The 133,610-nt window shown below is 37.1% G+C and overlaps 3 protein-coding genes across 5 annotated transcripts in view; 1 reads left to right on the forward strand and 2 right to left on the reverse strand.

The window, feature by feature from the left end:
• The window catches only part of KCNK13 (potassium two pore domain channel subfamily K member 13), a 26,330-nt gene extending 25,189 nt beyond the window's left edge, over positions 1 to 1,141 (reverse strand). The window contains exon 1 of the mRNA XM_034418308.2: positions 72 to 1,141. Coding sequence (XP_034274199.2) covers positions 72 to 414 — 343 coding nt within the window. The 5' untranslated portion in view covers positions 415 to 1,141. The remainder of the gene's footprint in view (positions 1 to 71) is intronic.
• A 1,665-nt stretch (positions 1,142 to 2,806) lies between these two features.
• On the reverse strand, positions 2,807 to 27,561 carry TDP1 (tyrosyl-DNA phosphodiesterase 1). Its single transcript, XM_034418307.3, has 15 exons — positions 26,279 to 27,561; positions 25,194 to 25,237; positions 24,251 to 24,306; positions 22,778 to 22,874; positions 20,980 to 21,014; positions 17,389 to 17,481; positions 14,169 to 14,339; positions 13,691 to 13,769; positions 10,944 to 11,126; positions 10,147 to 10,195; positions 9,993 to 10,059; positions 8,544 to 8,651; positions 7,758 to 7,860; positions 6,106 to 6,214; positions 2,807 to 4,200 (listed from the first exon to the last, which is right to left on the reverse strand). Exons 1-15 carry the CDS (start codon positions 26,784 to 26,786, stop codon positions 4,127 to 4,129), a joined length of 1,776 nt encoding a protein of 591 aa, XP_034274198.2. The 5' UTR covers positions 26,787 to 27,561; the 3' UTR covers positions 2,807 to 4,126.
• On the forward strand, positions 27,515 to 70,488 carry EFCAB11 (EF-hand calcium binding domain 11). Of its 3 annotated transcripts, XR_004591516.3 has the most exons (7): positions 27,583 to 27,872; positions 33,474 to 33,569; positions 35,275 to 35,320; positions 37,601 to 37,702; positions 38,750 to 38,840; positions 46,671 to 46,849; positions 70,108 to 70,488. XR_004591516.3 is itself a non-coding variant. In XM_034418306.3 (6 exons), the coding sequence occupies exons 1-6, from the start codon at positions 27,795 to 27,797 to the stop codon at positions 70,199 to 70,201; spliced, it is 507 nt and encodes a 168-aa protein (XP_034274197.2). In that variant the 5' UTR covers positions 27,515 to 27,794; the 3' UTR covers positions 70,202 to 70,488. The 3 variants fall into 3 exon arrangements, 2 of the variants coding, with proteins under 2 accessions (XP_034274197.2, XP_087729172.1); XM_034418306.3 differs by lacking the exon at positions 46,671 to 46,849 and having other exon boundaries at positions 27,515 to 27,872; XM_087873046.1 differs by lacking the exons at positions 46,671 to 46,849; positions 70,108 to 70,488 and adding an exon at positions 60,575 to 60,725.
• The last annotated feature ends 63,122 nt before the right edge of the window (positions 70,489 to 133,610 follow it).

Here is a 133,610-nt window from a genome sequence, read left to right on the forward strand (position 1 = left end):
GAAAAGTAAAAGAGCCAAACAGTGTAAGGCAGAGAAAATGCAGAAGCGTTTGGACGGTTTTCCTCACTTACCTACAGTAGAAAAAACGGTGCCTACAAAATAAAAGGACCCCACTAAGTCCCAGTGGGGCCGAGTCACGTTGATCCGGATACCAAGCCGATAGGCGGCCTCGTACTCAAACAGAAAACCCCTCAGCTCCGCCAAAGGCAGGTTGTACTTCTGGGAGAAGTTTTCAATTTTTATCTGCCACTTCTGAAAGGCTTCCACCTCGGAGGGGTGCTCTATAACGGTGAAGATGGCAGCTCCGCAAATCATGTACAGAACTGTCAGAACGGCCAGGAGCAGTAACCGGGTGGTGTCTTCGGTGAGGCGAAAACTGGGCGAAGAACAGGAGCAGAGACCGCGACAAGCCATCCCTCTCTCTGCCCGCCCGGAGGTCCGCCCTATTCCCAGCTCCCTTCAACGGCTCATTCTCCTCGCGCCCCCTCGAGGCAGACGGCAGCGGAGTCCGTGGCGGCGGGTAGGGTTCCGCAGCTCCCGAAGCGGGCAGATCCAAGCCCAGGCGCCCTTCCAAGTATTTCCCAGGCTCAAGAAGGGGCAAGAGGGCAAAGCGCGGACCACAATGCCGCTCCCCCCTACGGCCAAGTCCCACAGAGGATAGAGGCAGCCTCGTCTCCACAGAGCGCGGAGCAGCTTCCTTCGCTGGATGTCCGAACCGTCCACCTGTCGATGAGACTCGGGCTCCTAGATGTTCTCCTAGGAAGCAGCGGGCAGGCTGGGTTTGAATCAAGTCCGATCTCAAGTCAGTCAGATCTCACAATTGGCGGGCGCCGGGTCAGGGCCTCAGCTTCCCCAAACGCCAGGTCGTTAAAAACACCCAAAGCGCGCCCTTTCCCACGTGCGGTACGACTCCTCTTCGCCAGGAAATCAATGCGGTCCGCAAAGGGGCCGTTTCCCCCCCCTCCGGATCCTTCGGACAACCGCACGGGAAAAACCAAGACTGGGCAGGGCGTTAAAATGCTCCCGATTTGCTCCCAAACCTGTCGAAGAGAGTCAAGAGCGCGGGTCTTTTGCTTCCTGCGTAGTGGGTGCCCGCGCCTCCGCCTCCGCCTCTACACAAGCTGCTTCTTCAAGGAAACACGTTGAGATCCTTGAGGCGAGCCTGGCTGTGGCGTTTGGCGGGAGGAGAGCTTCGGAAGTGCGGATTCGAATTTACTGGAAGGTTGTGGTTGATCGGGCTGTGTCGTTCCGGGGAAACTGGGCGAGATAATCTGGAAGTGGGGCTGCCCTAAGGTATTTAGGGCTACAAGCACGTGAAATGAATTCCCAAGGTCCCGTTTACGCCCGCGCTGTCGGTAATAGGTAAATCCTTATTGTTCAGAAACGAACAGTCGTGTTTGTGAAGAGTACAGATAGTCCTCGAGTTACTACCACAATGGAGCCCAAAATTTATGTTGCTAAGTGAAACATTTGTTAAGTGAGTTTGCCCCTCTTTCCAGAGTCGCTCAATGAATTTATTTATTTATTGGTTTGATTTATATGCCGCCCTTTTCCGGAGACTCAGGGCGGCTTACAATACGTAAAGCAATAGCCTTCATACTTCTGTATATACCTGCTTAGTAGGGCTTTGGGCCCCGCCCCCCAAGTGGTGTTCTTTTTTATACAAAGTCAGCTTATTGCCCCCGCAAACCGAGTCCTCATTTTACCTACCTCGAAAGGATGGAAGGCTGAATCAACCTTGAGCCTGGTGAGATTTGAACTTGCAGTAATTGCAGGCAGCTGGTGCTACTTAACAGTGCTTTAGTCTGTTGCGCCACCAAGGCTCTTCGTTAGTAACTGTGGTTGTTAAGTGAATCTGGATTTCCCATTGATTTTGAAATACTCCAAAATGTTTTATTTCAAGCTCTTGTTTTGTGCTTGGAACAGTAGTTCCTACTCAAATAGAATAACAGAATTGGATGGGACCTTGGAGGTCTTCTAGTCCAGCCCCCTGCTTAGTCCAACCCTACACCATTTCAGACAAATGGTTATCTAATCTCTTGTTAAAAACTTCCAGTTTTGGAGCATTTACAACTCCTGGAGGCAAGTTGTTCCACTGATTGTTCTGTCAGGAAATTTCTCCTTAGTTCTAAGTTGCTTCTGTCCTTGATTAGTTTCCACCCATTGCTTCTTGTCCTACCCTCAGATGCTTTGGAGAATAGTTTGACTCCCTCTTCTTTTGGCACCCCCTGAGATATTGGAACACTGCTATGTCACCCCTAGTCCTTCTTTTCATGTCCTCATATTTTGCTTGTCAGATCGCAAAAGCGAATCACACATGATCTTAGGACACTGCAGCTGTCATAAATATGAACTAGTTGCCAAGAATCTGAATTTTGATCATGGGGATGTTGCAACAGTCGTAAATGTGAAGAACGGTCATAAGTATCTTCTTTCAGTGCCGTTGTAACTTTGAATGGTCCCTAAATGAACTGTTGTAAATCGAGGACTACCTGTATCTGCAGAGGTGCTAGGCATGCTTTATCTTTGCAAGGAACCTAAGTTAAAAAAGGGAACATGCCAGGTGTCTAAAGTCTCCTTGCTTTAGTCTTGAATTTTCTGGTTTTACCAAATTTGACTTGAATGGTTCTTGCTCTATTATTGGCTTGTCTCCCCAAATAATTCACAAACACATTAATATTAAAATATACCAATGTTCCAATGAAGATTGAAAAAGCAGGATAGGAAGCATATAGATGCATTTGAAATTGATTTAGAAGACTCCTGAAAATATTGTGGGTGGCCAAGAAAACAAATAAATAGATCATTGAGTAAATCAATCCAAAGTTCTTTATTGAGGCACAATAGGTTCAAATTATCCTATTCTGGATAGATTGTGTGAAGACCTAGTGTGAAGAATGTAAAGGAAAACTGGAAGGAAAAAGAAGACAACCAGCGCTATGGTGATAGACTCAGTTACAGCCTTTGAATGGAAACCAACAATTCAGTTTTATAAGCAATAAAAAAATAAAATGAAAGGATTAGTTTTATATCTATATGACCCATGACATTCTTATGAATTGTAGAATGAACTGGAATCCCCATCAAATCCTGGTTGCTATAGCATATCATTATCTCTGCTCATGATACTTTATAGTTTTAATTATGACTATATATTTACTGCTTTTTCTTTTTAATTCTCTGTTGTACTCTGCCCAGATGCATGTTTTTGGCTCACAATAAATATATAAATAAATATTGAAATTTTGAGAATTTATAGAGCTAGTAAAAGAATACAAAATATATGATTTCAAAAATCAGTGAAACAAGTTTTTGTTTTCTAATTAGAATGTCTGATATTTTTATATCATTGCAATAGCACCAAATTATGTTTTATACTATATGCTTATAACAATATACAGTTTTTGAGAAAGATAAAGGCAAAATAAAGACATTGCAGAAATTATACAAAAGTATCACATGAATATTTGCAAAAAAAGAAAAATATAATTTCATTTTTAATTGCTAACAGCTGGGTAGTTTATTTCAATTGTTTGTAAACATTCTCTTTTATCATGTTCAGAATTTTACAAAACTCTCCCTAAAAAAATTAAAGTTATTCTGGCTAAAAAAAGACAACTATCTGACATGGCCATTTCAAAATTTTCTAATTTACAGGTAGACCTTGTTTAGCAATTGCCTCATTTAATGACCATACAGTTATGACAGTGATGAAAAATATTCTGTTAGAAATGAAAGAACTTTATGATCATCGTATTTATGACTTGGCAGGTCTGTAAAAGCAAAGGAAAGATGAAGTAAAATCATAAGATTATTAGCTATTTCATTTAGTGACCACTTCGCTTAATGACTAAATTGCTAATCCCAATTAAGGTCACTAAACAAGGACCATCTACATATATGTAATTTCAAAAGTATGATTTATCATGAGATTTAGTACGGCTAATCTTCAAAGCAGTTATTTTTTTAAAAAATGTTGTTAGTAATAATAACCCAAAATCTTTTATTTTATTCAAAGAATTTTTTCAAGTGTACAGATATATAATAAAATGTACAGATATAAAGCATAAAATCTGACAAATATTCAAATGATTCTGAATAAAGATTCAGAATTACTTTAAACTATTCATTTTGGAACCCACATATTGCCATGTGTATCAGGAGCTTTGATATAAGGAATATTCCAAATCCATGGGCGGTCTGCAAAGCAAATGAAAAGGACAGACTTATATCACAGTCGAAGATGAACTGAGAAAAAATAAATTAGATTTCCTCTTCCTAAAGTTCTTTCTATTAAAGCTAGCCATTTAAAATTTAACCATTTTCCAACCAACCAGTTAATCTTAAATAATCCAGTACTGCTACTTTGAAACTATGGAAATGTTTAATAATAAGTTTTACTTGAAATATAATTAGCTTTTAAACTTACTGCTTCATAACACAAAATCAACTATTTAAAACCATCTTTAAGTAGTGAGCAATGTTATATATTCAATAACCCTAAAAGCAATGAGAGAATCAAAGGTTTTTTGGTTATATTTGGTCTTAAATGGAGTTGCACTTCAAAAGTGGCATGCAATATGGGATCCATCTGGACTCACAGCTCACAGGCAGCAGATGACAGCTGTGACCAAGAGGGCCTTTGCATACATCTAGCATTACCAGTTGGATCCTTTTCTGGACTGGGAGGCCCTTCAAACAGTCACGTCATGAACAGATTAACAAATGTGCTCAACACAGGCTTGTCCTTGAAGATGACTGGGAGTTTATACTGGTTCAAAATGAAGAGTTGCAGGCAATGATGGGCATACTTCATTAGATTTATGTGACTCCATTATTTTGTAAGCAGCACTGATGTTTGGCTTCTAGGTGCAATTTGAAATGCTGGTTATCGCCTATGAAGATGTTCAGGACATCGATCCTGGTTATTTGAACTTCCTCTCTTTGTGTCTATCTGCTAAGATCTGCTAGAGTAGGCACATTTTGGATCTTATTGGTTAAGCAGTAAGAGTCAGGAAATATGCCTTTTCAGCTGCAGCCCCTGCCCTTTGGACCAATATTCTTCCAGAGATCCAAATGGCTCCTACCCTGATGATTTTCAGAAAGATATTAAATATATGACCATTCTCCCACCTCTTGGGCAGGATAAATTTTTTAGCATCTGTTGGATGGTTTTGTTCATTTGCATGTTTGTGTTCAGGATGTTTGGGATTTCTTTCTTTTCTGTATTTTTGCACTTTTCTCATTTTTAAACTGTAAATCATCAGAAATGTTGAGATTGGAGGGGCTCTAAATTGTATATAGGTATATATCTATAAAGAATGATAATAAGTCTGCCATAGGATACATTAATATAAACCTTTGACCCTGTGTGAGACTTCGCTTATTTAGAAAACAGAAATGTGATGAATAAGAGGAATGTCTGTATTAAAACTTTTGAAAATAATGTTCCAAAGATCCTAAAGGATCTTCCATTTTCATTTATTAGCTTTTAAAGCCCATCAATTCTATTGCACTCAATGACATTTTAAATGCCATTTAATTGGAAAGAAACTAAAAAATAAGCCTACTGTTTGTTAGACCCAGGAGGAGCTGCAGTTCAATAACAGGAGCAAATTTGTGCACTGAATGTAGTAACAGGATGCTGATTGTTGATTTGCAAGAGAATGATAGTACAAGTACAAGTGAAATGTGGTATTTTCAATTGCAGCACCATTACACAAATTAATAACAACAACTGATAATCTTAACACTTGAAGCAGCATTCTGTATTTATTCAAGCTATATCTCATCTTTATTCCAAAAAGTTCGTAACAACACAGTGGCAAAGAGGTAATGTACAAAAGTTTCAGGGTTCAGCTGGATTTGAAAACAGTCTTATAACAATTGTAATTTAAGCAGCTGTCATATGGAGTATTTAGTTAAGAAATGTATTCAGGAATTCCTTCACAAAATTCTACCTACTTGTCTGTTTTGGCCTTTCTAAATCCTCTTTTCCCAGTAATCTACAACTGCATGTTCTTTATTATTTTAAATGGTTTTCATTCATTCAAGTGGATTAATTTTACTTATAAAAAATAATTATATAGAAGGAGAATGCCTTACCTTTGTTTTCATACTTTTCAGGGGGCAGATCATAAGGAACAGGAAATGACAATACTGATGTATTAGCAAACATGTTTTCCTTTACTTGGAAATACTCTGTATTCAAGCCCTAAAAAAAAGAATATTGCATTGAACTAAAATTCAAAAACTAATACAGTAATATGGTGCTGTTAGTAACAAGCTGCCAGTGTGTCTATTAGGTAGGTAGTCTAAATAGCAACTATAATCAAATATTTAATGTATAAGCAATCTGCCACAATTAAAAGCAGATAAACTATTACTCAGTAATTATTTTCTTTAAACTAAGCAAGACCTCAAAAAACCAACTTACCTTTCTTAATTTGAAATGAAGAAATGTTCTACATCATACTGTAGGTTAATTCCATTAAATAATGAATGTAGAGTGGCTTTCAAGACTGAAAATTGTGTATATTATGTTCACATTTAAAATACCATTAAGGAAACACTGAATTCTTGGAGAATAAATATAATCTCAACAGAGATACAGTTGATACCCATGCTGGTCATATTTAAAAAAGCTTTTAAAATCTAGATATCTCTCCAAGGCTGGGATGATGGGTCCTGCATGTTTGACTAGTTTTTACTGGTTGATTTTCTTCCAGATTTGGGTTTTTTAAAAGTTATATTTTATGACCTTCTTTTAATACATACTATCCTAAGTGGTTGTCTTATGTTTTTCTAAATAACCAAGAAAATATTTAATATCAAATGTTTTACTCGCATGTAATACCATATATAGACCTGTTGCACCCCACAAATAATAGAAGTACATATTAAGAAAAGCTATCAGGCAAAAAAGGAGCTTTATATTCTATCCAGGAACTGAAAAGATTAAAGAAGGAATAGGCAACCTGCCTTGCTTAAGACATTTTAACACAGCTTGTAACATTCACTATCATTATTGTCTGTATCAAGGAATTCTGAGAATTATAATCAAAATCTTTGGAAAGCATCAAATTGTTGCTTGGGATTGTATAAGCTTCCATAAAATAAATATAAAGGTTCATTTCCATGATCACAGTTAATGACAATTCCCAAGAGAAGGGATAGAGACAGCACAGTATTGGATAGACTATATGCTACTGGACAAGAAAATGCAACTGGGAATATTTTCACATCTGGAGCATCCCGTGTTGTATAATCAATTTGCAAGCAAATTTCTGCAACATATCATTTTATCATTTTTGCTTCATCCATCTTTGTCTTCTCAAATAAAAGGCTGAAAGCTTGTGTCTGTAATGACACCACTGGACATTTGATTACAGCCCTCAAAGCACCCACAATTTATTTTTAAGACTGAAGTGTAGTTACTCCAGAAAAGAAGTATCCTGCTGAATAAAGGATGAAGAGTGATTAGATGACTGGGAGAAATGAATAAATTGGTGATTCAGATAAGTCTCCTTTCCTAGCATTAAAGTATAATGTAGTCTTGCAACTTAATACAGCCATTAAATGAGCCTACATAATATTGGGTAACTAATAATTTTCTTTGGAACTGAGCTACACATAGAAAAACACTTTTCTTTTTACTTTCTTATGCAAATACATTCTTGAGCAGTGGATAAAAAAAAGCAAATTGGCTCGGTTTGCATTCATTGCAACTGGGTGTAGGATTAAAATTCAGAACTTACAAACTCTGAAGGCAGGAACAGAACTCCTAGTTCATATGATCGGATCATCAGCTGGGTGCCATTTTTCTCAAAAGCTCCCCAAGCAGCCTTGGAAAGATTGGCACTAAACAGGCATAAACAAAAAGGAGAAGAAAAAACTTCTGTTTGTGCACAGAATGCAAGAATTTGGAGAAAAAATAGGGGGAAAAACTCATATAGGCGGTCCTTGACTTAAGACCATTTGTTTGGAACTGAAAGAAGGGACTCACAACCTGTGCCTGAAATTATGGCTATTGTAGCAAATTTTGTGATCAAAATTTGGGCGCTTGGCAGTCTACTTGCATTTATGATCACAAGGATGCTTCAACTCCCTCAACCACAGTGGCATTCCTTGATGATAGAGACAGTGCTGGGATAGAACTAGAGGCCTGGGACCTTCAGCAGCTGCCACTTCTGTTTCAGTCTCAGTGCAGCCTCTATTAGTAACCACATCATGGCCAGCCACCTCAGTGCAAATCCCTAGCCCCCCTCCACATTCTGCAGTCTGCTGTGCCCAGCTGATCTTCATATTCCTCCCATTGCTGACAAGGTGCACCCACTTGCAGGCTGTGCCAGCCCTTCTTCCCAGGCCTCTTGCATTGTTCTCCAAACTGTGCCTGACATTCTGAGCCAGATGCCAAGGAGAATTGTTGGGATTGTGGCCGCTAAGTGGTGCAGTCACATGACATCTTGCTTTATGACTGCATGACTCAGTGATGAAAATTCCAGTCCCAATTATAAGCCGAGGACTACCTGTAAAAGACTTACCTTGTCACTAGAAACCATGCAATCTTCTGGAAATCCAAGGAGACTCTCATGTAAGTTTTAATATGTGGCATTGCATGACTACGACCTGAAGTTTCAGCTGACCATTTGCTTGGGTTAAAACAAAAGAAAGGAGTCTTTTAGATTAAACCCAAGATAAGTTTTTAGATTCTAATTCCCAGGATGTGATATCCATAGCCAGAAGTATTTTATTCCTCCTTTTTAAAAACTGAATGTTACTTGAAATATTCTGATTTGGTGACTTCAAGGTGTAATGGTTAGTAGCTTCTATCTACCCCAACTAAAAAGGTTATTCCTGATGGCAGGGATAATGGGAAACATAACACATTGGAAGAATCTGGTAATACAAATAAATATTCTAATAGTTGATAGAAAAGACAAGATGCTGTTTCAGTTATAGTTTGGGTCAATTTCCTGCCACCTGACAATACTCCAGTGTTCCAAGTAGCACTAGCACTAGCACCGGCACTTGGACTTATACACTGTTTCACAGTGCTTTATAGCTCTCTCTAAGCGGTTTACAGAATCAGCATATTGCCCCCAACAATCTGGGTCCTCATTTTATCCACCTTGGAAGGATGGAAGGGTGAGTCAACATTGAGCTGGTGAGAATTGAACTGCAGCCAGCAGAAGTAGCTTGCAGTACTGCATTCTAACCACTGCGCCACTACGGCTTATAAGTATATTGGGATTTAAACTCTGAGCAGAACTATTCCACTCAGCATGGAATAGTACCAGTTTGGGGAAGGCTGATTTAGCGATCCTTACCAATCACATGCAAAGTTGTAATCTACAACAATTCCAGTAATTATATTAATAGAAAGGATTAAATAGAAACATAGAAAATATTGTACTCATGTTTTTTAGCTTCTCTTTCTCAGTTTAGCTGTTCATACTTTACACCTAAAGCAATACTTTAATGTTGAGAAGTGTAACATACACGAATGAATATACATAATTCAATAGGGATACATATGAAAAAGAAAAAAAATGTAACTTTTACTGACATGTGCATTTGTTGGCATTTGATTTCTGGACATAATTACTTTTTTGTTCTGCTATGGCTAGATTAATTATATTCAACTTGCAGCTTTTCATAAACTTAGAGGGAAGAGAAAAATAACTAATCTTTTCTATTATGGGTTGGTTTGAAATATGAGATGTCAGGTTGCATTTTTGGAAAATCGATTGATTGGCATATAACTAAGCCATTTTAAAAGGCTAATAATTACAATACACCTGAAACTCAATTTATATAATCTCTGTTTCAATTTTTATGAAGAACATTCTAAGACAAATCTAATACTAATATCTTTCTAAAACATTTTAGAAAGATAAGGCACAGTAAGTGTTTGTTTTAAAGGTTTGATTATATCTTTATTTTAAAACATAATTAACCTAATTAACCATAAAGGCAACATTTTTACTTACTGGAAATAAGAGTGTAGCCAAGGCTGCTTTTGTGCAGTTTGTATACTATATGGCAGAGAACCTCCAGCTAAAAAAGAAAGAAAAGGTTAACTATTTAATTTTGACATGTGGTCTTACAACTTTATTATCCAAGGCAGGAATATATATATTTTACCTGGATAACCTTCTAAACTCTGTCTCACATTTTCGACACTTGGATAAATCTAAACAAATAAAAGCAAATGTAATACCAGGTAGTTATAACAAATGCATTATGCATGTTATACAATTTACCAATCATCAAAATACTGCCAAGTAACAGAGCATGAGTATATACCAGTCAAGTTTGATACTGCTATTGGTTTGCTGAAAGCTCATCTGTTATGTTTTTCTGAGATTCGGCTACCATTTTCTTTTTAAAAAAATCTAACATAGAGACTAGCTTCTGGACACTTTTATGTTTATTCAAAACATGACTAAATCAGGGTGCCTGCTTTGACAAAGATTGGTTGAATCAAATACACATTTTGAAATCTGAATACTTAAAAAAGCAAAGCAGAGATTTTGTGATGAACAATGTATTTTCAATACAGATGAGCAACCAACAGATCCAGACTATATTCTTAAAATTTGATGGCAAAATAGCTGATTTTTTTGTAGTGCCAATATTTGTTCTTCATACATTTATTTCTCTATAGCAACTGTTCAGGAAGCTGGTTTCATATGTTAGGATTTTCTCCCCGTTTTAAGGGTGGAGATAGGAACAAGAACTCCCATATATATATATCAGTGTGTGTGGGCAGGTGCATTTTAACAGTAATATATTCTGTAAATAAATGTCCCACTAGCAGATGCTCTGCTGTTCTAACTTTATAAAACTTTATAAAACACTATAAATACACACACAGACACACAGACACTCTCTCACACATGTCCAGACCCGCATATATGTATGTATCAAGCGGCCAATACCAGATGGATAGGAATTTCATTTGGAGGAGTCTTCAAATTGCTTCCTAAACTCCCCAAACTTTCTCTAAATTCTGAACACAGCCATTTGGACTGATCAACTCCCATTGATCCAATACTTGAGAATTGTCCTATTATAGGCCAAGAATCTTGATCAGGTATTTTTCTTGCATGTTCCTTCAGAAGCTGTTTGGGGTAAAAAACAGAAACAACACTAATAAAGTATTAACACTGTATCACTTTCAATTATTCAATTAAGTAGCAGATGAGACACAAATGATCATTTATGAAGACACTGCTCCTTAATTAGTTGCATATGTTCAATATTTTATCCAACAGTACAGACTGCAATTATTGCAGACATTTGTGCTGAAATCTTACTTTCCTGAATATCTTCCAGATACGTTAAGCTTTAACTCTTATATTAGTGAGCCAGCATTATGGCAGACGCAGGCTAACATATCCACTGTTATTAGTGGGAAAACCAGCATTCAATTTCTACATAAAACCAATTAAGTTTCCAGTCCCTTTGTAAACTGAAGGACAATGAATTGAAACCACCAATTGTTGCAGCAATCCAAATACACTTTTTTGGCATAAATTTCTGAATTACCTAACAATAACAACAACAATACAGGGTTGCCTAATTGGAACAATTCAAGATGGCATACAGCCTGTAAAAAACATTTATCAGTTGACTGACCATTATTTTTATCAAATTCTAACCTTGCCTGCAGAGACTGCAAAAGTAAGCCTAAATCTCTTATGAATCTGCTAATTAAATAATGTATAATGTAATGTACGTATAATGCTGGGAAAAATGAAAGGAACAGAAAAAAAGGACAAACAGCAGCAGAGTGAATGAATCCAGTTATAGTGGTAGTGGGCTCACTGTTGAAACACCTGAAAGGTCAGTTGGGGACAGATCGTCCAATTCATTTATCAAATTTGTATAGTCATCTATTTCCCCAAAAGTGACTCTGGGTGGTGTACAACGATGGGATAAGAACCACACATAAAAATCTACAAATATAGAAACCTCAAAGTGCAAAAATACAAACTGGTCACTGCAGCAATGGAGCCATCTAAATGTATTTCTGGTCCCTTGGGAACCCCAGGCCTGATAAATGTAAACTGGTCTTGAGGGTCTTCTGGAATATAAAAAAGGAAGCAGCTAATCTAATTTTAGGGGAAATCATGTTTCATGTATTCGTAGCATGCAATGAAGGTCTTTAAAGGTTAAAACCAGCATCCTGAATTGCATTTTGAAACAAAATGGAAACCAATGCAGTTTGCGGAGTAGGGGTGTAATGTGCTGTTCTAGGGATGCATATAACAGCTAGCACCTCTGGATTCTGAAGCTTTTCAATATTTTGGAAAGCAGGCCACCAAGGATTTCATTGAGTAAGTATAACTCTTTTGAATTTTAGTTCACCAGATTCTCAATCAATCCTGATCATCCAAATTTATATGGAATGAGAGTTTAATAACATGTCAATACATTGGTGATTCTTCCAAAAATTGTTACTTATCTCTATTAAAGTCTTGGCAATTATTCAGCTTGGTATCAGTTGTATATCAGATTCTCATGCTCATGAAAAATTAACCTTATAAAAGAATTCAAGCTTAAAAATAAATGATGAGATGTTCTATTGGAATGTATGGATGGAATCTTGAACAATTATTTTAGAGCAATTCCTCTGTAATTATTATTTTATGATTTTTCTCAACTTCAGATGGAAGTTCTGTATTCCCCAATTCTCATGAGTGGCAATATAATCAACTCAGTCATGTTTTAATATCTCAGCATGGACAAAATATTTTAACTGCTTCAAAGAAATCGGAGAAGCTATCTCTTCTGATGGAGTCCATTTATGAAACCAAGCATCAAGATATTCCATTTCACGTTTATTGAATTTGTGGAAGAATATATTTGAAAGGATATATGTTTTCTCGGTGGCAATGTAAAAAAAATTATGGCAACATTAATACATATGATTTGGTCTTGTAAATTACTGGTATTTTTTAGAACAGCATTTGTATAGCCAGCTAGATAATTAAAGATGTTAATATTATATTGAATTATGTAGAATTTGATAATTTTTGAGGAATTGTTCATTGCTCACAAAATCATTTAGAAAAATTGGAAAAGTTATTCTAGACACTAAGGACTGTATTCAAGACGTATAATTAATCCACTTTTGAATATAATTCTTGCACTAAAAATGATGCAATGCGTTTAGTTTGATACAGGATTCAAATTTTCCAGAATATGCTTTATTCTAATTTGAAATTTTCATGTTTGAAACTTGAAATATAAGTGACATGCCTAGATGGTTCATACTTTTCCACTTTTGTTTTGCTTTTGTTGTTCTGCTTTTTATTTTTGTTTATATCTGTGTATTTTTTTTTGTAACTTGAGAGTCGAAAATGCCTAACACTGAAACAAACTGGGTTTATGTGTGTATGATGTATTCTCTTAACAGTTTTTTAAAGTCTGAAGGTTATTCTATTAGAAAAGCTCCTAGCAATGAATTTTTCAACAATAACGAGTAACAAGATTACCTCTTCACCACTCACATTCCCTCCTTGAGGGAGATGGGCGGTCTAGATGGACAGTTTAGAAACATGAAAGATAAAATAAATAAATAATTTTACAAATATTTACTTGGAAATATTCCAGCTCTTCCGTAGTTCTACAAATGTTTATCAGAAATACAGGAAAAATGACAGGCATAAACATCGAGTACCTTTCTCAGTTTAAGATGACCCCAATTTTCTTTTGCATTACCTTGGTATCGACCTGGAGTTGACCCAATAAGATATACTCTGCATAAAAATATAACCACATAATGTTTGGTGTTTTCCCAAATTGCATCAAAGTACATACATTACAGCATAATTATACAGCATACAATACAGTTTATTTTAAAGTAGTTGTTTTCCCAGACTACATTACTGCTTATTAAAAAACCTAGACACATCTTCACAAAAAGCTTCTACCCAGAGTCTAACTTAAATTGCTGAACATACGAACAAAATGCTTTTCAAAATAAATACTGACATTACCTTTAGTAACCAACTTACATAAATGCATCTTCAATGCCGTAACCTACTTCAATGAATTTTATTGTTTAAAAATTGTTTATATTGAAACACATTATTTTTATAACTATAATGAACACTGGAGAGAAATTGTTTAATGTAAGCATACATTGAATTATATACCTTGTCTCTGAAAGATCATGTTGCTTAATTATTTCAACCCACTCCATCAGACTAGCCGATTTATAAGATATCAAATAGCTGATGAGATCTGATTTAAAATTTGTATGAGATTCACCATCAGACTCAGCACTCCCAGGAGGCAATCTTGGATACAAAGGACTTAGCCATATTCTAAAATATTAAAAGGTAAAGCAATAAAATAGCATTAACAAATATTAAAAAGTTTAAAAAGAAACACATTCACTTTGTTTTTTGCAAAGCAAAGTTAAACTCAGTTATGACATCCTTCATATTCTATCAAACTTGAGTTATGAACATTTACTGTGTCTTGAAATCATACAGATAGACCTTGATTTACAACCAGACATTTAATGCCCATTAGAAGTTACAGTGGTTGCAGAAAGTGTTTTATTACCTGTAAAGTCCTCTGGTCATTGTAAAATGTTCTTCTGCCTCCCTCCCACATCACGTGATTCTCCCTCCCATGTGATAATAATCTGGGTGATTAGCAATCTGTTTCCACTTTTGACCAATTGGCAATGCCCCATGATCATGTGATTGCCATTTGCAATTTTTTCTGATAGCTTCCCCAGAAAGTCTGTGGGGAAGCCAGTACAGATGGTTGCCAGCTGCTGCCACCTGCCAAGAGGGCTTCTTCTCATCTCTGTGGGCTGACTGAAATTGCTACCTGCTGAGGGAAACTGAATTCCTTCAATGGAGTAAAGAAATGGAGTTCAGATCCTGATGATTTAAGCTCTATTCCTCCACCCCATCAAAGAAGTTCCCTTCCACACGTAGAGAAAAACTGACATCCTCCCACAGAGTGCAGAAACAGAGCTCAAATTTGCACCCCACGGAAAGAGCTCCCTTCAATGTACAGAAGAGAGCTGACATCCTTAGGGAGGCAGCTCTTTCAGCCAGCCCCTAGGTATAAGATGGAACTGAAATCCAAGCACGATTTTCAGCTCCTGAGCAGAGTAGCAGCGTGGTAAGGTAAGGAGTGCAGAGTGCCTCAGGTAGGCGACGGAGGCCAGGTGCAGGCCCACACAAGTATCTCTTCACTTGGGATAAAAATCCTGCTTGGATTTTGGCAAGGAGGATTTTCAGTTCCTGAGTGGAGTCTCCCAGTGTGTTCCCCTCCCATCCTGTGCTCCTAATCTGGGACTCCATCTGTTTAACAATCTGTGTGTGTCTCCTTAACAACCAGAACCTGGAGTGCCAGGATTGCATTCAATGAGCAAACCAGTCATGTGGGTAGTCATGTGACATTCTGCCTAACTCTCATTTTACTCAGCGACCAAGATTCCGGCCCTGATAGTGGTAGTTAAATGAGGGCTGCCTATATTGTGTAAAAAAAAAAAAAAAAGTATAAATATTCAAAGACACCTTAACAGGAAATATTATTCAGTATTTCTTCATTTCCTTCAGTTATATAAAGGAAATGGCTTCTGTTATACTAATGGATCCCCAACCTATTTGCAAATACATCTGGGCTTTTTATAAACCTTTTCCCACCATGTTGAGTACTCTATCACTGTGTGAAGAAAGAAAAGGAAGTCTGTAAATGTGTTGCTCCTATGTAAGTGTTAAAGAGGAAGAATAAGGAGCAAATGAAGATTCACAAAAACCCAGGTATCACTAAACAGAGCATGGCAAGAGTAGTAAGGTGCTTAATAATTTTTTAAGTTTCCTCATTCATAATTTATCTCTGTAAAGGAAAGACAGACATATGGACACTTAGAAGTTCAGGACAGTCTGACCCAAGCAACTTTCATTAAGTCAATCATAGGATATTAAAGCAACAGCCCTGAATTGTATTGTTTATACTGATGAATGAAATGGGGCATGTAGATGGCCAAATAGCTAGTATGTAGAAAATAGCCAAATATTTTCTGTCATTTTCTCTCTAAAAGCGAACATTCTATATTCAGGAAATACTCTTTATCCTGAATAAAAAGTTTTTTTTATCTTTCTGAGTTGTATGAGAAATAGAGCAAAGCACTACCTTCTCATCAATTATTTATTTTATTTATTTATTTATTAAATTTATATACCGCCCTATTCCTAAGGGACTCAGGGCGGTGAACAGCGAACGATAAAAATACATGTAATACAAACGTTAATAAAAAATCAATTAAAATATACTAAACACTCTGGTCCTAGATAATTCAAGACATCCCAGTTTAAAATAAAATCAAAAAGCAATATAAAGGGAAAAGTTAGGCCAGGCCGGCCTGCTGAAACAGGAATGTTTTGAGGGCACGGCGGAAAGTGCGCAGATCCGGAATCTTCTGTATCTCTGGGGGGAGCTCGTTCCAGATGGTGGGTGCTCCCACAGAAAAGGCTCTCCCCCTGGGGGCCGCCAGTCGACACTGTTTGGCTGACGGCACCCTGAGAAGCCCCTCTCTATGGGAGCGTACTGGGCGGTGAGAGGCTATTGGTGGCAGAAGGCGGTCTCGTAAGTACCCCGGTCCTAAGCCATGGAGCGCTCTAAAGGTGGTAACTAAGACCTTGAAGCGCACCCGGAAGACCACAGGGAGCCAGTGCAGCTCGCGCAGGAGGGGAGCCACATGGGAGCGCCATGCTGCTCCCATAACTACCCGCGCGGCCGCATTCTGGACCAGCTGGAGAATATATTTTTCTATGAGCTGTAGAGAACTCATAGAATCCAGCACCACCCTGGAAATTATGCAGTAATTTAATTAGATTCACTATAATTTCAGAAGTCATCTATATGATGCAAGACCATTTATTTTGAAATGCTTCTTTCTGGGTAACATTATTAAATATTGTTTATGATTCTTTAGTTGATAAAAAATAGGATTTATTACAGATACTGCTTTTTAAATCTGCAGGACCAGGAGATTTGCTGATATATTTTGAAATCAAACAAATCAAATCAGTAAAATCCAATAAGATATTGCATTTAAGATGTGGGGGCGGGAGCAAGACCAGGAAGACCCAGATGCACAACCACCCACAGTGAAAGTTCACTCGGTGATTTTGGCCAGTTGCTCTCTTTCAGTTCAGTTATGGGATTGCTTTTGTGGGAAAAACTGGAAGAAGTGGTATTATGTAAACTGCCTTGAACACTGGAAGAAATAACTAATATATAAACCAGAATGTGTCCTCTAAGAATAACCAATCCAATAATTGTTGTGAAGGCATTAACTGTGGCATGCAGTCATGGGCCAAAATATCAAATTATAATTTTTCTTACCCTTGTGTTTTCTGGTACCAATCATCATCAATAAGATTGGATGTATGTATCACCACTCGAAGGCCTTCTTCATAATTCAACAACATCATTTTCCTGTAAAAATAATTTAAATATCCCCAAAATAATTGCATATCAAATACTATAAAAATTAAAAAAGGCCAAGGCCAAAAATGAAGAGCACATTTACATAAGACTGCAATACAGCTATAAAAGAGTTGCAATGATATTGATCCATTTGAGTCGCTAAAATTTTCCTTCAAGAGTGATATTTCCTAAATGTAGATCCTAATTACCAACTGCCATTATATTGAACAATCTGAATATATTATAACATGTACTTCATTCACTGTATGCTACATGGTGCATAGAAGGCTTATACAACGTTACAATACCATTTTAGTGCTCTTGCAGTATTATAAATGGCTCTAAAATTAGGATTTTGTAATTCTTAGTTAATGACAAGTATTATGCTGGGTCTATTGGCTATAGTGGGGGCCTGTCTAAAGCCTTAGTTTTGCTTTAAAACTCATATTGATTATTTGAAGAATCAATTACACATATATAAATTTCAGGGACTCTAATCTCTCCATTAAAAGATTTTAGCTTCCTGGAGAATAGGGCTTTCAAATAATTGACTAATGTATTGTCTATGAATTCTCCATTGATATAATTCCATCATTTATTTTTAAAGACATTTTATAAAAGCATTTGTCATTTTAAATAGTTAGTCTAATTTCAACAGTGTGCATTTAATATATTCCATTTTAAAATGTACCCTGATATGCGATTATTTCCACAATTTGAAATGTGATTCTGCTATGGCCACCCACTTAAAAAATTGCTAAGTAAATCTAATAGTCACATGCTCTTTTTGTAAGCTTGTTTTTGTGAACACTTAAAAAAGTAATTAAATCACCATAGATTCTAAATAGAAAATGTCCGATATTGTCCTGATGTTTTCCTCCAAACAGTTAGGTTGCCTTAGAAACTGGCACCTGAGAATCAAAATGTTCTGAAATAAAAATATACCTAGTCATATAACTGACTCACTGCATGATTATACATGGTTCTGCTAGTGTTATAAATATTTATAGTTTAGAAATTAAAGCAGAAACTTCATTAGAGTATGCTTCATATGCTGCAAAATACAGCAAACAGTAAAGCCTAAAATAATAATAAAACAATACTATCTGGGAAAATTGTTTTAGAAAATATTAATTACCAACTTGTAACAAAATATGCAGCAACCGTACAAATTTTATTTTAACAACACCTAATTTTCCTTCAAATTTGGCAGGCACTCACCCTTTTAATGTTCTGAAGAGCACTTAAGGTTTGGCTTTTCTCCTAAGCACTGGGATAGGATGGGTTTTTTTTTCTTTTAACAACCCTGTAATTCCTTGCATCGGGGTGAAGTTGGGGCAACTGAATGAAGCTGAGCATTTACTGGCCAGATTCCCTCCCTTACGCCTACGTGGAGTTCACACCAGATATTTTCTCTTCACGCCGAGGGAGAAATATCTGCTGCTACCTAAGATCGAACTCACAGCTTCCCAATTGTGAGGTGAGAGCTCCACCTCTGGGCCACCATGCCACTCGGGATAGGATGAGATGAAATTGTGGGCTGCATGTGAAAGTTTAGCTATGGTGCCAGATTTTGATTTGGTTTAACTGCATCCCCATAGTCATGTGATCGAAATTTGAGAGCTTGGCAATTGGCATGTATTTATGACAGTTGCACTCTCCCAGAGTCATGTAATCATCATTTGTAACCTTCCCAATGGCATTCAACAAGCAAAGTCAATGGGGTAAATCAGATTTGCTTAATGACCACAGAATTCACTTAACAACTGAAGTGAGTTGTTTAACTGTGGCAAAAAATCTTGTAAAATGGAGCAAAACTCACTTAACTGCCTTACCTAGCAATGGAAATTTTGGGCTCAACTGTGGTCGTATGTCAAGAACTACCTTACCTATAATAAATGTTTTAAGTAAATAAAAAAATAAACATGAATATCACTAGGCTTTACTTAACAAAAAGGAATTTGTTTGCTAAATTTAATCCCTCAAAACATATTTTATTATACAAACTCTTTATCTGGTGAATATTGTTAGAAGTCATAGTACCACGTAGAGAATATAAAATTGTGAATCCTAGTCAGTAATGTCTGTGGACCAATGTATAAAGATGACAGAATAGGTCTTATACACTTCACAAACTATTTGTAAAAAGTGCTTTGGATCTTGCAAAAGTGGATCACCACTCTGCTATTCATTAAAACAAACCCATCCTTTTCAGGCTTTTGTGAACGCCTGAGAAGAAAACCCATTTTTAAAACAAAACCCACTCATTAAAGCCCTTCTTCTGATACATTTTCAAAGTATCCATGGTTGTAAGACCCTGTATGTAACTGTATGTACAAATGTAACTGGGCCCCAGGTGTGTTGTGGCCCACCAGCAGCCAGCAGAGCTGGTGGCAGACTCAGACAGTGAGGAGGTTGGGAACATGGGGCCAGTCCTGGAGTTGGGGAAGGCTCTGATGAGTGCTCTGCATCAGAGGCAGAGACGGGGCCAGGATCATCCGATAGTTATCAGCTGCCTTCGGAGTCGGATATCAGTGTGGCAGAAGAACAGCTGGAGCCTGTTCCAGATGTGCGCATGCGCAGAGCTGTCAGGAGAAGAGAACAGCTAAGGAACAAGGGCCGACTCGGGAGTAAAACAGAGGTGAACAGTGAATGGCCCCTCCCATAGGGAATAAAGAGGAGCGAAGGGGAGGGGAATTTGCAAGAGACAATTAGTTCAATTCATTAGGGTGAAGATCTGTTCCTGGCTTCTTGCCAAGTAATTGCTGCTACAGCATGGCGTTTGGAAGATATTGGCTTGGCAACTCTACAAGCCTGATGAAGGTCTGCAGTTGTGAAATCTCATGAAAGACTGTTTGCCGGGACTTTGCTGGAGAGGAATTCCCTTTAACCTAAATAAAAGAGGTTTTATCGGGACGAGGAGTCTGCTTCATGATCTTGGGAGGCCTAGGTTAGAACAGGGTGCATCTGACACAAAGCACATCAAAATTAAAATGCATCTGAAGACAATCTATGAGCGTGAATTATTTTATATAAACCATTATTATAATTGACATACTAGTTTCAACACTAAAAGAGTTGAGATTTATAAGATTGAACCTTTTATTATAAGCCCATCACCTTATAATAAAGCATTTTCCTTTCCAGGAGAAAGGAATATATTGATCCCATATATTGATAACACTCTCAAGCAACCTTCACCAAGTGTAGCTAGTTCTGAGAATTCTGGAAGGGGAATGCTAAATGAATTAGGTTTATTAATTCAAAGAGCACTCAGTTTACCCTAAAACAATATTTTGTAAAGCAAAAGAGGTGGAGAAAACTAATAGTGAGGAGAGATAATTGGTATACCAAGATAATTGGCATTTTATTTGTATTTTCTCAGTACTCAAACACAACAACATGATTGTAATTATTTCTACAATCACAGTGGCATTTATCAAAGTAATATAATTACTGCAAGATATTTCTATAGCAGACATTCAGCATTTATGATAAATTACTTACGTGTGGTGGGTTCCAAAGGCAATATCCAATTTTGCCTACAATAAGAACATTGTTTAAAAATATTTTTTTCAGTATATGGCACCTGTCATTATATGGAAACAATAGTAAAAATACTTTTTTTTGCTTTATATTGATGCACTCTGGTGGCTGCTGCACAAACTGCACATTAGACCTCTTATAACTAATACTACACGATATAATCTTTGATTTAAAGATACTTCACAGATCATAAACAATAAATCGTTGCACATTTGTTTTAAATTTCTCAGATTGTATCTCAACGCCATTGTCATCCAGATGAGCTGAAGCTGCAATTTCCAATGTTCCCAGTAAACATAGTCATATATACTGGGAATTTTGAAAATTACAGTCCTAATATAGACAAATAAAATGCCAGGTTAGGGAAGGTTTAAGTAGAACATTATGTTTATACATACATGTTCATATACAGTCAGGTCCAGAAATATTGGGACATCGACACAATTCTAACATCTTTGGCTCTATGCACCACCACAATGGAGTTGGAATGAAACAAACACAATGTGCGTTAACTGCAGACTGTCAGCTTTAATTTGAGGGTATGTATATCCAACTCAGGTGAACGGTGTAGGACTTACAGCAGTTTGTATATGTGCCTCCCACTTGTTAAGGGACCAAAAGTAATGGGATAATATATATATATTGACAAATACACACACACACACACACACACATGTTCATATATATTCATCTATCTATCTATCTATCTATCTATCTATCTATCTATCTATCTATCAGAATTCTTTATTGGCCAAGTGTGATTGGACACACAAGGAATTTGTCTTTGGTGTATGCTCTCCATGTACATAAAAAGAAAAGATACATACACACACACACATATTTGTTTTCTGAGGTTTTCGCGGGTCTTTGTATGTAGGTCTTTGGTTTTTCGGGTTTTCTCCCGCGTAACATTGGGAGTGTCTTGCCGACGTTTCAACGAAGTCTCATTCGTCATCTTCAGGCTGGTGTTTTCGGCTTCGTGCTTCTAGGAGCAATGTTCACACAAAGCTGCGATCATACATTGCTCCTAGAAGCACGAAGCCGAAAACACCAGCCTGAAGATGACGAATGAGACTTTGTCGAAATGTCGCCAAGACACTCCCAATTTTACGCGGGAGGAAACCCGAAAAACCAAAGACCTACATACACACACACGCACACACACACACACATATATATACACACACACGTACATATGTTAATTTTTTAGGAAACAGAAGTAATAACAGCTTTACATGATCACATTAATACACAGAAAAAAAGTTGAACATGAAAACATTGGAGGGGGTAAGTTTTTGAGCATGCTTGCTAGATGATGAATTTATAGTATCAGGTTAGAGTACTACAGGTAGTCCTTGACTTACAACAGTTCATTTAGTGACCATTCAAAGTTACAATGGCACTGAAAAAAGAGACTTCTGTTTTTCACAATTATGACCATTGCAGCATCCCCAAGACCACACGATCAAAATTCAGACGCTTGCCAACTGATTCATATTTTTGACAATTTTAGTGTCCTGGGGTCATGCAATCCCCTTTTGTGACCTTCTGACAAGCAAAGTCAATTGGGAAGCCAAATTCACTTAACCATGTTCCTAACTTAACAACTGTAGTGATTCACTTAACAACGGTGGCCAGAAAAGTCGTAAAATGGGGCAAAATTCACTTAACAATTGAAATTTTGGGCTCAATTGTGGTTGTAAGTTGAGGGCTACCTGTGTATACTTTTGGTTAATGTCGTGATAATAAAAGTGATTACCTGGCATAAACGAACATTTTTATAAGGGTGAGCATCTTCATGTAGCTCAGCCTTGGATTCTCGCTTCTCTCCATGGACTATTAATAAAGGTTTGTCCCTAAGTTTAAATATATATATATATATATAAATTCACTTGCACAAGCTTCTAATTATTATTTATTTGAAACAGCTTAATTGTCTTAAAATTATTTTGAGCTACATTCTCAAGGATAATTATGAAATGTTTTATTCACACTTTTTTCCCTTCCACCTTAAAAATGTAACCTGCATTCACAGCAGCATGGGAAGGTCAACTTTATCTTCCCACTTCCAAAAACGATAGCCTCTAACATTGTATAATTAGGTAGTTATTCCTGGAAAGCAAATGCAAGTATGAAGAAAGCTCTTATGCACTGCAAGCACAAAATAAGGTAGGGTATCCTCCCTTTCCCACAAGGATTCTGAAAGAAATTTGTAACCACACTTCAGTTTCCCTTCCATTTGTCTTCATCCCCACCTTCATATATGTGATGACTTAAGGAGGACAGCACAATTCAGCACCACACAATGTAAAGAAGATTGGTAGGAAAAATTAAAGAGGATAAAAATGAACAGATGTATTTCCTTATAGAATTCAGGGGGATTCTATGTATTTTATGTGTTTTATTCTGTGCCTGTTCACCGCCCTGAGTCCTTCGGGAGTAGGGCAGTATACAAATTAAATAAAATGAAAAATGAAATGAAAATGAGGGAAAAGAGGTTGCCTTTTCTATGTATTGCTCAACTTTATAAATAGACCGGAGAAACTTATTTCACAATGCATTGGGATTACATCACCAGAATTTTCAATCATATCTATCAGCCAATACTGGCTAAGATTTCTTGTATCTGAATACCTAGTAGGCATGTAGCAGACAATCTCTGGGTTATATCGCCCTTGAATAACGTAATTTGAACATGACACAAAGAGTTATGAAAATAACACCTGCCATTTTGTGCACAAGGCGCAATCCAAGAAGCCTAGAAGTCAACATAAGCTCTCTAGAACAGAATTCTTACATAAAGCAGAGACTACTGTACATGTAAATGCTACCTTTCTACCAGAAAACACCAAAAACATCTATTGCTTCAATGTGATTATTTTAAATTAATTCAGTAGATATTATCATAGTATTATCAATGAAGATTATGGATTATTTAACAAGAGAAAATATTTTTATAAATACAACGGAAACATGTTATATTTTTAAATAAAAGTTATGTTAAGAATTAAAGTTCTTCAGTGCAAAACTATGTTTTCTCTTTGTTTTCTCTAAAGAGTGACATCTTCTAATGAAAGATCGATACTGTTGCTATATCCTTAAACTAATTTCTCTTATCCAATGTAGCAAATAACACAATCTCACAATACTATCCACAACAGTAAATTTAGCACAGATGAATTAGAAATACAAAATGGAAGCTGAAATTAAATATTGATACTCTTTTATGTACCTGAATTCCTTTGGATATTGTTGGACCAGCCATTCCACATCTATACAATAATTAAACTTTGTCATGGGGAAAAAACAAAAATAGTTTTTAGAAATCAAAAGGGAAGGGAATGCAATATTATGCCTATGAATGATAGCAGGTTAGAAGTTGTACCTATATTTATACAGATTTGTATGCTGCCTTATCCATAAAACACAAACATTATAATATATTAGAAAATTAACAAATGCCATTCTATACAATGTAAATACAGTTGCAAAATTTAAGCCAGGATTTTGGTAGATCATAGTTTCTCCTAATTGAGCCTAATTACACACATTCTATTAATTTATGCATGGATATTCTCTCAAGAATAAACAGCTAATTAAGCAAGCAATTTTCCAAACTGTTGGTCCCAACTTATATTACTTAACAGCAAGTGTGATAAATCTGGCTGTATTTTTAATGTACAATCTTGATTTGCTGGAGAATAATAAATCTGGTTTCCTAAGAAAATTTAAAAACATATGAAATATATCATAATTAGTTGGTTAAACTTTTGTACCCAGAGATCCTGACAAGCACCATAGAGCGGGACTACAATAGTAGTTCTTAAGTTAAAACATTACATATGTTGACTTATCCCCCCCGGATAATAGATTTCTAATGAACATGTAACTAAATTCATAAATGTATTAATATAAATTGATATGGATATTTATTCTTTAATACCATTAAAATAAAAAGTAAATCACATGCACACACAATTTCATGTCTTTTAGTACGACCACCTATTTTGTGATATTGGTCTTAATAAAATTATCATTTTACCATGGCTCTTGGGCCTTTTTAATATACAGAGCTATTTTAATTGTACATTTCCAAAAGACTATTCTGAATTTTGAGACTACCACAGAAAAAATGATCTCTATTTTATATTAAAAGGACAGTAAATAAAATGTACCTGAGCAGAAGATACAAGAGTTCCAAAAAGAGGAGATAAAATATCTGTTATAAGAAAAAAAAGATGTATTTAAGTACAGCAAGCACATCTGAAATGGTAATAATTTTTTTTAGCAATTTCAAGCAACTAATCCTAGATTTTGCCCAGATCAGGTTCATACATTACAGGAAACCCAAACCAACAAACTTGATGAGTTATACCATGACCATATAGCAGGAAAACAATGTTTAACATGCTGTGTGAGTGTAACCAGCTATTTTTATTTACATTACTTAAACCATCATTTAATATATTTTGTATATGTAATTTGCATGTTATATGCAGATATATTCAATTACAACATAAACAGCGTCCCTCACTATAGCCATCTGAAAGCAGCTAGGTCTATTTTCAACTACTGGTAATTGCAATATTCTGGTTTATCCAAATTAGGAAAAAATGTAGCTTCTTTACATTTCTTGATTTATTTAAACAAAATAAAATTGTTGGTTCAACCTAATTACAATGTTTAGTATCTTAATAAATACTTTTTTAAAAAGATGACTTACAAAAACAAGCCATCACAGATATCAAACAACATATAGCAATTCTATTATTTATTATTTTCAATTGAGTTCATTTATATTTTACAATGTGAGTCATAAAGCACAGAAAAATTTAATCTTCTGGGTCTTTTGGCCATAAATATAATTGATTGGTTGAAGCCAATTTGGTAATTATGTAAGAAATTCTTAAGCTCTTCTGGGTCAGAAGGCACATTTTGCAGAATCCACCAATTTAGCTTTTAAGAATATCTTTGGGGTCTATGTGGAGCCCAGAGGCATTGCTGAAAATGCAGACTATCATTGAGGTTTATGTTCTTCAGCATGCTAGTTTCCCATTCGTTTTTTATAAATTAATCTTTTTTTAAAAAAAATTAACAAATAGGGAGTTTGAGCAGGAGGCAAAGTTTTCCTAGGTAATGTTAGGCCTCGGGTTGTTACTGCATTACATTGCTTATATGCCAACTACAACATGTATATAATTATTTTAGGAAAAAAAAGCATCCATCACATTTTCCTTTTTTTGCCTTTGATATTGCTTACCTTTTATATGAAGGGCTCCAGAATTGTACTTTGACTTAATTCCTTTGACTTTAGTGAGGAAGAATCTGAAAGGGTTCTGCCCATTCAACAGATCCCATGTGTCCTGCACTTCAGATGGCTCTGCAGACTTGTGACTTGATGAAATCTTACAGGATGTCGGTAGCTCCGTGGACGTACCACTCTCTGCTTTTCTGACTGTAGTTATTGCATCTCTATTTCCACTTGAGGTTTTAAGATCCTCATCTTCACTACTGGAAAGACACCAGCCAAAGTCTTCCCGGGAAAATTTCTGATCTGAAGCCGCCTCCTGTGGAAAGTTTCCAGCTACATATTTCAGAGGAGACATTTTTCTCTTTTGAGCAGCTTTCCTTGCCTCTGAGCGAGAGTGGCCACTCTTTTTACTTTCCTGGCCTGTCTGCTTCACAGAGGTAGAAGGCTTCTCAGAATCAGCTAACTCATCTTCACTACTGGACAATGTCCATTTCCCATGCTGACTTTCCTGAGACATGATACTCTATATATCAAGGAGAAAAAAAGGGGACAGATCTCCAGGAAAATCCAAAGGAATGAGGAAACTTACTACTCCCACCTTCTCATAGTGCAGAAGCCCCTTCGGTCAATTAGCTCTCATGCTGTGCCTTCAGCTTTCACACATTCCCATTCAGGGGCACCCAAAGAGAATTCAGCTGTATTTGGTTCTCTATACGCTCCCTGCCCTCCCTTCCTACATAAGTGTGTAGCAGGCAAACTCGTTTTTTATCCTTATAAAAAAGGATATAAAACAAGTTAATAAAATACGCTGGGCAGGAGACAGTACATGAGGATAATTCAATGTTCCGAATTTAGTGGCTGTAAATCGTTCCCCACTTCTATATACTTAAATCCATCGCGAGCCACGTCGTAACAGCGAGCGGAAAATGATCGCGGGGACTTGTTCATATAAGAGAGAAGGAAGGGAAGCGCTGCCCACTAGAAGTCAAACCTGAACAAGCATTAATGTGGAAGAAAAGAAACAGAAAATTCACTCCCCAAAACACCCCAGGAGGGAATTTCTTCCTCGCTGGTGGCTTCTGCGAGTGAACTGAAGTCTAGCAGCGAAACAGCTTAAATTAAAAACAGAAAAAGCCGCTCTAGGGAGACAAACTTCCTCTTCCGGGTAAAGCGTCCTCCCCCCCCACCTTGATTGACATCCCCGTCGCTACCAATGATTGGGCCGTTTATCAAGAACTAAGTACAGAGGTCTTCAAACTTGGCAGCTTTAAAACTTGTGGACTTCAACTCCCAGAATTCTCCAGCTAGCTATGGAGAATTTTGGGAGTTGAAGTCCACAAGTCTTAAAGCTGCCCAGTTTGAAGACCCTCTGCACTAAGACTACGAACTATCAGTTTGTTCCCGCCCGATGCCTCCAATGGGACTTTCTCACGCATTTTGATCGCCAGGAGGAAGTTGAGGGAGGGCGTCGCTCCGTTGCTAAGGGAAGCTTCATTGAGAGTTGGCGGTGCTTCTGCTGTTGGCAATGTGCGCGGCTCCTAAAGAAGCGGCGAAATCCAAAGACTGCCCAACCGAGAAGTACCGCAAGAAGCGATGGGTTAAAGTAGGTAGTTTAAATGGGACTTTTATTATCATCGATGTCCCTGTATTTTCTCGTCTCGTCTGAAAAATCCCCCAACTGCTAAAGACCCCCAACCCCACCAATGCAACCTGCGAAGGATTTATTTATTTATTTGTTTGTTTGTTTATTGGTTCGATTTATATGCCGCCCTTCTCCAGAGACTCAGGGCGGCTTACAATGCGTCAAGCAATAGCCTTCATGCTTTTGTATATACCTGCTTAGTAGGGCTTTCGCCCCCGCCCCCAAGCGGTGTTCTTTTTTATACAAAGTCAGCTTATTGCCCCCACAATCCGGGTCCTCATTTTACCTACCTCGAAAGGATGGAAGGCTGAGTCAACCTTGAGCCTGGTGAGATTTGAACTTGCAGTAATTGCAGGCAGCTGGTGCTACTTAACAGCACTTTAGTCTGCTGCGCCACCAAGGCTCTTCAATGAAGAATGTATCTTCAGAATACATTCCAAGGAAACGCTGAGGGTGGGTGAGTGGGAGCTTTCCCCAAATACATGTCAAAATACAACTTTATCTTGTGTGCCGGTTGTGTCCTTTTCTGGATTGGGAGGGAACTGCCTTTATTGCTAACGGAGTGGATCCTGCAATGCACAATCCACTTTCCAACCTTACAAGAATATCCAGAAACTTCAGCTGGTCCAGAATGCAGCAGGATAGGCAGTTATGGGTGCTGCTTAGCATGCCCTTAACCTCCCAGTATGTTTCCCCTTTACTTGTCCCAGCTTCTGCCAACCTAGCAGTTCGAAAGCATGTAAAAATGCAAGTAGAAAAATAGGGACCACCTTTGGTGGGAAGGTAACAGCGTTCCGTGCGTCTTGACAAGACTCGGTGGTTTAGAGGTGGAGCTCTTGCCTCAAAATCAGGAGGTTGTGAGTTTGATCCTAGGTAGAGGCAGATGTAGGGTCTTCTGTTTGGGCAGGGGATTGGACTCGATGACCTGCAAGGTCCCTTCCTACTCTATTAATCTGTTGGCATTTAGTCATGCCGGCCACATGACCATGGAGACGTCTTCGGACAGCGCTGGTTCTTTGGCTTTGAAATGGAGATGAGCATCGCCCCCTAGAGTTGGGAACGACTAGCACATATGTGTGAGGGGAACCTTTACTTTTATCTTTTATGTTTCCAAGTGCAATACGAACTGCTGGTTCTCCCTTGGAAAGCCTAATGTGGAGCAGGAGTAGATAAATTGTGGGACTGTCTTTCCCCAGTTGCATGTATTTTTGCCTGCTCCATCAAATCCACTAAGAGAGGCGTGTTTGAAAGATGTGGCCAAAAGTATGCCAACTGTGTCAGATTAACAGATTATAACAGAGTAGGAAGGGACCTTGGAGGTTTTCTAGTCTAACCCCTCTGCTCAAGCAGCAAATCCTTAGCATTTTGTGGTTTTCCAATCTCTTCTTAAAAACCTCCAGTGATGGAGTGCCCACAACTTCTGAAGGCAAGTTTTCTTTATTAGTTTCCATCTGTTGCTTAGTGTTCTGCCTTAAGGTGCTTTGGAAAATAGCTTAACCCCTTCTTTGATGCAGATACTGGAACACTGCTATCATGTCATCCCTAGTCCTTATTTTCATTAAATTAGACATACCCAATTCCTGCAATTAGGAGGAATACATGGGAAAAAATAGGCGGAAGCCATGGGGAAAAATAGTCCCTCAAATAACAGAGCCTAAGGCATAAAAGTTCTCAGTCCACGTACTGCTGGAGCCTAGCTTGTAGGATTTTGAGCATAACTTTACTAGCATGTGAAATGAGCGCAATGGTGCAGTAGTTTGAACATTCCAGCAGTCTGTGGACCCAGAACTAACAAAAATAAAGACAGGATTTCGAAGAGGCAGAGGAACTGGAGTTCCAGAAAACCATCTACATCTGCTTCATTGACTATGCTAAAGCCTTTGATTGTGTGGATCACAACAAATTGTGGCAAGTTCTCAAAGAGATGGGAGGAGAGGAGGCGTGGCCAATGTCGCAGCAGCAAGACGGGCTCTTTAAGGTCTCTGGTTCAAAATTGGGAAAGGAGTCCAGCAAGGCTGTATACTGTCGCCCTGCCTATTTAACTTATATGCAGAGCACATCATGAGAAAGGCAGGGCTAGATGAATCAAAAGTGGGAATTAAGATTGCTGGCGGAAATGTCAACAACCTCGGATATGCAGATGATACCACTTTAATGGCAGAAAATGAAGAGGAACTAAAGAGCCTCTTGATGCGGGTGAAGGAAGAAAGTGCAAAAGTGGGCTTGAAACTCAACATTAAGAAAACTTAAAAACTTAAGATCATGGCATCCGGTCCTCTCAATTCCTGGCAAATAGATGGGGAAGAAATGGAAGTAGTGACAAATTTTATTTTCCTGGGCTCCAAGATCACCGTAGATGGGGACTACAGCCAAGAAATTAAAAGACATTAAAAGCTTGTGAGGAAAACTATGGCATATCTAGACAGCATACTAAAAAGCAAAGACATCACCCTGCCAACAAAAGTGCATATAGTCAAAGCTATGGTTTTCCCAGTTGCAATGTATGCATAAGGAAGGCTGAGCACCAAAGAATTGAGGCTTTTGAACTATGGTGCTGGAGAAGACTCCTGTGAGTCCCTTGGACTGCAAGGCGATCAAACCGGTCAGTCCTAGAGGAGATCAACCCTGACTGCTCTTTAAAAGGCCAAATCCTGAAGATTAAATTCAAATACTTTGGCCACCTAATGAGAAGGAAGGACTCACTGGAGAAGAGCATAATGTTGGGAACAATTAAGGGCAAAAGAAGAAAGGGATGACAGAGAATGAGATGGCTGGATGGAGTCACTGAAGCAGTCAGCGTGAGCTTAAATGGACTCCAGGGGATGGTAGCAGACAGGAAGGCCTGGAGGAACATGGTCCATGGGGTCACGATGGGTCAGACACAACTTCGTGACTAACAACAACAGCAAGACATTAAAAGGCTTTATATATGACAACCAGCATGTTGAATTGCACCTGGAAGCCTGCTGATAGAGGTGGAGACTTTTATATAGACATAACATAATCTGCTTGTACTGCCTTTTTCTTCACCAGTTAAAGTACCGGGGTACTTACGAGACCGCCTTCTGCCACCAATAGCCTCTCACCGCCCAGTACGCTCCCATAGAGAGGGGCTTCTCAGGGTGCCGTCAGCCAAACAATGTCGACTGGTGGCCCCCAGGGGGAGAGCCTTTTCTGTGGGGGCACCCACCATCTGGAATGAGCTCCCCCCAGAGATACAGAAGATTCCGGATCTGCGCACTTTCCGCCGTGCCCTCAAAACATTCCTGTTTCAGCAGGCCGGCCTGGCCTAACTTTCCCTTTATATTGCTTTTTGATTTTATTTTAAACTGGGATGTCTTGAATTATCTAGGACCAGAATGTTTAGTATATTTTAATTGGTTTTTTATTATTAACATTTGTATTACATGTATTTTTATCGTTCGCTGTTCACCGCCCTGAGTCCCTTAGGAATAGGGCGGTATATAAATTTAATAAATAAATAAATAAATAAATAAAAGTTTCCAAATGGATTTTAAGGGCAGCCTCAAGTAGAGTGAATTGCCAGAATCCAGATGAGAGGTGACTAATGCATGAATGATTGTGAATAGGCCCCTCAGTTCAGGAATGGATACAACTGGTGCACAAAGTGGATTTGATCACAACTGCAACTGTTCCTTAAGCAGGAACAGTGAATCCAAGAAGTTCCCCGAATTGTGTATCAGTTATAATACAGGGGTATATTATTCCATTCAAAACTAATTTACAAAATCCCCAGGAATGGAAGGTCCATGAACCCACTTGGTCTTATCAGATTTGAGCTTGAGTCTGTTGTTTCAATCCAGATCAGCACAGATTCCAAGAAGTAGGACCAGACTTTGACAACATTACTTGGTTGAACAGGGGTTGAGACTGAGAACCATCATCAGTTTACTGATTTTACCTAACCCTATACTGATGTATGACTTCACCGAAGGATCTAATATCACTGCAGAGCCCTTTCTCATAATCCCAAAGCCAATAGTTGGTCCAGAAGACCTCATGATTGAGAGATCAACCAGGACAGATGCATCACCAAAGATCATTAAGTGCTGTTTATAGTACTATGTGATACCATGGGCATACACCATATGCTGAATGAACTTTAATCTGAATTAATGTACATTTTAGACATGCATTATTCCTGGAAGATGAGGATTTTTAAAGTTTTATTCTAGCCAGATAGATTGTTTATGGATTGTACTAATATTGGCATTAAATTTCAATGAAAGTTAGAATTAGATCCATTTTTCCTAGTTGTGTGGAATGTGATAATTGCTTTATGCTCACTTCCAAAAGTCTTATAATCTCTAATGTATTTTATAATTGATATCTAGAATTTAAAATAACAGAGTTTATTGGTTGTTCCCTTCAATCATTATCCAAAGATTCTGAAGTAGCTTTGGTGTGTTTTCAGGACCTGATAATTTGTTCATGGATTTCATTAACAGTTTTCTTCACAAAGTGCTTCTAGTGATCATCAGGAGGCAATTTATCATTTTTCTTTTTCTCTTTGAGTTATTTTAAAGGCATGTTGCTGCATGATTCTGTAACTAAAAGCGGCCGAGATCTTTATTTAATGAGAAATATAGCATTACTAGATTCATGTGTATTTTCTCTAACCTCTTTCATATACATTCAAAGAATATCAAAGTATTTCTGAACTGCATTCGTACTATTATCCAATTAAGGATTGCTTTGACATTTTCTTATTTTGTGACTATTTTAGCAGCTGCTGAAAAAAAAGGTATAATTTTTCGAGGAAAGATATTCAAATTGTGAATCTTCATTATAAACTCTTTTTTATTGGTCTTAAATGTTGGGATTGACAAATTCACTGCATTATTAGCTTTGTTAAAAAAGTAATCTCAAGTGTGGAAGACAACAGAGTTAGAAAGGAAGCTCAAGAGAGTAGAAAGAGGCAGGAAAAGAGGTAAATAGTTTGACACTGGACTGGCCAGTTATATCATATGTATACCCTGTGTTGGGCCATTTGTTAAACATTTGTAAGTAATTATTTTACTATGTCTAGATTATTGTCTATCTGATAAAGGCATGATCTGTTTTTGACAAACTCATGTTGGCTTCTGATTATAACTTTGCTTTTTTTTTGCACTGCTTTTTTGCCCACCCCTGGTCATTTGGTTTCTCTGTTTGGATAAGGAAATATTTCTGAAACAATAACCCACAGAACAGGGGTTGTCTAATGTATACATAGCATTATACATTAAAGACAATAAAATTTCAAATTTTAAATTGGATAGTCATAAAACCATCTTGCAAACTAACCATTTCCTTTACAAATAAATGAATTTAAAATTATGATGAAATAACTATGTTGCTTTGATGCATAAACATACACATACAATTGGGAGCAGCTTCTGAAGCAGTTACTAAGACTAAAAAGACTTTGTTGCTTTAAAAGTTTTAACATGTTATTGTATGCTCTGAAGCTCATTTTGAAGGATTTTCACAGCTCTAGTATACATCAGGATAAGTAATGGTGAGCTTTTAAAATCCTAATTATCTTTATTTTTTATTTAGGCTTTTGAGGCATGTGATGAAAACAACAAAGGATACTTAAACCGAGAAGACTATAAAGTTGCTATAGTGATGCTATTTGGCTATAAGCCCTCAAAGGTACCATTTATTTCTTATATTGAGGATTGGCTTATTGTTTCAATATCTTGAACACAAGACATTTAATAATCTCTATTAATATGAAGTTTTCAAAGAACATTTTTTTTCAGAATTATTTAAAAATATAAAACATTTGGTTCTTACTATCTTTTTGACCTATTGCAGATAGATTTTTCACTTTCCCTTGTTCTAAGCTTCAGCCTCCCAAAGTTCGTAGAATTCAGTAGGTGTACCCAGTGTAACCCTTATTATAAGCTTTTTAGTAGGGAGTAGTGGTGGGTTTCTACCAGTTCACCCCGGTTTGGGTGAACCAGTAGTGGCAGCGGTGGGAGGCTCCGCCCACCCGCCTGGACATCATTACGGATGCTGTGCGCATGTGCAGAAGCGCTGTGTGTGAGCAAGGCAAGCGCGCCTGCACTCTCACAGTTCCGAACCGGTAGCGAAGGTAAGTGAAAACCACTACTGATAGGGAGAGAACACAAACTCTATATGGCACCACAAAGAGTAAAGAGACACTTCCCTGCCTCTCAAAGGTGGAGGAAGCAATCTGGTTTACAGATCAAAAGGACTGCTTCTGTATCAAAGGTGCTTTTTTCAAAAGGCAATTGGACTGGTTTTTTCTTGACAAAAAAGAAAAAGACAACTGATGAAGCTTCTTGGATGAGAAGCGAAGCGTCTTCTTTTTCCTTAAGAAAAAAATAGTCCAGGTACCTTTTGCAAAGCACCTTTGAGACAACCTATGACCTGGATGGCTTAAAATCCCCATAGACAGACTGCTTCTGTACTTTAAAATGCCATTTAGCTTTACTGCAATATCATCTATGGTAAATTCAGATTTGTTTGGCTTTTATTCCACTGTTGTCACTATAACTATACAGGGTTTTTCCCTCTGTGTTAAATGAAAAGACAGTTATGCTGACAAATACGTTACAGTGTTGAGTGCAAATATCAGTTATCATGAGACAAATTGTGCTAAGAGAAGAATGTTCTTGCTGTGTGATTTGTGTTCACTCCTGTATATAAATTTAAAAGATTGAACATCTGACGGTTTCAGCCAATGGGAAAATGTCTTAGAATATCATGTAAGCATTTGTCTTTTACTGGACTTAAAGTCCAATCTCAGGCTAGGTTATTTTCAATTACATTGACTAGACAAAAGCTGATTAAATTCTAATATTGGGATTTCCAACTGAATCCTAGTATTGTGTAATTCATGAGCTGAGGGCTGGTTTGGAGGAGTATTGAGGTTAAAAGCGCAACTCATAGAGGGAGAAAAAAAAGCAGAAATAATTCCCAGATTCAAAAAATCAGCGTGAAGCATTGTGGTTTGGGACTAACGTGGATGGATCAGAATTCTGAGGAGGTAATGCCAAAAGCTTTTGGTGTAACAGATATTAGGACAGTGTTGGTGAACTTTTTCAGCACCGAGGGCCAAAATGGCTGCTCTTCTAGTTTCCGGTGCGCGCATACGCACCAGCCACCTGATCTTCTAGTTTCTGGCGCGCATGTGTGCAAAACTTTGTTTTTGCTCTTAATGTTGAGTTCTCATAGGATGATTGTGGGGAAAACAAGTGGATCAAAAATAAAGTGGAATAAAAATTTAATTAGATAATTATGTATTTATCCTAATAATTCTGAAGAATTGGTTTATATGTGAGCATTTAAGGGATTTTTTTTTTTGTTGATATTATTTTTTCTATTTTAGGTGGAAGTGGATTCAGTTATGGCCTCTGTGAAAGAAAATCCATTTGGTATTATATAAGCATGAAAATCTATTATTATGCACTGTTGATAAGAGCTTAATCAAAAACTAGAGAGTTTGAAAAGTTGATGTAGTTATTTTGTTAAATAGTGGAGACCCATTTTGGACATCAACTTGCAAATATTCATTTTGTTTATATTTTCATTCCATTTTATTCAGTTTGTGATAGTTTACATTAAAAATGTGGAAGGTGGAAAAATTGCATATAGGTACTGTAGTGTAATTATTGCTTCAGACTGTGAGCCAAACCTAATATTGTTAAGCAACAGGGATTCCTCTCTTTATGCTCCTCCTATATTTCCCAGATCTCTTCAATATTATTTCCTAGTGTCCTGAGCATACTGGGAAGAAGGCCGTGCAATAGTGAAGGGTAAATCTGCTCCATCAGTGGTTCTTTTCTTCATATTTCAATAAATTTCTCTGTGGTCGCACCAACCCTCTGGAATGGATTGCCTAACGGGCTCCGGACGGCCCCCGACCTCCGCAGCTTCCGCGCCGACCTAAAGACATGGCTCTTTTAGCAACTTCCCTGATCTGCCGTGGATTTTAACTTGGGGATTCGGGGATTTTAAATTGGTTTTTAATATTATGTAATCTTTATCTATTGTTGGGTTGTTTTATTGTTGTGAGCCGCCCTGAGTCCTACGGGAGAAGGGCGGCATATAAATCTGACAAATAAATAAATAATGAAATTGATTTACAAATGTTTAACTGAAGAAAATAAAGAAATAAATAAGAAAGTTGGGTTAAAAATCAATCAATCAATCAATCAAACAAACAAACAAACAAATAAATAAATGTGATGTGTGTAGGAAAAGAGCAGGCAGAGCTGGGGTGGGCAGAATTAAAAACATCATTAGTTTAGAATCCTTGCATTGTCATAAGAGATCCAAGTCCAGCCCCCCCTTGAATTCTGTTGACCCTTATCTAATGCCAATTTAGTGCTGACTGTTAGTTGACTAGATTCCTGTGTATAGGCTTGAATAGGTTGAATATGCTTCAACCTTAAAAATGGTCCTGATTATCTTTTGCCTGATAATGTGTTATTATTGTCTAATGATAGTAATTAGCACAAAAAGCTGTTATTTATATATTTTTGCCCTATATTAAATTCATGAGATTAAAATATAATTTAACTAGCAAAATAATTTTTCTTTATCTAAGATTCATTCTGAAATATCAGTCAGTTGCAATTCACTTTAGCATTGGTTACTTCATAATAGAAAAATAGTTTGCTTTAATATCCACATTAATATTGTGGATATTCTGGATATTAATATTCTGGAAATCAGAAATCTATTTGTAAATATGACATTTCTATAAATTAATAGTGGAAATAATTTTGCTAACAATTTAGTGAAACAATAATCATATGTGATGATTCTAATTGGCTGAAATAATATAATATGGAAATGAAATTACTGGTTTTGGTTCAAGATTTTAAGATGGATGGATAACAGTTCAATTCATATTTCTTGTGTGCTGCAAAATATATATGACTTCCTACTTTTATACTGATTTTATTAAAAATTTCCACCTACATTTTATTCCGTTAAAGCTAATTTTTACATTTTATTTATTTTTTAATTAAATCTTCCTACTAACTTTCACTTTCAGATTATTATAGGGGTTTTGGTCCCACCTTTCTTCTAACATGCCAGCAGGCACTTAAGTTATCTCCAAGGGAAGTGAGAACTTGTAGTAATAACTTGGAGTCAATATGTTCTTGGCATCAGAAAAAGGAATCAATTTTCCTATTTATGGTTAATTGTGATTAATAATTTTGATTTAATCACAGACCTTGCTACAATGTAGTCATGAGTAGTCTAATAATGTTTATAAGAATGTTTTAGTTTAAATTAAGAATATTCATTATATACTTGCATATTTTATAATAAAGTTAGTTTGCATTGCTATTATACATAAGTGTCTGATAAATGGTATTCTCTAGTAAATATATGAAACTTATTTTGGAAATGCTACACATGGTCAATATATTAGTATTTAGTTTATCTAAATTTATATACATATATATTTATATTTGTATACACTGTGATGCATTAATCCTGTGTACACAATGGGGAAAAAGTTGCAATGAACTTCAGTCACCTGAACCGCACAATGGGCAGCATATAAATTTTATAAATAAATAAAAAAAACTCATGAAGAAGATTACATAGACTGTATTATCCTGCTTGAATTTTATTTGTTGAAAGAATAATTATTAACTTCTGTTGATACATGCCTAACCATAGTCCTATTTTTTTAGGTTTATCACTTGAAGAATTTTTAAATCTTATGACTACAAAGAAGGTTGTACACTTTTACCATAGTGAAATAAGACGATTATTCATGTCTTTTGACAGACAATGTAAGTTTTCCCACAATGTGGAATAACTTTATTTGAGTATCTGATTGTTAAAAGTATGAAGGCTATTGCTTAATGCATTGTAAGCCGCCCTGAGTCTCCGGAGAAGGGCGGCATATATAAATCGAACTAATAAATAAATACATAAATAAAATGTTTTGCTATTTTAATTATATACTTTTTTCTGTACAGCTTAGGGCAGCATAAAAACCTTTCTCCTCCTATCATCAATATCATTACAGGGCAGTTATTTACGGCAAATTGCATTCTGGACTTGTTTGGGTGGGATTTGAGGCACTTAAAAGTAATCCATTCAAAATTACAATGACATGGAACAAGGGCAATATATGACAGGTCCTCGTAGTTGCGGTAGTCACAACACCCCCTAGGGCACCTGATTGTGATTTGGGCACTTGAGTAAGTTATGACATCACAGTTATGACATCACAGCATACCACAGTCACAAGATCATCATTTGCAACCTTCACTGCCTTCTGATAAGTAAAGTCAATGGGGAAACTGGAAAGAGGTCGCAAATGATGATCATATGACCACAGGATGCCGTGACCATGAGGGATTCACCTAACAATCACTACTGGGACTACCACAACTACTGTTATGTTGGCATGGTCACATGACATTGCATTTTATAACCACATTGCTTAGCCATGGAGTTTCCTGTCCCTATTACCACCATTAAGCAAGGACTACTTGTTCTATCTTGTGGACAGATTTGACATAATTCTCCCCAGTCTGATTTTTCAAACTCTATATTTGCCTTTAGTTAATGAGCCAGATGCTTCAGAGTTTACTAAGATTAGAAATAATATTATCCAATTAAAATGTAAAATCAGAAGGATTGTGAGAGCACCTTTTTTTTGATTAACAAATTTTATTAAGAAGCATAAGTTTACATTATTTTTTCCCAAAATATTGTGAAGCTCTTCATTTCTTGTGGATCAACAATTGCAGTTTTCAGTCTTGGTTTATGAATGTACAACTAAGCATCTTTCAACCTGTTTCCCCTTTTCTCTTTTATTTTTCAACAAGGTAAAGGATTTTTATCTTTTGAAGATTTCAAAAAAGCTTTCAGTATTGTTGCGTCAAAATTACCAGAAAGGATCATTGTTGAAGCATTCAGGTAAGATGAATTCAGTTATTTGAGATGCTCTGAAAAATTGCATGGTCTGATCTGGTCTATTGCAGTCATTGTATAGATAGTATTTCCTGCCAAATAATCAGATCTCTGTATTCTGTCCCTGCTCTCTTCCCCAACATGCACTAATTAATTGTACTTGTATGTACTTTGTCCTCCTCTCTTATTTTCTCAATTACCCTATTACAAACAATTTCCAAAGAGATCAAGAAGATGGTCGGTGCAAGAAGTGCAGTCATATTACTTTGGCAAAAGGTAATAGGGGCCTTTGAGAATGCTCTGGAAGTTGTCTGACAAGGTGTCACTGCAGTAACTTAAAAATCCATGCAATACTTTCAATAATATTTCAGATGCTTCCTCCCTCCTGATAGATAATTTTCTTGTAGGTTTTATTCCATCCTGATCTAAAAACACAAATAAGTCATGGATGGAGTTAGGCATCTGTTTTTCCCATACTATATAGGATGTGAGGAGGGAAGGGTTCCATTTTTTAATTTATTCTTCAGAATTCAAATGAATTGGACAGTTCCCCAGACTCACACAAGGCAGAGCTAGCTACTTAGAAGCCAATGGTTTAATTATAAAATTATTCAGTGGCCTTTCCACAGCCTTACTATTTGAAATTCTCTATTTCAGTTTTATATGATCTGTAGCATGCTTTGTCAAATCACAGCGTTTCTTTAAACAATTTTCTGGAAACAATTGTTTAATTTCATTCAAGAACAGCAGGGTTGTACATGATGTGTATAGGTAAACCTAAGTTTTAATATGTACATTGATCTTAACAGTGCATCTGGAACAGCAAAATAGACCTAAATTGGCAATATATTTGCTGAACCATGTGGTGGTGCTAAATAGCTTTTTAAAGAGAATCAGTGAAAGAAATGTAAACTATTTCACAATGCGGTACTCATCTTAGATTTTTTTTCTTGGGTATAATGCTGCTTTTTAAAATAAATTCTTAATTTTTTCATATTAACAATGACATTAACAACAACTTAGTGTACAGGTAATAATATATCTTGTGAGAAGTGAATCTTAGTTGCCATAGATCATCAAATATATTTAATCATTATAACAATGTCAATTCACCTCAGGTTTTCTTTAGTTTACCTCCTGATACAGGTTCTAAATACATATCAAAACTGTCACTACAAAATGAAGCAAAAACCACAACACTAGAATGGTACAAAAAAGGCAAACTCTTTAACTTTCTTTAACTGACAGGAGACCATAACATACTTTGTTGTTTCAGTACCTGCTTGCTGCCCTCAAATAGTCATAATGATTTTGCAAACAAAATTTGTACAGGATTCTAGTGATCTGTTCATGCATTATTTGTTCTCTCAGGAATAACTGAAATCAGTGAGGCAGGTCTTAACAAGTGTGGAGATTTTGCATTGTACTATCAAAATCCACAGGTTTCAATTTATATTCCTGTTCAAGTTTGTATCATATAATCAATTTACTGTAAATAGTGTTATGAACTCAAATGTAGCTCTGAACTGTGCCCATGGTTCTTGAGCTCTCTGAGTACATGGAATTCCCTGGTTGGATCACCCCTCAACTGCTACATTGTCAAAATTGGAATTAATTTGTGTATCTTTCCAAGAGGTCATGATGTACTTTCCTGACCTCTGGTCTATGGAATAAGGAAAAGTTGTATCTTTCCCAAGTTATTTACAAGTAGTCCTTATTACTGACTTCTCATTTAGTGACCATTCAAAGTTACAGTGGCAGTGAAAAAGGCTGGTGCTCAAGCTTGGGGCCCTTGCAGTGTCTCTGAGGTCATGTGATCATGATTTGGGTGTTTGGCAGCCGGCATGCGTTCACAATTCTCACAGCATGTTGTGCTCACATGATCACCATCTGTGACCTTCACAGTCAGCAAACACAGTCAATAGGGAAGCTGGCAGAAGTTGTAAATTGTGGTCCTGTGACATTGCACTTAACAACTGCAGTGATCTATTTAACAACCGCACTTGAAACTGATGCCTTAATTTAAGCAAGTCACTTGATGTTTCACTTTACAACCATGTGGTTTAGTAACAGAATTGCCTGTCCCAATTGCTACTTCCTTCCCTTTGGCTAGCTTACAATAAATGCCAAGATACCTTTCCAATCAGCATCTTCCTTCTCTTTGTGCTTGCCGTAAGACATAAGTGGAGAGGATTAGTAGCAATATATAAATATTTGATTTCTCTTCTTTATTTTAATAATCATAAGTATCTTGATTCCTGTAAAAGGAACCAAGATTTTACTCCTAATAATATTTGCAAAATAGAGCCAAACATAGGGTGCAAATGAGTCATTAAGCTGCAGATAAACAAGCGGCTGGACTTGGCACATTTTGTGTCCTTGTTCTCAAGCAGATATAATGGCATTGGCTTCTGCCCCTCTTCTGCTCAATGGGAGATATGTATATGCACCTTCTAAGTGGTGGTTCTCAACCTTTTCTTCACCACGGATCTCCTTTACATACCTTTTGTGGCCATGGACCCTGGCCACAGACCACCAAGACTTAACTCAAGATTTAAATCATAACATTTCTTCAAGCCTTTGAGGAGTCTTTGTGAAGACATCATTTTAATTAGCAATTTTATGATGTTGTGTGTCTCTATTTTTCTTGACTGTACACCGCCTTGAGTCCTACGGGAGAAAGGCGGTATAGAAATATAATAAATAAATAAATAAATGGCCCCCCAGGAGTCCTCAGACCACAGGTTGAGAACCACTGTTCTAGAGTGTTTGCTTTACAGCACAACAAAAATATATGTCTAGAAAGAACTCTTTCTCCTGTACATCAAATTATTTCTTCTACTGTTATCACATTGAATGAGCTGGTCTAAGCAATTCCATCCTAAGTATAGCAGCAAGGTATGCGTACTTACCTGAAAAAAGGAACCGTTACACTCAGTAGGAATTTGGGTGGAGTAAGTGTCCATGGTTTTATCCTTGATGAGCCCAGCACAAATGTCCTATCTTCCTGTGTTCAGCTATTTCATCCTTCAGTTCATCTCTATCTTGTTTTTTTCTTTTTCTTTCCTAATTCAGCTTCCTTTTCATTACAACTCATTACAGTCTTTTCTGCACCTTCTTCTTTTAATAAAAGATGGGGTGTGTGCATGTGTGTGTGTGTGTATACATATGAAGAAAGCATACATATATTTGTGTATATACACATATGTATGTAAGGGGAAATAGTTTATATGTGAATATGCTCCTGAGCAATAAACAATTTTTACATATAATAGGCAATTAATTTAAATATTGTCTGTAAATATTTTACAGAAAATTTCCGTATTTAAATTAACATTACTTTAATATTTTCCTGGTTTTTCCTTTTTTCAGAGAGTTCTCTTGCAAGTGTGCTGGGTGACAGACAGATAACATGTATATGAGTATGTTTCTTGTAGATACTTATTGGGACAGTTGGGGAGGAATCTCTAGGATTGATTTCAGCTGGAAGATGGCAATCCTAAATTGACAAAAATAGGAAAACTGATATATATATATATATATATATATATATATATATATATATATATATGTGTGTGTGTGTGTGTGTGTGTGTGTGTGTGTGTGTGTGTGTGTGTGTGTGTGTCTTTTTCTTTTTCGTAGGCTTTTATGTGCATATTCTTTCTAGCCAGGTTTTACCTACGTAAACTAAGTTGTTTTGCAGCTCTGGTTGTGTGAAATCTCATTCACAAGCTTCAGGGCTTTTTTTCTGTTGACAAACTGCAACTCTGTGTTGCTCTCTGGGAGACTCAGATAGCTATTTCTGCCTTATAAGGCTTCGTCAGTGAGCCACACCCACTTCTCAAATATTCCCCCTGTAAAGGTATAATGTGTCTTTCTCCACCTTTTCATTCTGATTGGAGCCATCCCAGAATACCAGCACCAGATTTGAAATTCCAACGTCAGTTAGTGCAAAATGACTACTGGCATAAGCCTGATGATGGCAGATGGGATTCTGCCGAAACGTCGCTTCTACCCTTTTAGGGATATATCCACAATTACACGGGAAGAAACCCGAAATATTAACTATACACACACACACACACACACACACACACACACACACACACACACACACACATATATATATATATATATATATATATATATATATATATATATATATATATATTCCTTTGAAAGCAGGCATCAGAATTTCATTTTTTGTGTGCCAGTGTTCTCACAGAAAAAAGTGACAATAAAGGTTATTTTATCTTATCTTAAAAAAAAAGAAAACACACACAATACATACACACATTCTATCTTAAAGTTCCTTTTATTTAACCACTTTTAAAATTCAGGCTCTCTTTTCTGTAAATAACAATTGCAGAAGCAGATTTTTGGAGATTTTATTACTACTCCTTTTTTTAATCCATTAAAGTAAACTTATGTTTTGGCATTCCTGATCAGAATGAAGTTGCACTGATGATGTTAACTAGTTTGGGTAATGAAATATCTGCAAGAAAACAACCAACCTCAAAGAGCATCAAGGACCCCTCATTAATGAATTTCTTCCTTTAAAAGCTATGTACTTGGGTTGGGTACTTTGTAAGACCCTAAGCTTCACACCATAACAATTCCTATGTATGCTACATATGCGATGAAGCAAATGCAGATTGTTAGCTATTGCTGCTTTTGTGGGGATTTTTGATCAGGATATGCAAGATAATATTTGAACAGAAGCTATTTTGTTTCTCATTTTAAGTTGACTTATGCTTAGATGAATAGGGTCACACACTGGAGGCACATTGTCTTTATCTGTTCCCATTCAAAATTACCTGAAATTATATAAAAATATGAAAATAATCAGATTTTGTGTGGATACCTTCAGCGAAGATCTTGTGCTGTCTATGAAATTTTTATTTAGACATATACTGCCGAGTAAATATGAAACATTAATCTTCCTATGGCTAGTTGCCATGGGAACATGGTACACAGTGCAATGTCATTCCAGTTCTGGTGATTTCTGCAGTAGCTTTTCAATGATCTTCTTTCTTAAGCAATATTCACATAGCTTAATCTTTGCAAAATAATCTCTAATGGTTTACATATTTTACCTATGTGCTGATTTATTCCGTATTGTTTTAAAGTATTTCATGATTCTTACATGTTATACTTATTCTGTAGAATTGAAATGTATTTTACTAGGCCAAAGATCATCTATATCCCAAATGAATAAAATATTCTCATTCCTTACTATGAAAAGAATTATTTGTTGCTGCAGAAAGTTGGCTCACTTTTATTTTTAGAATTCCAGGGGAAAAGTCTTCCTTTTTCCCTATTTCTGTAAGGAAGTGCATCAGAGAAGAAGCTGGGAAATAGGGAAGCTTTTTCTGCTTTTTTTCTGGAAAACAATATAAAGGGGGGATTAAACATATCCAGTCAATTTCAAACCATGTATTGATTTTAGTTTATTTTGTTATTGTAATGTGTGCTGTGCCTTTAGTGCAAAATGCCTTGTGTGCAACTTATTAACATTAGAATGTTTCATATCTTTTAAAAATATTAAATATGATTTTAGTCATGTAACAATTATATTACTGTATTTTTCGGAGTATAAAACGCACTGGAGTATAAGACGCATCATAGTTTTTGGTGAAGGAAATAGAAAAAAAACTGCCTACCAGGTATTCATCTGGCTAGTGTTCTTAGCCTGGTCAGCTTCAGCACATTAGTTTGCTGGTTTTAAGTGTGCGCTTTGTTGGGGCTTAAAAACAGCTTCTAAAGCACAGCTGATCATTGGAGGGAGCTCCAGTGAAGCTCGGAAAGGGTAAGAGAAGAGCTGTTCCAGGTAGTCATTTTGGGCACTGCGCATTGTGTTGTAAGCCTTGAAATGCATTGCGTTTTTGGGCAGCGATTGGCAGCGGTGTGCTTTTGCGATCCCTGCAGCCTTGAAGGGCTCTCAAATGGAGGTTTTGGAGGCTGAAAATGCGACGCACGGAGCCCAAAAACACAAGCCATTGTTGGGGGAAAACTCTGCAGGCAGGAAGAGGTAGCGTGGAGGCTGAAGGGTGGGGGCCGGCTACATTCAGAGTATAAGACGCACCCAAATTTTCAGCCTCTTTAAGGGGGAAAAAGTGCACCTTATACTCCGAAAAATACAGTAATTGAATTTACCTTTAGATATTTTCAAATCTTTTTTTTGGTGTTCCTTTATGTTTCCAAAGTTTTTTTGAGTCAAAAGTATTCCATATAAACTTCCATATAAACAATCAAAAGAAGATAAAGTCCTCCCCCACAAACTAAAATTTAGGTATTGACTCTTGTCCTTTGGTTTACGTGACTAAAATGCATCTTGGTTTTTCAATAGACAGTGGTACTGCATTGCATGTCTCCTTTGGTATCAGAACGATTGTGGCCTAATATTCTAGATAAAAGACTATCTGGATAAACCCTGGGCAACTTGTAATAGAAGTTGCCCAGGGTTTATCCAGATATCTCTTATTCAAAATAAAATAGCACTTTAAAGACCAAGAGTTTATTGAAAAGGACAAAATGTAAACAATAACAAATAAAAATTGGAACCATTCAACTCCCGTTTGTCCTATTTTGTTCCAACCAGAAGGCAGGTACAGGTAACTTTATAGTTACAGGTAACTATAAAGAACAGGCTGAAGGAGCAGGATTGAAATTTGAGATTGATAAAAACAAGGTCAGGGAATACCTGTATATTTTGAATGAATTGATTCCTGCCATCAAATCAGTGTTGATTCTGACCACAATAGATACATTTTCTCTATGACTCTATGACTCTGCATCTGATATTGTTCTTCAGGTCTTGCAATTATTCACATATCACAACTGTAACGGAATTATCCATCTGACTGCTGGTTGACTTTTCTTCCACCTTTCCCATCATTATAGAGTTTTCTAGACAGCTAGATAGTTGTATAATTTCATAATTCATCTCCATTGCTATATTTTGGTTGGCTATTCCTTACAGTTCGCAGTTTTGGCTTTTGACATTCTCTCCTTTATTTTCATTTTTATTTTTACTAATGTTTCATCATTGCAGTATCCCAACCATATTGGTATATCTTTATTGTGTGGGAATAGTGCTATTTTCACTCCAAAATCAATACTTGGAGAATAGAGAAGAAATGTTTTATTAGTAAATGTCAATGTTAAAAGTAAAGGTATGAAGTCAAGGTCAGCATTGAGCTGAGGTGCGAGAAATTGCTTTTCATATTTATCTATGTAGATCTGTTTCATTGTTGTTATAGGACAGTGATGGCTAACCTTTTTGCCATCGCGTGCCAAAAGCGGGGGAGCATAGAAGGGTTGTGTGTGTGTGTGCTCACACCCATAATTCTATGTGCCCTGCCCCGCGCATGTGTGTGTGACCCACCCCACGCTTCCCTCGTTTTTGGCATGTGATGGCATAGCAGGCCTGTTTTTCATCCTCCCCAGGCTCCAGAGCCTTTCTAGGAGCCTGGGGAGGGCGAAAATGGCCTTCCCCACCCCCCGGAAGGCCCTCTGGAGGCTGGAAATGGTCTGTTTGCTGACTTCCAGTGGGCCCAGAAGGCCCGAAAATCAGCTGGCTGGTGCGTGCATATGTGCCAGAGCTGAGCTCGCGTGCCCACCAATATGGCTCTGTGTGCCACCTGTGGCACGCGTGCCATAGGTTCGCCATCACGGTTATAGGATCTCAGGTAGTTTCATTAGCTCACTGGTTTATAAGGATGAGAATTCATGAACAAATTGATATTCTTGGACTGGCCAATTTAATGGAGAAGTTCTGTCTTCTTTAAACCAATTTGATCAATGAAGTTGCAGACTGCATATTTATTTCCAAAGGACTTTTCTGAGGGAAGCAACTGCTAATATCAGAGAGATGGTATTATAGATGCTCAGCAGTTACCTCACAAAGGGTATAATCCAGAAGAGCTACATTATACAGCAAGTATGGAGTATATACAAGAACAAAGAGTTTGGACAACGCCTTAAACGTCAAGCTAAACAAGCAGTTGTCAAAAGTAAGTGATGGCTGTGTTGCACTGCAAGCTAAGCTTTTGTTCGGATAAGAAAATACTTATTGTGAAAATACTTGAATATAAATATTCAAACAGCACTTCAGCTACTCTTTTATAGTATCAAATAGTTTTATATTCAGTGGTTCATGTAGGTTGATTATTGGTATATTGCTCAAAATATCTTTAAACAGCATTAAAAAATATAAAGTAAAAAGAAATTGAAATAAAATGGAACATATGGGAAATAGGAAGTGTCTGAGATGTGTCTACGTATCTAAGATATAGATTCATTTATCTTAATGTTATGCATGTTTCTTAGCAACAAGCAGTAAAAATATGAATTAATGACTAAAAAGTAATTTTAAAAATGACCCATGCATTAATAGGTCCATAGCTAGCAGATGTTAAAAGTAGAGGTATGGAATAAAAAAGTTTCCAAAATGGAAACCAAAATTCTCCTGTTATTTTGGATCTTATTATCCACGGGATGGAGGGATTGATTTTTAGACATTCTGGTTTCCATAATCCAGAAGGAGTTTGGTAGCATCTTTTAAGACTAGCAGTGTTATTTAAGGCATAAGCTTTGGGGAGTTACAGCCATAAAACCTGGACTGAACTGTAAAACCAAATAAGACTACATTATGTGAGTTAAAGAGCTTTCACATTTCTTACAGCATCAGCACAAAAATTCTAAAGTACAGTCTTTTTAAAAGAAAACATGAATATTTTCTGATGAATTAATTTCATATTTAAATCATAAGAAGACTGTTTCATAATTTTAACTCTTTGACTCATGGATCTCCAAAACCAGATATTCCAATTCTACATTCTAAAATTTAATTATATAACTAATTCTAAGTTTCAGTTAATTTTTAAATTCCTTATAAAATTGGATTTGTTTCAATTCAAACAATGCACCTGTTGAATTGTCGCACAGCTAAGTGAATGTTATAGGTAAATCATATTTAAATAGCAATCTCTCAAAGTTTTTAAAACAACCAATTAGCTTGTTTAAAGTATTTATCCCTTATTTTGCCAAAACATTTCAACTCAGTACATGTTTTCCACTATTTTCAAATATGGCTTGTTCAATATTAGTTGTATCATATGAGTTGGGATTAAAATATAATTGCCTCCATATTAAAGGCTGGAGGTGAAAATTCTTTTCAAATGTTTCTGGACTGTAAAACCTACTTCTAGGTATTACTTATTTAAACTCCAAGAGAGGAATTCTCATATGAAGTCTTGTTCTAGAAAAAACATAGATGTTAAAATAAAAGCCCAGTGATTCAATTGAAATTGGGTAGGTTATATCATCTTCATCATAAAAAAGTCTCAGTTTGGCCAAAGATATTTGAGGGACTTTAGCTTGCCATTAAAAAAAAGTCATTAATTTATCTATCTGTGTAGAATATCTCATAGAGATTAATACTGGAAGCCTTCTTAAAATATATATTAATCTTGCCCTACAGATTTAGTGGATATTTTAACAATATATTTATGTCTACTGAAATTGCCTGCATATATTTAGATATATTTAACTTAACATACCATGATTTACTTAAAAAATAACATAAACCCAAATCTATCCATGCAGCATTAGCAATCATAATCTATAGATACAGTCTATAGATACAGTGGATCCCAAAGGCAGCCAATTAAACTTATTCTAGTTAGTGGAATAGCAAGAATATAAACCATATTATGCAACTTCAATAAGCTTTAGTAATGAAATTACATTCAAGGATAGTCATCTCATCAGCATATAAGAACAATTATACAGTCTTAAAATCTTGGCACTGTCTAAAAGACGAAGCCAGTGGTTAAAAAACCAAATTGAAAATTGAAGGAGATAAGAGCATCCTTGACAAGTACCATGATAACTTGTTAGGTTGAAAGACCTATAGTTTTATGATAACCAACGGCTAAAGATATCGAATTGAAATCCAGCATAAAATGATGGTAGAAACCTATATTTTGTCTGTGGAGATTCTCAATCATCCAAGCCATGGTTGTTCCAACGCTTCACTTCTCATTCAAGAAGCTTCTTAGATGAGAAGCAAAACATTTTCAAGGAAAAAGCCATGAAAGTTCAGTTGCCTTTTGAAAGGCACCTTTGGGAAACGAATATCTTCTTAAAATGCAATTCATGAATTCAATTTGAACTATATCAAAGACATTCTCAGCATCTAAAACAAAATGCTATGTATCAATCTGGAGAGCACTACCAAGTTGAGTGTTACAGGGCTCTATTCTGGGCCCTCTGATTTCCTCATTTTTATTAATTAATTTAACTTCCTGGATGATTTCATGTTGTGCTTTACAGTATTTTGGTGACACAATCACACTTGAAAAGGTTCACTCTTGGCTTAAACCTTCTTCATTACAACATGTTCTGCAGTCCCTGAACTTTAGAAATTTATTTATAACCATCCCACTTCAAAAAAACTAGGTGGTTTACAACACCCTTATACACCCTTAAAAACAAAGACATAATATAAAGAACAACAGCGTACACAAAAACAGCCATAATAATCCCATCTCCCCACACTAAAATGGTTTTGTAATCTTTATGACTTTAATTAAGACAATATGTGAGAAACTTTTAAATTGGAGGTTATGTTCAGGGGTGGGTTCTACTTACCTTTACTACCGGTTCGCAGTGGGGCCGCATGTGCGTGCTTGCTTCGCTCACGCGTGCGCACTCTTCTGCGCATGCGCAGAAGCGTTTTGATTATGTCGGGGTCGGTGGGCGGAGCCTCCCGCCGGTTTTACTACCGGTTCTATAGAACCGGTGCGAACCGGGGGCAACCCACCATTGGTTATGTTGGTTAATAACAAAACCATTACTGTTTGTATTCTGAAAAAATACAAATAATTGGCAAAGTACAAATAAGATTGAAAGTGGAGCTCCCATTTGTGCATTTTAATATATTTAATCTCCCATAAACATGTATGTAGTAGAGAAGTCTTTGAAATTTCTGTCTGTACTACCTTTAATTTCTTCTGTCATTTCATAATCATAGACCTTATGAGGGCAGAAGCAACACTTTTTTTCTTCTTCCTTTTAGAAAAGGCTGAATTCATTTTGCTATGCACAGCAATTTGAAAGTTCACACAGGAAGAAATATTTAATAACTGTCTGTTACCAATTGGGAACATTGCTTACTTGAGTATTCTTAGAGCTTTTCAAAAACTGCTATCCTACAACACTGTCTGCAGTTGGGAATAAAAATTCCCACTGCTTACTAGAAACGGTTACCTGTGAAAAAATTATCCTGGTTAACTATGATCTTGTTGCTGAGTAACAGATCTGAACGTGTTAGATAGTAAATATTGGTAGTTGTTTTGATGTTCTGCAAATTGTAAGAAACTATTCTTCTGTGAAATTGACTAGTAAAAAGTATTGTCTATAGGTTAGTTTTTAAAAGCATGACTATGTTGTGTTTCAGAATATCATCTGTAATGAGTACGTATAAAAATAAAATGCAAAAATATGCAGTTGCACCCTGAATAAAATGCAGCCATTTAAACATTTCAGTTCAGTGTAGAACCAATAACCTAAAATATTGATCGCCTTAATTTTCCCTAGCATCTCAATCAAAGCAGTATTTTATTACTGTTGAGAAATAGAATGATATGAAAAATGCCTTAAATACATTTTGAATGTTTTAAAAATGTAATAAAAAAAAAACCAAGAGCAGAATCTGACATTGCATTGCTTTCTCTAGGCTCAAGAAAATTGTTACAAAGAAAAGCGATTTAAGCAGAGAAAAGGAGTCTTTCCTTTATTTATTTATTTATTTATTATTCAAATTTCTATACCGCCCTTCTCCTTTCGGACTCAGGGCGGTGAACAGCCAAAATAAAAACATTTATACATAAATACGATTAAAAATAGATTTAAAATAATTAAATTTGGCCCATAGTTTAAAATTTATCAATTTAAAATCCATATCAAAATTTAAAACCAACCATAAAATCATAAAATCAAGAGAGACCGGCTAACTGAGAGAGATGAGTTTTTAGGGCCCGATGAAAGGTCCGGAGGTCGGAGATCACTCGTATCTCTGGGAGTAGATTGTTCCAAAGGGTAGGTGCTACCACAGAGAAGGCTCTCCTCCTGGGGGTTGCCAGCCGGCATTGTCTAGCCGACGGCACCCTGAGGAGCCCCTCTCTGTGGGAGCGAACTGGCCGGTGGGAGGCTATTGGTGGCAGAAGGCGGTCCTGTAAGTACCCTGGCCCTAAGCCATGGAGCGCTTTAAAGGTGATCACCAACACCTTGAAGTGCACCCGGAAGTCCACCGGAAGCCAATGCAGCTCGCGCAGGAGAGGAGTCACATGGGAGTGCCCAGTCGCTCCCATAATCCCCCGCGCGGCCGCATTCTGCACCAGTTGGAGCCTCCGGGTGTACCCCAAGGGGAGCCCCATGTAGAGAGTGTTACAATAGTCCAGACGAGAAGTGACGAGTGCTTGAGTGACTGTGCGTAGGGAGTCCCGATCCAGAAAGGGGTGCAACTGGCGTATCAGGCGAACCTGATAAAAAGCCCCCCTGGCCACGGCCGTCATATGCCCTTCTAAGGACAGCCGTGCATCCAGGAGGACGCCCAAGTTGCGGGCCCCTTCTGTGGGGGCCAATGATTCACCCCCAATAACCAGTGATGGCATCAGCTGGCTATACCGGGACACCGGCAGCCACAGCCACTCGGTCTTGGAAGGGTTGAGTCGAAGCCTGTTTCTCCCCATCCAGACCCGCACGGCCTCCAGGCACTGGGACATCACTTCCAAGGCATCGTTGGGATGGTCTGGGGTGGAGATGTACAGCTGAGTATCATCAGCGTACTGATGGAACTCCACCCCAAAACCACGGATGATCTCACCCAGCGGCTTCACATAAATGTTGAACAGGAGGGGCGAGAGGACCGACCCTTGTGGCACCCCACAAACAAGGCGCCTCGGGGTCGACCGCTGCCCCCCTGTCAACATGGATTGCGACCGGTCGGAGAGATAGGAGGAGAACCACCGCAAAACGGTGCCCCCCACTCCCAGTCCCTCCAGCCGGCGCAACATGATACCATGGTCGATGGTATCAAAAGCCGCTGAGAGGTCTAACAGGACCAGGATAGAGGAGTAACCCCTATCCCGAGCCCTCCAGAGATCATCCACCAACGCGACCAATGCCGTTTCCGTGCTGTACCCAGGTTTGAAACCGGACTGGAGTTGAAAGTTGTAGGAAAGACACATCTGATTCAGGGGTGAAATGTAAAATTTGTTACTACCAGTTCTGTGGGCGTGGCTTGGTGGTGGTGGGTAATGTGACTGGGTGGGCGTGGCCAACTTTTTTTTTTAACTTTTCAAAGCATTTTTTCTGCAAATGCAAAAAAATGCTTTAAAAGTCTCTCTGACGATCCCAGCTGTGTTGACTGATCGTCAGAGCCTTTTCAAAGCATTTTTTTAACCACCTCTTCCACTGAAGAGGTTGCAGAAAAAAATGCTTTAAAAGTATCTCTGACGATTCCAGCTGAGCCGCGCGATCATCAGAGGCTTTTTTTTACTTTTAAAAGCATTTTTTCAGCGGAAGAAGTTGTAGAAAAAATGCTTTTAAAAGTAAAAAAAAAAAAGCCTCTGATGATCGTGTGGCTCAGCTGGGCATGGTGGGGGGGTGGGCGCAGGGATTTTTGCTATCGGTTCTCCGAACCACCCGTCGCTATCGCTACTGGATTGGGTGATCCAGTCCGAACCGGGAGCATTTCACCCCTGATCTGATTGCTTTACCATTTTGTGCATTGTATACCCATTTGCTTTTCAAGCAACCATTTGAAAATAGGTAATTGCAGTTCTACTAGGTGGGGATATCCTAACACAGGGGTCAGCAACCTGCGGCTCTGGAGCCGCATGTGGCTCTTTCATCCCTCTGCTGTGGCTCCGTTGCTGGTCAGCTCCACAATTGATAGGGCTTTTGGTTAGGACAGGTAGAGGAAAAAGGATGCCGTGCTAGGAGGAGACTCTATGGTGGGAGAACTGGATTTCTGGTCAGCAGAGGAAAAAGGACGCTGTGCTAGGAGGAAACTGATGTGGAAACCGGACTTCCAGACGGTTCCAGAATTGAACAAGGGCTTCCAGTTAGGACCTTTGTGGCTCTTTGAATGTTTAAGGTTGCCGACCCCTGCCCTAACAGATAATTCTTTGGGCTAGACCAATGTTTTATAATCTTAGCTCCTTTAAGATATGTAGACTTCAGCTCCCAGAATTCACCATTCACAAGAAATTTTATGAGTTGATCCACACATCTTAAAGTCGCTAAAGTTGAGAAACACTGAGATAGGTTAAGTTTGATAGTGCTAGTCAAGCATCCACATTCATATTGAACTTTGGAAATGTCAGGCATTCTTATACAAATTTCCATGTTAAACTATTGATGGCAATCACAATGCCTGTTGTAAGGCTGTAGGTGCAAGCCCTCCTCAACCCACATCCATTCTACCCATGAAGATGCATTTTGTTGGCAACAGGATATGCTGGCAGCTACGATGAAAGACATCTTCTCAGTCTTGTCCTGGCAATAGTCAGCAATATGCCTGGCCCACTACATTGTATGTAGCATTAAAAAGGAGAATTGGATAATGCCTAAACAGGGCTATGGGCTCCTCATTTCTAATTCAGACTTGGTTTATTTTAGCTCTTATTTCAGGGTGCTTCTTTTCATACTTCTATCTCCCTTCGGTATTCCAGGGATTGAAATTTGTAAATGAAATTAATCTGAGTCAAGAGTCAGTACTAAAAATAAACACAACAGCTTTGTAATATGTCTGTGGAGATTCTCAATCATCCAGGTCATGACTGTCTCAAAGGTCTTTTTCCAAAAGGCGGGAAGTTTCCCCCTTAAAAACATTTTGCTTCTCGTCTGAGAAGCTGCTTCTATAGTTGTGACTGAATGGTGGGGAGTAAGCTTCTTGGATGAAAAGCAAAACATTTTCAAGGAGGAAAAAAAACCAAAGTCCAATCTCCTTTTGGAAACGCATCTTTGGTACAGTTTTGCAACTTATTTCACATTATCAAAATATCACTGTTTGTTAATTTTCTGTAAGTCTGTTGCTAGGTATACATGAATGAAACCAGCAAGAAAACTCAACAAATGTGAACAGCTACCTCACATTTTTATTTCAAAGGATATAGTCTCCTTGTTGATAATATTGATTGGCTCTGCTTTTATTTTTGTATTTTGTTTAGATTGTTCATTCAGAAATGGTACTTGGCTTTGATTGTGAGGTTTAAAATGTTTTCAATCACGGATGAAAATAAAATTGTAAAAAGAAACAGTAATGGAATAATCAAATATAGGACAAAAGGTTATGTTTTCATTTAATCACATGCAGTTAGTTTGGTTTATAATATATCTTTTTTAAAATGCTGATGTGCATCAGGCATTTGTTTTCATTCTGTGGAAATATTGTTAGGGAAAAGATAGCGGTCATTGTCAAATTCAAAAGTGAAGCATTTTTCTAGTGTTTGTGATCCTCGGCATGAGAGTATTTTATTTATTTTATTATATTATTTATTGGACATCATATTTTATCTTCCTTTGTATAAAGGGAAAGCTATTTAGAGAACAATCTGCATTAAAATGTATTGTCATCAGTAGATGATACAAACTGGATCTTGTATCTATGACTAAAACTCATATTGTTCATAATCTCCAGCAATGAAAATAAGAAAAAGTCAAGATTTAAAAATGTGAAGAATGAAGGTCCACATCTGAAAAGTTGAGGCAAATTTAAATGAGAAAACTATGTAGAAAAAGCAAGATTACAGAAAACAGAAAAAATATCATTGAAAGTTTCCTCTCCTATACCATAAGAAGAATAAATAAATAGAGGGTCAATTTACATGTAAAATGAATTGCCAAGAGATTGGTAATACAATAGTACTAATAACAAGAAAGACAGACAAGAAAGGCAGGAGCTTGCAGGTTACAATGGTTAGAGAAAGACCTGTTCTAATGCATCAAGAAGTTAAAAACAGAGGCAGGAAGTTTGTGCTCTCAGATTTGCAAGATTGATATCAGACCTCTCAGATAAAACAGATAGGAAACACAGTAAGATGAACAGTATTGTAAGCAGAGGTGGGTTTCAGCAGGTTCTGATCAGTTCTGGAAAACCGGTAGCAGAAATTTTGAGTAGTTCGGAGAACCGGTAGTAATAATTCTGACTGGCCCTACCCCCATCTATTCTCTGCCTCCCAAGTCCCAGCTGATCAGGAGGAAATTGGGATTTTGCAGTAACCTTCCCCTGGAGTGGGGTGGGAATGGAGATTTTACAGTATCCTTCCCCTGCTATACCCACCAAGCCATGTCACGCCCACCAAGCCATGTCACGCCCACCAAGCCACATCCACAGAACCGGTAGTAAAAAATTTTGAAACCCACCACTGATTTTAAGGCTACGTTGACAGAACCTTGCAAGTCTGAAGGCAAAGAAACTTTTCTAAGTTTCTTTCTCTGACAATTATGCAATTGCAGGCTCCTGCCTCACTTGACTGATTATTTCTTAGGCATTATCTCCTCTCTTTCTCCAAGGCCATTCATACATTCCATTACAAGTCAAAAGTTAGTAAATTTTAGAACATAATATTTCAGGAAATTACTTTAATTGCTAATTAAAGAATAGAGAAATCATCTGTGCATTTTACCATTGTGAATAGGGAATCTGTGACCAACTGAGCCATCATTTCAGAGATATTTCCTTGCCTAAACAGAGAAATAGAATGACCAAGGCCATAAAAAAAGCAGTGGGAGCAGGAGCAGCTTCCAACTTCTGACTTCCTGCTGTCTTGACTGCAGCTGATTGTCCTTTGGCAGCTAATGGTGGAACCAATCTACCCAACCTCCAGAAAGCTAGAGTGGGACCACTCTTCTTGATCTCTGGTGGTCAGAGGAGGGACTGGTTTACTCAGCCTCTTGATGGCCAGGGTGAAATAAGTGTATTGAACCTCCTGGTGGTGGCGCAGCAGCACTGAAGTAACCACAAATATGCCAAATTTGAATCCCACGAGAGTCTGGGTTGTCAGATTTTGGGTGCATTGTGTAAATTAGCCCATTTGGAGTACCTTGGTTCAAAAATTGTTGCCCTATGATGCCCAGTAAAAGCTTAAAGACACGTTTTAGTCGTATATATATAAAAAACTGAGGACCCAGTTTGTGGGGACAATAAGCTGACTTTGTATAAATATACAAAAGTATGAAGGCTATTGCTTAACGCATTGTAAGCCACCCTGAGTCTCCGGAGAAGGGTGGCATATAAATCAAATTAAAAAAAAAAACCCCAATACAAATCTGAAATGCAAAGGACTATTAATTTTTTTATGAATGGCTGCTAGATTAGTAATAGCAAAATATTGGAAACATCTAGAAGGGGCATATAAGAAAAATTGGTATGATAACGTATGGTCTAGTGTGATAATGGAAAAATTAACATATAAATTGAAAGATGAAGAAAATAATGGAGAAAAATACTTTTTTCTGTATGATATGATTTTATAAAATACTCTGATAATGACAATAATAATTAACCACCTATTTCTCTCACATTATGAGAAACTATGAAATATATAAATATTGTAAATTGAAAGTATTTGTGTGTGTATTATTGATTATTCTTGCGTTGATGTTAAAATGTATTGCATTTGTGGAAGTTTTGTTTGTACAGTTATAAATATTTCACATGGTTTTACATTAGCATAAAATTGCTATAAATTTAATGTTTCACTTTATAAATTCTGTAGGTGTGTGTGTGTTCTACTTAGCATCAATAGTAGGCATTTTCACAGGGAGTACATGAGTTTTTAGCAGTGAGCAAGATATTCAGGTTTTAAACTGATATTCATAACTACTGGAGCAGTTTGTAGTGAAAAAAGATATTGCCAATATCTTCCTGTGAAAAGTTATATTTTTAAACGATCTAAATTTGTTTTAAATAACAGCAGTTGAATGAAAGATAGGATTTACCAGGGGTCTCCAACCTTGGCAACTTTAAAACTTGTGGATTTCAACTCCCAGAATTCCTCAGCCAGCTTTTCTGGCTGAGGTATTCTGGGAGTTGAAATCCACAAGTCTTAAAGTTGCCAAGGTTGGAGAACCCTGGGATACACAGTATATAAATAAACATTCTTAGTTAAGGTTTACAATTACTAGTTTCTCATAATAAAATCCCCACCAGTTTCACTGAAAGAAATTTGTTCTTTCAAATGGTTTAACTGAAACCAAGCGAAAATGAACTTATATGTTCACAAATAGCTACTGTATTTTTCGGAGTATAAGACGCACTTTCCCCCCCCTTAAAAGTGGGTGAAAATTTAGGTGCACCTTATAGACAGAATATGGGCTTTTTGGGTTCCCAAGCCTTCCACTCGTCATGTTTTCACCCTCCCCGGCCCCCAGAAGCACTCTGCAGGCCAAAAGTGGGTGCGTTTTTGCGAAAACGGGCCCATTTTTGCCAAAAATGGGCCATGCGGAGCATTGCAGAGTGCTTCTGGGGGCCTGGGTGGGCGAAAACGCAACGCGCAGAGGCCAAAAACTATTTTTTCTTATTTTGGACCTGTAAATTTAGATGCGTCTTATAGTCCGGTGCATCTTATAGTCCAAAAAAATATGGTAATTCATGTAGAATTAATACACTATCAATAATCATAGAATAATAGGGTTGGATCTTGGAGATCTTCTTGTCCAATCCTGTGTCCAGTGCAGGAGTCTTCATACCATCTCAGACAAATAGTTGTCTAATTTTTTTCTTGAAAACCTCCAGCAATGGAGCACCCACAACTCTGGGAATCTCACTGTTAAGAAATTCCTCCTTATTTCTAGGTTGGGCCTTCCTCAGATAAGCTTCCAATTATTGCTGCTTATTCTACCCTCAGGTGTTATGGAGAACAAATCCATGCCTTCTTCTCTGTGACATCCCTTCAAATATTAGAAGACTGCTATCATGTCTTCCCTCAGTTGCTCCTCTGTACTCTTTCTAGGGCCTCAGCATCATTTTGTATTATGGTGACCAGAACTGGACACAGTATTCTAAATGTAACCTCAGTAGCACAGTATAAAGTACTGTTATCACTTCCCTTAATTTTGATATTATCCTTGGGTTGATGCAGCCCATAGTCTGCTAAGACTGTTTTGTAAAGCTGAATATTTCAATGAGCACAACTACAAAAAGGTATCCAGAGAAATCCTAAATCTTATTAAGTGATTTAGATTTTTGTGAGAGAGTGCCCAGAATATCCATTGCTTTCTAATAAAATTAATGGAATTTGAAAAAACTTGAATGGATATGCTTTTTTTTTTAATAGAGCAAAAGCATCCATAAATTTGTATTTGTCTCTATTAATGCTGTATTGAGAACAAAGCTGACATAATTTAATCAGTAGTTAAGCAGATGTTGAAAGTGTAGATTAATATAGTACAATTTCAGTTTTCTGATTTGTAGCTGTGTAGCACATTTTTCTGTTAATAAACATTAGAGCACATCAGTGTTTTTAAAAGCTTCATATTTTATGCAATTGCATATGCTGAATATAAAGTTCTGTTGCTCCATCTGTTCTTTCTAAGAGGGCAGCTATGATAGCAATCTATATCTATCTAGCTGTTTGAAACCTTTTAAGTGAGTTTTTATACTTACAGTTTATACTTATATTTACAGCTAAGGGGACTCACTCATTGAGGGAAGAAAATAATATACTCTAAGAAAATCTAGATGTGAACATATCTATTTTGACCTCCTAAGTATTGGTTTTTGTTAATGACTATAAATGTGTCATGGCTCCATTGGAGCCTGAGTCAGTGGAGGAGGATGAGCCAGAGCAGCGGCCGATGGAGTTGAGGGGACGGCCTTGTTGGCTCCAGAGGAACGCGGGGAGGAGCAGGACGAGTCATCCCCTGGTCCCTCGGACCTGGGACTGCTTGCCAGCAAGGAAGAATGGGGGCAGGACAACCGAGAGAGAGGGGAAGAAAGGGGAGGCAGTGGAGATGAGGAGTGATGGAGCTCAGGCAAGGACTGCCTCCTGATCCCCGAGTATGGAGAGTGGAGAGGAGGCGGGAACAGCGCAGGCCGACCCAACTACTAGGGAGGAGAGTACAAGGCACACCTGGGGACTGAGACTTAAGGAGTCGCTGTAGGGAGGGGTGCTTGTTGGGAACAAGCGCTGAATTCATGGAGTTTTATGTACCATTGCCGACATCGAGTCTGTGGACTCATTGCCTTGTTCCTTTGCTTTGTTGTACTTATTGCCTTGTTCCCTTGCCTTGCTGGACTTCTTGCCTTAAAGCTGTTGTTGCCTTGAAACTGTTGTGCTAACAGCGTTTTGCTGGACTACTCGCAGCCAGAGGCTTGCTGGAGGTGTGTGTGTGAGCGCTTTGCTCCGGGACTTGCCATAAATGTGGGAGCATTTGGGGAAAAGTTGGAGAAATAAAGGGGAGTTCGAGCTATCAGCTGGCTGTGTTGCCTCTGTGCCTTGCCCTGGGTCATCACAAAATGTAGCATTTTGTTTTATAAAATATATTTATATAGCTTGATTCTAATATTCATTGTATCAACAAATGTAAGAAGGAATGTAATTTTCTACCCAGTGTTATATTCTTTGTTGGCAGTTTCCTAGGATCAATGTTTAAAGCAATAATTTAGTGTAATTAATAGTATCACTTCCACAGGAGTAGTTGATCTTACAAATCATTAACATTAGAAGAGGTGGGAACCAGGATGCAAGAAAATTCAGTATAGTAACCCTTTTCTGCTTTGAATATCCACAGGATAATGTAGTGCAGGATGTCAAACTGGTGGCCTGTGGGCCGGATGTGTCACACGCAGGCCCCGCCCACCCCGGCTCTGCAAAAGCAAAAAACGTGATATGTGAAACGATTGAGTTTGACACCTGTGATGTAGTGGCAAGATTGCTTTTACAAGAATTAGAGAACCATATTATCTTATCATTTTGGAGTTAAGTTGGTCCTCCAGTACATTCACTTAACAACCACCCAATCACCACCACAAAAGTTGTAAAATTGGATTGGTCTTTATGATATATGACTGTTATGGGCAGGCTCCATTAAGGTCATAGGTCTACCTGTAATTTAATAGAAGGCTTATATGCATATGAGTGTCTATATAAAACTGTTTATGAATATTGCAACCATCAATGAGAGTTTTCTTACTTCCTTGTTTTTATTTAAACTGATTGCCCAGAAATAATAAAATATTGCTTTCATTAATCACATTATTTGAATATGGATCCTATTACATAAAAGAAATAAAGAATTTCCAATAAAAAGTAACCACTTCTATTTAAGGCTATTTAAAGAGCCTTGGTGGCGCAGCGGACTAAACTGCTATTAAAGTAGCACTTAGCTGCCAATTGCCTGCAATTACTACGAGTTCAATTCTCACCAGGCTCAAGGTTGACTCAGCCTTCCATCCTTTCGAGCTAGGTAAAATGAGGACCCGGTTTGTGGGGGCAATAAACTGACTTTGTATAAAATAGAACACTGCTTAGGGGGCCCCAAAAAGCCCTACTAAGCAGGTATATACAAAAGTATGAAGGCTATTGCTTAATGCATTGTAAGTCGCCCTGAGTCTCTGGAGAAGGGTGGCATATAAATTGAACTAATAAATAAATAAATCTTTGAACCCTTTTCTTCAGTACAATATATTGTCTTTCTTATTTAATCCCATCACTTTAAATTAGTTTGCCATTGAAAAACTGGAGAGCACTTCAGACTATTTTAGAGAGTAAGTATCTACAGATCTTGATGATATTATTGCAACTAAAATGCTTCCTTGATAGTTTTGTTTCTCAAAATAACGGGTATGATTGTCATTAGGTCTATACTACATTATTCTAAAAACCATAGCAATCTTTTCCGTAACTGTTCCACGTTTGTTAAGTATTTATTTAGTTTTCTTTACATGTATTTTTAAAAGTGAAATTAATACTCATGTATCTGAGTAAATTGCAGAGCACTGCAGGAAGCTCATCAACAAAGGTACAAGTATTAGAAATAAATAGCAGTGGCTAATTTATTAGACAAAAAGACAGATTACTGAAAAAGCTGCCATCCTTGAAACATCAGTTGGTGGGTCATTTCATCCCCAAGCATCACTCTTTGTACAAAGTGTTCAGTCAGTTTGACAATTCAGTAGTCCTGCAATAATAGCTTCCAGTTGAAACTTATAAAAAGATGCGTTTTATAATCTCTCACTCTGTGTGTGTATGTGTGTGTATATATGTGTCAGTGGTGGGTTTGTACCGGTTCGCCCCGGTTCAGGCAAACTAGTAGCGGTAGCGGCGCAGAAGTGCTGGGTGCAAGAAAAGTGGGCACGCACACGCGCTCACAATTCCGAACCAGTAGCGAAGGTAAGTGAAACCCACTACTGGTGTGTGCGTGGGTGGGTGGGTGTATATCTATGTATATATGTATGTGTGTATGTATATGTACACACACACACACACACACACACACACACACACACACACACGGGCCCTGCTGGCATATGGTTAGAATGCAGTATTGCATGCTAACTCTATCCACAGCCTGGAATTCGATCCTGACAGGGCACAAGGTTGACTCAGCCTTCCATCCTTAAGGTCAGTAAAACGAGGACCCGGTTATTGGGGACAATGACATTGAAACCTCTCAGTGCTGTAAAGCATTATGGAGTAATATATTAATCTAAGTGCTATTGCTATATGTCTGTCATAAATATTACTATAAAATTATAAGCTGGTATTTTCCCCAACTTCTATTTAGTGTTAAACATTGTTATACTAACAACTCCCATAATCCTGGTATTAAAATGATCTTTTATGGCATTCTTCTCTTCTGCTTGGCTTTCATTCTCTTCCTGGCATGCTTAAAAGGCTTAAACAAAGGATAAAACATGAGGGTGGTCAATGAGTGACAATAAATATCTGACAACATACGTTCTCCAAAAAGAAACATTAGTATTTAAATTGTATAATAGTTATTTTGGCATGCTATTCCAATATTGTGGCATGCCATCCGAATTCTAATATTGTTGGCATTGAACTTTTTAACCTTCAGGCAGTGATTTAAGATTTATCCTGTTTTTAAAGCACTCATTAAAGTGGTGCACCTACAGATCTGGCATTATTTTCCCCCATTTCAAAAGCTTTTAAGCCGTTTATTTTATTTTTAGAAGCTTTTATTGAATTATTTATGTAATTCAATATAAATTGATGGTTTTTAAAGTTTATCATAAACTGCTTTTAATTGTTCCCATTTGGGACCTGTTTTTCAATGTACCCGGATGACTGGTACAGGGCTTTCTAAATAAATAATAAAATAAATAATACATAGCTATAAGAGGCATTGTCAGTAAAAGAGGCATGAGGGTGTGGGAATAAGTGTGCAGAAAACAAAACATGACTGGAAAGCCCTGTGGGTTCCTATGATTTGTTATAAATTCATTACCACTTCAGTTCTTGTTTATACTTTTATTAAGAATATTAAAGTAAGTAAGCAAGAATGGCTTTGCGTTCTTAGTTATTTGCACTACATTCTGTTGTGAGTTCTTCCCTTTTGGCCTTAAGTATTTAAACAAAGTAAGCTATTTGCCTTTTAAATTGCAGAGTGATAAGATTTTTTTCTTTAATCAAGATTTCATCCCAAAGAATCTCCATCTCTCTCTCTTCTCTCTCTCTCTCTCTTTTCTCTCTCTCTCTCTCCTCTCTCTCCATCTCTTCCTTCTCTCTCCATCTCTGTCTCTCTCTGCCTATGTGTGTGTGTGTGTGTGTGTGTGTGTGTGAAGATTCTCAGTCATCCAGGTAGAGTGCTTTTCAGGAATTGCTGTGCTGAAGAATTGTGTTAAAAAGGTTCTTAAAAAGTGGTAAATAGTTTGGGACCTTCTCAGATTCAATAGAAACACTGAATTCTTGAGTTCTTTTATTTTTTTTAATTATTTTATTAAGGCTTATATACCATTTAAATTAAAAGTGTCTCTGAGTGGCTGTATATTCTTCATTACATTAGTAGGATTAAAATATAGTTAAATATTGGAAGCTTCAGGCAGTACAATTGAACTTCATCTGTTATTTACACTGACCACCAGTTTGTTTTGACTACATGTTCCAAAGGCCAACAAGACCCTTGATAGAATTGTCTGCTAATGCCTTGGGAAACATTCTTCAGAAATTAAGCAAATCTATCAGATTTTGGGGTAGATCAGAAGAAAGGGTCCATCTTTCCTGTGTATGTGAAAAACAGCATGAGTTTTCCTGAAAATTATAGGCACCTCTACAGCTCTACCAAGGAATGGAAAACAGTAATAATATTGAAATATGGCAAGCCATCAGTTGAGTGTCTCTCATTAATCAACACTATTGCATTATTTGTTTATTCTTTGCTGATAGTTCAAAGGGATAATCAATATTTGCTGATGATATAATAACAATAGCCGGCAAAATGTATCATTTTATCAAGTAAAAAAAAGATTGCACATTTATCAGCCTTTTCATCTGGTTGAAAAGACCAGTGGAAATAGATTAGATGACCTTTTAAAATTCTCTTCTTCCTTAACATTCCATGAAATAGTTGTATTATAATGCCAAATGGCACAATGTAATTTTACAATACTGCTACTTATAGTTTTAAGATTCTGAAAATCTCTTTCAGGAACAAAGGAACATTTTAAATTTTTATCCATGGACTAATATTACTAGTTAAAAATCTCAGGGAAGTCAACATGCTGCCTAGCGCAAGATGACAACAGCCATTTGTCTGCATCATGTCCAAAGGTAGTCTCAGCACAGAAGTTTGTCATAGCCAATGGGTCTCCATAGACCATCCGTGCACTGATCTAATAACATAGTCCTTGCAATATTTTATTCTGCCTGAATACGTGATTGCTGCTCCATGGATGAACTTGCAATCATGGCATGACTGAGAGAAGATATAAAAGTAATTTTCTTCTGTTTTCAACTAACCATGATTTTTTATATGGAAATAAGGTCAAACTGTGACCTGTTTACCATGTTTGATCCAAACAATCCCATTTCAAGCGGTGGTTTATAATTTTGTCTTAATAATTGAGATTCAGAAGAGAAGAAGATGCTTCCAGTAGGTATGACTAAGAACATGATGTGAAGGAAGAGCTGACTCATGTGTCTTATTTGTTTACTTTGATAATTGTCTATGTCAGAGGTTTTCAAACTTGGCAGCTTTAAGACTTGTGGACTTCAACTCCCAGAATTCTCCAGCCAGCTATGCTGGAGTTGAAGTCCACAAGTCTTAAAGCTGCCAAGTTTGAGGACCCCTGGTCTTATATTATTCTCCTAGCCGAAGAATAACAAGGCAATAAAACCCCCCAACAAAAATTTAAAAAGCATGAGTAAAAAAAGCTGTCAAATAAGTATAAATAAAAGATTTCATCATATACATTAGTAAGACAGACTGAGAAGCATAATATTATTAGAGAGAGAAGGTTGCAGTTTGAATAAATAAATTTTAGCCTTTGTTAAACAGGCCCATGAAGATGCAGATCAAACTGTTTGTGGGAGAAAATTCCAGAGCCATCTGGGACACCCTCTGCCTTGGCAGCCTCCCTCAGGGATGACCTACACGGCAGTCCTTTAGCTAAATGTCACAGTTCCAAGGTACAGCAGGACTTGTTCCTTGAACAGGGTTAATACATTGCTTTGAATTCAACTTGGAAATCTACTGGGAACTAGTCCAGGATGAGTGTCAGATGCTCCCTTCTGGAAACACCTAGCCTGATCATTGTAATTTGGATTTTTTGGTAATGTTTGCATTTCCTTCAGGAGCCTCCACAGTAAGATTATAATTATCAAAGAGGCGGAAACCAACATGTGAGAAATGGAGGCCAAATTCGACCTCTCTAAAAGAATTGATAGATCATATACCATTACTCCCCTGCTACTATGCTGGCCTAGCAATGCAAGGACAGAACGAGACAAATTCAGAACCACTCCCAAATTGCAAACCTATCATTTCAGGGAAAACATGTTCTCCTCTAAAATATTTCCCCAACCACTAAACCTTCTGACCTGTCGGAATTCAGCTTTAATTCTTCTTTAAAGCTCAGGTTTAATTTCACCAACGTCAGCCCTTCAAGGCAGGCCAAGTCAGGAAATAGACATTGCAAGAAATATGTCTACTTTATTGACATAGACTATAATAACAGAAAGCTGAAAGCCTGGCAGCATTTTCTGTCCCTCCTCTTTATACCAAAGAGAGTCAAAGCAGTGAACACAATCTTGAATTTCTTTCTCAACTTTCCTGTTTTACCAGACTAAGCTCATGTTTGCTACATATTTTCTCCAAGTTAATCTCTGTACTCCTCTTATATCAAGCCCATTATCCAGTCCAAGCAGAAATAAATCGAGGAGTTTGACACACTCGGTGATGAAGGGAAGGCAAACTAAATTTGTCATCAGTATAAGCATTCAGTGTCTTCATACAAATGTTAAATAGAATGGGGGACACAATTAGCAGGAAATATAAGTTTTGTGATCATTATGTTACAACATAGAGGAAGGGTACAAAATGGATCCTACTGCCAGTAATGTTAATTTCACTCTAAAACATAGCAACCCTTAGATGCAATGGTGCTTGTTCTATCCAGCAAATGAAAACAACCAAAATGATGGTTGCAGGCTGAATATGTTCCCTACTATACAGATCAGCTGCAACTGTGCAGGGAGGAAATTATAGTTTGAATTCTCCAGTTTCTCCAAATAGGGCTGGGGAAGATTCATGCTTAAAACTGCTTTCATCTGACAATACTGGACTTGGTAATCAATGATCTGACTTGGTGGTAGGCAAATTCTGTGATCCATTCTGTATGCATAAAATACTCTTGCTCTGTTTCTGCCAATTCCTGTCACCTGACTCAGATTTCCAGGTACCAGTAAATTATCCGGTAGATCAGCAGCTAAAGAAATATCTCAAATATCCAAAACATTATCTGGAAATAGAGCACTGAAAACTGACTGAAATAATATGTTGCGTTAGAAATGGAGTTATTAATTGGAGGCGGCACAATTGCAACATTTATAATATATGCATTTTAATTAATCAAGAAACTGGAAAGAGCCTATCAAAAGTAATTCTTTATGCTGTTTAGACAATACACTGAGATTTTAAAATTCCAGTTGGAGAGGTGGCTTTATGCAGCCAGGGAGGGTGGGAAGTGTTTCAGGATGCTTTAATTACCTAATATAATAAGAGAGTAATTTATGTTCTGCATTGAGTTAAGTTGTGTACTAATTACATCTACCATTCTAGTAAAAGATTAGCCTTAGGTGCTGAATGGCACAAAATAAATAGTTTTTAAAATTACTAGGAAAATTTGATGAATAATAAACAGCAGTTATTCTAGTCTATTGATTTGTATTTACTGAATCAAAGAGATAAATATTTCTCCTACTTCAAAGATACATTTAAATGAAACATGTCATTTTCATCATAGTTATTCATTTGAACTAGTTAATACTTGAAAACTCACACATTCAGATTATTTATTTATTTATATTTTATTCAATTTATCTGGCTGTTTGAAGCACATACTGTGTGTGATGAATACAGTTACAAACATCAGCATAATAGTTCAGAATGAAAAATAAAGATACACAGCAACAACAAAATAATTGGTTTCACAGTCAACAATGAGCAAAGTAGAGCAGCTTACAAGGTGAACAATTGTAATTGTTAATTCTTGAAGACACATTCTGATCATGCATTATTTTTATTTAACAATATTGTGTAGCCTGTGCTAGATCAATACAAAATTCCATCTAGTCCTGCATTATGTTTCTAATAATTAGTAAGACATAGCCTTAACAGGACTTTGCTATGTTAGAGATAATATACAGGTGAAACTCGAAAAATTAGAATATCATGCAAAAGTTCATTTATTTCAGTAAGGCAACCATCATAGATAGCCATTTGTAGCTTGCTTTTCTATGAATGTACCTAATGGTTGGGAAATGAAACTTCTAAAGCACTATGAGAATGAACTCCATTCTTGCGATCCTTTGGAAGCCTCATCCCCCAAATTGCATGATTTGGGAAATGAGACTTTCAAAGTTTGTGAAAATGGGACACTGACTTAGAGACTGATGTGAGGCAGTCTTGGTAAGAAGGTCTGGTGTGCTCAGAAGCTGCCTCGCATAGGCTGTGTATGCCTGTTGGCAGGTGAAGGTAAATGGGGCACAGATCCTGTGGAACACAGGGCAATTGGGGCATTGTAGAAAGGTGCTGACGGGATGGGGTATGGTGTGACACTTGAGGCAGCAGTTCTATGTGGCAGTGGCCCTGGAGATGAAGTACAGGCTGGCTGAGATTGCTGAAGGCTCTGGGCCTCTACTTCCAGCCCAGCCCCAGCACTGCTGCCGACAACAAGTGCCATGGTGCAGGACCACCAAATGTTGTAGATGGGGGCAGCGAGTAGATAGGCGGGTGGTAGAGTTGCAGTGCCCCTATAGTTATAGGTGAAGGCAGGATGCCAAGCAACTGACTTTTGATTACGTGACTGCAGGGGCGCTGCAATGGCCATAATTTCTGGCATTGTTCATCAGTTCATTTTTTTCAGCACTATAATTTTAAATGGTAACTGAACGAATGGTCATAACTTGAGGATTACTTGTACAGAAGAAAACTGTAAATATTATTTTTATTGTTTTAAAAAAGGAATATACTTGAAATCAAGTAACTGACAGTAGTGTTGCTTTTCTGCTTATAGTATGGCACACCAAAAAACATAAATATCAGAATTGGAGTCTCTATTGGTTCTATTTTCTGTGCTGCTGCTGATCTATTTTGACTTTTACTGTCAATATAGCAATTAAAAATTATAGTAGAAAATAATCAAATAATTGGTAGAGAAAAACTGTGGAAAACTGGAAAACTGTGACCATTCTAGACCAAGTCAAAAAACACTAGAGAATTCCTGGAAGCCTGGCACGCTGACATATCAGTTATCAACTGGCACATAGAGATAAATAGCATCTACATAGCATTCAAGGGAGATAATCAATAAGCCAAAAAAGGAACAAAAAGACCAAAGCACACTCTATTAGTGATCAACACCCAGATGACCAGAGATTAACACCAAGATTAATATCAAACCAGCAATCAAGCAGTAAACAATATCCCAATCAAGGATCTGCCAAACAAGCTAACAGTAAGCAGCTCAACCAAAGAATCCCCCAAGACCACTCCCACCAACCCTGACAGGGCAAGCCATTAGGATATAAATTGAGACCAAACCCCACTCCCTACCAGCGCTGATGATGTTGCCTAGTTTGAGTAATGAAACATCTGCAAGAAAACAACCAAAGAGTTGTTTTCAGAGAGCACCAAAGACCCCTCATAGTCAAATAATTTATATTTAACAATGTGTCATCTTTATTTTATGAATGTATCATTGACCCTTAGTTCACTGCAAAGATTGTTTGGAGGCGGGAGAAACTTCTAATGCAATTTACTAATTCCCTGCATGGATTGCTCCTGTGACTATGTAGGACACGAGTGTCAAACTCAAGGCCTGCGGGGTCATCCTGGAAACAGCAAAGAACCAGCCCGCAGTACTTCTGGCAGTGAAATGGAGCTTGGGAGGGCCGCGTGCAGCCGCCCCAAGCTCCATTTTCACTGGCAGAGGGCTGCAGGAGGCTATTATGGCCGAAAATGAGCTTGGGAGCCTGTTTTCACTGGCAGAGTGCTTGGGCTGCCACATGCACCCTGACACAAGTGACATCAAGCTGGCTATACCCACCCTGGCCACACCCACCCCAGCCTGTGAGGTCAAACACAATCCTGATGCGGTCCTCAATGAAATCGAGTTTGATACCCCTGAGGTAGGATAAATGTTGAGGAAGGTAACAATTGCGAGAAAACAAGCAAGCAGTTAGACAAGGGGTCCTGAACTCATTGGTAGCTTCAGATTGCAATGAACATGCATTCAGTTTCTCAGATACTAAGATTGTTGGCCAAGCAGGAACAAAAATAGCCAGAGAAATGATTGAAGCCTGGGAAATGTGCCCTTTGTCAGTCAATAGGAGTGCTGATTTACCACCAGCTTACTAGGTACTTAGGAGTGGAGGGCAGGGTACACAAGGATATAACAACTAATGAGTTAATGGCCATCAACGCCCTAATTAACAATTAAAAGCACACACAACCAGGCAACATATAAATACAATGCATAAAACACTCCAGTGCATATATTCTGGAGAGAGAGAGAAGTTCTCTCAGGCTCCAGCATGAGCCTGAAAGCTTGGAAGAATAGATCTTTGGTTCCAGTGATCAGAATTGGATTGGATCTTGCAATAATATCCTGAGACACATATATTTATCTTCATTCATGAGTATTAAATATATTCGCCACCTTGAGTTTTTTTTTTTTTTTTTTTTTATTATTATTATTATTATTATTATTATTATTATTATTATTTTTAATTTGATTTATATGCCGCCCTTCTCCGGAGACTCAGGGCGGCTTACAATGCGCTAAGCAATAGCCTTCATTCTTTTGTATATTTATACAAAGTCAGCTTATTGCCCCCACAAACTGGGTCCTCATTTCACCTACCTTAGAAAGGATGGAAGGCTGAGTCAACCTTGAGCCTTGGCGAGATTCGAACCTGCAGTATTTGCAGGCAGCTGGTCTTAATAACCATCTTAATAACAGGGTGCCTTAGACCACTGTACTACCAAGTACCAATATTTATAAAAATATTAAAGGCAGAATTAAAAAAAATTAAAGAAACTCCTAAAGAAGCTTCCAAAGGCTGCATGAACAGACTTTGCTTTCAGATACCCAGTTTTTAGATATTTCTCTATAACTATCTATATACTGTACGAAGAGCTATATTTAAAAATTGCAAATGTTGTATGCATTGTCCTGAGTTTAGATAATACATTCATTACCTGAGCATTTGACAATGTACATAGCACACTATATTCTTAACACTATAGGATTCATAATTTTATGGGAAAGTATCCATTAGCTTGAATTGGAAATTCAGTTGTTTCCGTTCTGGAATAAATGCAAAGGCATACTGTGGACAAAAGGAAAGAGGAAGTTTTATTGTAAAAGTCCTTTTCCACATTTGAAGTGTTGACCTTAGATATTTGTCAATTAGATATTAGTCTTTGCCTTACAGAATCACATACTTTCATGCTATAAAATATAGAACTATTTCATTAATCAAAGTATGAAAATGTTTTTTTTCTTTTATAGGGAGGTTGATCAGGATTCTGATGGCCGGATTAGCTTCAATGAATTTGAATCAGCAATGAAGTACGGACAAGAAAATTTGTCTCAGCTTACCTGAAGTGCAATTTATTATAAACTTGCAAAAGAACTACAGTTTCCAAAAGCTGCAAAACATTTTGTCTTCAACATTAGCAAATCTGCCTAGGATCCGAGGAAACAAAGAAATCCTGTCCTTTCAAATTTCCATGACATGTATTGATTTTCTTTAATTACTTCTTTCATTTTGGTTCCTCTTCCTCAATATTTATGCAAAATTAATTGATACAGCTGATGAACTGCATGAACATGGAAAAGGAAAAACAATGAAAAATGGCTTAATTAAATGAAAAACACACTTTGCTTGAACACTTCATTCCCAGAGTTCTGTTATTTCCATTACAGGCTGATCACAATCTAGACAAACTAAATCCAGTTTTCCTATTCTGAGTTCAGATAATCTGGAAGTGGGATTGGTTCTGGTGTTCTGTAAAGAGGGAACAATGGGATTCAGAATGGACTTCTTTCCTGCAAAATCTGGACAACCAGTAGGATAATAGCAAAGAGATAAGAAAGCTCTTAGCTCGTTGTTGCTATCTACTGGTCATCCAGATTTTGTAGTCCAGATCTGGTAATCTTAGCTATAGCCTCTCAGAAGCAACTATTTGATCTGGGCCATTGCTATTTTAATTGAAAGAAATGTGAGGAGAAATTGCTTGGCTCTGGATGGATGGGTTGGTTGGTTGATTTTTATATTCAACAAGACAACCCTTTCGAACATAATACAATCATTACCTTTTCTGTGGCTGGAGATTTCACTTGAATTGCTAAAAGAGAACTGCAACAAGTGAAAAAAAGAACCTAGCTCAACCATGCCTGTAAGTCTAATGCACTATGGGCTGAATCAACATTGCATAACAGTATGAAAAGAATACGCTGTCCATGAAAAACCCTGCAGTTAGCAGGCCACCTAATATACAGTCAGGTCCAGAAATATTGGGACATCGACACAATTCTAACATCTTTGGCTCTATACACCACCACAATGGAGTTGGAATGAAACAAACACAATGTGCGTTAACTGCAGACTGTCAGCTTTAATTTAAGGGTATGTACATCCAACTCAGGTGAACGGTGTAGGACTTACAGCAGTTTGCATATGTGCCTCCCACTTGTTAAGGGACCAAAAGTAATGGGACAGAATAATAATCATAAATCAAACTTTCCCTTCTTAATACTTGGTTGCAAATCCTTTGCAGTCAATCACAGCCTGAAGTCTGGAACGCATAGACATCACCAGACGCTGGGTTTCATCCCTGGTGATGCTCTGCCAGGCCTCTACTGCAACTGTCTTCAGTTCCTGCTTGTTCTTGGGGCAATTTCCCTTCAGTTTTGTCTTCAGCAAGTGAAATGCATGCTCAATGGGATTCAGGTCAGGTAATTGACTTGGCCATTGCATAACATCCCACTTCTGTCCCTTCAAAAACTCTTTGGTTGCTTTTGCAGTATGCTTTGGGTCATTGTCCATCTGCACTGTGAAGTGCCGTCCAATGAGTTCTGCAGCATTTGGCTGAATGTGAGCAGATAATATTGCCCAAAACACTTCAGAATTCATCCTGCTGCTTTTGTCAGCAGTCACATCATCAATAAATACAAGAGAACCAGTTCCATTGGCAGCCATACATGCCCACACCATGACACTACCACCACCATGCTTCACTGATGAGGTGGTATGCTTAGGATCATGAGCAGTTCCTTTCCTTCTCCATACTCTTCTCTTCCCATCATTCTGGTACAAGTTGATCTTGGTCTCATCTGTCCATAGGATCTTGTTCCAGAACTGTGAAGGCTTTGTTAAATGTTGTTTGGCAAACTCTAATCTGGCCTTCCTGTTTTTGAGCCTCACCAATGGTTTACATCTTGTGGTGAACCCTCTGTATTCACTCTGGTGAAGTCTTCTCTTGATTGTTGACTTTGACACACATATACCTACCTCCTGGAGAGTGTTCTTGATCTGGCCAACTGTTGTGAAGGGTGTTTTCTTCACCAGGGAAAGAATTCTTCGGTCATCCACCAAAGTTGTTTTCCGTGGTCTCCCGGGTCTTTTGGTGTTGCTGAGCTCACCGGTGCGTTCCTTCTTTTTGAGAATGTTCCAAACAGTTGTTTTGGCCACGCCTAATGTTCTTGCTATCTCTCTGATGGGTTTGTTTTGTTTCTTCAGCCTAATGATGGTTTGCTTCACTGATAGTGACAGCTCTTTGGATCTCATCTTGAGAGTTGACAGCAACAGATTCCAAATGCAAATAGCACACTTGAAATGAACTCTGGGCCTTTTATCTGCACATTGTAATTGGGGTAATGAGGGAATATCACACAGCTGGCCATGGAACAGCTGAGAAGCCAATTGTCCCATTACTTTTGGTCCCTTAACAAGTGGGAGGCACATATACAAACTGCTGTAAGTCCTACACCGTTCACCTGAGTTGGATGTACATACCCTCAAATTAAAGCTGACAGTCTGCAGTTAACGCACATTGTTTTTGTTTCATTCCAACTCCATTGTGGTGGTGTATAGAGCCAAAGATGTTAGAATTGTGTTGATGTCCCAATATTTCTGGACCTGACTGTAAATATTTGTATTTTTAAATGTACTCTGAATTTTCCACAGACAAGAGAGCCAAAACAAGAAAACTCAGCACACAAAGTGTGTTGAATGAACAGCAGCCCTGAAGGCAATTCCTCCCAGAACCAATGAATGCAAAACAGTCATCAGCAAGAAATTCCTTGGATATGATAGTAGTGACTGCTTGCTGAACGTAGCTGTGTATGTGCACTCTGTATATGTTCTTGGCTGATACTGTTTGAGGACACTTGCTTTGTTTAAATCTCAACATTAGAAATCAAGAGCATACATACCAAGTATTGTGCACTTTGAATAATGCACATATACCAAGTGCATTGTGGACTCTGAACAACCTGAAACAACATACTGCTAGAACTTTTGTATTTGCAACATTTGTGTGAACATAGCAGTGGTGGGTTGCCCCCGGTTCGGACCAGTTCTATAGAACCAGTAGTAAAACCGGCAGGAAGCTCCGCCCATCGACCCCGACGTTATCAGGGAGCTTCTGCGTATGCGCAGAAGCTTCTGCACATGTGCAGAAGAGCGTGTACATGGGTGAGCAAAGTAAGCACGTGCACGTGGCCCCATTGCGAACCAATAGTAAATGTAAGTAGAACCCACCCCTGGAATATAGACAGTAGAGCTACATAAGCAGAAACAACTTTAATGTTGCCTCCAGCACCTTCTTTTGTTTTGAAGGTCACATATTAATCTTCCCACCAAAATTCAGGCTCTGCACATGAATTCAGACAAAACCCCTCCAAGCAGTAGCTTATTTCTCAAGAAGGCAGGCAACAGCAATGGGAGGCTGGTTCCCACTTCCTGGCTAAATGGGCTGCTGTTGGATAGATGCCTTCATGCTGCATGTCCATGTGTCATATGAGTGCATGTAACATCAGAGCCTGCACACCCTGTTTCAGTCACCTCTAGGTCTCAGTGTTATGGTTTGTTGGTGTCTGGGAAACAGGTAATTTGGAAATAGTATAAATTCAGAACAACTACATATATTTATTTATTTTTCACATTTCTGTACTGCCCATCTCCCAATGGTCTCTTGACCATATTCTTTTCATATATATATTTTCATATATACATTGCTCCTAGAAGCACGAAGCCGAGAACACCAGCCTGAAGATGACGAATGAGACTTCGTCGAAACGTTGCCAAGAAACCTCCAATTTTACGCAGGAGAAAACCTGAATAACCAAAGACCTACATGTGTGTGTGTGTGTGTGTGTGTGTGTAGAAGAAGCGATAGACATCACGATCTCCGGAACTCTATCGCTTCTTCTACAACTATACCTGGAACTCGCATCTTTAGGACAATTCTTTATATATATATACACATACATACATACATACATACATAAATGGATAGCTTTATCACTTGTACAAAGGATTGCTACCAAGAAAACTTGTAAAAAGTCCATCCTAATAAATTTGCAGATAAATTGGAACCTAACAGTTAAAATAGTGACAAGATTTCTTCCACCTAACCCCCCCTTTAAATAAATCTGTTTAAAGAAACCTCTTAGAATCTTGGTTTTGACTGTCAAGTCTGACATTATCAATATCAGCATTCCTTCACCCATATGTGAAGGTTCGACCTGTATAATAACAGCAGAACCTGTGGACGTTGTGGCTTCATCTTGGAAGATTTTTAAGAAATGAGGCTTAAACCATTTCTTGTCAACTGTTTGTTTTTCATGAAAAAGATTAAATTTGATGAGTGCAGAATCCCTTCCAATTCTGCAATCCTGTAACATGCTAACATGGCCACTCAAGTATTTTAGCTACTGTTGAGTCTAGTGCAGGGGTCAGCAACCTGTGGCTCTGGAGCCACATGTGGTTCTTTCATCCCTCTGCTGCGGCTCCCTGTCACTCAAAATATGCGTCACAACCGCCAATGTGTGACACCTGCCAGCACATGATTTATTGAGCTTTTCAACCCCCGATAGTTCAACCATGGATAAATCCAAGAAAAGAAAAGTTTCAGAAGAAATCAGAACATTTAATTCAACTACATATGCTAGTTTTGTGGCTGCTCAGGAAATAGTCAGGCACAGGAAGGGTTTTGTGGCTCCCGGTGTTTTCTTTTCTGTGGGAAACGGGTCCAAATGGCTCTTTGAGTGTTAAGGTTGCTGACCCCTGGTCTAGTGTGAAGTCAGCCTGCCAAGTGAGCCATTCTTAGAGCTCATTTTCTGCTGGAGTTAATTTCTGAAGTGTTCTTAAAAATAACCAAGAACAGAATCTAGTTCAGCATGATTCTCTTCAGTTACAATTATCACAAAGAATGGCCTTAGAAACCAGCTTGGCAATAAGTCTCATCTTCTGATTGAGGGGAGGACAATCGTGCTTTCTGTCATGAACAGAACCAGTTGCTTGAGCAGGTTGGCAGAATTCCAGGGGGACAGCTTTCAGAAAATCAGGTGTCAATGCAGATCATCTACAATGTAGTAGATGATCTGGCACCTGTCTAGGGTATATTTCCCCTTTGGACTACAATGGAGATAGCCAGCAATTTTTTGGCACTTGTCCGTAAAAGTGTCAGGGGCAACCTTAGTGCCAATGGAGATGGTCCTGGTGCTACTCCCTTCCAAACGAAGAGCTTCCTGCACAACCAGTTGAAGTCTTTGGGTAACACAGTCCATGCCAGCAATTTGTACCTGACAGGCTGCTTTCCCATGTTTGCAAACTGCGACTATCAAGCCATCTGATTAAGATTTGGTTGCCCAGAGAAACAGCCCTAAACCTTGTAGATCCTGTCTGTGTTCATCTCGTCTGTACTACAGTTGTTGCATCTAACAGCTCAGCATGAATTAGTTTAACTATCTGGGTCCTGCATCTTGGGAAGTGCTAGTGATAGGGAGATTAGTGCACTTTACCTGGACCGAACCAAATGTCTGAGGGAATGTGAAGATCAGTCATGTCAGGACCTGTAATTCTCACTTCCTAACACCTTCTCCCTGCGCTACTTTCTGTTGAAGATGATGTGTCAGAAGATAATCATCAAGGAAACTGTGGAGGAAGTTTCAAAATCTGTCTAGTCATTTATTTATATATTACATTTGTTTGTGGCCCATATCGCCATGAGGTGATTCCAAAGCCATCATCTGCATGATAGCGCTGATTGTGTCTGATGCCTCTAGATCACATGCTACTTGCTGGCTGACAACTGATTTAACAACTGCACAAGGATTTTGCTGTGCTTGAGGGCAGATATCAGTTGCCTAATGCTTCCCCCGATGGGAAGGATACCTGAAGGATGCCAGAAATAGTGCTTAAACATTTCCAAGGTTGAAAGATGCCAGGAGTCGTTCCTACTGCTGACCTGGGGCTTAGAATAGATGAAAACAGAGTAGCTTCACCTGAAAATATCGTGTTGCTCTTGTGCCTATGCTATGCTGATGCCTCTGGATGCTAATTCCACTAATTTCAAGTGGGAAAAAAACACCCAATTTCTTGTCAGTTGAAAGGTTGTGCAAATCCTTATTTTTGTCTGCCTTTATTTCCATATCATTCTGTAGGGATATCGTGTTTTAATGCATTCTTACTTTGGCTTCTCGGGCAGAATTTTAATTGTAAAATTCCTACAATTGTAACAGTTGTCATACTTATTACTAAATATGGATTTAAGTGAATTTACATTTCATAGAAGAAAGAGAAAACATGAAACTGTTACTCTATCCTTACTTTAAGCTTGATTGAAAACTAGGTTTTGGCACTCCTGCATTTTTCACTCTGATCTTTTTACTATGGAAAATCCCTCCACAATGAATTAGATCAGAAGGGGGTGAGGAAAGAATGTGGCAAGGAGCAATCATGGAAATAAATAGTATCCTAAACAGCTAATAATGAAATTAGTTCACAGGATTGACTTCGTGGGGGAGTTATATTGTGGACCTTTAATGTTGTGAGTTATCTATGGTAGCCATGTGTGTATTGGACAGCCATTTAAATTTGTTTAACAAATAAATCAATGTGTGTAATATTTTATAACACAGATAGAGGATAGACCAGCTTTCTCCAGTCTGGGGCAGCCTTCGAGATGTGTGGAATGATATCCAGAGTCTTCATAAATGCTCATGTTTTAAGAGTGCAAATGTGAAAGGTTGGAAACTTTATTTTTCCACTGAGCGCAGGAAATAATAAATTGACGCAAATTGCATTTATCAATTTCGTAAGAGCAGACATGTTAATTAGTAATATTTTAACCTACAATTCTAAGAAATTATTTGAAAGTTAGTGTGCCCTAAATAAGGTTTATTAGATAAAGTTTACACATTATTTAAAGAACACAACCAACATTATAAATATATCAACAAAAATGGGAAATTCATTTATGTTGATTTCAGTGAAGTCTTAAAATTACAACTGGAAGAAAGGAATTTTGTTGTTGTATGGACTCTTGGAGACCTCATAGATTAGGAGCAGGGAACTATGACCCTTTTACAATCTGTGAACTTCAACTCCCAGAATGTCAAGTTTTCTTGACAATATTTTGGAATGGTTTGCCATTGGTTTCTTCCTGGGGCTGAAAGAAAATAACTGATCCAAAGTCACCCAGCTGGTTTCACATCTAAGGTGGGTACTTGAACTCATAGTCCAGAGGTTGGACTATGAGTTGCCCACCCCTGTATAGTCTCCTATTTCCTAGCCTGGTGTCTTAGCCACTATACCAAAGCAGCTTTCCTGCAGGTACATATATGCTCCTTTATAATTCACGTTTAAATCTAAAGAACCATTTTTATCAACTATTGTTTTTAAGGTTCTGTGAGGAAATAATTTTAGAAAATATTAGTGAGATATATTTTAAAGTGATCTATTCATTGTTTGCTTAGGTTTCATAAAAAGCCAGGCATTCAAGGAATGATATTAATTTGCTAAAAGTTGCCAGCATAAGCAGTTGGTGACAATATAAGACATCCCACCAATAAAGCAATGGCCAAAGAGGTTCGGAGAAATGTTATTTATATTGGAACTTAATACAAACTGTTAAAATTGTCTTTTTGTTGTATCTGGATTAATAAAAAGAATGAGGCAATGAGGTATAATCACTTGATTTAACTTTAAGCATGTGTACATTATATACCAGTACAAATTGTCAATTTATTTAAATAATAGATGCTTACAATTAAAATATGTATGAAATTGATATAATTTTATTTCTTAATAGTGGTATATCCAATTATATAGTATTTATAAAAAAATTATGGGTGCTAGGTTTTTTATTAGTGGGAAGAAGGAAGGAAACTCAAAATCTTAGTTTCAGAAATCTTGTTGTAGAATTTAGGAAAAATATACCATTTCAAAACAGTGACTAAAAAGGGAGAAGCTGAACTTCATAGTATTTTGCTTGTGAAGAGATAATCAGAGGCTTTTTCAAGCTACTCATTACTTGCAATTGGATGAAAATGTAGCAAATAACTTGAGGGACAATATGGAGAGATTTGGCTGTCATGCTGGTTTCTTTTTTCATGAGAAAAACCCACCAATTTGCTGAAAAGAAAAAAAAAGGAATCACATGCTACTTCAGAATCCTTTGAAAGCTTTTTATGTTTATCTTCTTACTACTGTGATATGTGTGTCTAGAAATTCTATTTTATTATGTAAATAATGTTATCATGCAGTAAATGTTTTATTAAAAAATTCTTAAGGTCTTTCTTTAATTTCTGCCATGTTTCTAATTCTGAGTTGCTTAATATGATTTATTTAGTATGCCTAAATGTCATATCTATGAAAATATTTTCTAAATGGGTAAGTATGGTAGCTTACCCTGTAGGAATATATTAAAAAGTCTATGTGCTGCTGGTTACTGACTCTAACATGAAACCACATATTAGGAACACTTGGAGGTTTATCTGTGTCCTCAGGGTTACTTGGGTAGTGCTCCTGGTTCCTGTAGTCTGCCATTTTTTTTCCTCTGGAAATCCATTCTTACTCCCACACTATTCCTACTCCCACAACAGAGAGGAAGGAAAAAAGTATGCAAATGACCAGCTGTCTGCAAGGAATATAAATCCATCCATTCCCCACTATCCTGTCAGAGTTTAAGAAGCTTCTTAGATGAGAAGTTAAATGTCTACAAAAGAATAAACAAGAAAGTCCAGTTGCCTCCTGAAAAAGCACATTTGGGACAACCATGACTTGGATGACTGAGAATCTCTACAAACCACATATTAGAAAGATTCATCAATCAAAACAAAGCATTTTTTGAAAAATGCTAGTTTAATCTGAATGCGCTAGCATGCTCATGTAATTAGCACTTGATCAGAGTATATTCAGAATATGCTTATCTAAATTTAGCCAATCTATAAAGCCTTCAGCATTTTTTCAGGATCCATGTCACATCTCTATACTAAATGCAGATTATTGAGGACTTTCATTTTACTTATCAAGAGCCTGAAACTATGTGTTGAATGTAGCCAAACAAGACAAATTTCTTTGCAAAAATCTTTTCAGCCAAAGAATGGAAAAATCTCTTAAACCCACCAAGAAAACCTCATCCTTCCTGAAACTCAGGTTACATGAATCCCACTGCTATTAGTGAATTGGGACTTCACACTGACTCGTTCTTCTGTTCAATAAATCAATCCATACCTGGATTTCAGAGGTTCATTAAAGATTTCTGGTCAATGTCTCTCATAAGATTTAACAAGGTGTAGAAAAAAGAAGTCCCTGGAATCCCAGGTAATCCTGGGAAAGATTTATGCCAGTCATTTTGTTGAGCTACTACTAAACTAGTAGTAAGCCAGTTGGAATCCTCCAGATATTTTGCCAGACTCCAAAATATATTGAATGCACCTAATTGACACCTTCTGCTGTTAGTAGTTATGAGACCAACATTTTTCTTAGAATAAGACCTTTCCTATGTTTTTATGTGTGAAGGAAGGAAGGAAGGATGGAGGAAAGGAAAGGAAAGGAAAGGAAAGAAGGAAAGAAATTAGGAAGGAAGGAAGGAAGGAGCAATGATTACAGGCTTGTTACTTCTTTGCTTGATTTTCTTTTAGGCAAATTAACATGCTAGCACAAAAGTAATTGGGCTTATTTTAAAGTTCTCTTGCTGGTGCTTAGATTTGCCTTATGGGACTACAGATAGAAAACTAACATCTGGTGTTTGAGGTTGCTGGGGATTTTCACCATATTATCTGTAATAGCTCCACTATAAATAAACAAAATGAATAATTAAATGAGCACTAACATAGCCTGAATAATAAATTCTTCAAAAACATTCTCTGCAGACGACCTGGTGCTATATTTTTTGCAAAATACCTTGGCTTGAATTTTGAGACTAGATTCTCCCTTACTATATAGCCATGATATAGGATTATGTTGATACCAAAAATTCATAACATAATATTCGAGATAGTTTCACTGCTGCTAGATGAAAGCATAATTATATTTGTTTATTATTAAGTATTTATTTTAAAAAGAAAACAATGTCTCATGATAAATTCTTAACAGTTTCTTCCATAACGGCACATTCAAGCAGTAGCGTCTCAGTTACAAGTTACATTGAGCCAAAATTTTAAAAAAGAATACCATGATTTAATGCAATATGAGAATTTAGCCAAGATTTCTCCTGAGATTAATATGCTGGATAGAGCTGTGCAGTTTTGAAAATTATTTGGAAGTGGTTAGAGTGTTTGCTCAGTAGGTCTTTAAAAAGGCATTTCCCCCCCACATTCCCACTTTAAAGAAATACTCTTCCTGTGATGTTCTGCATTCTGAAGCACTTCTTCCAAACTGCTTTTGGAGGATATGCAGCCCTAAAACTGGACTACACAATTATTAAACTTAATTTGAACTTCTGAACATCATAAATCTGATTTCTTTTTCAAGGAACACTAGGTTGCCATATGTAGATCCCCCCATTTTATCCTCACAACATCAGGCAAATTAGCCAACGGCCACTGAAATATATGTATGGCTACTAAGAGTTTTGAACTCCCATTGCCAGATTTCAGGTACAAATATGAATTATATTGCCTGTGGGAAAAGACTCTTAAATTGTCATTTAAAAAAAATACTACAATAAGTTTCTAAAAATAAATGAAAATATTTTATAGGAATGTAAGAACATCCATATTGGATCAGACATGTTCTACATTCTCTTTTCATAGTGGCCAGTAAAATGTCTTTAGGATACCCACAAGTGGCACAGGAATACAACCACTGTTCCACACTTACGTTTCCTTGTGTTCCTAGCAATTGTTATCCAGGAGCAGCCTGCTTCTGATAGCAAATGTAATATGTAGTCATTATGTTTAACCTTGAAGATAAGATCAGGTTTTTAGTGTTGCCCCAAAATCACTCCCACTGTTGTTTTTTGTTCTGGGAATTTTATCCACTAACCTAAAACATGCAGGAAATTGTATTTATTTTAGGCATACTACATATATTCAGAAGCACTGTTAATGTTATTCTTTAGCACAACTCCCAAGCTTTGTGCTATGCTATAACATTTATGCTGTGCTATAAGGTTGCAGTCCTATACATGTGTGCATTGGAGTAAGTGCTATGTATACTTACTCCTGAGTAAGACTTATATAGAATGGTGTTTCAAGGTTTCTGAACCCTCCACACAAGTCCTAAAACTAAATATCAAGAACCCAATTAAACAAATGAATCAAAGCCATTTTACTTGTTCATTTATTTTAGCTTTGGATAATTTTCCTCAATATGTAACATGTGGGGACAACAGATCACATTTTAAATCACACATTTATGTAGAAATATTGAACATTCAAAAGGACTCACAAACTTCTAAGTGCCACTGTGCACTCAAATACCTACAACTGAAAATAGGCATATATTTCTTCTCTTTCTTTGCTCTTACTATCATTTCCCTTCTCTTGGCAGTTTCTTTTATAATTTATTCAGTACATTTATGGTTAAATTATATCAGGCCAAAGATGCCTCTTCCTCAGCAGCATGTTGAGTGCCATCCGAGTTGAGGGACCTGTCATCAATGCTATATTGTATATTTTCCATCCATGAGATTTTTTTTAGTAAAATACAGGAGTGGAGTAGCATTGTCTTCTCCTGCACAGTATGAAATGATGCCTTTGCTATTGTGACTACAGTGATCAGGCACCTCCAGGGCTTGTTTTATCTGATCAGCTGAGATGACCTTCATAACGTAGATGGCCCTGCTGAGAATTATATACTCCTGGCATCCTTTATTCATCTCATCCAGGAATCCCCCTCCTGTCCTGATGAGTCAGCATAGCAGGATTTGAGGGAGGGCCTGGCTAATTGCAAAATTTAATTGTATAGAACTGAACCTGAGTTAAGACAGTTCTTTGATACGATTTCAACCATTTCTGCAATCCCAGACAAATCTCAGAAACCAGAGATGTTTATTTATTGTTTTAAGGCCTGTCATATATGATTGATGGACTGCATTCAGTATATTTATTTGTCAAATTTAGAGACTGCTCATCTCACTCACAGAGAAATTCTATTTATTATTCAGACCTATACCAGATGATAAAACACTGTGATAAAAACTTATCTCTTGGGAGGATCTTTATTCTTTGAATTCAATCTACCAAATGGAGCAAGTGATTTACTGGTAAGCACAGGTAATCCTAGCAGGATTCCTACAGGAAATCTCAGTTAATGAGAATTCTATAAATCTCTTGGTGAAACTTGATAGTTCTGGGTTGTATTAGATGAAAGATTTCTTGTCTTTGCAAAAGCAAAAAGCACAAATTCTAAGCTTGGCTGAAAAGCTATTTCTTATGAAAACATATCATTTAGTCAATTTTTATTTGCTGAAATAGCAAGGAAGTATTTTGGATATTTACTTGAAATTACAAAAAGGGAAGAAAATCTAGTGAAGTTAAGATGGAGGTAGAGACAGTGCTAAAAGTTTTCTTCAGGGGTGGGAAAGAGGATGGCTTCTTTCTAATTTTACCCAGTTTGGAGGGGTGTTTAATTTTTGTCTTTGTATTTGTCCTTTTAAAAGTATGTTAAAGCTATCCTGGGACTTGTTTTAGAGTTCACATGGTATTTTCTGCATCAGAAAAGCAAGAAAATATCCTGTGAAAGTTTGAGCATTTCTACTGTCAAAAGTTGATAATGTAATTTGAAGGTTGTCAAAGTTGCTAGTGCAATTTGAAGGTTGTCTGTAGGATGCTTGCTTTAGGATGACATTTGGGCTGGGGTGGGGTGGGGGGAGGAAGGATTTTGCTGCCAGATTGAAGTAACAGAAGGACAACAATTTTTGTTCTATGAAATGACATATATGGATAATGTTCATAAAAACAATTACAAATGTTCCATTCCTTTCATATATGAAAAACCTAATGAAATCGAATTAAGAAATGCTGATAAAAGGGTGGGTGGGAGAATCAACCGAGAAATTTATTCACCTACAACAGGGGTCTCCAACCTTGGCCACTTTAAGACTTGTGAACTTCAACTCCCAGAATTGAAGTCCACAAGTCTTAAAGTGACCAAGGTTGGAGACCCCTGATCTAGAATGTCTCCTTCTTCCAAAACATAAATGCCCATGTACCCACAGAACCTTTGCAATGCAATTGCTCTGTGGGAAGGATCCTTGAAGAGAGAGGAAGAAGGGTAGTTGAAGTAGGTCAAGACCAACTCCACTAGAATTGGTCTTGACCTACCTTCCTTGCTCTTCCTTTTGCTGCACTCTCTTCTCAACTTCCACCATAAGTCATTTTCACCAGTTGCTCTTCTGGTTGTCATGTTAGTTGTTCTAGCCATGATCCAGGGTTAGATACAGCTTCGAAGGAAGTATTATACCGGTTTCAAGAGATCAGCAATAATATAGAACTCATAATTAAAGTGCTGTATTTTGCATAATAATACCTCCTGACCAGGGGTGCTATTCAGCAGGTTCTGACAGGTTCTGATTGGTTGGTAGCGGGAAGTTTGAGTAGTTTGGAGAACTGGCAAATACCACCTCTGGCTGGCCCCAGAGTGGGGTGGGAATGGAGATTTTGCAATATCCTTCCCTTGCCATGCCCACCAAGCCACGCCCACCAAGCCATGCCCACAGAACAGGTAGTAAAAAATTCCACCACTGCTCCTGACATTAAAAAATAGAAAAATTAAAAAAATGTTAATGATATCAGATGCCTTTTCAGGTGCTTCTTATCTAATTAAATCCCTTTAGGATTCGTGTTCACTAAACAATAAGCTTTATTGGTTAGAATTGCTAACTGAGGCATTGGCAGTATTGAGGACATTAATTCTTTTATCTGATTAAAATGACAATATCAAGTTATATGAGTGAGAGTGAGATGGGCAGTATCTAAATTTGATAGATAAATACATAAATAGCTATTTCTACATTTGTATTCTAAGGATATGACCTAATAAGGATTGTTTCTTGAATCCATTTGTATGCTGAACTAACAAAAGATGCCGCATTTTCAATCCAGTTTGCTTGTTAATCACATCCCTCTGAGTTTTTGTTTTTTTTTTAAATTTGATTTATATGCCGCTCTTCTCCGGAGACTCAGGGCGGCTTACAATGCGTTAAGCAATAGCCTTCATACTTTTGTATATTTATACAAAGTCAGCTGATTGCCCCCATAATCCGGGTCCTCATTTCACCTACCTTAGAAAGGATGGAAGGCTGAGTCAACCTTGAGCTTGGTGAGATTCGAACTTGCAGTAATTGCAGACAGCTGGTGTTAATCACAATGCTTTTTTTAGTCTGCTGAGCCACCAGGCCCTGAGTCAGGTTTTAACAACAACAACATCCCTTAATGGGATCTGAGGTTCAATCTAAATGCCTAAATGACAGATATTTCATTGGTCAACAAATATAAAGAATTTCTATAAGCCAAAAGAAAGTCTATAAGCTAAACAAATACACTTCCTATGGTTTATTTAGCATTGCTCAGGAGATATTTAAGGATGGGCTTGTAACGTCGAAGTGGATTTATTCACAATCTATTGATAGTTCTATGGATCTAATTATACCTACCTTGGGTTTTTTTAAAATTTACATTGTTGGAAAGGTCCAATCCCACACTAAGTACAGGAATCATGTTAAAATACTCTTGACATAAAGAGTGTATCTGATAAATCATGACAGTGGTTTGTCACTTCCTTGATCCATATTTCCTGCAGTGGTTTGTCCTTCCTTGATCCAATGCCCTGACAAGCCAGATCTAGGGATATTCATTTGTTTCTCTTCTTCATAGTATGTAGTGGGCTACCACCTACCATAACTCCTCTCTTCAACTTCTTGAAGGGCATGAATTTATCTACCCTGATTTTTAGGGTTATGCAATTTTGTTTCCTTTTCCATAGGATCTCTTTCCACACCCTGGAGACTCAGAGCCTTAGTGGTTTTTGTTCTGAAAATGCTTGAAAGCACTTGTGCTGAATATTACTTTCACTTCTGGTTGTCAATTTCCTCTAATTGATCCAGTTCCTTAAATACTGCCTATCTGATAGCCAATGATACCAGCTGGGTTTTGCAAACGTAGTTTTGTTCCATTGTCCAGAATGATGTTGGTCTTACTAGCCTTCAGACATTCAGTGCCATTCTGAAATTCTGTTCAGCACCTGAGAAATGTTTGCATTGTTGCTAAGATGTACAATTTCAAACACCCTGACAATTTCTCTTTCCTACTGCTTCTATGGCAGCCATAAGTATTACCACAAAGATAAAACTCTTCAAGAATGTTGTGATACTAACTGCAATATATGCTCGTGAAACACGGAAGTGTGCAGCCAAGATGATTAAACAATTAAATGTTTTCCAACAATGCTGCTTGAAAAGAATCTTCCACATCTCATATTATAACCACAAAACACTTATAAAAAAGATACTACAAAGATCATATTTAGGACACCTATTGAGAACTGTGAATGAACATCCAATGCAGCTTGTTGGCCATGTTTTACATATGCCTTAAGACTGACATCCAAAAATTGCACTACATTGGATACGTCCTGGTGGAAAGAGAAAACAAGACCAATCTCAGAAAACTTGGTGCGAAATACTTAAGGAAGATTTTAAGATTATTAATGTCCCTTGGGACAATGCTGAAAATGCTGGGAATGATTGAAACTGCTAGAGAACATTTGCTGCCCAATATACTCTGCACAGGAGATGATGATGATGATGATGACGACAAATGACCTCTACCGTACCTATGTTCTGTAGTTTTGTTTTGTTTTTTGATTTATATGCCGCCCTTCTCCGGAGACTCAGGGCGGCTTACAGTGCGATAAGCAATAGCCTTCATACTTTTGTATATTTATACAAAGTCAGCTTATTGCCCCCACAAACTGGGTCCTCAATTTACCTACCTTAGAAAGGATGGAAGGCTGAGTCAACCTTGAGCCTGGCGAGATTCGATCTTACTTTAATTGCAGACAGCTGATGTTAAATTACAGTGCTTCTGTCTGTTGAGCTAAACCAGGCTCCTAGTTAAATTGTTCTGTAGTTTCCATAGTCTTCCATGAAAAATAGTTCAGTAACAGTGCTGATTTTTCATCAAAACACTTTGTGTAGGGCTTATCAGAACAGCTAAATCTTTGCAGAAGGCAGTAGGCTTTTAACATTACATTATGCAGCATTTTTGAGTGGAACAATTTGAGGTATCATGAATTACCTCTACCTTATTATTAATTTAATTAATGTGAATCTTCCAGTCACATCACACACTTCAACTCTTTGGATTTTCCCATTACTTAAGACCAGGTCTTTCCTGCTAACTGAACAGTCCCTATCTGGACCTGCAATTCTTCATATATCCAGCTCTTCATTTTACTGGTAATCCTCAATTAGTGACCACAGTTGGGAGCACTAACTTGGTTGTTAAGTGAAATGTTCATTAAATGTAACCGCAACTGTTCTTACAGTCTTATTTCAGCTTTTCTTTGCTTTAAGGACCTGCAAAGGTTGTAAATGCGAGGATTTATTTCAAAATTATTTTTTCATCCGCATGATAACTGCACAAGACAGTTGCTAAACGAGGACTCCCCATCTCAGGACAACTTGGTGAGAGCTCTTATCTCAGTAAATGATAAGATAATCCTATTCTCAGAGAGATCCTATTCTCTAAAGAGATACACTTTTCTTTTCCCCCCTTTTTTATACTCTCAAACTAGAGAGCTTATAGCTGGTAATTTTGTGTCAGTCTTAACACTAGAGGTCTCAAGACCACTCCACTTGAGGAGGGGTTACAGTTTTTTCTCATAAAATGTTATATTTGCTTCTAACCACTAGAAGACAGAGACTAGTGAATATAACAACTTACAATTGCACCTTCATCTCCACTGTGTTTTGGGGCCTTCTTTGAGATCTGGAGACACACAACTCTGAAGGTATATGCTAATTTTTAGTAAACATATTACTATCGAATCACTGTTGACAGTTAGTATACGCCAGAGAGGAACTACTATGGTACTCTAGAGGCTGAGCACAAACAGATATAACCCGTTCTCGTTTTCTGTATTTTGACTTTTGATATTGCTCACAAATGGTAGAATTTGTGTCCTAAGAGACAGGATGTAAACTAGTATTTTTCAGAATTGGAACCTTAAGAGATGTGGACCAACTCCCAGAATTCCACTGACCTGTACTTTTCCCGAATCTTTCTTCAGTAAGCTTAGTTTATTAACTGGAGGAATAAAAAGAGGCAGAGTGTACATGCTTGCTGCATAAATGTACAAAAGCTTCTCAGAAAGAGTCATTTATATTCTGCCAAACTACAATATAGAGCCCAGTGCTTTCCTCCCTGGTGATGGTTACTTTTAAGTTGCAAAAGAGAGAGAGAGAGATGTTGGCCTTTAATCTGTTAGGATCAGTAATTTTAGGTGTGAGTTGCATAGGTGAAGGCAGAAGTAGCTTCAGGGAAACCTGTCAATCTTGTTAAATATACTCATGTATGTCGTCTTCCATGAATTTCGTGGATGTCAGTAGAAACTAAAATACAATTAGCTATGTTTTAGCATAGACATAGAAATATGTTCAAGAAAAGTAAATTTATTCTCTTCTAACTACTATATATTGCTAATATATTCAGAAAAAACAAGAGGACCAACCGCAAGTGATGCAGTTTTTTTCTGTTATTTATTTATCAAATTTTTATAGTCATTCATCTCACTAAAAGTGACTCAAAGTGTTGAAATAAAAAGAATAACTAAAACAAAAGGTACAATATAAAATACCTTATTAATAAGTACAAAAGTGAAAGATAAAAACTGCAAGGTAAAAAAAGGCTACCTCAACAATGGATCCATCTGAGCAAATCTCTTGTTTAGACTTCAGAACTTTACAGAATATCACAAAGAATGGAGCTAATCTAATTTTGAGGGAAAGAATTTTCCGGAAGACGGGTGCCATGGTAGAGAAAGAATGTCTCCTTGGTCTCACCAAATGAAGGTGCCTAATCAATGGTACTTGCAACATGACTACTCTCTGAGATTTAATGGGACAGGCTGTATAATCAGGAAGAGGCGATTCCTCAGATAACTCAGTTCTGTGACATGAAGGACTTATAGGGTTAAAACCAGCACTTTGCATTGGACCAAGAAGCCAAATTGGCACTCAGTGGAGTTTGTGGAGCTGAGGTGTAACATGGGCTGTTCTAGGAGTGCATTCTGTACCAGTTAATGCTTTCAGAAAGTTCTTAAGGTTAGCTCCATGTAGAGAGGATTTCAGTAGTCCAATCTTGGGTATAATCAGCATACTGATGACACTTCACCCCATAGTAGTGAATGAGTTCAGCCAGCAGCCTCATGTAGGTGTTAAAAAGGAGAGAAGCATCAAACCCTGTGACACCCGATACAATAGAGACTGAGAGTGGGATCTGAATTCAAATTATTTTACCTGACTTTACCTTTATATACTTTATCTTTACCATGCACATTCCTCTGCATATCCCTGTAAGAGGTTCTTTAAGCCCCCTTATCCAGGAGGGTTCAGATCACCCCTTGCAGGGCAGATGCAATAAGGACAGAGAAGCAGTGATGCTTCGCTGCCCTTACCTCCATAAAGTAGGACTTAATAGTGGATCTAACCCATGTTCAGTTGAGTTCATTTCTTATTGAGTGTCAGTGATGCTCTAGACATCTCTTCTTCCATTTCATCTCTATCAACTTCTCCATAAACATGGGGAATGCCGGGATCCCTGAGAGTGGAGAGGTTACATGGGTGCAATCTGATCCAAGGCTTCAGCTTCTCCTTATTCCAAGTGGCATCCAAAGCCTCTGATGGACCACACAGCAGATAAACAGGGAGAACCATAGATGTCTGTGAAATAGCTCAGGGTTCATCAGTCACCAATTGAGACTGGTCAAATGGATCCAAATTCCCTGTGGTGGGTTGCAGTGTTGGAAATCCCATACAAATTGGCATAATCTAACCATGACAAAGAGACAACATGAACTCTCTCAGCTTCAGATCACATTGCCACTGGTCCATTAGGAACACCAAATGTAGAGCAACCACTGCCCCAAATTGTAATTTGCTTTTAAGGGTGGCAGATGAATTGCTTGTTCCCAGTTGAGTTCTTCTGGGTTCTGAGTTGCTGGGCCAAAATCTAGGAAGGAAGGAAGTAGAGTAGGGTTAGAGTTGCTTAATATTTGATGTTCAGGGTAGGCATAAATTTACTGTTAGGTTTTGAGTTGCAGAGCCTATCAAATTCTAAGACTATCTTATCCAGACTGCAAAATTCTAAATGACTTTTAGATGGCAGTAGAGAGATAGCAACATTCTCCCTACAGTTTGGAAAACTGGCCGCAAAAGAAGGCAATACAGTAGGGCAAACTGGATGAGAAACTCAATCTTGTCTTGCTATGTGTGTTATTTGTTCGATTTACCTGCATAGCGTGTGTGAACTTTCTACATTAAAAGAAAGAAGCAGCAGCACATTATTTTCCTTCATCCCAATGCTTATGGAGAAAGAATTAGGGAGACTCCTCCTCCAGAGTGGGAGAGGCAGTGGAGTAGAACCACCCTGAGAATTCTGCCATGAGTCTTTTAACTCTGGGAACATGGTTGATCTCCTTCCAACAGTGGTCATGTATTTTCCAGAACTGCTGTCTTTTTCCAAGTGTAGCTAGCAACAGCAACATCTTGCCACAGATTAATCCTGAGGTCAAAACAGCTGATATCCATACACTTAATCTGACAGCTTCGTTCCTTGCAGCCTATTTCTTTTTCTTTTCCTTTTCCTCTAAGGGGAATGTTCTAAGTATCCTTATTTGTTACCTATTTTATTAATAGAAGCTTTACTTTCCCCCAGTGTGCTCTTCTGGCCACCAGCTAAGGGTAAAATCAACCTTCATAGTAAAAATGTTAAATTAATTTACCATTTAGCCAATTCTCTGCTATCTGCAGTTAGGACTTGCTTCTTCCTTTGCAGTCGGACATCAGAAATCAATTAATTTTTTAAGCAATCCGTAAGAGCACAGCAAAGCAATCTGTGAGCCAACTGGCTAAGGTGACAAAGAACCTGGGCGTTGAAGTCCACACTTCTTCAAGTTGCTATGTTTGAAAAACACTGATGTAAACTATTGTAATATAATTAATTGTTCTAATATGTAATGCTTTCTATAGAGCAATGATGATTTCATTGTGATGAGATAATGAAAAGCTATTGGGAAGAGAGCCTGAATCTTCTCCACATTTTCAGATCTTTTTTTTTTTTAAATGGAAATGATAACACTGTATACCATCTGCATCAGCTACTTTGGAGATTAATTATTATAACCAGTAATGACATAGCAAACAAATCTTAGCTTATTAAATTTAGTACCTAACTCAGGGGATTACATTTAGGCCTTTACTATTTTAATTAATTACAGGATTGATCCGGTTATTTTTTGTTAATTTTATAAATTGATTAGTGTCTGCTAAATTTCAATCCTATAAACAATTAAAGAAGCAAACAATAAAAGTGGAAGAGAAATGTTTTTTTTTAATATATATATTGCGATAATCCTAGAGCTAAGCATCATGAAAGTTCTTGGTGCAGGAAGTGAGGGGACAAGCATGCACTGCAGCAAATTTTAATGGCATTAAAAACTGCCAACAAATCCCTGAAAATGCCACCAGACAATGTCCGTGAATCATATGATCACAGAAGTAGTCAACCCTTGTTGCTAATCTGGTGGATATGAGTGAACAGTTGAGAATAAGTTGGCATCGCAGAAAACAGTTCAGCTCTCCTTATCGCTGTGGAGCTCTTTTGTCCTGCTTGTGGAGTGATGCTAGCTGTTGCATTCTGACGCCCCAAGGCAAGGATTTCTTTGGAGTTCTAGTCAGAGAAACATCAGCATCATGCTCCAATTCTTATGTGTGTTGTGAGGCCAGGTTGGTTTGTGCTAAAGCTCCTTTTGTATGCAAAGTATGCTTTCTCCCTATTTCCCATCTCATTGGGGGCTCTTAAGCATGTGCCACCTGAAGCATGAGAAATATATAAAATATAGTACTGCTGCCCTATAATCTGTCCTTTACTTTTTGTAGTATGCTGTGGAATAGGATCGAGTTTTTAAATATTATCTGCTTTGCGGAGATAATAGTGGTTGGCAGTTTTTCCATTTTATTTTTTATTTTTCCGGCTTTTAAAATAAGAGGAGGAGGAACAGAGTTTGCACTAGATTTTGGTCTTGTGTTATAGGCAGCTACAGAGATGACCTTGGAGAAACGATTCAGTACCACTGACAAAAATATGTTTAAATTCTGGGAAAGGAAGAAAGCATAAAAAAGAAATTCAAAGTCCCACCCTTAAAAATCCCACATTTGGCTACTCCAATTTAATCTTTGCGGGTAATAGTTGTGTATAGAGTTGAATCAACCTTCTTCATGATGCTGAAATACTAAACATGTAATTCTGACTAATGCATCACCTATCAACTTGAGAGATATACCAGGCTTTGAGTAACTTATGAATAGCCACACTCCCGATTGGGTGGTGGTGGTCAATATTCACTTTGGTAAGGGGTTTAAAGATTTTCAAGGTAATATAAATCTCCTAAGCATTTGCAAGGCTTATGGGAACCCATATTGCCTCTTATAACCCAATCCTTTCGATGTAAAACAGGGAACCTAGAAATTTGATCCCATCCTATTTGGGAGTGGGAGACATGTTTCCCCCATTTCCAGAGAAACAATGGCTTATACTTGGGGTATGCTTTTTAAATTTGTTTATTAAATTACTTGGAAGAACTACAGATATTGGTGTGTGTGTGTGTGTGTATTCCATTAAATTAAATTGTCCTTCTTTCTGAATAAACATGCCGCTCATCTTTGCTGACTTAATTAGGCAAATACTTCACTTTTGATTTGTTTAATTCTTTTTCTGTGTCCTTGCACGTTCAATGCATTCACAACTTTGGAATTTCAGAGAAACCGTCATGGGGAGGTTAATGCTTCAGCTTGCCATTACATAAATTATGGAGATGAAACACATTAATCTGTTAGGCCTGTGCATTCCAACCCTAAGCAGTAATGGAAGCTGTGTTATATGAATGAAAAAGATTAGATGGAACTTCAGTTTGACCTGAAGAAGTTTTCCTTTTACTAGTGCTTAAAAACAGCTCCCAGATATGTGGACTACAGCTTCCCTAGAAACAACTACTTTTTCTTTTTAAAAAAGGAATCCACTTTATTTAAGTTTTATCCCTTTTAACTTATGCACAATTCAAAATGCTGCCCTTTTTCACAAATCGCAGAAACAAGAATATTTATTTTGCCAAAGTTAGAGCTTTTCCTCCTCTGATGTATGGCATAACTGTTGCAATTTTGTCAGAAAAGTAACATAACCAAAGAATAGCAAAAAAAGTAAAATCTGAACTAAATATTCCATGTAAATGTTTGCAGTACATTCCAAGGGCTTGTTTCCTTTCTTCAAAGCATTGAGAAGAGAGTCTACTTAGAGTTGAGAACTGGCAGAAGGAAAAGTTAGATACCTTCTCCTCCCTGATGCTTTTTCTAACACAAATTGCAAACACACTATTTATTGAAGCTGTTTGAAATAAGTTGTTAGGGGATGCACTTGAGGAATCTAATTCCCCCAGCATGGTTGCCCTACAGATATGTCAGATTTATTGTAGACTAGAGAATTCTGAGAGGTGGATCTCACCTCTGAAAGGCACTCAGGTTGTGGGGAAGCTGATATAACCTCTCAAAAGCCTACAGCTTGTTGGGCAAAGATTGGATCACATCTACTTCTCTGAAATGGTGGTACCCACTCATCCCACCTCCATTCCTCCCCACATTTGCTATCAAATGTTCTTGCCAATGCTGGTGACAATGCAATTTGATGTTAAATTCTATTAGCAAACCACTTGGGAAATAACTTGAAATATAATCTTTATGATTAGAAACTGACCTAGTTAAACATGATCTCTTAGCTCCTTCCGTGTGGCCTTTTCACAACTCTGAACGGCACTGGTGCAATATTCCCTTGAACACTCATCCCACGTTCTTTCCTCTATTTTTTCCTCTGTTTCTTTTTGTCCATTGAGGTCAACTGCCCAGTAACTGGGAATTTAATATTGTAATACTAAAGTAACTGTGACATCATATTCTGAATGATTAGTTTCATACTGCTTTGAATGAGACATTTCCAAATAATAATTTCAAACTTTAAATTATACTTCAGCCAAAACTGCTCCACATGGAGCAGTTGCAGAGGTGGGTTTCAGCAGGTTCTGACCAGTTCTGGAAAACCGGTAGCGGAAATTTTGAGTAGTTCAGAGAACCAGCAAATGCCACCTCTGACTGGTCCCACCATCATCTATTCCCTGCCTTCCAAGTCCCAGCTGATCAGGAGGAAATGGAGATTTTTCAGTATCCTTCCCCTGGAGTGGGGTGGGAATGGAGATTTTACAGTATCCTTCCCCTGCCATGCCCACCAAGCCATGCCCACCAAGCCATACCACACCCACCAAGCCACACCCACAGAACCAGTAGTAAAAAAATTTTAAACCCACCACTGGGCAGTTGCCTTGAATCCCCCTCTCTCTTTAAGAAAAAGCCCCATATAGTTACCCTGTTTTCCCTTATTATTATGAAAGAAGGTCAATGGGAAGAAAAAGATCCCTGGGACTTGAGAAATCCTCTCCCTTTTCCTAACCATCTGCAGATCCTTGATCTTTGGATAAGATGTCCAGATATGAAGCCATGTGTTAACAATGAACATGGACCCCATGCCCTGTGCCTTCAAGAATGGGGTTTTAAAAAAAGCATCAGTATCTGTAAACAGAGGTAAACAACTTTCTAACAAAGACCTTTCCAGCTTGTTGTTCTTTGCCAGGAGCTTTTGTATACTTTGGACCAATTTTCATGCACACCTGCTACCTGCCTCCCTTCTGGGTTTTATTGGCACTTGTTGAAAGCAGTGGCTCGCCCAGTGAAGTGTAGAGAACAGGCAACAGGCATTTGGCTTCTTGGCCTCTGTGGTTTCTCTGTTTGGAGCCATAGCAGGAAGGCAGAGCATCATACAGAATGTTTTAATCAGTACAAGATGGTTGCACACAGCAGAGCTATTTAGAATGTGCCAAGGAGACAGTTTCAGTTAACAAAAGGAGATAGTCATTAAATCAATGAGATTAGGTCCTAGCCTAGTTCTTAGATTATGAAAGAAACATCAAAATATTTATTTAGGGGGAAAAGAGGTCTCAAAAGTTTGAAACAGTGAGGCACAATGTTCAAAAGCTTTACATTACATCCCTCCATACAGCAGTGCTCTGATATGGAAAAGAATCCTAGTAAAGCATAAAGGAATTCTGTTTTTTATGATTTATTTAATGTATTTTTATCCTGATTATTTTCTTTTCAGGTAGTTGCCATACTTAGAGGGAAAAGCAGCCATCAGACTTAGACATCCACAAAGCAAAATGCACAACGGAAAAGAATAGAAGCAAAAAGCAAATCAGTTCTTCATGAATAGATACTGGTCAGGTTATTCCCTTTCAGAATAAATAATGTTCTGCAAACATGAAGACACGAAGTCAGAAATACTAACAAAAATGATTAAAAAAAAACATTGGTTACCACATCAGTTTTGCTCTACCTCTCCACACCTTTCTATCCTTGCAAGCGAACTTTGCTTGCACCACTTCTTGCCACTTGTTTAGGATAATTAATCTGGCATTTACTCTCCTTCTCAATCCATTCATTTTTACTTCATGTATTTGTTCTGCACTCTGTGATTTCCTCTATATGATCTATTTCATTGTGCTTTTATATAAAGTCCTTTGGTTTTAAATTCAGTCTGCATTCATTTAGCATCCATGCATTCTTGATCCATTGTCTTGTGTTACCACACATTTTTCTTATGTAGCCCGTTTTACTGTATTCAGTTTGTTTTTATATTTCTTCTGATGTAAGTCTGCAGCAATGTTCTTGGAACATAGAAGGCTCAAAGAAAGATGTTTCAGCCACAACAAGACATTTCTATTTTCATGTTAAGCTGCTTAAAGTGAAGTATATTGTATTCACCTCCTCAGAGTAGCTAATCTGCTAATTAGTTTGAAACATTTTTTTCTTCAAATAGATTGAGAATCAGGTACAAAAATTTAAATGTGAAATGATATTCAATGTTTCCAGGCGCACTGTAGAAAGAAATTGTATGACATTATATCATTTTTGTCTCCTTACTAAAAATCTAATTTCCACCTGTGCATTATATTGATGCCCAGATAGAATGTTAATCAGTGCAAGAAGATTGGACATTTTTAAGACTCTTTCTTTAACAGTGCGTACATATTTGGAGCAGAAATAGAATGTGAAGAAGATCTTTTAAGGCAACTGAAGTCTTTTTATCTCTACCCAGTGGTGGGATTCAGCCAGTTTGCACCACTTCGGGAGAACCGGTTGTTAACTTTCTGAACAGTTTGGCAAACTGGTGGTTGGAAGAAATCATTAGGGCAGAGAACCGGTTGTTAAATTACTTGAATCCCACCACCGTCTCTACCACTTTGCATGTCACAACACCAAGATTGTTTTCATTTACACAATACACTATGGGGCATACCACTTCAGAAATTGTACCCTAGTTACTATCATCAATATACACATCTCTGGTGCAAATAATATGTTAAGAAACTGAATTGGGAAGCCTTGTAATTAAAGTTCCTCCAAAGTGTATACAGTAGTAAGTGGAGATTTCAGTGACAGATGGGTCCTGATGATAATTTATAAGCACAACGCTGGTTTTGTCTGCAAGTTCCTGAAGCCTTTGCATGGCCATTTATGTTTTGTTCAAAAGACCAAAAATGGGTTTAAGTGGATTTCTACTTGGCCCATATTTATTTATTATTTATTTATTTAATAAAATTTATATGCCGCCCTATCTCCGAGGACTCGGGGCGGCTCACAACAATAAAACAACCAGTTAAAAATATAAAATACGTAAATGTACGTATATAATTTATATTAAAACCCCCAAAATCTAAAAACCCTCTCAGTCCAGGATGGCTAGCAGGCTTAATTTCCATCTTATATATGTCATGATAAATGCCTAACTACTATGTCTCCCTGATCACCCGGACCTTCAAGGGTTAACTAACCACATATCCCATAATCCTTATAACCACTCCTTACCTCTTAGCCCCTCCTCCTGGGTACAAAAGGTCCAACCACATGGTCCACAGATCATTCCAGATGTATACCTGAAAGAGAAAGGTACAAGGTCAGTGACCTCCAGTACCAATAGATCAATAATAAAGCTACAGAAAAGAATTGGAGTCTGTCTCTGAGTTATTGGGCTAGATCCAACTTATAACAATATAGATCTCTTGAAAATGACCACTTGTCTGATTTTATCTTTGGGGCTGAGTCCACAATGAATGTTATTATTTATATTGTAGAAACTTGCTTTTTAGGTTGCTTTTGAATTTCTCCTCAGTTCAACAGCTATACATTCCCAGGCATTTTTCATTTCAAATATTTTGACCAACAAGATTGGTCAAATTTTACCAATTTTACCCATTTTTTCCAGTAGGAAGAGAACATCATATGAAATAGTTCTTTCACTCGATAAAAATAATCCTGCTTCAGAAAAAAATCTTTTCTGTTTTCATCTTTCCTTGCTGTTAGTTGAATTTCTTACTTACAACAAAGAGAGCTACAGTAGTAGTGTGGGAATTACAAAAGTGTTTAACCAGTGTAAATTCTGTTCATCCAATCTGACAAATGTCATTTCTCTAAATTGTGGTTTGATTTCAAATGGTTACCTGGAACAAGGAAAAAAAAAGTTTATTGCAAGGTTGAATGTACATAAAATGGACATGAAGATAATGTCTTATTAAACAAAAAAAAGCCCCTCATATAAATAACTGCTTCAAAGACAGAAGAGAAACATCTTAAAGGACAATTGGGCATGCCTCATTCTGGTGCACAAAACAAAAGACTTGACCTCATTTTGGCATTATGGTCCAAGGCAGTGGGACAAGTATTTTAGAAGAATGATATTTCAGTGGATTCTGAAGGGATGAAGTCTTGGCTTATGAGTGTTTCAAACAGGATTTAAAGACTTTGTCTGACTAGCTACTAGGAATGACTGCAGAGGTTAAAAAATTGATTTTTGGCTAAGGCCTGGAAAGACTCTCAGAAATGAGATAATTCTACCTGAGCAGGAAAAAAATCAAACCAACCCAAACCTCAGCTTGATAAACTTCAAACTTAGCTTGCCTGCTTATAAACATTAATAAGCATAAACAAATCCCTGCTAAATGAGTCTAGCAATCTGCAATTACTGCAGGTTCGAATCTCGCCAAGGCTCAAGGTTGACTCAGCCTTCCATCCTTTCTAAGGTAGGTAAATTGAGGACCCAGTTGTGGGGGCAATAAGCTGACTTTGTATAAATATACAAAAGAATGAAGGCTATTGCTTAGCGCATTGTAAGACGCCCTGAGTCTCTGGAGAAGGGCGGCATATAAATCAAATTAAAAAAAAAATCATTTCCACCATTATTAAAAAATACAGGAGAGATGCCTTGCTAAATACAGTCAGGATATTTTATGCCAGGAACTCATACTGGAGACGGAAAGACAGGTTAGAACAAGTACATTTTGAAGAGCAAACTAGCTTTAGGGAGTGTTGCTTCTCCATTAACCAAGTGCCTTATATGCCATGCATGTGTTTCAAAAGTGAGTTCGTTGTATCTTATGGCCTTTGGGAGTATACCATAGTTCAGGGCAGTAGTGAAATGTAAAATTTGTTACTACTGGTTCTGTGGATGTGGCTTGGGGGGGGCAATGTGACTGGGTGAGCATGGCCAACTTAAAAAAAAACCTTCTAAAGTATTTTTTTACAACCTATTTGGGTGAATAGGTTGTTAAAAAATGCTTTTAAAAGGTAAAAAAAAGAGGCTCTGATGATCACAGCTGTGGCGCGCAAATTTGCAGCTTATAAATCTTACACAGAAATAAATATCAATCTTCATAGAAATGAACTTTGCTGAAGAAACTATTATTACGTGGGTTACCTCCTTCTACCCTACTGTCAGTATATTGCAAGCCAATGATAAGTCTTTTGTTTATCATGGATATAGGAAGACAATCTGACCATGCTAGGGTTCTAAATCTTTCTATTAGTTGAAATATATGGTACTGTATTATAGGATCTGCAATATATCTTCCTTCAGTTTTCTGTCCTATGGGGAAGCTATAGAAGGATTCCTTTGAGGAAATAACTTTGCCTTTATGATGATGGACAGGTTGAAACCATCAAACGATAAATTCATTACTATAAACTCTATATATCAATAGTACATAGATCTCTTACTAAGCTCTACAGGTCAATTTTATATCTATCAAATGCTTCTTTCACAACATTACCATGTTCTTGGTTGCAGCATGAAAAATATTGTTTTCATATATTCATAGCTTTAGAGTTCCTTGGATTATATTAACACTCTGAAATAACAAAATCACAGTTGAATTTAATTGGTTAGTATTTTAATTTGGTTTTAATCAATTTTATAATGTTTTAGTATGATAAATTTTAGCTTTATAGCCACACTGTAGTACCTATGCTTTATGTTAATATGACTTATAATCAGTTTTGTGCAATCTATAAACAAAGGCTGTTTTAAGTTGTAACTGACAACTGTGACAAATTTTGTAGCTATGAATATATGAAAACAATATTTTATGTTATAATTTATGCTGGTCAGAAACTAAAATAAAGCTTGATTGATTGACTGATTGATTGACTAAATATTAACATAATAGTTTTAATGGTTTTGTAAGTATATTTATAGAAGCACAAATCTATGGCCTAACCTCCCTTTTTAATTGTTTTTTAATTGTTTTTATAATTGGGGTGTTTTAAATCTGGCCAAAGTATTTAATGTATTTTAAATGGTTTTTAACGTTTGTATTTTATATATTTTACTTTCTGGCTGTTCACCGCCCTGAGTCCTTCGGGAGTAGGGCGGTATATAAATTTAATTATAAATAAATAAATAAATAAATAAATAAATAAATAAATAAATAAATAAAATAGTAGGAAAAAACTGATCTTTTAAAACATTGCTATTAATGACTAGTAAATTATACATAGATTTGTATAAAAAAAAACAATAGTAAGTACAGTCCAAAATAGTATTTACAATTGGGACTGCAATAGAAAATTGCAATATGGATGTCTGGAAACGTGCATTAAGGAATTTAATGACGCCTGCCCAATTACTCTTCTTTTCCATGCTCTGTGCACACCAATTTCACAGAGTACAATGAACCAAATCAGGGTTTTAAAAATCTTTTGTAGGAACTATTGGTATACAAGATGTTACATTTATTTACTAGCTTAGTGTGTTATCTGCTGTTACCAGCTATTTATTTCATTAAATATATAATACAAACCCAGAAAGTGGGTTAATTGAGAAACTAGGTTGTGCTATGTGAACCCCGACACATATTTACCTTCTGTCTTGCTCCAAAATTGAGGCATGGGTTTTACTCTGTTTTTTGGGTAATACCTCTAAAAATAATTGGCATTTTCTCATGGTAATTGCTACCTCCCCTTTGGTGTGTGTCTTGTCCACCTTGTCTTTATAAACAGTGGTGCTCACCTTAATGTTGGCAATAGAGGGAATTATATTTAGCATTTTATTCATCCCTTAATCTTAGTAGTTTTAACCAGATATGAGAGAAGATGATATGCAACAAATCCAAGACACCTGCTAAAATACAGTTTACCACACTAAGGACCAAATTATGCCTTGGGCAATTGTAACATGCTCAAGGAAATATAGTGTGCTGCAAATTGGCCTTGTTTCCTTGAATTAGTATGTACTATTATGATCCAAAACCCCCAGCCACCAGCACCATTAGGAGGAGGAGAGGTGGGTCAGGCCAACACAGAATTGTGATATCACAGTGCAACCTTTTGTTTTCAAGGCAAGTATCACAACATCCCACAACACGCACACATTCCAAAGGGATGGAGCTTGCAACACAATGGTACAAAGCTACTTTTGTCATTTTGTCAGAAAAGTAGTAGTTGTTGCAAACTCCACATCCACTCATGTAACTGAAACATGCCCTACAGATTCAGTGCTGGATGTATTCTTCAAAAAAAGTGATGCAATCTTATGACTGACATTTAATGACTTGTTACACATATTATGTATGAGCTGATAGCGTTAAGGCTCTTATCTGATTACATGGGGAGCAATAAAAGGAACTATTAACATAACATTTGAGATAAATCAAAAGTAATACAAGTGACAAAACTACCAATACCAAACTGCAAGTTGGATCTGTAGTAGAGCTGGTTAACTGATGCTTTTCCCTTTTCTTCTCTACTCGCATTTCAGATCTTGAACTGGAAATTCCCTGTTACTTTCTCCTGTCTCTGCATTTTCAAAATCCAATCAAGCCATGTGAAATAAACTTCTAATATGTGACTTTCTTCTGTATATAACTTCATTCGAAAAACTGAAGGCAAGCTATTGCTACATTTTGCTAAACACGAATAGGATTGAACTTGGTGCTGAAATAACTGAAGCATAACAGCAAAATAAGAAAATAAAATTTGAAAGTAATAGGAAATGTAGAAAGAGTTAGATTCTATAAAGTTGTGATCCAGATCTCTGGCTCCACTTCCCCAGGAGAATGATGACAGGAAAAAAAAAAAAAAAGCCAGATAGAACTAGAGCCAAGGTAAAATCTTTGGACTTTTATATCCTTGTTCTGGTCAGGGTTGGAGACTGAACTAAGACAACTCTTCGTGAGCTTCTCATAATAACCAATGGGAGTCTTTGAAAGTGTTCACTGGATAAGATCAATTAAGCTCCGTAATAAGATTGGCAATGAACAATTGTTTTTGGAAAAAGAGGATTTGAAGGACTTTTGCTGCATTCGCTTATGATTACAGGTATAGCCACATCCTACCAGACTACCATAAGTTAGGGTCTAACAATAATGAATTAATTGTTTGCATTTTCCTTCATGCTTTTGCATAAACTGAAACCAAAACACAATCTGTAGTTTTCCAATGTGTTGTCTCAGCTTTTAGTTCAGAGATGTTATAATGCTATAACACTAAATAATAATATTACAAATCCAAGATCTTTGATACACATACTGTATTTCAGATTTAAAACATGAGTCCAGACCTTTCAGTGTGGCTCTGCTGTCTTTCTTTTAATACACCTCTCCCTATTAACTCTCAGTTTAATCCACCTGACCTTTTCAAGAACAGAACTATAGGTTTCAGGCACATTATTAACAACAATAACTTTAACCATCAAGTTTATATTTGATGTTTGTGGTAAATGTAATTAACTGAATTTTTAGTGGAAATGAGTCTCATGTTTCACAACGTTCTCCAATCCTTCCTGATTGTTATTCGCTCGTATATTGTGTCTACATCAATGCATCCTACAATCTATTTTGCATTTGGATTTAACCTTTTCTTCATTTCATTTTAATTTTCAGTCAACATGAAACAAAATGTTCGTCTTTTCAGTGGTGTTATGGTTATGTACTGGTGCCTGCTCATAGAGGTAATTTAAAAATCCTAGTGCGTAGAAGCTTTGCAGGTGTTTTATATATATATATAAACTGTATATATATATAATAACTGTATATATATATATATATATATATATATATATATATATATATATATATATATAAACTGAGATATTAACTGTACACACACACACACACACACACAATTTAAGGGGTTACCAGGTTTCTTCTCTATGTTTACAAGGAGGTATATAATAAGTCCAAAATGCTTTTATTTTACAAGCTCTTGTTTTCCTGGTTGATATCCTTTAACTTCTTGCCAAGCCATGGCTGCTGGTTGTGGCAGTCACAGATGGCAACACATTGGAAGCTCCTCTCTGCCTTTTCATCTGAACACAAGTCTCCCAGGGGTGTGTTCAGGAAATAATGCATGATTCAGCTGTCATTACATCAACAGGAGCAACAGGCTTGGAAGAGGATATTTTGTTTGTTTGCTGGTTTCTTCCTATTTATCCACTCCAAAACAGGTGAAACTCCTGCTCAGTCTCTGCAGTCTTATACCCCAGGGCTGCTTTACACAAACAAGACCTACAGAGTACAGAGTACTTACTGTATATAAAAATGTTATGTAAAATGTCTAACTTGTTTATATCTTGTCTGTATCTCTACCTTCTTAAATTTCTGCAAGGGTTAACAATAATACACGCCCCCTCATTTCCATAATCCTACCTGATTCCTGACTCCTCCCCTCGGGTATAAAAAGGTCTCTCTGAGGTAAATCTGTGCTGTTCCAGTTGTGTATCTAAAAGAGAGAAACATAACGTTAAAGGTCTAATGATTAAAGAGGCCTAGGATCTATCCAGGTCTAAAATAAAAGCTTGAAAATAAAATACATTTTGATTAGTGGGTTATTGGGCTAGAACCATCGACTTTAACAAAAAATCTATTTGTTCGGGATATACAAGCAGAAGAGGTGACAAATAGGCAAACTATCGCCAGGGTTACTAAATCTGGGCTGCAAAAATCCAGACAGACACTAGCAGTGAAGAGTTTTCCGCCTTTTTGAATGGTCACCTGGTCTTTGCAGCCCAGATCTGGAATTGCTATCACGGAGCATAAATCTCAGGAAGCAGAAAATTACATCCTTAAGGTAGAGCAGTATATACTTAAACTGGCAGAGCTTATTGATAAAGCTAGAAATCCATCTGGAGTTAAGTAGCTTAGCTGGGCTTATTTCTATCCTATTACAGTTGATGCAATTTTTAAAATAAAAATGCTTTGCTCACCTGTCTATTGTAATAGGAAAAGTGCTATTGAAGCTTCTTGTGGCTACTATGCTTCTCCTCAGACCATTCCTCTTCAGAGTTTGTACTCATAGTACTGTGTTGGCCAACACAGCAACAACATTATTGATATCGATATTATCGATATCATATTACCTTTTCACTGTTTGCAACGAACCAGTTCATGTTGTTGAATTCTTTTCATTGTCTTAATTTTTAATTTATCAATTTTTGAGATAAAACAGTGCTAAATGGAAAGAATTACAGTATAGAGTTAGGGGGAAAGGCAAGATAAAACAATATATGAAATTCTATATGATATACAGAAGCCAAACAGGGACATTTCTCTTTTTCTGTTTTAATTCTAAAATACTAAATTACCAGGGGTGGTATTCACTTACCTTTGATACCGGTTCGCAAATGTGCGAGCCTTCTGCGCATGCACTGAGGGTCAAAAACGGGACGTGATGATCAGGGGTGGGTTCTAAATTTTTTTACTACCTGTTCTGTGGGTGTGGCTTATTTTGTGGGTGTGACTTGGAGGTCATGTGACTAGGTGGGCGTGGCTAGCTGGCCAGAGTCATTTCTGGAAGGTCCTCGCACTTATGACCAGTCCTTGCACTTACGACCCGACTCATTTGTTTGCTTTTAACACTGATCAGCTGTAGGACGGCCCTTTGAAGCCCCACGGCAAGAGTTTAAACAGTTTTTTCCCCTCTAGTCATCAGCTGGGACTCAGGAGGCAGCAATAGATTGGGGGTGGGACCAAATAAAAGGTAAGAATAACATGGGGGGTGGGGGGGTGGGAGGGTGGGGGGTGGGAGGGTGGGGGGGAGAGAACCGGTTTGGTGACGTCATATTGTCACCGCTACCGGCTCAGCCGAACCGGACCGAACCGGGAGGAACCCACCACTGGTGATGATGTCTGGGTGGATGGGTGGAGCCTCCTGCCGCTGCTACCGGATCGTGTGATCCAGATAGAACTGTAAGTTACCACTGTAAGTTACTCAACAGGGATGTGGGTGTTACTTTTGTGCTGTTTGTGCTGTCACCTTTATCTACAGATATCATCATATCTGATGCAAAAAGAAAAAAAAAGATAATGAGAGCCATCAATATTATGCTGACTTAGTTGACTTTATAGAAGCAAATGAATGGAAGTTAAGTATAGCGGTAGAGAATCAGTGGTTAAGGCATTGGGTTAGAAGAGACTGTGGGAGACTATGAATTTTAGTTCTGTCCTAGGCACACAAAGCCACCTAGGTGACCTTGGGCCAGTCAATCTCTTTCAGCCCTAGGAAGGAGGCAATGGCAAACCATTTCCAAACAACCTTGCCAAGGAACCTGCCGGGATTAGTTCAGGCAGTCGCCAGGAGTCAGAATCTGACTTGGAGGAACACACATACAAGGTAGCGCAATAACTATTAATTATAAAGCTATACTACCAATTACAGAGGAATCTGCAATTTCCATTTCCCAAAGAAAATAAAGTAGCCAATTTGTTACCAAGTCAGAACATTTGTCTTTTATAAGGAATGGCAGATTTGTTTCCCCCCATGATCTGCCAACTCTTTTTGTTATCTATTTTGCTGCCTTTTATTGAATGGGGCTTGATTCATTTCCAACAGCATATTACAAGGTAAGATTATGCACTCTGCACAAAACTTGATTTATAAGGTAGCATTAAAAGACTAGGAAAATGGCTTGGCAGAACAAGAGCTTTCTTGTGGGATAATCAGAAATCGAGGAAACCTTTCATATCATTCAGCTGGCCATCTGAGGCTTTCTGTATAAAATTTCCATTTGGCCTCCTGGGGATTGCATCAGTTTTGTTGGGCCACATAACTTTAGTTCATCTGAATAAAAATCAGAGGGTTTATTTTTCAGTCCATTGATTTTATTCCTGACATTGTTGGCTTGGATATGCAATGTAGAAAGATAGCACTGTTGGCAATGACAGAATTTAAGGTATGGTTCTTTTCATGCATACCTGGGAATGGCAGTGATTGAATCTGAACTCCTTCTTTAGATTTTTATCCCACCTTTTTTATATGTATAACTGAAGGCAGCAAATATACTAATGCTACTTCATCCCCCTATTTTCCCCATAATAACAACAACCAATAACTATTTTCCCCACAATAACTATAGGAGCCTGAGTGGCATAGGAGGCTAATGCCTCCTACTAAGGCAGCATTTAACATCCAGCTACCTGCAATTACTGCGAGTTCAATTCTCACCAGGCTCAAGGTCGACTCAGCCTTCCATCCTTTCTAAGGTGGGTAAAATGAGGAGCCGGTTTGTGGGGGCAATAAGCTGACTTTGTATAAAATATACAAAAGTATGGAGGCTATTGCTTAACGCATTGTAAGCCGCCCTGAGTCTCCGAAGAAGGGCGGCATATAAAAATAAATAAAAAATAAAAATAAAAATAAAATAAAACCCTATGAGGTCAGTTGGGCTGAGAGAAGGTGACGCCCTCAAAGTAGGCCAGCTAGTTTTTTAATATATGTAAGGCAGTACTAGAACTCACAATCTTTTGGTTTCTAGGACAATACTTAACCAGTACACCAAGCTGGTTCTTCTGCATGTAAAATATGCCTTCTGAGTTATAGCCTCTCTACCGTATTTCCTATATATTTGTCCAGATTCTGTCTATGTTCTGTGTGGCCATCACAGTCCATCCGGGAACTGTTACAAATAGTCTTTAACTTACAGTGACAATTGGGACAAAACCTCGGTTGATAAGCAAAGCGATCATTAAGTTTTATTACTTTTTTTCGCTGTGGCCATTAAGTGAATCACACTGTCATTAAGCGAACACAACTTCCCCCCTTGACTTTGTTGACAGAAGTCTCCAGGAAGATCACAAATGGTGATCATGTGACTGCTGTTGTTGTAAATACAGGCTACTGTCAAGCACTTGAATTTTAATCACATGACCAGTGGGCACACTGTGATGGTCATAAGTGCATCAATAATAATGATAGGGTGGCACCAGATAGATTGAAAATATTGAATATCTTGATCTATCCAATTGGAGAACATTTAGCCCTTCTGTTCAAGCCTTCTACCTTCAATCCTGCTCTAGAAAACAAAAAATTCCTTTAGATCTTCCTGCCTAAAACCAGAAATATGGAACAAAACCTTGTGAACACAAGGGGTAGCCGTGCAACCATGCAGTCTTGCAAATGAGAAAGGTTTATTGAAAAATTCCCAGCTTAAAGCATTTTAGTCAAATTTCTAGGTATAAAAAGGAATGTATTTTGGGAAAGGAAAATAAGAAGACAAGCAATTCACAGGCAAAAGATTACAAATATAATTTTAAAAATCAGTCTAAGTAATGACTTTATTTACAAGATATACAGAATTAGCTCACATATGTTCTACTCAATTAACTCAGTTTTCTGAGTTCAAAGGATATAAGGCAATATTGATACATCATGATAGATTGGGCAGTTTGTGGTTTACTATGTCATGTGAACTTTTTAGCTAGTTATATATTATTTGTAAACAGAGTTAATTGCAGAGAGTGAGTTGATTCTGACCACTTGGTTAGAAGTTGTTAAGCACACCATTCTTATTGGTCTTCTGCCATTAAGAGCTATACTTTCCCAGATTTATAGAATAAGTAAAATTCAGCCTTTGGGGGATGTTTGCTTTGAACAACCAAACGATAAATTCTAGCTCTGATGTGAAAGGTCTGGACAACAAAGTAGAAAATTATCTCTTGAACCCAGATTCCAAAGTCACTCCTATTGAATATAGTTCTGTAGTGTTGTGATCCCCTAAAATTATAAATGAATGTGTGCTTTCTTAATTAAAAATTAATCTGTAACCTCCAAATCTTGCTGAATTACAGCAGTCAGCAAATATTTAAAACTATTATTATTGCTATTAAAAATAAAATCTATTTTTAAAGATAAAAAGAAGAAATAGTATCTATTTATCATCTATGTAACATCTATCTATGAAGCATCTATCTATCTATCTATCTATCTATCTATCTATCTATCTATCTATCATCTACCATATCTCTTCAAGTATTCTTGAATGAAGAAGTTTCAAATAAGGTATTGGGAGTGAGTAAGTAGGGGCATCCCCGGAGTGAATGGGTGAAAAACACTGTATAATTTACTCATGCCATTGGAATTGACATTTTTCCCTGCCTGAAAAAACAGAGTTTGGATTTACCTAACTGCAAGATTTTTATATAGGTAGGATGGTGTCTAAGCAAGCTGCCCAGTCACCTTGTAGAAGAGACATGGGTGGCATAAAAATATAATAAATAAATAGTCAGTTTTAGTAATGTTTAACTAAGCACCCTCTACACCCCATAACAATACTTTCCAATAATTCAACAAATGGGATTTCTATTACTGTCCTTTTCCAATCCTTAAAATTGGGTTTCTCACATGCAAAAATAGATACCACGTGAATCAATTGGCTCAGTTTGAACTTTCCGCTGAATATGCATCATTACGTATGTAATATGTAAGAGGCATCATTCTGGAGGTATTTCTAATAAAGATACAGATAAAATTATCTCAATGACAGATTGTGCTTTTTGTCTGCTTTTAAAAGTTGCTCTGGTCAATTATGTAATGATAATTACCTGAGTCAACAGAAGATGCTTACAGTTAATCATTGTTTGACAGTATTAATCCCTTAAGGAAAAAAAAAACTCCAAAAGGAATCTGTTTTTAAAAAAAATCTTAGTGAATGATCTCATACATGATGTAAATTCTTTCCTATCACATTTTAGATGCTCGGGTTCATTTTGTGCTGTAGCTTTATTGTAGGCCACTGTATTATCTTCTTTTCCTTAATGATTGTTAACAGGAACTTGGTATGCATAAATTAGCTGAGAAAAGTTTTCCACATGCATGTGATTCCACAGTGGCTAAGTGTCACATGTAAATATCTTTTTTTTCACTTAAAAAATATCTTTTTTAAGTGTGATGTTCACTTAATGAGAAATGGAGAGGAGGGGTAGATGTGATTTCATAATATCTGTGGCCTTCCTTGTTCCCATCTCATGTTCCTTTTGGGCAATACTTAATTTCTGACATGTTGAAAAATCAAAACTTCAACGCTATCATGTTGTAATAATGTTTAATTTGGAAACCATTTCTTCTGTGACATCCATAAAGAAGCCCATTGAAGACGTAGGGTGAAGAAGAATTGGAATGGGGGGAGGGGAACAAGAAAGGATAACAGGATAAAAATAAAATGAGAAAGGAAGGGGGAAGAGCTGCTTGCATTGGTGGTTTAAAGGCAGCACTTAGATCCAATGCTTTAGAGGTCACTGTGAATTGGAAGGCTAGAGTTTTCTTCTGGAATTGGCTGGTGGTTATCTATCTATGTAAGACGTATAACCTATAAGAGATTAAATGGGCCTCCTCAAGAGATAAAATCAAATGTAGCACACTGAACTGCAGTACTTAAAGCTAGCTGTGTTATGTTTGGCTTTTGTAATGGCCTTGATGAACCAAAGGTTAATTTGACTCTTTCATCTGTGGCTTAATGTGTAGTGTGAAGCCAGTCATTGTGATTTGTAAATCATTATTTGTATCTTAGCATGTTGCTGGAACCCAATCAATTGTGACTTACAAGGTGCATTGGGCGAACCTAACCATTGTTTTCCACATGTGGCAAATTATCATTCTGAATTAAATAAGACAATATCTCCATCAGAATAACTTTAGGAAGTGATACTTATTTAGGAAAAGAATTAAGGAAAATGTATTTTGTTTATCAAGAAAAAAATTAAGGAACTGAGTATACAGAGTATCTTTAAAGTGAGAAAATATTAGGCAATAAAAAAACTTTCTAGAGGGAATAGAGAGGGCGCGTAAACAAGCATCAACATTTGGAACTTCAAGCTGGATCAAATGAAACAGGGACATAGATTTTTAAATGAATGACTGTTAAGAATTATAATAAGAAGCTAACAGAAATATGGAATCTTTATTTAGATGAAGACAAGATTCTCTTCTAAAGAGAATGCTTTTCTGCCATAGTTAACAAATAGAAAAAATGTACAGACAAAAATAAATGGCTAAGATAATGCTGAATAACATTGTTTTTTTTCTGCCTTCTGTAAAGCTAAAGGATGCCAGACCCACAAGTTTCTTTATAATGCTTCCAAATGGATACAAGAACATCTTGCTTCATGAAGCAGCGTATCTAGAATCCGTTTACAAGACAGCCACCAGGGATTTTTTTAAACATAAGAATGAGATAAATTAATAATGAAACCACTAAAATATATGCATCACAAAATACCATTTAATATAAGCATAACATACTATATATAAAAATAGCCATTAAGAAAGTAACCAGTTCATTTAATAACATGCTTCATGTAATAAAGCAGTTTAATACAGTTTCTAAAACTATCTGGAATAGACATAAACACATTTTCTCCAGGAAAACTGGTCCAAATGTTGGGTGGCATTATAAAAAACAGACCTTTTATTGACACTCCAGTGAAAATCTTGTTTAAAAAATGGCACCACAAGTGTTCTCCAATGCTATCAATGTCTTTGAAACATTGCTATAAACCCTCATCCAAAATTCTGGGGAGAAGTTGCCTTAATTCAGAGTTCTTGTTTATTGGATTCAATGTTGTCTTTACCATACACAATGACAGCTCCACAATCACTTCCATGCTCTTCTCACCATTCAGTTAGAATTTCTTGTGGTTACGATAAGCCTATTTTCAATTCTAAAACTAGATATTGAACAGGAAAAGAAAAAAAAAAGTAATCTGAGTTGCCAGTGAATAGCTTGCCATGTTGTTAGGAACCCTTTCCCACTTTTCTACTACTAAATTTTCTAGTATAATAAATATCTGGATAATTTGAATACACCTGTTATTCACATTATCTGGATATGAGCATTTGAATCCTTTGCTCCCTCGGGAGGGAACCATATCAATACTGGATTCTTCACACATTTGTAAAGTTTACATATATGAAGCACAGATGTGCATATTTACAGATATGATGCAGAAGCAGTATATTGTGAATGTTATTAAGATCTATAATGAACTTAGTTGTGGCAGCACTTATTTGAATGTTCTTATTGTTACAAAGTATAGTCCAGGGGTGTCAAACTGGCAGCCCGTGGGCTGGAAGCGTCACACACAGGCCACGCCCACCCCAACTCCGTGAAGGGAAAAACAACGGCAATGTGAAGCTGCCAGTTTGACACCTGTGAAGTATACAATTTGAAGAATTCCATTTGATCATATGAAAACAAGCAAATGACCAACACATTTAAGATGGGATATTTTAAACCAATGATTAAATGCATAAATGTAACTTCCTATGTATTGTCTTTATCAACCCTTAATGCTAAAGGTGTCCATGAAACGATGTATTTACAATTTCATTAAAATATTTAAACAAATATTTTTTTTAAAGAAAGCAAATCTTTAAAAGCATTAAATATGCTCAAACAACAGTCTTTACTTCCCTGAAGCCCCCTTCACATGTTTATTTGGGTTGATATAGGATGTTCTCTGAAGAAGTGAGGATAGGATTACAAAAGCTAGGTGAGCTGCATCTGTTCCTCCTTAGCATCCTGGCAAAGCACTTTCTCCTGCAGAGAAGCCTTTCTCTCCTCTGTGGTAAAACTACAACACTGAAAACAAAGAACTGGTGACGAGCTGAACAAAACTGCCAAAGAGCTTACAAGAAATGCTTCAGAGAAGATTCTTTTTCTGGTGCAAATACACCAGCCAAGTGTCATTGAAAAGCCAACAAAAGGCAACAATAACCTCTAAAAACAACAAGCTCATACTCTTCAAATCCTTTTCGTCCCAAACTGTTTCCTTTACAGTCTGGTAGCATCATACTTACATCAGAGATTTAAGAATGTTTCTCTTCAAATTATCAGCCAATTGAGCTACAGCAGGATGAATTAAACAACTCTTGTAGAAAGATCTTGGCCACCAGCTAACTTCATAGCCAATACAAGGCAGTCTTTCACTGAAGAAACACGGATATCACACCTCTGAAGGAACACGAGGTGTGTGCGAAATCGGAAGAATGTTTTGTAGCCATTTGGCCCAGAATTACCATTTCTGCCTTACCATAGCTTTCCACATTCTCAGGCAATTATCTTTTCATTTCTGTTGCTAGATAGCTTTAAAAAAATAATAATTAAAATGCAATTCTCTATCTTTATGTCTAAATTTATTTAGAAGCATTTAGCTCACTACTTTTCCATCTCCTTTAAAGCAATAAGAAGCTTAGAATAACCTTCTGATTAAGAAGAGTTGATGATTCAAAGTATGCAAAATTATTACAGTAGCACTGCAAAATGGCTGCCAACATCAAAAGATCAAGACCCATTGGAATTATAGAGCAGAATTTAAAAGGTGTTCTTACATTTTATTACTATTTATAGAAATGCATAAAATTTCACATAGATGAACTAATTCTCTAATAAAAGAGATGAATTGTCATATTCAAGCTTGCTGAAGAGAATAAGAGCTAACATCGATATAGCAAAACGTTCTTGAAGATTTCAAAGTCCTACAGCTGTCCTCTATTTTCTGCTTAGCTGATTCACTGAAGATAAATTCTATTTAACAGTCTTTAAAATTCAACTAAATTACTTCCAGTAATTAATTTTATATCAAGTTATTCTCAAGTATCTTAGCAAAGAAATGGATTTAGCTTCAGTACACCTGCATTTAAATTTCACAAAATTAAACAGCCAGTGAGAGAGTATATTAGGAACAATCAATAGGAATAATAATAAATTATTGATGAATGTATTTTTTCTTTTATGTACTGAGAGCATATGCACCAAAGACAAATTCCATGTATGTCCAATCACACTTGGCCAATAAAGCTATTCTATTCTATTCTATTCTATTCTATTCTATTCTATTCTATTCTATTCTATTCTATTCTATTCTATTCTATTCTATTCTATTCTGGTATCCAAGATCTTTTGAGTAACCTTGTTTTCTTGGCATCCAAAGAGATAACTAAAAAAGTTGATTTTCTCTTATCTTAACTAAATATCTTAACATATACCAATGTGTTCTTCCAGTGACAAGCACAAGAGAATTCCTAAAGTGCATTCTGATGGGCAAATTAAAAGTTAGATAACTACCTTTAAATTAGAAGTGAAACTTTAGATGTTATATTATCTACTGACCTGTAGAAGGCACTACTCAACTGGTTTTGTCCTTAATGGGACTCCTCAGTCATAGTTCTCTTCCATACTGGGTATTTTCTGTTCAACACTTTAAAAGGATTTTGAAATATGCCTTGCACTTGTTGACTATACAAAGCGTTTAGTTTTAGAGCTACCTTGGCCCAGTGCCAAATACCTGCAGGAGGGGAGATCTTATAGTATACCTGCACAGCTTTTATAAGTGAAACTTGCCCTCCATCTCCATTGAATTTCTCCATTTTTGCAGAGAGACTTTGTTTTCAGGGGAACAGGCAACATTTTCATGCAATGCAATGCATATTTGTGTTCAGAGCACATCTGCAATGCTGAGTTCCACCTCCACACACACACACACACCCCTCCCCAGTTGCACAATGATAGACATTAGCGTGTCGTGTATAGAACTAATAATGATCTGCTTGATTTTAGAACACAACCCTGAATGTTGTAATATGAGTCAATGAAAACAGGAAGGAAAACCCGGTCTAGTTCATCTCTTGCTTGACCCTAGAAGCAAATTTGATCTCATCCATTTTCCTTTGATGGTATTTCTTGGAAACATACTGCTCAGTTGCCTTGGAAATAAAGATGTGTAATTTGTTTAGCGCAGCGGCATGACAAGTGGTTTTTCCGCTGTGTTCTCCGTTCAAGAGGATGCTCTGGTTCCCTTGCTCCTGCTTCCCCTTTCATTTCTCTCTCTCTTGATACAAAAGGCTCTCCCTCTTCAGATTCCTGCTTTCTTTTATTCAAACCTATCATCATCTCCCCGCGGGGAATCCACTGACAGTGATTGAGACTAAGGGAAATGGTATCATCTCCATGCTGAAGAGTGTTAATGGGAGTTAAGTGCATAATTCCCAGCAGAAAGAGCTAAGAATATACAGTAGAGCCTGGTTAATTTACTCTTTGCTCTTTCACAAAACCAAGAGATGCCGTTGCTCTTTAACCTCGGCTAGCCATGCAATGCTTTGAGCTCCAGCACCTTGGAGAATCTCTGCCTTCTTTTTTATATCTCCCGGCAGACAAAGCTAACGGAGCTTGTTGGATGCGGTTGTTTTTGAAATTCATTTGATTTCCCCCCCCCCCGACCTAATGAAATGTTGCAGCCTGCTTTCTGCTGTGCAGTACATGACCTGTGGTAAAACAGTAACAATCTCACAATAAAACAACACAAATGAATGGCCCAATGGAAATATTTATAGCAACTTAGAGAAGGAAGATAAAAGCTAACAGCCCAAGTAGATAATGTGTATTTATTCTTCATTGGCGGCCTTCCCTACTCTGGTGCTTTCCAGGTTAGGCTAACTGTGAAGTATGGGAGCTGTAGTCCCAATATTCGACTTATGCCACAATTGAGCCTGACATTTATGTTGCTAACTTTGCTTTGTCAGAAGGTCACAAAAGGGGATTACATAATCCCAGGACACTGCAACCCTTGTCAAGCATTCGAGAGTAAATGATGCTGCAATGGTCATAAGTGTGAAAAATGGTCATGAGTCATTTTTCAGTGCCGTTGTAACTCCAAATAGTCACTAAATCAACTGTTGTAAGTAGAGAATTACCTGTGTAGCTGGAAGATGCCAGGTGGAAGTAGGTTCTTCTGAATTAATACTTCAGAAATAAAACACCTGACAGTTCCATGAACATTTGGGGAATTTGAGATCAAAGACAATTTGAGAAATGTAGTTTGAAATGGATTGTTTGCTAGAACTTTTATCATCCTGTTTCCACAAAACAAGAGAAATTTTAGTCAGAAAAACTGCTTTACAGACCAGTTCCATTTCTATAAATATAAATATTTTGTATGAGATGCTTTCAGTTGCATTTTATATTCTGACTCCATGAGAGACAGTAAAAAGACTATGGAGAATTGAAACAATATGACTGGAAATAATATAACTTTGTGATTACCAATAATAAAGCACACACACACACATTTAATGTTTACATAACAACTACTATGTTTTATTTATGCCTTTAAATGAGTGACCCCAAATCCATTGTTATGACTTGATATTGGTTTTGAGCAGTGGTGGGATTCAAATAATTTAACAACCGTTTCTCTGCCCTAATTATTTCTTCCAACAACCAGTTCATCAAACTGCTCAGAAAGTTAACAATTGGTTTTCCTGAAGTGGTTCGAACTGGCTGAATCCCACCACTGGTTTTGAATGGTTTTTGTAAATGTTCCTATCAATGTTGTTGTGATCCACCCGGTTATGCCTTGTATGTCTAAATTAACAAGTAGGTAATTTATTTGGCTGTACCAAAGGATGATGAAGATTTTTCCCCCCCAAATTTTTTATTTTATAAACAAACAAACACACAATACATAATCAGTCATTCAGTGTGTCATTTAGGTGTTTCTTCAGTGACTTATTATTATTATTATTACTCTTCCTATCTTCATCCTTTCTTAATATTTTCCGTTCCTTTGTTATCCCCACAATTCATTTATTATAACATTCTCTTATTTACTATTAATACATTTGTCTATATCTTTTCTCTAACCAATGGTAAAATTGTCTCCATATCTTAAAATATTCCGTATCCTCTCTTTCTTTAATTATCAAAGTCAATCTATTCATTTCTGCACAGTCTAAAATTTTCTTGATTACTTCCCCTTCTGAAGGGATTTTCTCTGCTTTAGATTTTGTACATTTTTTTAGTTCTTCAGATGTTCTCATTAAGCATGTTGATACAAATGACAGGAAATATGGAAGGAAGCAAACATCTAGAACAAACAGTTGTTTCAGCCAGAAGCTCTGCAATTAACAGTCAATCAAAAGGTAGGGTGTATGGATTTAATGCATAGACATTGTTAATATGAAACTTTACTTTACTTTAAAGACAGGACTTGGTATGATAGAGACATAAAGTCTTTTCTAATCTGACAACAGCCAAGCTTCTTGTGGGAGTTGTAGCCTAAAACATCCCAATTGCACAAAGCTATAAGAAGCAAATTTATATATTGATTTCTTTTCTCTTATTAACTATTACAAAAAATGGTCGTAGGAGTTTTTAAGGCACCACAAATCTTTCCAACCCTGATGAGTGCTTTATACACCAAAGATTCCAGGTTCAGGTCTTGGAATTTTCCCAAGAAAGGTCAAAGAGCAGATAATGGAAGATGCTTCTTCCTGAGATTCTAAAAAGATGCAGTAATACAGGCGTTTTTCAATCTTGTCAACTTTTACAGAAAGAAAGTCAGAAACATACAGGGGAGAAATGTACAGCCAAATATCATCAGTGTACTGATGATACACTACCTTGCTCTGTGTCAAAAGAGGACCTCATCTAGCGACTTTCTGTAATTGTTAAACAGAAATGGGGAGAGAACAGAAACTAGTCAGCTCTCTGCAGGCTCATTAGGGGTGGAAAAATAGCAATGTTTTGCCACATTTATCACCATGAGGTAATTCTTAAGAAAGACTCTTACCTGTGCTTAGTTGGGTTCACCCTTTCCATAAAAATTCTTGACACAAAACTATGATATGCCTTTGTTTCTATTTTTAGCATTTTTTCCCCACAAACTCACAAACCTTTCCATGGATTTTAGTTTATGATTAATATACTTTTATCCATTATTTAATCATTCATTGCTTTAATGGCTATTGTTTCTGCTTGGCTGTTTTAATATAATATGTCATTATTTGTAAATGCATAATTTACTTTGAAGGCCAGTATAAGTGTGCAGGTATGATTTAAATATTGAATAAATAAATGAGCGAAGGTGAGTGTTTTACCCTGAGGCAACAGAAATTTGATTGTGTTTTTAAACAGCAAGCTTCAGGGTTGAGGAGAATAACTTCTTAAAAAATACTTTAGTGGATATAGTCCATTTATTCATTTAAAGCATTTATAAACTTGCCCAACTCACCACTACATGATGCTGGGCAGAATCCAATATAACCATCCTAGTTAAAAAATATGTTGTTAGGTAAAAAGGTGACCATTTGCACTTGTGCATGTTTAAACTGGATCCACTGTTTTCTTATTGTGAACTGAATAATGAATGAATGAATGAATGAATGAATGTCAAAAAAAAAGTCAACATTTGCAGAAAAGGGACAGGGTTCTGATCATGCATTCTGATTGACCACCTTTTAGAGTGGGACCATGGTAGATACACGTGGATATAAGCTATGTAAATGGCAAGCCTATTTTGCTTAATATGCTTTTGACTGTTTTTCAGACTGAAACTAATGCTATCCTAGGCATAAAAGTCTGTAGAGATTCTCAGTCATCCAGGTCACGGTTGTCCCAAAGGTGCTTTTTCAGGTAGCAATTGGACTTTCTTGTTTTTTCTTTGAAGACGTTTTGCTTCTCATCCAAGAAGCTTCTTCAGGATCCTGTCAGAGCTGAAGAAGCTTCTTGGATGAGAAGCGAAACATCTTCAAAGAAAAAACAAAGACGTCCAGTTGCCACCTTTGGGATATCCTAGGAATATATTTATTTATCTATTGTACTCCTGCTTGTTATTGATGGCATAAATCCAAGAAGACAGGCAACTTTCCCAAGTGCTTACTGTCGAAATATCAACCCAGGAGAAAATAAAAATAGCAGAGAGATAAGTGGAGGTAGCCATACAGTGGAAAAGAGGACATGATTGTTGTAGTTACACATCCTACATACGAAGGTTGAACTACCTATTGGGTTACAACTTACAGCAAGCCACCTGTTGTATTTTTATGTCATTAACATTAGCATGGTGGCAAACAACCTAGAAAAGTGAGATTTTATTATTCTGGATGAATGGAGTGGCTTTCAGCCATCCAGACAGGGAGAGGGTGAATGTTTCCAGACCCTGTGTCCAAGTGCTATTAAAAAAAAAAAATATCAAAGGCAAGAAGAGAGAGAATGAGAAAAGCCAGGAAAGCAATATATATATATATATATATATATATATATATATATATATATATATATATATATATATATAGTCATCTCAAACTCTCCAGTTGTGTCCTGTATAAATCATAAACATAAAGAAACATAACATTTGATGGCTATTTGGCAGGAAGATGGCATAATTAAAGCATCGATGGACTGCACTGAAAGAAACCAGGACAGAGGAGCTGCTAGTTAGGAAAGGACCTGAATTTGCACTTATACTGGCAGATGCAAAGAGAAAGAAGTAGCTGAAAGGAAGACAGAGGTGCTTACTCTAGAAATGTATAATTGTCTCATCCATTCTGTAATGACGACTTTGGCTCTTTTAGGTCTAACCTTTTCTTGAATCTGCCTGGCAGTGCTCAAGGTCAGTCCTGGAGCTTTGAGTATTTAACTGCAAGGGTGGGAAAGATTTGACACCAGCAGAAAACCAGTTTACAAGGATAAGCACTTTACTAGGACTACATTTGAGGATGGAGGTGGAGGGAACACATTGTTTTCTAGTTAACTGCATCATTAGTTGTACTGTGTATTATTAATGAGCTAGTCTGCAACCTTTGTTTTTTAAGATAACTTTAATGAGGTAAAGCAGGATTGATAAAGTTATCAGCTTTTGCTTTGTAGAGGATACTAGGAAAAGCTGATTCCAAATTTATTAGAAACAGCAATTTCATTAGGCTTTATGGATGTGTAATCTCCCTCTACCAATGGGTTCAGTTCAGTTTGAATAATAACACAACATCAACCAAAATGAATGTCTGTAAATATAAACGTCAAATGGGAGACTAATCAGGTAGACATACAGTACATTTTGGCAGGTGTGGTAGAATAACAACTTCAGATCTTCTGAAATAAATACATCTCATTTATTAGTAATTCATTGTATTCCCTAACTTTGTCATCTACAGAATTTTTCTGCTAACTTCCTCATTGCATCTTCTTTAATCAGCCTATACCAAGGAAAATCTTTATTAGTGCTCTGTCCATTTGTTCTTAATAGCCATGGAAAGAAAACATAATCATAATGTCATTTCCTGCTGGTGGGCTTTTCAGACATTCTTATTTGATCATAATGTTGGACCAGAGAGCACTATAGTCGGTGTACGGAGGACTTGTAGACAATAAGCATTTGTGAACAAGTGCTTTATTTCTTCTAGATTAGATTGTATCAGATGTGGCAGGGTTTTTTCAGTTTTAATCCCCATAGACAATTAGTTTTTGAAGATTTGAAAGTTGTTTCAGAGAAACTTTACCTATTTCACTTGCTTTATTACCATTTCCAGCCGCCCTGGGTCTTTGGAGAGGGACGGCATATAAATTGAAATAAATAAATAAATAAATAAATAAATAAATAAATAAATAAATAAATAAATAAATTTCTGGTTGAACATGAGTCATAGATTTTGAAATAATATACAAATTTATAAAACACAGCATGGCAGCATTTGCACACTAACTAAATTATAGTTTGTTTTAACCAGTAACTATACTGTTTGGCTTTACATCTAACAATAAACCATACAGTATTTTTTAAAAGACACACATATTGTACTAGGTCATCATCAAGTAAACCACATCATGGAATTGTGTGATTTATGAACTATACCTATGCTTATAATTCAGGAGTAGCAGTTCTTCCTCTAAAGGGCCTTTAATCCCTTTCTTTAGAAGGATTATGGAAAATTACCCCTCTAAGTATGCAGCCCTGTGTGAATTAATTTGGAAGAAAGTACTGTTGAGCTACTGTAAATGAAATCTCTTTTCAGGAAAATGTTCATAGCGTTCTATAATGTAAAAGCAGCATTGCGGCAAATAAGAAATGAGGCATCTTGTTTTCATATTGCAACTATTAGCATTGTAATTAAAATAATTTAAGGAAGGGAGAGTAACAAATAAGCTGTACTTATTGATTTCTATGTCTGCTGCTTTGCATTATGGTGGTGGGGTGATTGTGGTTTTGCCTGTAGGGCTGGGACCACTGGATCTTCTCACTGCAGTGCTGGGGAAGCTGTCTGCAATGTGACCCTTAAGTGGCCCTTGTCAGGAATAGCTGCATTGGTGAAGCTCTAGTGTCTAGTAGATATCAAGGGACTATAGCAGTGGGTTCAGACTGCTACAGGCCCTGGACCTCCATTGCTACTGTGCAGGGAGACCAAAAGGGCAAACATGAGGAGGGCAGACAGGTGATTGTGGGGAGCTGAAGAGGAGGCAGTCCTTTACTTTGGAAGACTTGAGAGGGTCCATGTTGGAATGGCTTGGATTGTGATTGATCCCCTTCAGGTTCACTTAATAATGGCAACAGGGACTGCCAGAACTGCAGTCACTAAACAGGGCAGTTCCATGATGTCTTACTGAACAACTGTATTGCTTAGCAATGGAATTGCCAGCCCCTTTTGTCGTCATTAAGCAAAGATTACCTGTACTCTTTAATTATTCTTATAATTAGAAATGTTTTTTTAAAAAAACACAGTTGGAATCTGTGTCTTGCAATCTGATTCCAGTATTTTGTAACTTACACTTTGGAGTAATCAGAAACAGATCTTGATCTTCTGTGGGGCATCCTTTCATATTTGAAAAATGCTTGCATATCTCCTGCAGTCTTCTCAAGTTTGTCTGAATCCCTGTCTGACAAAGAAGCATGTTTAAAACTCAAGGTGTAAGCCCCCCAGAGATGCATCATCATATGCATCTTATAAGCAAGCAAAGAAAAATGAATAAATACATACGTATGTACAGTAAATAAAGTGAAGGCCACAATTCATATAAAACAGTCATAATGTGGCCACCAACTTGAATTTTTTTACACTGTCCCTGTCCTTGTTGGCATTCCTGATCCTTCTAACAGGGTGGTACTTAGAACTAGACGTAATATTTGATTTACATTTTCACCATAGCAGAATAAAATGGAATGATTACATCCCACGATGTGGAAATGCCTAAAACTGCATTTACTTTGTATGTATCCATGACATACAGGTGACTTATATTCAATTTGTAATTGATTGTTATTTTTTTTTCAAAATTACTAAACCTAGCCAGTATTCTATTTTCATCTTATTTTAGATTTCTGTTACCTAAGTGAAGAACATTGTCATTGTCTCCATCGCCATGTGCAAAGGTGGGGAGTGGCAAAATATGGGTTGTGATAAAAACTCTGACAAGGGATGTCATGCTGCAATGAAAAGAAAGATGGACTTACCCTGTAATGTCATGATATGTGTGCTCTGTGGTTTTGGAACCTCAGGTTTATGAACAGATGGCAATGTTGATCCCTGCTAAATTCCATTCTATCTTTATCATCTCATTTCTCCAGTCTATGAAGATTGTTTTGAATTTTATTTCTCTCTGCTAGGGTATTAAATACATATCTTCCAATTATGTGCCATCTAGAGATTGATGAGCATTGCCTCCATTTCTTCATCCAATCATTTATAAAAATGTTGAAGAAACCTACTTGTAAGGAATTTGGCAATATTACATTTATCATTTCAATTGCTTTAGGAGGAAGTTTAAGAGGGGAGACATGACTGATATAACACTTTGAATTAAATCATGGTTTGCTTAACCATGGTAGACTGAACAATTCACTGGTAATTAGATTGTTATGACATTCAAATTATAAAACAGGTAATAAATTAAAATAGCTGTGTTGATATCACATACTATATTACAATCATAGAAGTATTATATCTATTACAAGGAAAGAACTCATCCAATGATTGATCCAAAGACAGCTAATGTTTTATTATTATTATTATTATTAAAGACAATTTAAATCCAGGTCTTCAACATCAAACCTGAAATTTATCATTCTATTATCTTGCTTTGGTCACTAATTTATTATTATATATGTGGTAAAATTTGCAGGGTAAATTTACAATCTTATGGGCCACATTGGCGCAGTGCTTAGAATGCAGTTCTATAGGCTACTTCTGCTGACTGCCGTCTGACTGCAGTTCAGCAGTTCAATTCTCACTGGCTCAAGGTTGACTCAGCCTTCCATCCTTCCAAGGTTGGTAAAATGAGGACCCACATTGTTGGGGGCAATATGCTGACTTTGTAAACCACTTAGAGAGGGCTGTAAAGCACTGTGAAGTGGTATATAAGTTAAGTGCTATTGCTATCTTATGCATAAATGTCTTCAAAGAAAGGTCTACATTACTGCAATATTGGTGCAACAGGGCCAAAATATAGGAAAACTCACAATAGTGCTTGAGTAAGTTAGGACTCATGATTTCCTATTCTTCATTAATATAAATATTTTTCTCTGTTTACTTTTTATTTCAGAAGCTGTGAAGAACCTAATATTTACATTATCTTATCTACACATTTAAGTGGGTGGCAAGGGTAATATTCAACTAAAATTGAGCCTGGTTTAGCTCAACAGACAGAAGCACTGTAATTTAACACCAGCTGTCTGCAATTAAAGTAAGATCGAATCTTGCCAGGCTCAAGGTTGACTCAGTCTTCCATCCTTTCTAAGGTAGGTAAATTGAGGACCCAGTTTGTGGGGGCAATAAGCTGACTTTGTATAAATATACAAAAGTATGAAGGCTATTGCTTAACGCACTGTAAGCCACCCTGAGTCTCCGGAGAAGGGCGGCATATAAATCAAATTAAAAAAAATTTTTTTTTCAACTAAAGCAGTGGCCTCCAATCTTTCGGGGATCAGGGACCGGTTCCATGGATAGAGGTTTTCTGCAAATGGAGGGAGCATGTGCTGCCTGCATCCCATGGATGGGGCTTCGTTTGTTTGCACGGCATCCAAATGGTTTCTGGCATGCTGTGGACCGGGTGCCAGTCCATGAACCGGGTGTTGGGGATCCCTGAACTAAATTCTATTAGAATTCTCTGCTTGGGTTAATCAAGAGAGATATAGAAAAGTAACCTTTAATAATAACCAAACCTATATGTTATGATACCCAAAGAAACACTGTAGAGTAGATTGCTAATTTTTCTGCAGGCTACCAAAATTATGCCTTTAATAAGCAGTAGGTGGAAATATTTATTACTTTGCTGTGGAAACTAAAAGGCATCTGATTTCCATATACCTCAAAGGCACAAAAACAAGCCAGAACTGTGTGTTATTTTTCAGATTAAGTGGTAAATTCACATAAATTTTCTGAAACAATATTGTATTGTCTCAATGGTGACATTGAACTTTTATGCAGCATGTATTCAGGATAAGTGGTGATATTGACAGGCATTTAATAGAAAAAGAATTACCAGAGATATCTTCTGGAGGCTTTCCCCCTTATTTCTATAAAAATTGACCTTATCAGTAAAACAGGAGAGTCCACATTGGGACAGATAAGGTTGTCCTGATATTTGATCCACAGTAGGCAGTGAAAGATTCTTGAGGCATCTGAACAAAAGCTGGAGTGCTAATGAGATAGGAATCAATGAGTGTTGGTTTTATTTGAAATAAAGTTCTCATTTCTTGTATTTTAATCTTTGTTTTATTGCATTGTAAGGGGTTGCTTTGGATAGTGAGATAGGCAACATATAAATTAAATAAATAAATACAAGCTATATGTGTAAACTTCAGAAGATGGCAATTTTTCTCTTATTCTAGTTCTGAAGGTTCTTGATAGAGCTCTCCAAGATATTTTGGTACCCAAATGAAAGAAGCTGAGAGGTGATTCAGATGTTCTTGAAAATAAGTACAAAGACAGTCAATTAAATCATGACAGATCCTTTAAAATCATGAGATGGCCCCCATACTCAGAATTCTGAAAGTTGCATTCCCAAATATCTAGTGATAGTAAGCCTAAAAATACAAGGCCATTTTCTCTATTTAAAGAAATAAAAACAGTACAGGAAGGAAGGAAGCATCTATATACCAATGACAGAGCACAGCTGTGGTCACTGATGCTTTTTCGCTATGGCAAAACAGAGATCATCTCATTTGCCGAGGATCACTAGTGACATCTTTTGACAGTGCACCAACTGTAAAGTGCCATCTGTGCCATGGCACAGCACTGGATAAGGAGGTGGCACACATGATGACTCCAGCTTTTATTCAGGTCTCCATTTTCATGAACAGAATGCAACTAGCTAACTAAGACATAAGTTGTACAAAGAAGGATACATTTTCCAATATATTTTTAAACACCTCTAGTCATATAAATCCAAAGGCCTACCATCACATCACTTTTGGTTTAACTTCAAAAAGTGCTTCAGCACACAGGAGCATAAGCACAACATCATTAAATTGTTGGCCTAGAATTGAGTGAGACAAAGCTTCAGGTCCATCCTCAGCCATGAAAATATATTGGGTAACTTTGAGCTGATCATTCTTGCTCAATCAATGCTCCTTTGCAGGATTGTTGTTATGGAAATAAAATTAAGGGAAATTGCTATAAAAGTTGCTTTGAGCAAAGAACTCTCATCATTCAAACAAATTCCAGTTGCTCTAACTGGAAGAAAGTTTAACATATTTATTTTACACATAAAAAACAGGGATAAAGCTTCTAACTTCAGCTGCATCTTGTCCATAATGTCTAAAAATCTTCCATGTGTATGGAGACGGGTAAAGCTATTTCAGAGAAATCATCTCAGCTCTATATAACATCACATAATTTGCAAGACAAAATGAGCACTAGGACCCCGCAGATTTCTCCTTTTCAGTGATTTTACAGTACATCTGACACAAGACATGCAATCTGGGTTAGGGCTGTGGTTTTGTCTGTGGGGATAATTTCCAAATGATGAACAAGAGCAGAATGAAGGGATCATCTGTGTGAATATAATAAAAACTGCAAAAGCAACTAAAGCAAGAGAAAGCGGGGAGGGGGGGGGACAAAGCCACACATATGAAGATTAAAGGTAACTAAAAGGGTTCTCATTTCCTGTTTTTAAATCTTTGGCTGAGGATCTCATATTGTCATTAAAGCTTATAAAACATCCAAGCGGCTGCATTTGTGCATGCTTGGATTCTGAAGTTTGTACACTGTCAGCATCTGCTTTCCTGACATGTCCTTGATTTTTAAGCTGACCAGCATGCAGCTCACACTCAAGTGATTATGGGAACAGTGCTGATCCCATTTCATTCAGTCGCTGAAGTTAATTTTAATAAGAGAAGTAAAACTTTTGAAGCTCTTGCCTGAAGGAATGTCATGTTTTTGGGGAAAAAAATCATTTTTTTACTTGTTGCAGAAAAAAGTAGTTGGAAGAAATGTCCATCTGGTTCAGTTCCAGGTGGGGAGAAAGACACTGGAAACATGAAGGCTGATTGGAAAAATGATTTATTGAGGGACAGGACCACATAGGTTGAGGTCCTGGACAGCTGACCACATGGAGTGGAGAGTGAGAGGTATTTATACCCTCTCTTGGGCTTTGAACTTGAGCTTCCTGTTCCTGTGCAAGAATATGTATTCTATTGGCTGTAGTCAGACTCCCATGTGGAGTCATGTTTGTCTGAATCAAGTTTGGTTGAACCTTGGGCTGATGTAATGTCCTCAGGTGATTTTGCAATTCGGTGGGCCCTGTTGCTATTATGTCCTGAGAGATCATGTCTTAACCCTATCACCCTGGAGCTGAAGGTCTTAATGTCTTGTAGAGAGGCTGGCCCAGTCCTGCTCAATGGGCACCAAATATCTGTTGTGGGCACGGAGCTGCTCTTTGTCTTTAAAAACATGTTTCTCCTTTTCTCATCCAAGGAAATATAATATTCTGCCTTTTTAAATATTCCCTAGAATATTTCATTCTTCTACAAGTAGTGTGGGGGCTAACTTTCTACAAAGTCTAACTTGTTAACTTTTGCTGTTTAATTAATGCATTTTTCAAATACCTTTTCAGGACAATACACAGCGAATTTTCCAAGCATAACACTCAAAGGCATCCAAGTTGGCTGGCAAAGTCTCTCTTTTTCAAGTATTTGGATTTTGGCATTTTGTGATAAGAAGGTGTCAAAAGTTGTAGCGCTTGTGATAAATACAGTGCTGTTACTGCTTCTTTGTGACAGTTTTTAAATTAAGACATTATTTTCAGATGGAAATACTTTTTTTCCTTTTTTTACTGAAAGAAATAAAATCCTGTCATTGTTTCTTGATATAGAGCCATATCTTGTGAAATAACATTCCCCAATACAGAGATTCTGAATGATCATTTTTCCTAGAGTTACTGTCTTTAGGTATCACTAAATATTATGTCTAGAAACCTTCTGTTTTTCCTACAAAAACATTTCAGTTGCACTGTTATAATTATTGCAACTACTTATATACTAAATACTTTTGCAGCTAACTTAAAGAGACTGTCAGAACTGTGGCACTACATTAATTAGCAAAAATTGATCTAGCTATTAACATGCATATTGTTTTAGTATTGATGACTCCGCTGAATTTAAATTACTGTAGGCCAGCTCATCCTATTTTTCCTATATTTATAAATATATATTCATAAGTTGTGTGTTAGCTAAGATCCATTGATCCTTCTAGTAGAATCAATTCAGCTACTGATAACAGAATGGCTGAGAGGTCTTCCTATTTAGTTAAGCTTAGCCTCCTTCTGAGCTTCTGATACTGATTTCTAATTTTCACTGGCTTCCCACTGGATATTTTATTTGTTTTTACACAAGCTATTCCACTCTAGTTGAAAATAGATGGAACAGTTTTAGTGTTACAAACATACTATTTTACAATTTTTGTTTTATACCTGCAAAGGTATTATCCAAACTTTCACCACGGCAAACTGTGCAACTGCTTTCTTTGGCTCTGGTATAAATTTACGATTTAAAGTTTTCTTCCAGAAAAGATTTTATCAACATTAAAAAAGATTTTTTTTTAATTCCTCTTTTATCAAAATTCAAATTAAATTCACTGAAAAATCAAACATAAAGTATGAACTCTCCCAAAAAGTTTGCTACTGATTTATTTTTAAAGCAGATGAGGTCTGGTAGCAAACTTTACTCTTCAAAAAGGCCTCCTCAAGGTTTATTAATAGCAGGTTTATTAATAGTAATAAAATGATGTCAAACTGTAGGAAAATAAAAGCCCTTTTAAGGTTTTCAGTCTCTCGTTCGTGGCAAATGCCTCAAGTAACCCTCGGAGTGGGAATGGCCTCAGAAACTGGTAACCCTCTAAAGGCTTCTCTGATTGGCTTAAAAAACTTAAAGAGCTGATGGCATCTAATAAGAGACAGAGAAGACACTGTTGTCATGGAAACTGAGAAAAATATTCTCCCTTACCACTTGGGATGGAAAGGTAGGAGAAAGCTGCACATCATCACAAATGCCTCAGAACACTTTGACTTCTATGTTTCTTGCAGCATTTCTCAAACATGAGAAATCAAGGCCCTTTTGCAGTTGAGTTGGGAGGAGCTCAAGTCTGCAACTTAAAGGATAGTTGTGCTCTGACAAAAATCTCTGGGAAATAGGTGGATTGATTTGCATTTCACCAGGCAAAACTCCCATAGACAGACACAAGATCAGCACTTGACTATGTTGCAGGCTTTCTGAAAGTCTTCCTAAAGACGGGTGTATAGGAGAAATAACCAAGTTCTGCCCTAATGTAATGGTAAAAACCATTGGTGAAAATTCTCAGTATAATTCTTTCCACTGCCTTGAATTCCAACTTCTATCATTAGCCATTATGGGAGAACCAGGTTCCATTACTTCAGCATAAAACAGTTTTTCTACAGTATCCAGAATTTTAGAAATCTGAACTGTTTCAGGTTTTGGATGAACTGCTGGGATGTTCTAAAGTACTGCTGAATGATACAGGCAAAAATGTTGAACATTTTGTGCTTTTACTGAATTTTCATAAATTTCTCAATATCAGGGATCCTGCACAATGCCTTTCCAGTTTTATTCAACTATAGATCCCATCAGTTACATCTGTGCTACTTAGGGTTGTGACTAAGATTGTAATTCAGTTCACCCAGAAAGCATGCATTTGGAGAAGGTTATGCTAGCTAGTGGCCAAATATGTATGTATGTATTATTACATTTTTTATTGTACCCTTTCTATGATTCAAGACAAATGTCGGGCTGCATTTGCATGGCATGCTAACAGATAGTTTACTTAATCATACAATTAAGCTGATTAATTTTTATGGTTCTCAAGACACACTAATCCATGGTGGAGTCACACAACATATTAGACTAAAATATGTTTTCTTAGTATATCTCAGTTTAGTATATTGTCTGAACAAAGTCAATGTTTCTGACTTTGTTGCAGAGGTGTTGTATTAAAGCATTTCTGTCATAAGTCTGAGTTGTCACAGTCAGTTGATGAGGCAGTATACCTCTTTTAGTAGTCCTACTGGTGTGGCTTGACTTCTGTCAGCTCTCACAGGTAAATACCACTAGATGGGTTAATTCTACTTTATGTAAGATTACATTACTGGAATCTTACAAGTCTGAAGGTACAGATTTCCTGCTGCCATTTTTAACTGCTTGATGAATTATGGCGTATCCTTCCTAAATTTCATCCTCTGGCCATTAAAGCATGGGGAACTCCCCCTTCTCTTATCTGATTGTTTCCTAGGCAGCATTTCTTCCCCTTGTCCCTCAAGGTTATTCTTACATAACATTATACCTTCCTTCAGCTTTCCTTTGAGGAAACTTAGTTAATTTTGCATACAAACCACATCCCTCTCTGGTAACTGCTTGGTTATCTAGTGAAGACTGACTGAAAGCTCACTTCTGCATAGGAGGACATACAGGATTCACACCTTGTACTAATCCCAATTTACAGATAACAGTGACTAGGGATCATAGCACATGGAGCGAAAATCAAGCAAGTCACATTAAGGCATAGTGTGAGGTATTAACCTAGCCAACTGAGAAAAGATGAAGGAGAGCTGAGCCTATCTATGCTAAATGCAGACGTGTCATAACAATACATATATAGCTTTTATTTGTGTAAGTATAGTTTACTTACAGTGCTAATATTGCTAAATACATTGGTAGGGAAAAGTTACTAAAATCAGATTGTAATTCACACTCATTGAGCAAGGAGTTATTTTTCATTTCCTTGAATATAAACATGAACCATGTTTTCTGCCTGTTGAAGTCTGTTCTGCTAGCAAGAACTGCCTATTGTGAGGAGTTTCTTATAAAAATGATGTTCCTAGAGTGGAAACATGTCACTGCCTCATTTTTACAAACCAAAGGACATTAACTGGATTAGATTGTCCTTAACTCAGCTTCAGTTTCTCAGTACTCATAATATAGTTCATCAATCTTTTGTAAGATCAAAATGCTGACTCCTTGTTAGCGGAATCTGAAAACATTGTATTCTGTTTGCTCTGGAATATACATATATACTATATCAAAACATATCATCATCATTTTGGTGTGATGTTATTTTGTAATTCCATTTTTAAAATCCACATAATGCTGGATCCATCTCTATTTGAATACAGACTGAAGGAGGAGGAGCATTTAAAAAAACTGAATGAAATCAACTTAAGAGCTCTCCCAGCTTCTTTGTCCATGTTTAATAAAGTGTAAATGAGAAGAATGAATGAATGATTCCCTGTTACTACCCAGAGCTTAACTAAAGCTTGCTGATACCTAAACCCTGGAATTTTCCCTTAATCATCGCTCTCTACCATTTAATATTGTTTTGTGCAATGAAACATTTGTTTTCCTCTTTGTTTCTTGCTTGATTGTTACTTTCTGAAAGTGAATTAGTTACAGACAGTTCAAATAATATCAATCAATAAAATGGGGCATTCTTTTTTCTTTAGCAATGAAATTGCAGTCTATGTTTATGTGGGATTAAAGAAAGGTCAGAGGAGGGAACTTCTCTACAGCCTTGATTCCCAGTCCTGTAGATAAACTCAACCTATCTATAATTATAGTTGACATTGTATTCAAGAATCTATCTTCCATACAGTGTGCTTGTTTACTGATTGGATTTACATATCATACAAAATCTTAGCTTAATGTATTTATAGCTTGCTTAATACGTGACAGTGGTTGGATTGACATAACGTACTAAACTATATAATCATGCTTTCTAAATTACATATTATACAAAGCAAAATCAAGCAAACACATTGTGACTTAATATCATTCTTGAATCTAACTATATAACATATATGATTGTTTAAGAGCTTTCTAAATAAATCAGGTGCTGTGATTTTGCATGATCAGAATCTGACAGCTGACAAAAGAATGTGAAAATTTCTTTATGTGGAGAAATAGCCAATATTTATGTAACTCATACCAGCCATACAAATCACTTTTATGAAATGGAGTATATTTAATATGGCAATATTAGTCTATCTGGATTAATATTCCTATATTTCATTCTCATCATAAATATAAAGATTATGATCATTTATTTCCATAAAAAGAAAAACAATTCATCACAATAAAAAGGATTACAATAATGCAAAAGGATTTCTCATAAGTATAGCCCATCATCTCAAATCTTTCTCTAAAATCACAGTTCAATGCCAAATTGGAACATATTAATTTGTTTTTATGGATACTTTCTTATATGTGCAGGAAGTGATGAAGAAAACCTAGAAGCTATTTATTTTAATATTAAAATAAACTATAGTTCTAAATACAATAGTAGCAAACAAGAATCTATAGCACTACCATAAAGCAACCACATATGATTACATTTCTACATGTAAAAATAAATCATAATCAAGTAAACCCAAACTATCACATTGCAGTACTCTTATTTCTCTGTATTGCCATTTTTCAAAACCCATGAAATTATGTCTTAATAGAGGGAATTACTGCAAAGATTATTTAAACCTATCAACATTTTAACTAGAATTCAAAGTTTCATAGAAACACTTATTATTTTGCCTTAGAGACAGGCCCCATAATCCAAAGGGCATTTATAAAAATAGATAAATATTAATTTAGTAAATTGTAAATACAATATAATTTTTTTTGAATAAATATGCTTTGGAACTGCTGAAGAGGTGCCTTTCCCAATACCCAGTTGTTTTGAGGCATTGATATATCATTGGTGGTGTTTCCACAACTATTACGTGTCAAAAGAATGATTAGTGATTAATCTGTGATTAGAATGGGTTGGACATGGCTTTGAATCTGCTGAATTCATTGCCATAAGACTGCAGGATCAGACACTCTCAGTTACGTAAACTTGGCACTGATATATAATGACATGAAATGTGTACCCCATCTTCTGCCCTGGATCGCAAAACTCAGTTTAATTTGGAAGATGTTGTTCATGGTCCCCTAGTTTTCTTGCCATTCCTGGTAGGCTTATTTTCCATATTCTTATGGCATTGTTCTTTATTTCAAATGTCTTGTTTCAAGTTAATATGCTTAGAATAATAGCATTTCAGTAATATTTTGACTACTATAGCAAAAGAAAAAAGAAAGAAAGACAATCTGCTGAGTGAATCAGGCCAGGATATAATTTCACCTCCTTGAAGATACATTAACAAAACAAAAGCTGATGTTTGATTTAAAAGAATATAAATGCACCCATTAGGTATTAATGGAATAGAAATAAACTTCACAGAAATAAACTTCACTGATCAAATTTCCTATGTGATCAAAGACGATTGCTTTGATTTAAAAAAAAAATCAGAATACTAAAAAAAAAATCAGAACAAATTATTGAAGTCAAGCAGTGGACTGGGCCAGTTTGTTTGTTAAGGAAACTATTTGCCAAAATGTATATTTCCACATAATTCTTAAGCAATATTTATGAGATAACATTCTTCTCTGTAGCAATGGAGCTGATTTCCTTCTTTCCTTCTATACAAAGAGAAATGCTAACCTGCAACATTTCTTTCAATTTCAATTTTTAGTTTCAAAATTTGTTGAAAAATTCTTTTGAATAGTGTCAAATTGTGTGTGTAATACAATGATGAAACTGTAGTCAAATAAGTTAATAATGAGGTGGGAACATAATACATATCTCTACAGAAAGAGCATTTAAATGTTAAGAACTATAAAAGGAAAATGGGACTAAGTATCAATTAGCAATGTGATCAAATAATATTCATATACTGCTGCAGATAGAAGACTTGGAGGGGGTTGCTAAAAATTACTGTAGGAATTGCTACAGTGGAAAGGAACAAAATTGGTTTCCCAGTGGAATAACTCAGTGTATCAATCAGTGCTGTAGATAAACCTTGTTTCCTGCCTATGTAATCTACTTCTTTGTTAGATTTATATCTATTTTTCCTTTAGGATGTTAAGGTGGCATGATTCTCTACTTATTCTCAACAACAACAACCCTATTAGATTGATTTAGGCTAATAGTGAGTGAGTGACCCAAAGTCACAAAGTGTCAAGCATCAAGTAGCTGTTGAAAGCCACACAAATTTCATCCTGGTTAGCATCTTTAATGCTAGCAAGAATAAAAACAAAGTCCTGAAACTATAAAAGTAAGCCCTCACTCAGATTATAGTCAGCCAATTAAGATGGGGTCTCTTTGAATCAACTTCCTCCACCCCTGGGTTAAAGTGCCTCTTCTCATACCCAATGAACTTCTCTAATCTCCCGGCTTTGTCAGCCCTGCAATGTAGACCAAACCAAGGGAAGTACCACACTGCTTTTATTACGATAGAATATTATAACAGAGTCTTGCAAGCTTGACTGCTTTACTTCCCCCTTCTGCTTATCTTCCTGTGAAACAATGGAGGTGTCTGTCAGGATTGATGCTCCATCTCTGCCTGCTCTGGGAACAGATCTGGCTTATCTCTATCCAGGTCATCTTTTTTATTAACTATGGGTTTGATTCCCTCAATCTTGCATCTCCAAAAAGGCTGCAAGTGGACTTGAACTTGAGCCCCCTGATCCTGGAACATCTTTGCCTCTATGCCACTTGCCTCTCCTTTGTACATCTGTGTACATTACAGAGCTCATTGCAATTCTGTATTCTAGATCTATCCCTAAAACACTTAATAAATGTCTTAACATGTAAAATTTGAAGCAAACTTAAAAATTGTAGTGCTCGATAAAAATACAACTTAAACAACAATCTCAAGAATGCTGTCAAAATTAATACAGTATGTGCTTATACCACTTCAATGAAAAATGGTTAAATGAATATTTTTAAGCAGTTGATGCTTAGCAACATTGAGGTATAAACAAGCCAAGACCATTCTTCTCATCTCTGTGTGCATTTTCTAAAATAATCTCTTCTTGTTACAAAGTAATTTAATACCTTAATAGAGAAGACGTTAATATCTTGGGGGTGGTTACCACACATCTCTAATGTATATTTAATGTGTTGTTTTGACAGTTCTTCAGCAAACGTTTGCCTGCTTATCTTTCCAAGGAAATGGAAACTTGATTAGAGAATGCAGGTAAAGTTTGGCAGCATCTGATGAGTTCTCACATCACCTAGCATCTAGTGCAAACTCAAGAGTATTTGGTGTGTGTGTATGTGTGAGTAAGTGAATGTGTCATGCCCAAATAGCAGATGTGACTGGCAATTGAAGTCTTAACATGCATCACATTACACTGCATGCATAGAAAAAAAGGATGGGTCTCTGATTGTCCAGTTCTGCCCACCACTCAATGTCATCAACTCCTGTGTTCATGGAGCAGGGGTCTCCAACCTTGGCAACTTTTAAGACTTGTGGACTTTAACTCCCAGAATTCCTCAGCCAGCTTTGTGGGAGTTGAAGTCCACAAGTCTTAAAAGTTGCCAAGGTTGGAGACCCCTGTATGGAGGATTCCCCCACCAGCCCTTGATTTGTAAAAAATTACTCAACTTAACATGTTATGTTGGACAGAGTCAGCCAACTGTGACATATTCAAGAAACTGTGGTTATGAAAGCCATACTTTATTGTGAGGTGTAAAGCTTTTAAGACATCTGGAATAATTTGGAGCATATTCCTTTCTTTTCTTTTAAATTGAAATCTATTTCCACAATGTCTTTTCTATTACTTTTAAATGTTTTACCTATGTTACCTTAATTTGTCCCCAAACCCCAGGCAACATGAAGCATCGTGTGGAAGAGCTACTAAGGGTCGGCTTTTATAAATAAATCTGGATACTTTATGCCCTTGCGTGCCTGCGAGCATAGATAATATGTTTTATAAATAAATTAATAGTCATTAAAATATAAAGAGATAGCAAAGACAGCAAATGCACAAAATAGATAGCAGCAGAGATAAGCAAACTAAAATGTAACTAAAACACCCAGAAGAAGAAAACTGAAGACAATATAGAAAATACTCCAAACTGCTTTGATGAGTTGTCTACTGCTTTTGGAAGAAAAAGAAGCACCCCCCCCCCCAAATCTGAGGTATACACACGGAAAAGCAGAGGTTAATATTGTGTATATTTGGTCTACTGGTTAAGGCACCAGGTTAACAACTTCCCAGTCCCACCTTGGCATGAAATCCAGCTGGATAACTTTGGGCCACCAATCACTCTCTTGCAGCCCAACTCAGCTTACAGGGCTGTTGCTATATGGGGAATTGTTGTGGTCCACCAGCAGCCTGCGGAGCTGGTAGCAGAGTTGGACAGCAATGAGGCTGAGGAAGAACATGGGTCAGTCCTGGAAGCTGGGGAAGACCCGGATCAGGGCTCTGCATCGGAGGCAGAGATGGGGCCAGGGCCATCGGGGAGAGAGGTGCAGACTCCGGAGCC

Source organism: Pantherophis guttatus, chromosome 1 (assembly GCF_059756535.1).
Source record: "Pantherophis guttatus breed Tessera chromosome 1, ASM5975653v1, whole genome shotgun sequence".
In the NCBI taxonomy this organism is placed as follows: Eukaryota; Metazoa; Chordata; class Lepidosauria; order Squamata; family Colubridae; genus Pantherophis; species Pantherophis guttatus.

Bases quoted from the DNA above. Each gene is read 5' to 3' on its own strand.
- TDP1 (XM_034418307.3), bottom strand. From the start codon at position 26,786: ATGTCTCAGGAAAGTCAGCATGGGAAATGGACATTGTCCAGTAGTGAA. The intron at 22,875-24,250 runs GTACATAAAAGA...ATTTAAACTTAG, and splicing joins CAATATCCAAAGGAATTCAG to GGACAAACCTTTATTAATAG. The intron at 8,652-9,992 runs GTAAGTAAAAAT...TTTTAACCCAAG, and splicing joins TGGCTACACTCTTATTTCCA to CAAATGGTCAGCTGAAACTT.
- EFCAB11 (XM_087873046.1), top strand. From the start codon at position 27,795: ATGTGCGCGGCTCCTAAAGAAGCGGCGAAATCCAAAGACTGCCCAACC. The intron at 33,570-35,274 runs GTACCATTTATT...TTTCTATTTTAG, and splicing joins TTGGCTATAAGCCCTCAAAG to GTGGAAGTGGATTCAGTTAT. The intron at 35,321-37,600 runs GTATTATATAAG...CTATTTTTTTAG, and splicing joins TGTGAAAGAAAATCCATTTG to GTTTATCACTTGAAGAATTT.